The following is a 144,179-nucleotide window of genomic DNA, read 5'->3' on the forward strand; positions in this document are numbered from 1 at the left end:
CTTGAGTGTTGTTAAAGCATAAGGCACTATTCAGAATTTTGCTCAGGATGCAATGCCTCTGATTATATATATATATATATATATATATATATAAACCCTACAACTCATTTCGATCCCAGCGCTGACTCTCTCTCTCTCTCTCTCTCTCTCTCTCTCTCTCTCTTTGTTGATGTTGGCCCTTACTATATCTTTCAAGTTCTTTATATTGCTTGAATGGCAAACTAAGTGAGTATTTTGAGATAAATATGAGATTTTCACTACCTATTCTAATAAGAAATGAAAATTGGAATTCATGTTTAAATAATTCAGTGATACAAGGCTTACCAATCCATGGATGTGGAGATAAGGCAGTCAAGCTCTTCCAAGGGATGCTAGGGGAAGGACTGATACTCGACAAGGTGGCCTTCACAGTCATCTTGGCATGAATGTTGGAACTGTGAAGAGGAACAATGAGTGTTGTAACTTATGCGGGGGACCTCCTGTGAAGTCTTACTATTATGTTAACTAAATGATGTCATATGGAGTTTATTATTTTTAAAACCCTCACACTTTCTTATATTGATGCTACACACCAGGAATGTAAGAAGTCTTGCTATTAAGCTCTATAAACATAAACTTTGGTAAGTCTAGCATGTTAAAAAGACTACAAAAAACAACTTGTTTTATGAAATTGAATAGTAAAGCTGGTCAAAGGGTTCAAGTAAAAACCATAAGAAATTTTTTGTGACTATATAATTAGCAAAACTACTGGAGTATGTTTCGAAACTATATAATTAGTTTACCACCAAAGGACAAGAAATTAAGATATGTTAAGATTTTCTTGCTAATAGTTGTGCTGACTTGTGAACTTTCCTTGTCTTTTGAAGATTTGTAATCTTGCAATTCTCTTGTTTCTTTTTGAAATCTGTTGGGAGGTGACTTAAAATGCCAGCCCATTACTTTCTTTTTTACCTGTAACAAACAATATAAAACAGGACATTCTACACCCCATCGTTTAGTTCTGTTGTTCACATTTTACAAATGAATGATGAGCTCATTGAGTGGACTGCTACTAAATTAGTTTAGTGGGTGTTTACACAAAATTATGCTGATTAATGAAGAAATTTCATGATGCAACCAAATGCACCATTACCTAAAAACAAACACCAATTGGATTATCTTAAATATCCATATTATGGGTTGAAAATGGATATTTAAAAACAAAAATCACCAACACATATATAACAAATAAGAAGGAAATCAACTCTGATATGGTCAGGATTGTTTGATTAGGGTAGCTTCTGTAGCTATTTCACAATGAGACCCACCAAAATAAATGGCTGGAATTACAGGGGAAAATCATTTCCCATACACAATATAAGGATGAAAGAAAACATGAACTCTATTATAAGTCACTAACTAGTGCATATACCAAGTCATACTCATCCAAGTGACTAACTATTGCATTTCTGATCACCCTTTGTGAAAAACTACCATCATGCGGATTTTCTGTACTCTGAAAAACTACAATCATGTGGATTTTCTATATTTGTTAAGAGGAGTTTCTTCAAGGCATATACCAAGTACTCAAGGCATCGGTCGGCCTAGTTTCTCATATCTGTTATGCTCTCTCTGTGAGGTTTTCTTACATTATTTTCAACTGATCCGAGCCCGTGCCAACCAAATCATAATGTTAAACAGACCCAGCCCTAGTGTGGGGCCCACCTTGAAGATGTGTTATATATCTACATCGTCCATTCATTTTACCAGTCCATTCTAGGACGTGGTTCCAAAAATTGAATAAATCCAAATATCAGGTGGACCAAATCTAGGGGAAAATTGTGGTGTTACCACTCCATTCTGGTTCCAAAAATTGAACAAATTCAAATATCAGGTAGACCACATAAAGAGAGAAATTGTGGTATTACCAGTCCATTCTAGGACGTGGTTCCACATCTAGGGGAAATTGTGGTGATCGAATGCTCACCAGCCAAGAACTTCCTAGGGTTTACAGACCGTAATAAGGTCAACCAGACTTATATGAAGGGAAAATACAAAGAGTCCCTGTCACAAAAATTAGGTCGCTCGCCTCATGATCACTGAACAAATGTATGGTTGTGAAAGAATGAGCCATAGGCTTATTATAATATTTCTTTTTTAGTCGAATTTATTTTAAGCCGATTTTGTAGTGATCTATCTCACTTTACGAGTCATATCTAAAGGTGGGCGGTCCCATAAGGGGCTCTATGGGCCCAACATAATGTATATGTTTTATCTAAGCCGTCCATTCATCTTAACAGCTCATTTTAGGACATGAGCCTAAAAAAGGAGGCAGATCAAGGCTCAAGTGGACCACACTATAGGAAATGGTGGATATTAAGCACCTACCATTAAAAATTTATTAGTAATGGTGTGGTCCATTTAGGTTGTAGATATGACTCATTTTTGGGATCATGTCCTAAAATTACTTGTCAAAACTAATGTACGACATGGATACACCACATACATCACTATGGGACCAACAGAGCTCTTGGTAGGAACGCTCGTCTCTAGCTCCGTGCAGTGGGTGTAATACCCCGTTTGTGCCTAGAAACTCTCCTTTTCATTTTCATTCTCGCAGGCTCTTCCCTTTCTCTAGCCCTCTCTCTTTCTCTCTCTCTCATGCTACAGAAATCTGAGAAGGAGATGGAGAGCTCTCTCTCTCTCTCTCTCCATCTCATGCTACAGCAAGCTGAAAAGGAGATGGTCTATCCATACAGTGAAGAAAGAGTATCATGCTAACAGAATCTTTCGAAGCTCGACCAACAACTCATCCACTCTCCTTCTTACTTTGGTACTCTCTCTCTCTCTCTCTCTCTCTCTCTCTCTCTCTCTCTCTCTCTCTCTCTCTCTCTGTTTATTAATTTTTGCTTGACCAACAACTCACCTACTTTCTTCTTTCCATATTCCCCACATACAAGCTAAAGGGAGCAACCTCCATACAACTCACCGACTCAATTGGAAGGACCCTACAATCCACCATTTAAAAGATCCACAATCTACTTTGTAATGACCATGAATGTTGAGTAACTTAAAGAAGAAACCCCCAGACTTTCCTCACCATTTATAAGTCAAAGGCTTAAGAGAGGTCTGCTTTCTATAGTCAGAAGAAAGGTCTACTTACTTTTCTATAACCAGAAAAAAAAAAGGTCAGGTTATAGAAAAGTAAAAAAATCAATGCAAGAAGTGCCCCTTAGGGCCCGTTTGGTTGCCAGGGAATTCATTCCCTGGTTTTTATGTTCCCTGGGAATGGTAGAATTGGCATTTCTCTCCACAAATACCTTTACACACAGAGAAATTTATTTGCCTGAACAGCTGTTGGTAGGCTAAAATTTTCACTGTCATATGTCATTTTAATTTCATAGTTGTGGAGAACCTCTTTCTCATAGTTCCAGACCTGGAAATGTATGCCAAACGATTCAAATAAAACAAACACATATCAAATCTTAGAGAATATGCACTCTAGAGGGTAAGCATACATATCAAATGCCCAAGGATTCAAATTCCATGATATGCTTAAATTATCGAGGCTGATACATGTACAATAAAATCACGTACATGCTACATTTTGACTAACAACATGCTGAATTTTTATGAGTACTAGGTAGCCTATTGATGAAAACAATGTCTCCATCCATAATACGTCTGTTTATGATTTGACCAACTTTCAAATATGTATGTCCTTTTGAACCTTCCCTAATTGCACAAGTGGCTGAACCATCTCTGTATGTAACACATAATTTGTCATCCACTAGTTTCTGTAAATGAAAATAAGAGGATTGATCTTAATAGTATGGTCATCATGCACATAGACAGAAAATGCTTGCAATGAATGTTTATGAGTACTTGGTAATTTTAGAGTCCATGGTTAGGGTTTGGGCTGAAAGTACGAGTGTCGAAGCCAACGCTTTCGAAGTTCAAACTCATTCTTTTGAAAAATAGAAAAATAGAAATCTTAGTAAATATGGATTTTCTTGTTAAGAAGAAAATGGAAGGTAAAGAAGAGACATAACTAAAACTTTGCATTGTGAAAAGTAATATTAACCATCTTACTTTCCCCGTTGAATTTGACGTCCAGGAAATGGACCTTTTCTAGAAAATCATGGATTTAAAACCATTAAATCCTTCTTAGAAATCTGAGTTTATTGAACTAAATTGAATTATTACAATTCAATTTTTGTTGAATATCCAAACGCAAGGTTTTCATGAATTAAGCAAATGAATTCATTTTAACCCATTTTGTTGAATATCCAAACGAAAGGATTTTTTATTTTTTATTTATTATTATTTTATTTTTTTGTAATATGCAATAACTTTTCAGAATTCATATGTAGGTGCATACTTGTGCTCATTCACATGGACTTTGATTATCTTTCTTAAATTTCTTTGGATTTTCTTATTTTTGTATCTAATTTTGAATTTCTAGACCCTAAAATAAGATTCGAGGTGCCGTCAACAATGCTAACAGAATCCTCCAGGTTAGATTTTTGATTGGTCCTGATTTTATTTAAATGATCTTGATAATCCATTTTATTTAAATGAGCAGACCCGGATGTGCGTCAGAGCTATCCGGATGTTGAGTGGGGGTCCTTGGAATGTGGGAACCACTGTTATGACCATGATGAAGCTATCCATTTCCTATGGACAATATTGGAGTGGCCTGGCCATTTGGACAGGCCGTGTTTATATCTGTATTTGCTCGAAATTGATGGAGCAGATACGGATGTCGGAGCTATCCGGATGTTGAGCGGGGGTCCGTGGAAGGTGGGAACCGCTGTTCTGACCATGATGAAGCTGTCCATTTCCTATGTGTAACATTGGAGTAGCCTGGCCATTTGGACAGGTCGTGTTTATATCTGTATTTGCTCGAAATTGATGGAGTAGACCCGGATGTGCGTCGGAGCTATCCGGATGAGCGGGGGTCCCTAGAAGGTGGGAACCGCTGTTATGACCATGATGAAGCTGTCAATTTCCTATGGACAGCATTGGAGGGGTCTGGCCATTTGGACAGGCCGTGTTTATGTATTTGCTTGAAATTAATGGAGCAAACTCGGATGTGCGTCCGAGCTATCCGGATAAGAGGGGGTCCCTGGAAGGTGGGAATCGCTGTTATGACCATGATGAAGTTGTCCATTTCCTATGGACAGCATTGGAGGGGCCTGGCCATTTGGACAGGCCGTGTTTATGTATTTGCTTGAAATTAATGGAGCAGACCCGAATGTGCATCGGAACTATCCGGATGAGCGGGGGTCCCTAGAAGGTGAGAACCGCTATTATGACCATGATAAAGCTATCCATTTCCTATGGACAACATTGGATAGGCCTGGCCATTTAGATAAGCCGTGTTTATGTATTTACTTGAAATTAATGGAGTAGACCCGGATGTGAGTCGGAGCTATCCGTATGTTGAGCAAGGGTCCCTAGAAGGTGGGAACCACTGTTATGACCATGATAAAGCTGTCCATTTCATATGGACAGCATTGGAGGGGCCTGGCCAATTGGAGCAGGCAGTGTTTATATCTGTATTTGCTCGAAATTAATGGAGTAGACCCGAATGTGCGTCGGAGCTATCCGGATGTTGAGCGGGGGTCTCTGGAAGATGGGAACTGCTGTTATGACCATGATGAAGCTATCCATTTCCTATGGATAGCATTGGAGGGGCCTGGCCAATTGGAGCAGGCCGTGTTTATATCTGTATTTGCAGGGACCACACCCTTAACCTAAACCACACCCTAAACCTATAACCTATAACCTATTCTCAATTTCCAAAACCTATAACCTATAACCTATAAACTAAACTTAACCCTAAACCAAAACCTATAACCTAAACCTTAACCTATAACCTATAACCTAAACTTATAACCTATAACCTAACCTAAAATCTAAACCTAAACCTATAAACTAAAACCCTTAACCTAAAACCTAAATGTATTCTCAAATCCCTAAACCTAAACCTACACCTAATCCTAATCTCAACTCCTTAGCATAAACCTAAACTTGAAAACCCAAACCTAAACCCGATCCCTAACCCGATTTCCTAAACCTAAACCTTAACCTATTCTCAATTCCCTAAACCTTAACCTGTAACCTAACTTAAAACTAAAGCTATAACCTACACTTATAACGTAAACCTAAAACCTAAACTTAAATCTAAAACCTAAATGTCTTCTCAAATCCCTAAACCTAAACCTACACCTAGTCCTAATCTCAACTCCGTAACCTAAACCTACACTTAATCTTAATCTTAACTCTGTAACCTAAACCTAAACCTACACTTGAAAACCCAAACCTAAACCCGATCCCGAACCCCAACCCGATGTCCTAAACCTAAACCTTAACATATTCTCAATTCCCTAAAGCTATAACCTATAAGCTATAACTTATAACCTATAACATAAACCTAAACCTAACCTAAACCTATAACTTAAACCTATAACCTTAACATAAACCTAAAACCTAAACCTAAACCTAAACCAAAACCTATAACCTTAACCTAAACCAATACCTGCAACCTAAACCTTAACTTATAACATATAACCTATAACCTAAACTTATAACCTATAACCTATAACCTATAACCTAAACTTATAACCTATAACCTAACCTTAACCTAAACCTAAACCTATAACCTAAATGTATTCTCAAATCTCTAAACCTATAACCTATAACCTATAACCTAAACCTATTCTCAATTCCCTACCTATAACCTATAACCTATAACCTAAACCTAAACCTAACCTAAACCTATAACTTAAACCTATATCCTTAACCTAAACCTAAAACTTATAACCTAAACCTAAACCAAAACCTATAACCTTAACCTAAACCAAAACCTATAACCTAAACATAAAACCTAAACCTATAACCTATAACCTATAACCTAAACCTAAAACCCAAACCTATAACCTATAACTTATAACCTATAACCTATAACCTAAACCTAAACCTAAACCTAAACCTATAACGTAAACCTATAAACTAAAACCCTAACCCTAAACCTAAACCTAAAACCTAAATGTATTCTCAAATCCCTAAACCTAAACCTACACCTAATCATAATCTCAAATCCTTAGCATAAACCTAAACTTGAAAAGCCAAACCTAAACCCGATCCCGAACCCGAACCCGATTTCCTAAACCTAAACCTTAACCTATTGTCAATTCCCTAAACCTTAACCTATAACCTAACTTAAAACTAAACCTATAACCTACACTTATAACCTAAACTTAAAACCTAAACTTAAACCTAAAACCTAAATGTATTCTCAAATCCATAAACTTAAACCTAAACCTAAAACCTAAATGTATTCTCAAATCCCTAAACCGAAACCTACACCTAATCCTAATCTCAACTCCCTAACCTAAACCTAAACCTAAACTTGAAAACCCAAACCTAAACCCGATCCCGAACCCCAACCCGATGTCCTAAACCTAAACCTTAACCTATTCTCAATTCCCTAAAGCTATAACCTATAACCTATAACCTATAACCTAAACCTAAACCTAACCTAAACCTATAACTTAAACCTATAACCTTAACATAAACCTAAAACCTAAACCTAAACCTAAACCAAAACCTATAACCTTAACCTAAACCAAAACCTACAACCTAAACCTTAACCTATAACCTATAACCTAAACTTATAACCTATAACCTATAACCTATAACCTAAACTTATAACCTATAACCTAACCTTAACCTAAACCTATAACCTAAACCTAAACCTATAACCTAAATGTATTCTCAAATCCCTAAACCTATAACCTATAACCTATAACCTAAACCTAAACCTTAACCTATTCTCAATTCCCTAAACCTATAACCTAAACCTAAACCTAACCTAAACCTATAACTTAAACCTATATCCTTAACCTAAACCTAAAACTTATAACCTAAACCTAAACCAAAACCTATAACCTTAACCTAAACCAAAACCTATAACCTAAACCTAAAACCTAAACCTATAACCTATAACCTATAACCTAAACCTAAAACCCAAACCTATAACCTATAACTTATAACCTATAACCTATAACCTAAACCTAAACCTAACCTAAACCTAAACCTAAACCTATAACGTAAACCTATAAACTAAAACCCTGACCCTAAACCTAAACCTAAAAACCTAAATGTATTCTCAAATCCCTAAACCTAAACCTACACCTAATCATAATCTCAAATCCTTAGCATAAACCTAAACTTGAAAACCCAAACCTAAACCCGATCCCGAACCCGAACCCGATTTCCTAAACCTAAACCTTAACCTATTCTCAATTCCCTAAACCTTAACCTATAACCTAACTTAAAACTAAACCTATAACCTACACTTATAACCTAAACTTAAAACCTAAACTTAAACCTAAAACCTAAATGTATTCTCAAATCCATAAACTTAAACCTACACCTAGTCCTAATCTCAACTCCATAACCTAAACCTACACCTTATCCTAATCTCAACTCCCTAACCTAAACATAAACCTAAACTTGAAAACCCAAACCTAAACCCAATCCTGAACCGTAACCCGATGTCCTAAACCTAAACCTTAACCTATTCTCAATTCCCTAAAGCTATAACCTATAAGCTATAACCTATAACCTATAACCTAAACCTAAACCTAACGTAAACCTATAACTTAAACCTATAACCTTAACATAAACCTAAAACCTAAACCTAAACCTAAACCAAAACCAAAACCTATAACCTTAACATAAACCAAAACCTACAACCTAAACCTTAACCTATAACCTATAACTTATAACCTAAACATATAACCTATAACCTATAACCTATAACCTAAACTTATAACCTATAACCTAACCTTAACCTAAACCTATAACCTAAACCTAAACCTATAACCTAAATGTATTCTCAAATACCTAAACCTATAACCTATAACCTATAACCTAAACCTAAACCTTAACCTATTCTCAATTCCCTAAACCTATAACCTAAACCTAAACCGAACCTAAACCTATAACTTAAACCTATATCCTTAACCTAAGCCTAAAACTTATAACCTAAACCTAAACCAAAACCTATAACCTTAACCTAAACCTAAACCTAAAACCTAAACCTGTAACCTATAACTTATAACCTATAACCTATAACCTAAACCTAAAACCTAAACCTATAACCTATAACTTATAAACTATAGCCTATAACCTAAACCTAAACCTAACCTAAACCTAAACCTATAACCTAAACCTAAACCAAAACCTAAACCTATAACCTAAACCTATAAACTAAAACCTAAACCTAAACCTAAACCTAAAACCTAACTGTATTCTCAAATCCCTAAACCTAAACCTACACCTAATCCCAATCTCAACTCCCTAACCTAAACCTAAACCTAAACTTGAAAACCCAAACCTAAACCCGATCCCGAACCTGAACCCGATTTCCTAAACCTAAACCTTAACCTATTCTCAATTCCCTAAAGCTATAACCTATAACATATAACCTATTACCTAAACTTAAACCTAAACCTAAACCAAAACCTATAACCTAAACCTTAACTTATAACTTATAACCTATAACTGAAACTTATAACCTATAACCTAACCTTAACCTAAACCTAAAACCTAAACCTAAACCTATAACCTAAACCTATAACCTATAACCTAAACCTAAACCTAAAACCTAAATGTATTCTCAAATCCCTAAACTTAAACCTACACCTAATCCTAATCTCAACTCCCTAACCTAAACCTAAACCTAAACTTGAAAACCCAAACCTAAACCCAATCCCAAACCCGAACCCGATTTCCTAAACCTAAACCTTGACCTATTCTCAATTCCCTAAAGCTATGACCTATAACCTAAACCAAACATAAACCTATAACCTAAACCAATAACCTAAACCTTAACCTATAACCTATAACCTAAACTTATAACCTATGACCTAACCTTAACCTAAACCTATAACCTAACCCTAAATCTATAACCTAAATGTATTCTCAAATCCCTAAACCTATAACCTATAACCTATAACCTAAACCTAAACCTTAACTTATTCTCAATTCCCTAAACCTATAATGTAAGCCCCGTATCCTATACCGTACCGTTCTGTAGACTTCCGCGGTCTTCCCGGTTGAATTCTGGCAACCTTCGACCCTTAACCGGTATTTGCCCGCGACCCTAATTTTCATGTCGTCAACCTGAGTCGACTCAACCCAAGACCTTTACCTTAGCGACCGCGCCGTCGCCGCGGTTCCAATGTCCGGACTCGCAAGCCAAGGCGATACCGTGGTTAGGAGATGTGGGCCAGTGTTCGGTGCGAGGAAAATGCCACGCGTACGAATTTTGAGAGAATCTCAACGAGATGTCACATCAATCAATCAACCCATCAATCCCATCATGTCAAGTACACATCACCTTTCACCCATTTCCAAGCAACCACAAAAGTCAAAAAGTTCTTACAAAGCCCATACTTTTCTTACAACATTTGCCACAAAAGTCAAAAAAAGGCTCTTACACCCATCACTCACCACATCAACACATCCATCACCCATCCCTCTCTCTCCCTTTACAAGTCTCTCTCTCATTTTCAAACTCATTCCCAAGCAAGAGAGAATCCACACGTCCAAGCCTCTCCCCATATCTCCCAAGCTTCAAGTGTGGCCCACTTTCCTACCCCTTCATCTCCCATCTCAACCATCCAAACCTCATCTCCTCTGTTGGAATCAAAGCTAAGAAGCTAAGGAAGCCTATGGTGCAAGAAGAAACCAGTGGGCGATCTTGGTATTTGTATTTTGTCTTCTTTTTTTTTATTTAATGGTCCACATATGTGTGACCCACCTTGATGTATATTTTGTATCAAAGAGGGGCCTATAATGGTGGGGTCCCTCCATCCCTGCCGATGTTTCTCTCTCTCTCTCTCTCTCTCTCTCTCTCTCTCTCTCTCTCTCTCTCTCTCCCTTGTATTGTGGACCCCACTATGATGTACGATCTACGCCGTCTCATCCATAGGGCCCACCTTGTTGATCATCTTTGGGTGGGCCTAGATGTACAAATAACAGTTTGATCCAAAAGTTAGGTGGGCCACGTCCCTGTGGGACCCACCATAAGGCTTGTGTTATATCCACACTGTCCAACGTCCCTGGGACGCTGGACGTGCTAGCAATGAAGTGTGAACTACTGTGGGTGTACTGTCAGGGTGTGCTGACGGTGGGGTACATGGGACCCACTCCCATCCTCCACCCTTTGGATGGGCTACACCATGATGTAAGTGCTTCATCCAAGCCGTCCATTGCACTTGGATGATGGGACCACCATGTGGGGCCCGTTCTCTCCACCCAGATCCATAGCTCAACTGGTAGACTGAGTGAAGATACCTCATTTCAAACACCGAGGTCATGGTATCGATCCCTTGTGGCGGTGGCTAACATGGAGTGTGTGCTGACATGTGTGTACTGACAAGGGTGTGGGGTCCATGGGACCCACCCACACCGTCCATCTACTCTGTTGGGCCACACCATGTTGCATGTGTTTAATTTGGACCGTCCACCGTCCCTGGGCCCTCCTTGACGTACGTGGCTGTCCAGGCAGCTGTCCAGAGGCCTGGACGTCACTTGTTATGCAATATACATACATATATATATATATATATATATATATATATATATATATATATATTATACATATATATTTCATATGAAATGGAAGGCCCTACATGGGACCCACCTCACCCTTTAAGTGCTTAAAAAGTTGCTCAGCAGTAGCTATATATATATATATATATATATATATATATATATATATATATATATATATATATATATATATATATATATATAAATGATTTTAATGTATAAAGCTGCTCTTGCAGCTATAATTTATATATTATTATATATATTATATATGTGGCCCCACCACTAAGTGCTGTACACAACAGCAAGCTCCATGGGTCTCCCCTTATTTTATCCACGCCATTTACTTGTGGGACCCACCCTTGATGCATGTGTTGCCTCCTAACCATCCAACCATTTTGAAAGCCCATTTTAGGGCTTAAGGCTAAGAAAGAGTCAAATCTAAGGTTCAAGTGGACCCCACCACAAAAAAAAATAGTGGAGAGATGAATGCCCACCATTGAAGTCTTTTTTGGGACCATAGTAGTATTGGATTAAGGTAATATTTATTTTTCCTCCCAATCAACCTATGTGACTTTACTAACAAACTAAATGGGAAATAAACTTGATGGTGGGCCTTGGGATTGTAAACGGTGAAAATCATTATCTCCACTACTATTTGTGAAATGGTCCAGATCCTTCAATATGATTCTTTTTTTTGGAATGTATGAGGCCCACCTTGTTATTGTAAGACCCAAGGGGTTATGGCCCATTGCAATGTACAAAGGGCCCATCGATGTGGCCCACTTAATGAATATAAGGCCCATATGATATGGCCCATTTGATGTATTTAAGGCCCAATGGGATGTACCTAAGGTCCATTACAATGTGTGATCCCAACATGATTTATGTAATGATGTTTATGACAGTCGTGCCTTGGGAGCAATGTTGGTTTGATGTCCACATTGCAAGTATAGTGTTGGTTAAATATCTGCATTATGACTTTCCCTAGGGCCCATTGTTAGGCTCGTACGTGTAATGTGTAGGCCGTCTAGGCTTATCTTTGTTATGAATCTCATCCATCCCATATAACATGTTTAGTTCCATGATTCATGATCATATGCATCATACGCATGCTTGATATGAGAAATGACTGATCATAGCATATGCCTTCGAGCAGATTGTTTAGGGGCTCCTGGATAAGGGGTGTTACCCTACATGAGCTCACGATACGTGCAGGATTTTTGTATGACTGGATAGTGTGATTCATGCATTCGCATTATGTGATATGGTTACTGTACGCTGTAGCGACATCAGGGTCGTAGCCTCCACAGGCTTATCGTGGTTGGCAGGATTGGATACCAAAAATCTTGTTCTTCATGGGGTGTTATAGATATCCCTGGGTGAAAGTCTCTAAACCCTTATGGTACCAAGAGGTTGCTCCAACATCTAGACTGAGTGGGTGCATGAGCGCAGAGTACCGATTACCAAACGGTTGCGCTTTCCACTGTGTCGTGGTCGGTTGGAAGGGGGTGCGGCCTTACCCGCCTGAGAGGAGGGGACAAAGCTAGGCTGAGTCTGACCAGCTCGAGGAATGGGTCCGCTATTGACGAGCCGAGCCCGATATTGGTAAGCGGATAGTGAGGTCTTTTCTACTCACCTTATTGCGCGCGATGGGGAGGCAATCTGACTTGGAGTGTACTAGACCCTGGTGATATTCTAGATTTGAGCTGTATTGATATGTGGACTTAGATGAGGATTTGTATGATTGAATTGCATTGCACATTACATGATCTTGGTATGGCCGACATCATTCATGCTTTGCACCACATAGCCTTGGTAAGGCTAATGGCATTCTTGGCTTTCATCAGCATGTTCCGCATTACTCTGATACTGCATAACTGCATTAACACCTTAAGCACATACTTTCACCACCCTCTAAGCTTTCTATAAGCTTATGCACGACCATTGCATGCAGGTGACGTCAGATCGCAGCAGCGCTGAGGCTTGAGCACGTGGCAAATTATTTTGGAGTTTTGTTCATCATCATTGTATTTCCCTTTATGCTCATTGTACTTGTAAAGTTTTTTATCATAGTGAAAATGTGATGGAGTTTTTGGTTGTTGTTTGTGGGTTATGCCTTTGGTTATGCTTATTATGAATCAAACTGATGTTAAAAATCCTCCTCGTAGCATCCCAGGATCGGAACCTGGTGAATGGGCACTGGGAGCCGAGAATGGGGTTCTACGGAGGCTGTCGACGCCAGATTCGGCGATCGAAAATTTTGTGAGCCCGGTTTCCGAGTTTGGGGCGTGACATATAACCTATAACCTAAACCTAAACCTAACCTAAACCTATAACTTAAACCTATATCCTTAACCTAAACCTAAAACTTATAACCTAAATCTAAATCAAAACCTATAACCTTAACCTAAACCTAAGCCTAAAACCTAAACCTATAACCTATAACTTATAACCTATAACCTCTAACCTAAACCTATAACCTATAACTTATAACCTATAACCTATAACCTAAACCTAAACTTATAACCTAAACCTAAACCTATAACCTAAACCTATAAACTAAAACCTAAACCTAAAACCTAACTGTATTCTCAAATCCCTAAACCTAAACCTACACCTAATCCCAATCTCAACTCCCTAACCTATACCTAAACCTAAACTTGAAAACCCAAACCTAAACCCGATCCCGAACCTGAACCCGATTTCCTAAACCTAAACCTTAACCTATTCTCAATTCCCTAAAGCTATAACCTATAACATATAACCTATTACCTAAACTTAAACTTAAACCTAAACTAAAACCTATAACCTAAACCATAACCTATAACTTATAACCTATAACTGAAACTTATAACCTATAACCTAACCTTAACCTAACCCTAAAACCTAAACCTAAACCTATAACCTAAAACCTAAACCTACACCTAAAACCTAAATGTATTCTCAAATCCCTAAACTTAAACCTACACCTAATCCTCGTCTCAACACCCTAACCTAAACCTAAACCTAAACTTGAAAACCCAAACCTAAACCCGATCCCGAACCCGAACCCGATTTCCTAAACCTAAACCTTGACCTATTCTTAATTCCCTAAAGCTATGACCTATAACCTAAACCTAACCTGAACCTATAATCTAAACCAATAATCTAAACCTTAACCTATAACCTATAACCTAAACTTATAACCTATAACCTAACCTTAACCTAAACCTAAACCTATAAACTAAACCTGTAAACTAAAACCTAAACCTAAACCTAAAACCTAAATGTATTCTCAAATTCCTAAACCTAAACATACACCTAATCCTAATCTCAACTCCTTAGCCTAAACATCAACTTGAAAACCCAAACCTAAACCCGAACCCGAACCCGATTTCCTAAACCTAAACCTTAACCTATTCTCAATTCCATAAACCTTAACCTATAACCTAACTTAAACCTAAACCTATAACCTACACTTATAACCTAAAACCTAAATGTATTCTCAAATCCCTAAACCTAAACGTACACCTAATCCTAATCTCAACTACTTAACCTACACTTAAACTTGAAAACCCAATCCCGAACCCGAACCCGATTTCCTAAACCTAAACCTTAACCTATTCTCAATTCCTTAAAGTTATAGCCTATAACCATAACCTATAACCTAAACCTAAACCTAACGAAAACCTATAACCTAAATCTATAACCTTAACCTAAACCTAAAACCTAAACCCAAACCTAAAACCAAAACCTAAACCTATATATTAAAACTTAAACCTAAACCTAAACATAAAACCTAAATGTATTCTCAAATCCCTAAACTTAAACCTACACGTAATCCTAATCTCAATTCCCTAACCTAAACCTAAACCTAAACTTGAAAACCCAAACCTAAACCCAATCCTGAACCCGAACCCAATTTCCTAAACCTAAACCTTAACCTATTCTCAATTTCCCTAAAGCTATAACCTATAACCTATAACCTAAACCTAAACATAAACCTTAACCAAAACCTATAACCTAAACATTAACCTATAACCTAAACCTTAACCTATAACCTAAACCTTAACCTATAACCTATAACCTAAACCTATAACCTAAAACCTAAACCTAAACCTAAACCTAAACCTATAACCTAAACCTAAACCTAAACCTAAATCTAAAACCTAAACCCTAACCTAAACCTAAAACCTAAAACCTAAACCTAAACCTAAGCCTATAACCTAAACCTATAAACTAAAACCTAAAACCTGAATGTATTCTCAAATCCCTAAACTTAAACCTACACCTAATCCTAATCTCAACTCCTTAACCTAAACCTAAACTTTAAAACCCAAACCTAAACCCGATCCCGAACCCGAACCCAATTTCTTATACCTAAACCTTGACCTATTCTCAATTCCCTAAAGCTATAACCTATAACCTAAACCTAAACCTAAACCTATAACCTTAACCTAAACCTAAAACCTAAACTTAAACCTAAAGCAAAACCTATAACCTTAACCTAAACCAAAACCTATAACCTAAACCTTAACCTATAACCTATAACCTGTAACCTAAACTTATAACCTATAACCTAACCTTAACCTAAACCTAAAACCTATAACCTAAACCTTTAAAATAAAACTTAAAACCTAAATGTATTCTCAAATCCCTAAACGTAAACCTACACCTGATCCTAATCTCAACTCCCTAACCTAAACCTAAACCTAAACTTGAAAACCTAAACCCGATCCTGAACCCTAACCCGATGTCCTAAACCTAAACCTTAACCTATTCTCAATTCCCTAAAGCTACAACCTATAGCTTATAACCTATAATGTATAACCTAAACCTAAACCTAACCTAAACCTATAACTTAAACCTATAACCTAAACCTTAACCTAAACCTAAACCTAAACCAAAACCTATAACCTTAACCTAAACCAAAACCTATAACCTAAACCTAAACCAAAACTTATAACTTAAACCTATAACCTTAACCTAAACCTAAAACCTAGACCTAAACCTAAACCAAAACCTATAACCTTAACCTAAACCAAAACTAATAACCTATAACCTAAACTTAAACCTAAACCAAAACCTATAACCTTAACCTAAACCTAAACCTTAACTTATTCTCAATTCCCTAAAGCTATAACCTATAACCTATAACCTATAACCTAAACCTAAACCTAAGCCTAAAACCTAAACCTAAACCTAAAACCTAAATGTATTCTCAAATCCCTAAACCTAAACCTTAACCTATTCTCAATTCCCTAAACCTTAACCTATAACCTAACTTAAACCTAAACCTATAACCTACACTTACAACCTAAAACCTAAATGTATTCTCAAATCCTTAAACCTGAACCTTAACCTATTCTCAATTCTTTAAACCTTAACCTATAACCTAACTTAAACCTAAACCTATAACCTACACTTATAACCTAAAACCTAAATGTATTCTCAGATCCCTAAACCTAAACCCACACCTAATCCTAATCTCAACTCCTTAACCTAAACCTAAACTTGAAAACCCAAACCTAAACCCGATCCCGAACCCAAACCCGAATTCCTAAACCTAGATCTTAACCTATTCTCAATTCCCTAAAGCTATAACCTATAACCTAACTTAAACCTAAACCTATAACTGACACTTATAACCTAAACCTAAACCTATAACCTAAATGTATCATCAAATCCCTAAACCTACACCTACACCTAATCCTAATCTCAACTCCTTAACCTAAACCTAAACTTGAAACCCCAAACCTAAACCCGAACCCGAACCCGATTTCCTAAACATAAACCTTAACCTATTCTCAATTCCCTAAACCTTAACCTATAACCTAACTTAAACCTAAACCTATAACCTGCACTTATAACCTAAACCTAAACTTATAACCTAAACCTAAAACCTAAATGTAATCTCAAATCCCTAAACCTAAACCTAAAACCTAAATGTAATCTCAAATCCCTAAACCTAAACCTACACCTAATCCTAATCTCAACTCCCTAACCTAAACCTAAACCTAAACTTGAAAACCGAAACCTAAACCCGATACCGAACCCGAACCAGAACCTGATTTCTTAAACCTAAACCATAACCTATTCTCAATTCCCTAAAGCTATAACCTAAACATAAACCTAAATCTAAACCTAAACCTATAACCTAAACCTAAACCTAAACCTAAACCTATAACCTTAACTTAAACCAAAACTTATAACCTAAACCTTAACCTATAACCAATAACCCATAACCTATAACCTAAACTTATAACCTATAACCTAACCTTAATCTAAACCTAAAACCTAGACCTAAACCTATAAGTGTAGGTTATAGGTTTAGTTTTAGGTTAAGGTTGCTTTTCTTTTCATTTGTCTAGATCACCTCTTATATGTTCTCTCTCTTTTCATTTGTTTTTTTCCATAAGATTGTTTGTGTTTGGATGAATGCAGATTATGTTTGGATGAATGTAGTTTATGTCTGGATGAATTTACGTAGTTTGGGTTTAGATGGATGTGAATGTGAATATGATGAAATATATTATATAACAGGTGTATATCAGGAAGAATATGATGAATTATATTCTAACAGGTGTTTATCAGGAAATTTGAGATGGAATATTTAAAAAAAAAAAAAAAAAGAGACTTTTACCTACGAAATATTTCGTAGGTAAAAGTCTCCTAGCGACAATGAAAGTACTATACAGGTTTTTAGCTACGAAAATTTTGGTAGCTAAAAGTAATCCATTCGAGATTTCCAAAGCCTTTAGTGACGAAACTATTCGTCGCTAAAAGTTTCATTCAGGATTTTTAGCTACGAAAATTTTCATATCTAAAAGTAATCCATTCCAATTTGTTGAAGCCTTTGGCGACGAAAATATTCGTCGCTAAAAGCCTTATCCGGGATTTTTAGCTGCGAAAATTTTCATAGCTAAAAGTAAACCATGAAAATTTGTTTGTAGCCTTTAACGACGAAAATATTCATCGCTAAAAGTCTCATCCAGGATTTTTAGCTACAAAAATTTTCATAGCTAAAAGTAATCCATTCCAAATATTTGAAAATTTGTTTGCAGCCTTTAGCGACGACAATATTTGTCACTAAAAGTCTCATCCAGGATATTTAAATACGAAAATTTTCATAGCTAAAAGTAATCCATTCCAATTTTTTGAAAATTTGTTTGCTGCCTTTGATGATGAAAATATTCGTCGCTAAAAGTCTCATCACTGATTTTTAGCTACGAAAATTTTTGTAGCTAAAAGTAATCCATTCGAATTTTTTGAAAAATTGTTTATAGCCTTTAGGGACGAAAATTTTCGTCACTAAAAGTCTTATCCATGATTTTTGGCTGCGAAAATATTCGTCGCTAAAAGTTTCATCGCTAAAAGTAAACTTTTAGCGACGAAAAGTTATTTTGTCGCTAAAAACCCTCTTTCTTGTAGTGCGCCTACCTTGAGGATGCTGCTCCTCCACCAGAGACTGGTGCGGATCCAACCGTATCTGTGAGTGCCTCCCAGTTACAGCAGATGTTGCAGGCTATGACGGCCGCCCTTCAGGGGCAGGGTAGGCACCCCGTTGTTTTGCCAGCCCAGGCCGAGTAGGAGCGTGCGAGTGCCCTCCTTCGAGAGTTCCGACGGCTCGATCTTCCGTGTTTCCAGGGCGAGCCAGACCCGACAGCAGCTAAGAGATGGCGCTCCGATGTGGAGAAGATATTTAATACGATAAGATGTATGACCGAGCAGCAAGTTCGATTAGCAGTATTTCTTCTCCATGGTGAGGCTGAGCATTGGTGGACATTAGTCTCCTGAGCAGTAGGCACCGATTTCGTGTGGACCTCGGAGGACTTTGTTGATCAGTTTGACCGACAGTACTTTCCTGATCACATCCGACGACAGTGAGCATTAGAGTTCAAGGCCCTGGTGCAGGGTGATATGACGGTGGCTCAGTATGCCGCTCATTTTGTAGCGCTATCTAGATTTGCGCCGTACTTGGTAGATGATGAGGAGCGGAGAGCCCGCCGCTTTGAGGACGGCTTGCATTATGGTCTTCAAGGCCGTGTTATTGGGCATGAACTCCTAACTTTTGAGGGGGTGGTACGAAAGGCCCAAATTTATGAAGCTAAGTGGGCCAGTTCTCAGTCTAATCATGGTCAGAGGAGAGACCGGAAGAGGCAGGCTCCTTCCGTTGACTCCCAACAGCGTTGACCACAGCAACAGTAGAGACCCCCACAACAGCAGCCGAGAGGTCCACAGCAGCCTCCACCATAGCAGCAGAAGAGGCAGTAGTTTCGACCGCCTCAGTGACAGCAGCAGTAGCAGCATGCTTAGAGGGGACAGGCACCTCCCCAGCTGGCTCAAGCTAGGTTTTATGCAGCTCAGCAGGACCCGCAATCATCCGGAGGAGTCGTTGAGGGATACTTCCAGTCTCTGCATGTATCGCTCGAGTTTTATTTGATTCCGGTGCTTCGCACTCGTTTATGTCCGAGGCATTCTGTCGTTTGACTGGATTACCGACAGAGTCTGCTCAAGAGGGGTTGACCATAACGATGCTCTTGGGAAAGACTACAGTATTAGGCCACTTCTGTTTGTCTTACCCCGTGTTAGTGGGAGAGATTTTCTTACCCGCCAACTTGTACAAACTGCCGATGTCAGACTTCGACATTATCTTGGGCATGGATTGGCTTGCTGAGTACCACGCCATCTTGGACTATTCCGCAAGGACAGTCACGTTCTGTATACCAGGCTTGCCGCAGTTTCAGTTCGTTGCAGAGCCCCGGGAAGAGCCATTATCTTGCTTGATGTCCTGCACCGTTGAGGAGTCTGTTGCCTCTTGTATTGATCAGTTGCCTGTGGTTTGTGATTTTCCCGATGTGTTCCAAGAGATTCCGAGATTACCGCCTCGCCGACTCACCGAGTTTCAGATTGATCTTGTGCCTGGTACCATGCCTATTTCGAAGGCCCCGTATCGTATGGAGAAGTAGTTGGACGAGTTGCTCGAGTTAGGCTTTATCCGTCCAAGTAGTTCGCCGTGGAGAGCACCGGTACTCTTCATGAAGAAGAAGGATGGCTCGTTGAGGCTCTACGTAGACTACCGCGAACTCAACAAAGTCACGATCAAGAACAAGTATCCACTCCCGAGGATTGATGATTTGTTTGATTAGCTGCAGGGTGCACAGTTCTTTTCAAAGATTGACATGCGTTCCAGTTATCATCAGATTCAAGTCTGAGAGGAGGACATTCCGAAGACAGCTTTCAGGATGCGCTGTGGTCATTTTAAGTTCCAGGTCATGTCCTTCGGATTGACCAATGCACCAACGGTCTTCATGCAGTTGATGAACGAAGTCTTCCACCCTTATCTCGATCAATTTGTTGTAGTCTTCATCAATGACATTCTGATCTATTCGAGGACCCGTGAGGAGCATTAGCAGCATTTAGAAGTTACGTTGCTGACCCTCCACGCACACCAGCTGTATGCAAAGCTGGAGAAGTGCGAGTTCTGACAGGAGGAGGTGAAGTTCCTTCATCATGTGGTGACGAGAGAGGGCGTCGCAGTGGACCCCTCAAAGGTTGAGGTGTGCGTCAGTGGGGCCAGCCCACAAATGCGTCCGAGATCTGCAGTTTTCTTGGTTTGACGGGCTACTACCGGCGTTTCATTGAGGGCTTCTCTCGTATTACAACCCCGCTGACTAGGTTGACTCGGAAGGGCGCAGAGTTTATTTGGAACGATGCCTATGAGCTAGCATTTATGAAGTTAAAGGACCGCCTCACATCCGATCTTGTCCTCACTCTTCCCTCTAGGAGTGATGGATTTATTGTATTTACTGATGCCTCACATATTGGTTTGGGTGTTGTCCTGATGCAGCACGGGAGACCAGTGGCCTTCGCATCTCGTCAGCTTAAGGTCCATGAGCTGAACTACCCCACGCATGATTTAGAGCTAGCTGCAGTTGTCTTCGTACTGAAGGTGTGGAGACACTATCTCTATGGGGTCAGTTCGAGCTCTTTTCTGACCACAAGAGCTTGAAGTACCTCTTCTCGCAGTCTGAGTTGAACATAAGGCAGAGGCGCTGGATGGAACTCCTAAAGGACTATGATTTCAATCTTCAGTACCACCCTGGCAAGGTGAACGTGGTGGCAGATGCCCTCAGCCATCAGCCACGAGGCCTGGTGGCACATATGATGATTCAGGAGTGGAGGATGCTCGAGGATATAAAAGAGTACGACTTTGAGTTTGGCTTGCAGTCTTCTATTGTGCAGTTATTGAGCCTGTTGATTCAACCCTCTCTTGTCACAAGGGTGATCGAGGCTAAGCAAGTCGACGAGTCGTTACAGGATTACCGAGCAGAGGCAGCATCTGAGAGTCAGACAAATTGGTAGATTGGTTCTGATGGTAGACTTCGCTTCAGAGGTCGATTATGTGTCCCCGATATCCCTAAGTTACGCAGATATCTTATGACCAAGGTACATCGATCGCGATTTTCTATCCACCCTGGCTCGATGAAGATGTACCGTGATATGAGGCGATAGTATTTTTAGGTGAAGATGAAGCACCAGATCGCTCGTTTTGTGGCTGAGTGTGACACGTGCTAAAGTTTCAAGGCCGATCATCAGAGACCCCCTGGTTTATTGCAGCCATTGAGTGTCCCGATGTGGAAGTGGGAGCATGTGTCGACAGATTTTATTATAGGTTTGTCGAGGACTTAGCGCAGTCATGACACCATCTGAGTTGTTGTGGATCGTCTGACAAAGTCGGTACATTTTTTTTCGATTCGTGTGACTTGGCCTTTAGACCGGCTTGCGAGGTTATTCGTCGAGGAGATTATGAGACTGCATGGCGTTCCAGTCTCAATCGTTTCTAACCGAGACCCGATGTTCACGTCTTAATTTTGGGGGAGCTTCTAGAGAGCAATGGGGATTGATTTGCAGCTCAACACCGTGTAACATCCGTAGACCGATGGCCAAACCGACAGGGTCAACCAGATCCTTAAAGATATGCTTCGGGCCTGTACAATTGATTTCGGGGGTAGCTGAGATGAGCATCTGCGATTGGCTGAATTTTCGTACAACAACAACTATCAGGCGACCATCGGTATGGCTCCTTTTGAGGCACTATATGGCAGACCATGCAGATCACCGAGTTGTTAGACCGAAGTTGGAGAGCGTCATCTCTTAGGGATCGAGCTTGTACAGGAGACATCAGAGGTATCGATATCATCAGGCAAAGGATGCACATAGCTCAGAGCTAGCAGAAGAGTTTTGCTGACCGTCGGCGTTGTCCCTTGGAGTTTAATGTAGGGGACCATGTGTATCTCAAGGTCTCGCCCATGAAGGGCGTAGTTTGATTTGGAGCGAAGGGCAAGCTTGCCCCGAGATTCATAGGACCTTTTAAGATCACTGGATGCGTTGGTGTCGTGGCCTATCGGCTTATCTTGCCATCTCAGTTGTCTGGCGTCCACAACGTTTTCCATGTCTCTACGTTAAGGAAGTGTGGGTCAGACATCGTTCCTGTTATTGATTGGCAGCCGTTAGAGGTTCGTGAGGACGCTTCCTATATTAAGCAGCCGGTTCGCATCCTTGATCGGAAGGAGCAGGTCCTCCGGACCAAGGTCATTCCGTTGGTGAAGGTTCAGTGGGGTCACCATTCTGTTGAGGAGGCTTCTTGGGAGCGCAAGGCCAAGATTCAAGAGCGTTATCCCCATCTCTTTGATAATTGATTATATGTTGTATTTTGTATGTTATCTCTGATTTTATATAGTGATGTTATATTTATCCTCCCTCATGAGTTACGACTAGTTGTGATGATTATGTAAATTTCAAGGATGAAATTTTTATTAGGAGGGGAGAGTTGTAAGACCCGTATCCTAGACCGTACTATTCCGTAGGCTTCCGCGATCTTCCCAGTCAAATTTCAGCAATCTTCGACCTTTATCCAACGTTTGTGCGCGACCCTAAGACACATGCCGTCAACCTGAGTCGGCTCGACCCAAGACCTGTACCCTAGCGACCGCGCCATCGCCGCAGTTCCGATGCTGCGACTCGCGTGCCAAGGCGATACTCAGGCCAAGAGATGTAGGCCTGCGTTCAGTTCGAGGAAAAGGTCACACGTTGTAAAACCCAAGAGATCTCTACAACATGTCACCTCAATCCATCAATCAATCTCATCAAGGGTCAAGTACACCATCACCTCACACCCTTCCCCAAGCAACCCCATAAGTCAAAAAGTTCTTACACACCCCATACCTTTGTTACACCAAAAACCACAAAAGTTAAAAAGTTCTTACACCCATCACTCACCACATCCATCACTCCATCACCCATCTCTCTTTACAACCCTCTCTCTCATTTCTTAAACTCATTCCAAGCAACCAAAGAGATCCCACGTCCAAGCTCTTCACCCTCTAAGAGAACTTTGTATGTGGCACACTTCCTACCCCCCTCATCTCCCATCTCAATCATCCAAACTCCATCTCCTCTGTTAGGATCAAAGCCAAGGAGCGAAGGAAGCCAAGGGAGCAAGAAGGAGACGGTGGGTGATCTTGAATTTTTGTCTTCGTTCATTTCTTTTGATTTAAGGGTCCATATATGTGGGACCCACTTTAATGTATGCTTGTATCCAAGAGGGTCCCATAGTGGCGGGAGCCCTCTATTATCTCCAATCTCTCTTTCTCTCTTTCTCTCTCTTTCCATGATCATGGCCCATTTTATGATGTGTGTATTTTACCCAAGCCATCCAAATAGGGGGCCACCTTGATCCTTTTTTTGGGGCCTGCATGACCGGGTGGTCACACAGGCCCGGATGAAAGGGAAATACAAATATTATCCTGATCCAAAACAGGTGGTCCATGTAGGACCCACCTTGATGGGGTGCATACCCACACCGTCTGTCACTAGTAGAGGGTGCACTGACGTTGGGTGTGTGCTGACAGTGGCTGTACACTAACAGTGGAGTGTGGACTGACAGTGGGTGTACACTAACAGTGAAGTGTGGGCTGACAGGGGGGGTCCATGGGACCCATCCACGCCATCCATCCCTTTTTATGGGCCACACAACGGAGTATGGGTTTTATCCAAACCGTACACCACCCCTAGGCGGTGGGACCCACGTCTGTGTGAGGCCCTCCTTGGTAGGTTATCCATGGCTCCAGTGGTAGGCTGAGTGAAAGATACCTCCTTTCAACGCTGAGGTCTTGGCATTGATGCCTTGTACGGTGGCTAACAGTGTAGTATGGACTGACGGTGGGGTCCATGGGACCCACCCACGTCATCCATCCATTTTAGCAGGCCATACCTCAATGTATGTGTTCCATCCAAACCGTCCATCGTCCCTAGATGGTGGGACCCACCCCACGTGTGGGCTACCATGATGTATGTGTATGTCCAGGCCGTCCAGGGCTGGACGTTGGTTCTCTATTAAATATAATATTAATATATTATATTATATTAATATATATAATATAATATATTATATATTATATTATAATATATATGTATATTATATATATAATACATGATGGTGGGCCCTACGTGGGACCCACCTCTGGCCCCTTTTAATACATAAAGTTGCACAGCAACAGCTATATTATATATATATATATATATAATACTTGAGGGTGGGCCCTACGTGGGACCCACCTCTTCTTTTAAAAAACGGACGTGGAGTAGCTACTGGGCTACTCTCTTAACGCCGGCAAGTTGCAGGTCCCACATGCTGTATGTGTTTTACACAAGCCGTCCATCCATTCTGACGATGGGCCCATGCTTGATGTATGTGTAACATCCAAACCGTGCATCCAAAGGTCGAGTCAGTTTAAGGCTTGAGACCAAAATGAAATAGATCTAATATTAAGTGGACCACACTGCAGGAAACAGTGTTGAGTGAACGTCCACCATTGAAACCCTTCTTGGGGTCACAGTAGTTGTGGATCAATTTGAAATTTGTTTTTTTTCATCTTAATTCAAGTCTGTGTGACCTCATGAACAGATTGGATGGAAAATAAATGTTATGGTGGGCCTTGAGAATTCTAATGGTGGGAATCATTATCACCACTGTTAATTGGAGTGCAGTCCATGTGATTTAAATATTTTTTTAGAAAATACTCTAAAATGATACCTAAGAATAGATGAATGGTGTAGATGGTGCGACCCACTTGATGAAGATTAGGCCCATGCCATGCGACCCTTGTGACGTGTATTGGGCCCATTAGTGCGGCCTATGTAATGCGGCCCACTTGATATATGAGGCCCATGGGCGAGGCTCGTGGAAATGTATTCAAGGCCCATGGGCGAGGCCCATTGCGATGTATTCAAGGCCCGTGGGCGTGGCCCATTGTGGTATAGTCGAGGCCATTGTAGGAAGCCCGATGCGATGTATGTGAGGCCCATAAGTGAGGTTCAATGTAATGTATATGTGTGGCCGTTACATTGGTTATATGTAGGCCACTCCTTGGAGAGCAATGTTGGTTAGATGTCCACATTGAGGGGCAATGATTGTTAGATGTCCTCATTGTGACCTTCCCTTAGGCCTTGTTAGGCCCATTCTCTTCGTAGGTTAACCCAAATAAGTGGGCCCCATTCACCGTAGACGGATGACTCCATGTTATTGGATTTGATATAATCACGGCCGAGTGCCAATCTTTATACTATGGTTAATTGGTTGATTATTTATGGGCCCCGCCTTGCTTATGTATGCTGATTGTCGGTGCCAATTATTGATGCCGATTATCGGTGCTGAGTATCGGTGTCGACGCCAATTATCAACCCTGATTATCGATGCCGATTATCAATGCTGATTATCGGTGCCGATTATCGAGGCCGATGCCAGTTATCGATACCGATTATGAGTATGTGACCACATAACATCATGATACATGCCCATGCGCATCATCTGCATGCTTGTGATGAGATGAGTGACTGATCATAGCACATGCCATTTGTAAGACCCGCGTCCTAGTCCGTACCGTTCCGTTGGCTTCCGCAGTCCTTCCGGTCAAATTTCGGCAACCTTCGCACCGTATCCGATGATTGCGCACGATCCTAAGCCAGGTCCCGCACACCGACATTGGCTCAACCCCAAACTTGTATCATAGCGACCGCGTCGTCGCCGCTCTTCCAACGCCGTGACTTGCGCACCGAACCGATACCCTGGCTAGAAGATGTCGATCTGCGTTTATTCTGAAGAAACGCCTCGCGTTGCGAATATCGAGGGAATCTCTACGATATGTCCAATCAATCAATGTCAAGTACAAGTCAAGTCTCACCTTACCCAAGTACAACAACCCATCCCTCTTTCTCCACAAAGTCAACTCTCTCTCTCTCTTCACCCATCCCTCTTTTACCCATTTTTCAAACCAACCCATGCTTCATTAATTACATCCATCACTCCGTCACCTCATATCACTCCCATCCTCACATTTTCTCTCTCATTTCTCAAAATCTCCCAAGCAACTCAAGCATCCCACGTCCAAGCTTTCCTCTCCCTCCCAAGTGTGGTCCACCTTCTCATCTTCCATCTCAACCATCAAAAGTCCATCAACCTCCATCAAAAGGCAAGCTAAGGAGCATTGGAGTCTAAGGGACTAAGAAGAAGGGAGATAAGGTGGGTGATTTACCATTAATTTAAATTTTAGGGCCCACTTGTTGGTGGGACCCATTTGGATGTATGTGATTTAATCAAGAGGGCCCATAGTGGCGGGGTTCCTCCTCTCCATCACCGTCTCTCTAATTTCTCTCTCTCTCTCTCTCCCTCTCTCTCTCCCTTTTCATTGTGATGGTGAAGATCCAACCATCCACTGTTAAAATGGGCCCAATGCCCTTCTTATTATATGATATATTTTATATAATATATATATGATTTATAATATAATATATTATATATATATATAATATAGGATATTTATATATATATATATATATATTATGTGTATGCAGGTGTTGGTGGGCCACATCCACGTGGGACCCACCACAATAAAGTGTCTTCTTATGCCGTCCAGCGTCCCTGGACGCTGGACGTGCTATTGGTGGCCGAACAGTGGAGTGTATACTGACATGGGAGGTACTACCGAGCTAGCCAAAAATGGTGGGCCACTCATGCAGGCCCCACCTTGATGTATGCATATAATCTAAGCCGTCTATCTCGTTGCCCAGATCATTTTACCCGTTGAGCCAAAATTTGGGACCAATCTGAAAATCAAGCAGGCCATACCATAGGAAACAGCGATCCTACCTTCGATTTACTCCCTGATGCTCCCGTATATCAAAAACAGCCCAACATTGGACTCTATGGGTTTGTATCGAGCCACATGGACCCATGGCTGGAGTGGATCTTGCGGATGTGGGTCTCATCTACTAAAATCCATAGAAAAACGTAAAAATAAAAAAAAATTTAAAAAAAACGAGCAATAGTTTTCTCCTTCTAATCTTCCCAAAATGGTTCATTCCACTTTGATTCACACTGCCCCAGCTGTGGGCCCCACTTTGATGCGTTTCGACCATCAGAATCGTGCATTTGATGGGTCCCCACGGACCAACCGTCCATCCCAAAAATCAGCCTTATACGGAACTCATGTGAGCCATACCATTTAAAATCATGTGAAGACATGCCAAAACATATAAAATCACTTGGTGGGGCCTACCTGAGTTTTGGATGTTACTGAAATTTGGTCTGGACCGTTAGTCCAGTGGGACACACAAAATGGGTGGGCTGGATCGTGGACCACATCACGGTGGGCCCTAGATTTGGGGGCTCCTCAACGGTTGAATGGCAAATAAACATTACTGTGGGCGTGGGCCTGGTCCACGTGACTCCCACGCCACCATATCAACGAGTTGGATGGAAAATAAATAGTGTGGTGGGCCCCCTGGTCCACGTGGCCCTATCATCAGGTTGGGTGAAAAAAATAAACATTACAGTGGGACCCCCTCCCACCGTGTGACCCTGTTAATGGGTTGCATGGCAAATAAACGTTAAGGTGGGCCCCAGTTTCTCAAGGTCCACGTGACCTTATGAATAGATTGGATTGCAAATGAATATTACAATGGGCCCTACCTTGGTCCACGTGGCTTTATGAACAGTTGGGTGGAAAATAAGCATTATGGTGGGCCCCACTTATGTATGTATTGTAAACCACACTCTCCATTAGTGTGGGTTCCATCATGATGCATGTGTTTCATCCAACTGTCCAACCGTTTTGGAGATAAATTAAGGCCCATTGTGGAGGCCCATCTTCATGTATTGGTGGTCCTTGTTGAGGCCCACCTTGATTTGTATAGGGCCCATATTATGAGGCCCATTGTGAAGCATGTAAGAATCGTGTGTTTAGGCCCAGCTTGATGTATTTGTGGCCTGCCCACTAAGGCCCACTTGAGATATATGAGCCCATGGTTTGAGGCCCATTTGGTATATTTGGGCCCTTGGGTCGAGGCCCAACAAGATTTATATAAAGTCCATTACAACGTGATTCCACCATGGTTCATGCCTTGGGAACAATGTTGGTTTGTCCACATTGCAAGTACAATGTTGGTTAAATGTCCGCATTGTCACTCTCCCTAAGGCCCATTAATAGGTCCATACTTGTAGTATATAGGCCGTCTAGGCCCATCTTCATTTTGATCAGAGCCCATCACCACATAATATGCAGATCCATGATTCATGATCATACGCATTATATGTATGCCTGATGTGAGGAGTGACCGATCATAGCATATGCCTTCGGGCGGACTGTTTATGGGCTCCCTGATAGGCGGAGTTGCCCCATATAAGTGCATGGTACACGCAGGACTGTTGCATGACTGATAGTGTAATTCATGCACTTGCATTTGTGTGATTGTAGTTACTGTATGCCCTAGCGACATCAGGGCCATAGCCTCCACAGACACATCGTGGATGGCAGGATTGGATACCGAAAATATTTGGTTCTAGCATACGGGTGCCATAAATGTCCCTGGGTGAAAATCCCTAAACCCGATGGTACCAGAGGATGATTCCAATGTCGAGACCGAGTGGATATATGAGCGCACGAGGGCTGAATACCAGGAGGTCGCGTCTCCCACTGTATCGTGGTCGGTTAGAAAGGAGTGTGGCCTTACTTGCCCGAGGGTAGAGGGCAATACTAGGCTGAGTTTGACCAGCTCGTGAATGGGTCCGCTATCGACATGCCGGATAGGTATTGGCAGACTATTGGCCAAGCGGATAGTGAGGTTTCTTACGCTCACTTGGACTGTGCGGCTAGGAGAGCGATAGTGCCATTTGGAGTGTATTGAACCCCGGTGATTATCCAGAATGAGAACTGTACTGATATATGATGAGGATTGGCATGCTTGAGTTGCATCTCACATCGCATGGCCGTGTTATGGCCGATGACATTCATATCTTGCACCGCATAGCCTTGGTATGGCTGATTGCATTCATGTACTCATCACCATGATTCCGCATTACTCTGACCTTGCGTTCTGAGCACGCTTATATTGTGCACACACTTACACCACCCTCTAAGCTTCTTATAAGCTTATGTACGATTGATGCGTGCAGGTGATGCCAAGATGCAGCTGTAGCCTTGTCAGAGTTGGAGCGTGCAGTCGAGCTTTGGAGTTTCTATCTTTTGCATTATCATATATTTTCCCCTTTCAGACGCATTGTACTCAAAAGTTTTTTATCATAGTGGATTTTGTGGTGGTGTTCTTGTGTTTATTATTCGTGGGTTATGCTTTTGTTATGCTCATTATGAATCAGAATGATGATTATAAATCCTCCTTGTAGTATCCCATGATCGGAACCTGGTGAATGGGTGCCGAGAGCCGAGAATGGGGTTCTACGAAGGCTGTCGGCGCCGGATTCGGCGATCGAAAATTTTGTGAGCCCGGTTTCTGAGTTCGGGGCGTGACACCATTGGGCAGATTGTTATAGGACTCCCTGGTGAAGGGAGATGCCCACATGAGCGCGCGGTATGCGCATGATTGCTGTATGACTGGATTGAGTGATACATGCATCTCGCATTGTGTGACATGTATACTTAAAGCCCTAGCGACATCAGAGCCATAGCCTCCACAGGCATATCGTGGTTGGCAGGGTTGGATACCGAAAATCTTGTTCTACATAGGGTGCTATAGATATCCCTGGGTGAAAATCTCTAAACCCTTATGGTACCAGGAGGTTGCTCCAACGTCTAGACCGAGTGGGTGCATGAGCGCCGAGTGCCGATTACCAGAAGGCAATGCTTTCCACTGTGTCATGGTCTGTTGGAATGGGGTGCGGCCTTACCCGCTCGAGAGGAGGGGGCGCGGCCTTACCCGCCCGAGAGGAGGGGGCAAAGCTAGGCTGAGTTTGACCAGCTCGAGGAATGGGTTCGCTATCGACGAGTCGAGCCCGATATTGGCAGGCAGATAGTGAAATCTTTTCCACTCACCTTATTGCGAACGATGGGGCGGCAATCTAGTTTGGAGTGTACTAGACCCCGGTGATATTTCAGAGTTGAGCTGTATTGGTATGTGAACTTAGATGAGGATTCGTATGCTTGAGTTGCAACTCGCATCACATAGCCTTGGTACGACCGACATCATTCATGTCTCGCATCGTATGGCCTTGGTACGGCTGACATCATTCATGCCTTGCATCGCATGACCTTGGTATGACTAATGGTATCCATGGATTCATCAGCATATTTCGTATTACTCTGATACTGCATAACTGTATTACTACCTTGCACACACACTCTCACTACCCTCTAAGCTTTCTATAAGCTTATGCATGACCGTTGCGTGCAGGTTACGTTGGACCGCAACAGCACTGAGGCAGGAGCACATAGCAGATCATCTTGGAGCTTTTGTCCAGTATCATTGTATTTCCCTTTATGCTCATTGTACTTGTAAAAGTTTTTGATCATAGTGGAAATGTGATGGAGTTTTTTTATTTTTGTTTGTGGGTTATGCCTTTGGTTATGCTTATTATAAATCAAACTGACGTTGAAAATCCTCCTCGTCGCATCCCAGGATCAGAACCTGGCGAATGGGCGCTGGGAACCGAGAATGGGGTACTACGGAGGCTGTCGGAGCCGGATTCAGCGATCAAGAATTTTGTGAGCCCGGTTTTGGAGTTTGGAGCGTGACACATTGTATTTACTAAAATCAACACTTGCCCTTATATTTTCTATTTAAACATTTATTTTCTCAATGACCAAGCTATCACGATTGTAATAAAAGTCTCTCTTCAAGGTAAAAAGAACTCATGCAAAGGATTAACTCTCCCCTTAAAAAATCGTTCGATTCCTTATTAATTGGTGGCTTAGTAGTCAGGCCAATCTTCTTAGATCTTGTTCTAATATGATTATTTTGAGGCATGAGGTCACAAGGTGTAGGTATTTGGTTTGACTCGAGTCAAATTAGAGTCTGGCACACCCACCATATGCATACCCACACACTCATAATTAAAATCGAATCATTCACTACATGTATGGCTATGTGTCCTAATTGCAGCCCAACAATTTGTAGGCCGCATGTTGTGTTGTATATGTAAAATCCACTATATATGTTAATTAGTTTTTATCCTTGATTCTAGGACTTGAGGCCAAAAAAAAAAAAAAAAACTGGAATCCCCAGATCAAGTGCGACACACCACAAGAATAATGGTGATGCCAACCATAGCCATAGGTTTGCATGTGGGCCACCATTGTTTTAAACTTTCGTCAAACCCATTTATCAGATATAACTAGTCATAACAAATTTAAAATACAAATATCAACCTGATCCAAGTATCAGATGAACTAAATTGTGTGGATTTAGAGGCTTTATGACTTGTTTTACATTGATTCCATTGGTGTGTTGCGCAGCACGCCAATAACGCTAGCGAACCGAGATCCAATCTCCGGTCTCACCCACAAACGATAAACAAGAAGAAATATAATCTAGAAGTAGAATCAAAGCATACCAACAAATCACAAGACAGAATATACGTGGAAAAACCCCAACAAGGGTAAAAAAAACTACAGGTGCAAACTTCCACTATGAAGAAAAACGATATTACAAGCAATATACTAACCTCTTCCCCTTGGATGTATAGAAAAAATCATTTGCATACACCTTAGAATAACTCACATAACCCTAGAAAAGCCCTAGGGACCCCTATTTATAGTTTAGGCAACTTCGGTTTTGTACCCTTATGAAACCGCCTCAAAAATCCGCAGTCCGTATCAAATCCGCAAAACGAATCTACGTAACCTCGACTGGTCGAGTAGGCTGCTCGACTAGTCAAGCGGACCCTCAACTGGTCGAGCATGGGCCTCGATCGGTCGAGCACCTCAGATCGAAAAAAATTGCTGCTCGCTGGACTCTGAGTCGAGTCAGCCCTCGACTGGTCGAGTGGGCCACTCGACTGGTCGAGCGACCCTGTCCAGATGTAGCTCCACATCTCAACATGGTGTGATCCATTAGAGCTTTTATCATGAAACCGTTTATCAAGAATTCTGGCCCAAATCGGATCAGCAACTGCCTGACCAGATGTTCTAACCCAACCCACTTAAATTTCATGAAGCCCAAATCCAACCGGGCCCATTTAACTATCAGCGCGCCCCGACCCAACTAGTGAGTACGTACGTACATACATAATTATATGGACCTGTAACTACGTTGACGATTGCTCAAATAAATCCTGATGTAGGTAAATACAACGTGCGTATCAGGACTCTGGCCTTTGAATGGGGGTTATCTTTCATTGATCTAAGATCGTTGATAAGACAGAGTCACACTTTGTAAGGTGGAAAGGAAACAAATAAAAACTCCCAATTGGTTTACTTCAACCCTTTGATAATTCAGCTCTTTTGCTTTGATTACGACCCCTTACCATAACCTTTCGTATAATTAATGCCTTAAACTATTCAAATCTTAGATTATTATTATTATTATTATTATTATTATTATTATTATTATTATTATTTGGTGGCATCCCCCATACAAATGGGTGCCCTTACAGATAAACGGTTTGTGTCATTGGAAAGGGGGCCAAATCCAATGGCTAGCGTAAGATGGGATGTTTTCAAGATCTCCACTTTGTTTTTGGTTACGGGTCAGGTCATCTAGCCCAGCCCATTAACAACCTATAAGGGTGGGTTGAGTTAGGTTAGGTTGGGCTGGGTTTAATCTAAACCAACCAATTTGCCATAGCAAGCCACATTTATAGCCCAAGCCCAACATACCCAGTTAGGTGGTCCAAACGTGCTTCAAAAGTGTGTTGGACCACTTGACCATGGCCCAACCTGACCAATTGTCATACCTAGGGCTGTTAATATTCCAAACCATATAGGAACTAGGCCTTTTCAACCCATTAGCCTGATTAGGGCCATAGGTGTTGGGCTAGGTGTGGGAACACATGGCCATCAATGGCCTCTTCCCGTAACGCATTAAACGGCTCTTTGACGCAGGGAAGGATGTGAGGTCGAGCACCATCTTCCTCAAGAGGATAATTATTCCAAATCCATGAAACTTCTCTGCACTCCTCATAGAAACTTCTTGAATCCACGAGGAAAGAAAACAAGAAAATAGAAATAAATTCTAATAAATTCGAAATTGATTAATGAATGAAATAAAAATGAGTTCACAACCCTTTAAATAGGGATACCAAGCTATTCTCTTAATTATTCTTAGCACTTTTTATGTTGGACACAACTCTTAAACCCCAACGGATGAAGAGTTATAATCAAACTAAAACTTATCATTCATAGTAAAAACGGAACTAAACATGGAATTTGACCGTCGATAGGATGGAATCTCACAAATTTGACATGGGCAACCTGGTTGGTTGGCTAAAGTAGCTTGTCCTTCCCCCAAAATCATACATGGTACCTCGAGTAACTCATTCCGGTTTGCAAGATATGTTTGTCTTATGGTTTTGATAGTTTCAATGATTTCTGTCTCTGACCGTGCATTTTTTGATCCACCTTGGACATGAAAGTGCCTGCGGCTAGCTCTACATTATATACTCTCTCTCTCTCTTCTCTCTCTCTCTCTGCTTTGAAAATCGGGTATGTCTCTCCTACAATAGCTTCTCCATTAGTAATGAATATAGAAACCAAATCGGATAGATAAGATGGCCATTGATGGCCATACATTCCAACAGTGGGGTTAAACCCCTCAATGCTACCGTAACTAATGGTACTTTCCAACATGCGGCTCACCTTTCATCGATCGAGAATGCTCCTCCAGTGGGCCACAACGTGGATAAGAAGTAGAACAGAAGTCTCTTCGTGAATAAGCCCACTCATCGGAAATGCAGACTTGTCTCGGTTTACAAATGGACCGTTGTTCGTGTCTATTGAATGGCTGGGGTTCTCAACGAAAGAGACAGATGGTTCATCGCACCAAAATGTACAGTCTCTCTCACTGGAAGGTGTGTCCAACCTGTAATTTTCATTCCCAATTCCTCCCACGCGGTTTTGCAGGTTCCCCTTCCACGCCAAGTTGCTGTGGTCGGAAGCTGTGTGGGACCCAAAGAGATCCCCATGATAAATCCACTCCGTCCATCAGTTTCTCAAGATCAAAATAGTACAGAAGTCGAAAAATGAAGCAGATCCAAAACTAAAGTGGACCACAACCCACGAACCAGCGAGGATTGAACACTCACTGTTGGAAACTCTGTGGGGCCTACATAAGTGTTCTATCAGTACGGTATTTCTTTTTACAGTTTATCTGAGTAGTAATAACCCTCTGAGCGGTCTGAATGACATATAAACACCATAGTTGGCTCCGGGAAGTTTTCAACGGTGGACATTTCTGTTCTCACTGTTTCATGAGGTGTGGCCCACCTGAGTTTTGGATCTGCCTGAGTTTTAAATTCCTGTCCTACTTTTATCTTTAGAAACCGATGGACAGGAGTGGATATGCCACGGGCATCTCTGTGGGGCCCACATAGCTTCCGCCTACGGTAACTTCCTTTGGCCAGGCAAGGCAATTGAGAGCGGATTAGGTGAGACCCCGGCCTCACGCAAGAAAGCGCGGCCCCCTTAACGTGGGGTTACCGTGGGTCCCACCTTGATCCCTTTAGGGCATTATCTCAAAAATAAAACAGATCCAATTATCATGTGGACGGCACCATAAGAAACAGTGATGATTGACCACCCTACCATTAAAAGCTTCTTAGGGCGCACCTTAATATTTCCCTAGTGTTTATTTACCATCCAATCTGTTGATAAGGTCACATAATCCTGGATGAAGGGGAAAAAAATTATAAGCTTGATCCAAAACTCTGGTGTCCCATTAATAGTTAATCAGTACTTTTTTCTATGGTATGGTCCACCTGATAATTGGATCCGTTTCATTTTTAGGATAATGTTATAAAATGATCTGGAAAAACGGATGGACGGAGTGGATGCATAACAAATACGTGAAGGTGCGGCCCAAGGTGGGCCCCACGGTAAGGGCCGCACCTTCTTGCGTGAGGCGGGGGGTCTCACTTGGTCCGCTTTCCGGGCACCGTACCATTTCCTCCGCGGAGATGTGGACAGGTGAGATGGTCCGATGGAGATGGAAGAACCGGAAAATGGCAGAGACATCTCCTACAATATACGTGGCAGGGTGGCGTGCAAATGGGGTCCGCCCATTTGCTTGTCTATATCATGGTTGATGTATATATAAAAAATAATACCTATTGAACAATCCTAACCACCTGATCGATGAGTATTAAAGTGACGGTGGAAAACAAAGGGTCAAACATGTGTCGGGATAAACGGTAGAAAAAGTGATGGATAGATTATCTGGTGCCAGTATATGGTGGACCCCATTGATACATATCTTTGCCACGTAGGTTATTCTTGCTCCACCGTTTGATCTCCCATGAAAACAGTTGGTGGTGTGTACCTCCACTTTAGTTTGGAAACGGATTGGCTACTCCCCTTGTCACTAGCCCGGTGGTTGACGGTCGGTGCTCAGTGGCCCCCACCATGATGTATGTGGTTCATCCATTCCATTCATTAATTTTTACAGATCATTTTAGGGCTTGATGTAAAAAAATGAGAGGGATATAAGTCTCAGGTGGACCACACCACAAGAAAACAATAGTGGTTGGATATCCACCATTAAAATCCTCCTAAGGCCCACTGTACTGTTTATTTGACATCCAATCTGTTGATTAGGTTATACAGTCCCAGATTAAGGGAAAAAACAAAGACCACTTGATCCAAAACTTTTATGGCCCCCAAAAAGATTTTAATGGTCGATGCTCATTCAACACTGTATATACCTTATTTTTTGTCCCATACCGTAAAATGATCTGAAAAAATAGATGGACGGAATGGATGAAACACATAAATCATGGTGGGGCCCACAGAGAACTGACCACCAGCCATTGGCTGGTGGCAGGGGGGTAGCCAATCCGTTTCCCTTTAGTTTATCCTCACTCCATTCCCTATAACTGATTGGGATCCACGTGTTAAATGACTGGACCTGGCTGCAAATTGATGGCAGATCCACAATGATTTATGTTTTATATCCACACTGTTCATCCGTTTCACTGGCTCATTTTAGGGTGTGACTTCAAAAATGAAGTAGATTCCAAGTTCGAGTAGACCACACTACAGGAAAACAATAGGGACAGTGATACTGTTGAAACCTTCAAGGCCCACGGTGATGTTTATTTGCCACTCAACCCTGTAGGTAGAGGAAAATACTAATTATCACCTTGATCCAAAACTTCCGTAAGGCCTAAGAAGTTTTTAACGGTAGGTGTTCAATCACCACTGTTTCTTGTGTTGAGGTTCACTTGAGTTTTAGATCTGCTTTTTTCTCTGGATCATGCCTTAAATAAGCTGGCAAAGAAGATGGATGGTGTGGATAGAACACATACATCATAGTCGTCCCACAGGACTGCCATTAGGGATATCCAATGTCGCTGGCTGGGTCAACAGGGAATCCGGGCGCGGTTTGGATCTAAGCGTGGGGCCCACTGTAATGTATGTGCCTTACATCTATACAGTCCATTCATTTGATAGCTCATTTTAATGCATGATCCCAATAAATAAAGCAGATCCAAATCTGGGGTGGACCATACCATAAGAAACAGTTGTGATTGAATCCCTGGCATTAAAAACTTCGTGGGCCACCGGAATGTTTATTTTCCCTCCAATCCATAGATAAGGTCACAAAGATCTAGGTGAATATATTATATAAATATCAGCTTGATCCATAACTTTTTGTTGACGCAGAAATCTGAGCAGCCTTTTTTAGACATCCGCTTACCTAGGCAAGAGACGGATAAAAGACACGCCAGCTAGTGCAATGCCTAAGTCAGGTAGAAATTCTGGGTCTGATCATAAAATGGAGTTTTAGGCTAGATATTGTGCATACCTTATACCATTAGAGGTCCTCCTATTTATAGTGGAGGAGCGGTGGCGTAGAAGAGATCTCCCTACTTAGCAGGGACGTGTTGTAGTACGATTCGTGTTCTGAATGCTTGGGGGAATCTCCCAAGATCCTTGGCGAAGATCCTATGATTCCGATCGTGTTGCCGATGTCCTCTGAAATCTTTGAAAAAGATCTCAGGAGGATCTCCCTTAAATAAGATCTGATTATTCGAAGTTAGCAAGATCGTGCAGTGGAAGTCAGAGGTGAGGTTATATCGACCTGACCTGGAGATAATATGCCGACCTGGAGTTATGTCAACCTGACTTGGAGATAACATGCCGACCTGACTCCTTCTGTGAGTAGTCGAGCTTCTTTTGGCATTGGGCAGATCAGCAAGTCTTCTAACCTAATGTCGAGGGATCGGGCTCAACCTCTTTTTCCACTCGATCTAGGGTCAAGGGACGGATTTTAGGCTCATGCCCATCGTCATCCGATCTGGTGGAGTGCACATAGTTCCGACCTGACCTCTTATTATTGGTCGGTCCATTTTTCCCATAACAATAAGCCCCCTTTACTTTCGAGTTTGTGTAGGGGGTCGGGATGTAGATTGGCCTTTATCAGGTCGAACTGTCTTATACTTTAGTGTGAGATCTATTTGTCATTTATGTTAGATAAGACGGCCCACACGTGGATCGGGCATATCTGCAATCATGGTATAGTGCACTAGAGGTGTTACACACTGCTCGAGGCTACGTGCACTGGCGGTACACTTGCTCGACTTTTGGCTTAAGGGGCGTCGCCGCTTGGTACCTTCTAGAGAGATGGGACGATTGGTGAGTGGGGGTGCTCCACGTGTCCGAGCCCAGGCGTCGAGGAGCCGCTTATGTTGCTGCATTAAATGTGGGCATTCAATGCCATGTGGTCACACCGTCTATAAAAGGGGGAAAACCCTAATCGTGGAAGGGTTATTTCGACTGCCACTTTGCCCGTCTTCCCACTCGCTTGTACTTAGGCGATTCTGGTGCATTTTTCAATGACTTCACAAGCTCCGGTCTTCTTCCTTCTTTCCGGTGAGGCTTCATTCCGGCCCTCCTTCTCTTCTTCCCTCTTTCGATTTTCTTTTCTCGTCAAATTTCGACCTCTAGTCGTTGTCCGAAACAAAAAGGGGGGGGGGATGTCAAAACCAACGGCACGACTAGAGGAGTCGCCTCAGCGTGATGGTGGGCTAGATGTACTTCACCCCATGCCTCAGCATGATGGTGGGCCAGCTGTACCCATTAATGATGATGAGTGACAGGGACTTCTGGATGTCCCATGAGTCGAGGATGGCCAAACGGTCCTCAGCCTGGCGGCTAGAGGATACGGAAGTGCTGCCCTGGCGACGGATGGAAGAGAAAGGTCCAGTGGGGTCTATGCTGACGAAGACCGACCTGGTGCAGATCAGGTCAGGGTATCATATTCCCGAGTCCATGGTACTCCGAGCTCCCACACCGGGCAATTTCCCAACTGAACCCCGGGACGAAGAGGTGGCCATTTTCCAGGTCACCCTCCAATGTGGGTTAAGGCTTCCTCTGCAGAGCATCGTGAGGAATGTCCTCGCGTATTTGGGGTTATGTAAGACCCGTATCCTAGACCGTACCATTCTGTAGGCTTCCACGGTACTCCCAGTCGAATTTCGAAAACTCTTGACCTGTTACCGGTATTTACACGCGGTCCTAAGTCATGTCCCGTATATCTGAGTCGACTCGACCCGAGACTTATATCCTTACGACTGCGCCTTCACTGCGGTTTCGATGTCGCGTCTCACGCGTCGAGGCGATACCCTGGCCAGGAGATGTGGGCCCGCGTTCAGTTCGAGGAAAATGCCGCACATTACAAACACCGATGGAATCTCTACGACACATCATATCACTCCATCAATCAATGTTAAGTACAACCACCCCTCTCTTAAAGTCAACTCTCTCTTACAACTAAGTACATTCACCCATCACTCACCATCTCCTTCCCCATCACTCCATCACTCACATCACCTCCCTCTTTCTCTCTTACACTTCTCCCTCATCTCTATCATTCTCCAAAAACAAGCAACCCACGTCTCAACCCCCCCATGAGAGCTTGGTGTGGCCCACCTTCCTACCACCCAATCCAACCCTTGGATCATCATCTCAACCGTCAAAATTGTCCCCTTGGAGCTCTAGATTGCATGGGCGGAAGAACGAGTTGATCTAGAGGTGGGTCTCTCTCTCTCTCTCTCTCTCTCTCTCTCTCTCTCTCTCCTTCCTTTATTTTGTGGCCCACTTAATGAGTGTACGTGATGTCCAAACTGTCCATCAAATGGACCCCATGGCCGTCAAAGCCATGTGAGCTCTAGCCTCTGGATTATGGGAAAACATAAATATCATATTAATACAAATCAAGTGGGCCACGTTCACGTGGGACCCACCAGCTGTGGGACCCACCTTATAAATATGTACACGTCCAGCGTCTCTGGACGTTGGACTTTGTGAAGAGTGATCAGACAGTGAGGTGTACTCATCGCCAAAAAGGTAGTTTGATTTTAAACTTTTTGGGTGGGCCACTCATACAGGCCCCACCTTCATGTATGTATCTAATCCACACCGCCCATCTTATTTCCTAGATCATTTTAGGCGTTGAGCCGGAAAAAGAAGTCAATCCGAATCCCTGGCGGGCCATATTGTAGAAAATAATAATTTTGGGTGATTTCAATTGTTAGGGCCTGCTGTGGTATTCTGTGCATCAAAACACACCCAATATTGGGCTTGTTAGACTTGTCACAAGCCTAGGGACCCAACCAGTGGAGTAGATCCTCCTGATGTGGACCCCACCTATGAAATTCTTTAAAAAAATCATATTAATAAAAAAATAAGTCGACACTGCTGCTGCTGCGGACGCTAGCACCGAGCAGCGTCCTGGCATTGGCAAAACGGGCAGGGAGAGTGGACCCCACCTCAGGCCCCACCGTGATGCATTTGGGGCATCCACACCATGCAATTGATGGGTCCCCTTTAGGCATGGGGATGTCCTAAAAATCAGCCGTTCACGGCACTCAGGTGGTCCACAACATCAACAACAGTGGGATTGAAAGTTTGCCATTGAAACCCTTTTAGTGTCACAGAAGTTTTGGATCATTATGAAATTTATTTTTCCTCTTCATCAGGGTCTATGTGACCTTATCAACAGCTTGGATGAAAGATAAACGTTATGGTGGGCCCCACGTGGGAGCCGCCTGCATGAGGATTGGATGGCGTACAGATACACCAGCTATACAACTGCTATGTAAGATGTCAGCGAGTTCTGTGGGTCTAGCCGTGAGGCTGTGCCACATCCAGACCATTCATTCATGTGGGGCCCGCTATGATGCTGGTGTGGCACTTACCTGCCACGTGTGTGTGGAGCCCGCCTTGAACTTACGTGTTTTATCCCAGCCGTCCTTCATCTGGACGGTGGGTGGCCACCTGATGTATGTGAAATACGCTTACACGGTGAAAACATTAAGATATGCTTTCTTTTTATTATTATTATTATTATTTTTCTCTCTCATGGTATTATAGGAGGTTGGGATATAGATATATTTTATAATATATATATATATATATACTTATATATAATATTATATTATGGTGGTCCCACGCGGGACCCACCTTGATTTATTTATTATAATCCACACCGTCCAGATTATGTTGGACGGTGTTAGACAATAGTTGGACAGTGCCAATTTACATGGATAATGTTTGGATGGTGCTAATTTGTGCTGATCATCAATAGTGAGCCATGTGCTCCATAGACTGATAGTGTACAGTGATATACATGATGCACCTGCCACTATTGAAATGATTTGAGATGTAATCCAAGTTCTCACCCACATCATAGTGGGACCCACCATGATATATATGTTGTATATTCACACCATCCATTCATGTGGCCCCCACATAATGAACGTGTTGTATCTACTTCGTCCATCCATTTTGATGTGGGCTACACCTTGATTTATTTATTGTATCCACATCGTCCATCCCTAGATGTGGGGCCCACCTTGGCGATGTATCTGCCACACCATCCAGCATGGGACAGTGGGCCTACCATGATGTACGTGTTTTATTGATGCGGCCCACTTGTTGTGTTTATAGCCCATGTGTCGAGGCCCATTGAGGCCCATTGGTGCAGCCTGTGGATGCGACCCACTTGATGTAATACGTCTTATTGTGATAAACACCAGCCTATGTGATAAGGCCCAACGTGATGTATTCAAGGCCCATGGGTGAGGCCCAATGTGATGTATTCAAGGCTCATGGGCGAAACCCATTGTGATGTATTTGAGGCCCATGGGCGTGGCCCATTGTGATTCGTTTGAGGCCCTTGTATGAAGCCCAACGTGATAAATGAGAGGCCTATAATGGGGCCCATCATGATATATGTGTGGCTAATATGTTGTGTATGAATTCCTTATGTGGGTCACTCCTTGGGAGCCTTGGGAATAATGTTGGTTAGATGTCCACATTGATGGGCAATGATGGTTGGAAGTCCACATTGAGACCTTCCCTTAGGCATTGTTAGGCTCATTCTCATAATCCTCTTGTGGGTTAACCCAGACAAGTGGGGCCCATCCACCCTAAACGGATGGTTTCGCGCTATCAGATTTGATATAACCACGGCTGAGGACCGATCTTTATATTATGGTTGATCGGTTGTTTATCTATAGATCCTACCTTGCATAGAGGCCAATTCTGATTATCGATCGAGGCTGATTATCGTGGCTGATTACCGATTATGATTGTCGTGGCCGATTGACCGATTATCAATCGAGGCAGATCATCGTGGCTAATTACCGATTTTGATTGTTGTAGCCGATTGACCGATTATCATGGCCGATTGACCGATTATCGTGGTCGATTGGCCGATTATCGATCGAGGCCGATTATCGTGGCCGATTGTGGATTCCAACTGTAGATTCTGATTGTGATGTATATTCTGCCCGTGTTTGAGGCCCAATGTGATGTATATGCGGCTAGTATTTGAGGCCCGTTATGGTGTGTATTCTGCCCGTGTTTAAGGCCCAATGTGATGTATATGAGGCCTATGTGATGAGGCCCATTGTGATGCATTTGAGGGCCAAGCGATGGAGCCCATGTGATGTATGTTGGGCCCATGTGAGAGGCCCATTGTGACGTATATTAAACTCTTGAGTAAGGCCCATGGTGTTGTATATTTGGCCCTTGTGTGAGGTCATGGGTCCACTATATGTTAGGATTCATGAGGGTCATTCCTTGGGGGCAATGTTGGTTAAATGTCCACATTGTCGAGGTCGATTGTCGATGCCAGTTGTTGATACTAATTATGAGTATGTGACAGCATAACATCATGATACATGCTCATACGCATTATCTGCATGTTTATTATGAGATGTGGTTGATCACTGTATATGTCATTGAGCATGTTGTTATGAGACTCCCTAATAGGCGAATGTTATCTCACATGAGCGCACGGTATGCGCAGGATTAATGGATGACTGGATTGTATGACTCATACATCTCGTATTATGATTACTGTACGCTCTAGCGACATCAGGGCCATAGCCTCCACAGGCATATCGTGGATGGCCAGATGGGACACTGAAAATTTATTCTAGCATCGAGCTGTCATAGATGGCCCTGGGTGAAAATTCTTAAACCTTCTTAGAACCAGAGGACGCCCCAACGTCGGGACCGAGTGGATACATGAGCGTCCGAGTGTCAAATACTAGGAGGCTACGTCTCCCACTGTGTCATGGTCGGTTGGGAGGGGGTGTGGCCTTACTTACCCCAGCGTAGGGGGTAATACTAAGCTGAGTTTGACCAGCTCGTGAATGGGTCCGCTATCGACGTGCCAGATAGGTATTGGCAGACTATTGGTCAGGCGGATAGTGAGGTTTCTTACGCTCACTTCGACTGTGTGGCTGGGAGAGCGGCAATGCCATTTGGAGTGTACTAAATCCCGGTGATGATCCCAGAGAAGAACCGTACTGATATGTGGACTTATTGAGCAGGAGTTACATACTCATTCATTCATTCACTATCTACTCAGGTTGGTGGTGCGCACTATTTGTTACGTGTACCTTCGCATGGCCAGGATTTCGGTTGGGGCACGCGACTAACCTGAGATCAGGAGTTTACCACATCGAGTCTGACTATCCAAATTTAGGTATGGGACTGGTTTGGATAGAAGTCCCTTATGATGGACCCCATAACTGCGATACCACATACTATCATCCCGACTTCACACTCCAGCGTGGTCATTCCATTCGCACTGCATATTGCATTACATCCGCGGCATATGGTGTTTTGGGTTACTGTGTTTCTGCATTTATATGGTCTAAATATGGCTAACGTATTTGCAAACACATAAGGAATTGTACATTACATTGCATTCTCGATATTTGATATTTGCCTCTTTATGACTTCTCAGTTGCATAACTGATCTATATTGCATACTCTGATATTGTATGACTCATGATCTTATCAGTATTTTCGCTTACTCTGTTAACGTATGATTTATGATCTTGTTAGTATTTCTACTTATTCCAATATTGTACAATTTATGGATTTTCAGTATTTCTGGTATTGTATGATTATGGCTTGTATTGAATACTTGGCACTTACCTTGTGCACACACTTACACCACCCTCTAAGCTTTCTATAAGCTTATGCACGATAGATGCATGCAGGTGATGTTAGGTTGCAGCAATGCTGAGCTTGGAGCGTGCAGCGGTCTTTTGGAGCTTGATTTTCGATTTTTGTATTTTCCTTTCAGCATTGTACTTAAATGATAATATTAGTGGATATGTGATGATGATGTTGACTGTGTGAATTGGTTAATCTTGTGGTTATGCTTATTACAAGTTAAATGTACAAAAAACAAATCCTCTTTATAAGATCCCAGGATCGGGATCTGGCGTATGGACGCTAGGAGCCAAGAATGGGGTACTATGGAGGCTGTCACGCCAGATTCGACGATCGGAATTCCTGTGAGTCTGATTTTCGGGTTTGGGGTGTGACAGGTTAGCTCCTGAATAGCTAATCCCCAATGCCTGAAAGGCATTAGTGGGGTCATTCATTCTTTGGTTTGAGCTCGACTAGCCCGAGCTGACCATGAATGAGTTTCTCCACCTATGCCAGGTGAAATCCAACCCCTTCCATGAGGGTTGGCACTATTTTGCTGCTTAGCCAAGGACTAGCAAGGCCTTAATCACAGATGTCCCGACCTTAAACAAGAACTAGAAGAGTAAGTGGTTTTGGGCATTGGGAGGCTCCAAGAACTTCCGGGATGCGCTTATGGGTTCCGACATCCTTTTCCAAACCAGGTCGATATGTCCGAACTTTTCTCCCTTATTTCTTTTGTTTTCCTTGTTTCTGACAGTGGTCGTTCTTTTGCAGTTCTGCTTAAGTATCCTGCCGGGGAGATTGGGGATGCTTGTGCTCAAATCGCGGAAGCGATATTGGTTGACACCGAGCTAAAGTCTTGGAGGAATCTGATAACACACAAGCTGCTTCTTAAGTCAGGTCTCGTTCTGTCCATAACAGGTATAATGCTGAAGAGTAGTCGAAGGGGTATTCCACTCTTACACACTGGTTAATAACTTCTTTTCGTTGTGTAGGGATGCCCGAGTAAAGGAGTCATAAACGCAAGGCTCCCACCCTAGCTGTGGTCGCTCAGAAGAGGCAGAGGCCGGCTCTGAAGAAGAAGGGAGCGATTGGTTCGTCGTCTTGCACAGGTCGAGAAGGCGCAGATGATGCTCCAACCACGGTTCCTACTTCCACTGCCTCCGAGACGGTAGGGGTTGTGGTAGGGGCGACTCCTGTATCTGAGATTTGGCCTTCTGAGGCACGAGGTTCTACGGAGATCGTGGCTTCGCCTCGAGTTGAAGGCCGAGCTTATGGAGGTTGGCACGATTCTAGATCGACTCATGCCACAATAGAGGGCCTCTTGCCCTGGATAGAACAGCACATTCCAGATGCCAAGTTCCCCAAGATAATGGACATGCCCCCAGACGACGTCGTGGGGCAGTTGGCGATACTTCTCCTCAGGGTAAGTTTTCTTCCGCAGCTATCATCTTTCATTACTTAGTCATTTTTGTGTTTTCTGACGTTAATTTATTTTCAGTTCGCCCCTTCTCTCCTTAACGTTCGTCGTGAGATATTGTGTGACAAGGCGGAGTGTAAAGAGGCCGATGCAGCATTGTTGCAGAAGGGTGTTGAGGCCAAGCAGCTTCACTCTGAGAACGTCGCTCTGAGGACCCAAGCGAAGGGGGCGAATGCCGCTCTGAGAGCTCAGATGGAGGGGGCAAAGACCGAGCTGGAGGCATCCAAGAAGCTCCTTGCCGATGCTCTGGAGAGGGGTGGCTAGTGGAAGTCCGATCTGGGCAAGTTGAGGCGTGAGTACAGCGCGAAGATGAGGGTGGCTCAGGCCGCTATTCAAGTGGCCCAAGCAGCTATCGTGGAGGAGTTCAAGGCCTCCAAGGAGCTTGAGGAGGACAGGGATGCTCTTTATGGTCTTGGGTATGAGAAGTGCTTAAAAGACATTAAAAAGGCACATCTCGAGCTCGACCTCTCTGCCTTTGAGGTCGACCGTTCTAAAGACTCCTCTCCGCCAGCTAAGGACTTGCCTTCCGAGCAGACCCCTCTCGCGGAGCCCTGAACTTCCTTTCTTTTATGTATTTGTGCTTTCGTTGTGTACTCTTCTTATCATATTAATGAAAGAAACTTTTTATTGCATTGATTGTTTGTGTGAATCTTCTAAGAGGGCTGGTAGGATCAGTTAATTGTCGATGGGCGGGTCAACCTTTTTAAGCCGTACTGGGGCCCTTACCCGGGCCTTTTGCTTTTATAAAGTAGATTGGACGAACTGTGTTAGCTCCTTGTTTAAACAATTTACTTTTAGAGGCATTGTTCCCCCTTATTGTAGGTTATGCCATTTTAGTAGTAGTGTTACTTAATGGCTCGACTTCTTCTCTAAGAGCTGAACAACTGGTCGGGGACCATTCCTCCCTTGCACTAAGGGAAGTCCCCTGTAGGCTATGCAAGAACTTCAACCATGGATCCGACCTCTTTTCTAAGGGTCGGACCATTAGTGAGGGTTGTTCTTCCCTCGTTCTAGGGGAAGCACTTATTAGACTTACGTTGGTCAAATGTTTGTAAATAGAAAAGTAAAGAGTAAAATTTCCCAACCTCGGGATTCTTATTGTAGATCTTGGAGAAAACATGTAGCTCCCGACATGTTCAATAAACAACTGTAGTTTCTAAATAGCAAGAAAGTATATTATGCCCCTAATCTTGGTCGGCTTCTATGCGTAGTAGGTCTTCAGGTGCTCGACGTTCCATGGATGTGGCAAGGGCCGTCCCTCCATGTCCTCCAGTCGATATGTTCTTGGTCGGCTCGTACTCGTCACCTTATAGGGCCCTTCCCGGTTCAGCCACAAGGTCCTTGAGCCGGGTTCTTTGATGTTTTGGAAGGTTCTGCAGAGGACCAGATCTCCGGTTCGGAATCTCCTCATCTTCTCCCTAGAATTATAGAACCAGGTGACCTGCTGTTGCCAAGCTGCAACTTTGAGTTGTGCTTGCTCCCTTCTTTCCTTAATCAGGTCAAGGTCCAGCGTCATCTGCTGTGTTTTGACATTTGTTGTAGGAGTGGATCCAAGCAGTTGGGAGTCCAATCTCAACTGGGACTACGACCTTAGTGCCGAAGGCCAGGGAAAAAAGAGTTTCTCCCGTGGTTGTTCGGGCAGTGGTTCAATATGCCCAGAGGACATGGGGAAGCTCTTCTGCCTAGGCTCCTTTAGCTTTCTCAAGCTTGGTTTGGAGGTGGTTCTTGATGATTTTGTTAACCGCCTCGACTTGTCCATTAACCTGAGGGTGCCAAGGTGATGAGTAGACGTTCTGAATTTTGAGGTTCTCACACATTTCTCGGAATCAGTCGTTGTCGAACTGCTTCCCATTGTCTGAGATGATTATGTGGGGGATCCCGTACCGACATATGATATTCTTCCAAATGAAGTCGGTAATTTTTTGTTTGGTGATCTTGGCCAGGGGTTCGGCCTCAGCTCACTTGGTGAAGTAGTCGACTGCAATGATCACAAACTTGGTCTGTCCCTTGCCAGTTGGTAGAGAATTAATGATGCCAATCCCCCATTAGGCAAAGGGCCACGGGCCAGTCACGGGGTCAGCTGCTCAACCGGTTGATGGGGTATTGTCGTGAATCGCTACCACTTATTGCATTTTCGAGTGTACTACCTCGCATCTATCTGGATGGTTGGCCAAAAATATCCTTGCCGAATAACCTTGTGGGTGAGAGCGCGACTGCCAAAGTGATTATCGTAAATACCTTCGTGAATCTCTCAGAGGACATACTCGGCTTCGTCAAGTTGGAGGCATTTAAGGTAGGGGAGAGAATCCCTTTTTATATAAAATATCCCCGACCATGGTGTATTGAGCTGCTTGGATCGGAGTCTGCGTGCCTCTAATCGATTCTCAGGTAGTTTATCTTTCTTGAGGTAGTCAACTATTGGGTCGATCCAGGTTGGTTCTAAATCTATTAGGAGGACCATACCTGGATCGGATCCGCTGATGCTCGGCTCGGTCAAGAACTCGATTGGGATCGGTTTCGGGATATCGTCTTCGATTGTTGTGGCTAGCTTTGCCAACATGTCTGCTTTGTAGTTCTCTGATCTTGGGATCAGGCTGATATTACACCTCAAGAATTTGTTGATTAACTCTCAGGCCTTTTGCAAGTATGCCATCTTCTCTCTTCTTTGGCCTGGTATTCGCTGGCTATTTGGTTGACAATAAGCTATGAGTCGCTGTGAACTTCCAAGTGTTGGGCTCCCATGGCCGCTGCCAGTTTGAGCCCAGCCAATAGCGCTTCGTATTCTACTGCGTTGTTTGATATTTGGAATCCAAATCTTAAGGCATATTATGTACATGTCTGATCAGGAGCCTCAAGGACTATCTCAGCCCCGCCACCTTTAGAATTAGATAAATCATCGACATGCAGTGTCCACATCAGTAGATCTGGATTGCCCATTTAATTTTCAGGCTACTCGGTCTTGATGTCAAGGCTAGTATCCAAATCATTCTTGGATACGAGTTTGACAATGAAGTCGGCCACTGCTTGGCCTTTGATAGCGGTTCAGGGCTGATATCTGATGTCAAACTCGCTGATATTGATTGCCCACTTCGTAAGTCTTCCTAATACCTCAGGTTTCTGAGGTACCTGACGGAGGGGTTGGTTGGTTAAGACGATGATGACATGAGATTAGAAACAGGGCAGCAGTCGACGGGATGAGATGACAAGGGCCAGGGCCAATTTTTCAATGTCTAGATACCTGGTCTCGGCAGGGACCAGGGCTTTGCTGACGTAGTACATTGGCAGTTGTTTTCCTTCTTATTCTCAGATGAGAGTCAAGCTAATAGTTGTTATTGAAACTGCCAAGTATAGTAGCAATGGCTCCCCTTACTCGGGCTTCGAGAGCAATGACGGTGATCCCAAGTACCATTTGAGCTGTTGGAAGGCGAGTTCGCACTCCTCCGTCCACTATCATTTGCTTCCCTTTTAATTGTTTGAAAAATGGGAGACATTTGCCGATGGCTCTGGAGACGAAATGGTTGAGTGCGGCTATTCTCCCTATGAGGCATTGGATTTCTTTTGTTGTCCTGGGTGAGCTCATGTTGAGCAGAGCTTGAATTTTATCAGGGTTCACCTCTATCCATCTCTGGCTGACCAGGAATCCAAGGAATTTTTTCAAACTAATGTTGAAGGCGCACTTTCTTGGATTCAACTTAATCTGGTATTTTCGTAGGATCATGAACATTTCTTCGAGGTTGGAGATGTGGTCTGTAGTCCCGATGCTCTTGACGAGCATGTCATCGACATATAGTTCTATGGAACATCTGATATGATAGACAAACATCCGTTGATGAGTCACTAGTATGTGGCCTCAGCGTTCTTCAGCCCGAAGGGCATGACCTTGTAGCAATAGAGACCTTTGTCGGTGACGAAGGTCATCTTCTGCTTGTTGTAAGGGTCCATAGCAATTCGGTTGTAGCCCGAGTAGGTGTTCATGAAGCTCAAGAGCTCGTGTCCATCTGTGCTATTGACAAGCTGGTTGATCCTGGGGAGAGGGAAACTATATTTGGGGCAGGCTTTGTTTAGGTCAGTGTAATCAACACAGACCCACCACTTCCCATTAGACTTTTTCACCAAAACGATGTTGGCTATCTAGTCTGGATAGTAGATTTCTTTGATGAAACCCGCCTCGAGGAGTTTTTTGACATCTTCCCCAATAATGGCATATCGTTCAGCCTCGAATGCCCTATGCTTCTGTCTGACTGGTCAATAGTTGGGGTCGACGTTCAACTTGTGAACCATTACCTTTGGGCTGATGCCGGGCATGTCCTAATGAGACCATGCAAATACGTCGGCATGTCGTCGGAGGAGATTCATCATTTCATCTCGCAATGCTGGAGTCAGTGATGAGCTGACCTGTACTGTATAGGTCGGGTCAGATTCGTCGAGTGGGAAGGTCACAAGCTCTTCCATCGGGCATCCTCTTTCGACCGAATCCTCCCAGGGATTGAGGGAGGTGATGGCCATTGCTTGATGTTGTGTCCTTAATGCCGTGGAATAGCACTACCAAGCCTCTTGTTGATCTCCTTTGACTAGCCCAGTGTCATGCTCAGTTAGAAATTTCATCGCGAGATGGTATGTCGACACTACTGCTCAAAGAGTATTGAGAGATGGCCGTCCAAGGATGACGTTATAAACGGAGGGGTAGTTGACCACTAGGAAGTCGATCATAATCGTAATTTGGTTCTGTCCTTCTTCTGCCATAACTGGGAGCTGAATAGATCCTTCAAAGATGACTTTATCTCCCGCAAATCAAAGCAGGGGAGGTTTGACAGGTCGAAATCGAGACCTTCTGACCCCCATTTTGTTGAAGGCTTTGATGAAAAGGATGTTAGCTGAGTTGCCGGTGTATTCCAATATCCGAAATGCCTTACAATTAACTATGTCATAGTCACCACTAATGCATTATCATGGGGATGATGGATGCCTCGGGCATCCTCTTCAGTGAAGGTTAAATCACAGGGTGACACTTCTTGTTCCTTCGGAGGTCTACTAGTGACGTGGATTTAATGCTCCAAGCTGCAATGATTGATACTTCGGGCGTGAGCTCTCCGAGCTTGATTCGAGTCTCCTCCTCTGGCCGGCCCCCCAAAGATAGTGCAGATTTCCCCGGTAGGTTCATTGTTGATGGGCCTCTCGTTCTTCGGATATGCTTGCTCTTCCCTCCTATTGACATATTCCTGCAAATTCCCATTGCGGATGAGGGCCTTGATCTTATCTTTTAGATTGAATCAGTTGCCGGTTGAATGGTCGTGGTCGTGATCGCGGTGGAAGTGGAAGTACTTCTGCTTGTCCTGCTTGTTGGCATTGGATTTCATCTTGTTTGGCCATTTGAGAATTCGCTTGTCTCGAACTTTCATGAGGACATGTTCAGGCGTCGCATTAAGGGGGGTGTACGAGTTGAAGCTGCTCTTAGGTCGCCTATTCGGGTGCTAGCATCTAGTCGTCTCGTCGTCTTTCCTTCTTTTATTATTGTTGGTTGAGATCAGTTCTTCATTAGGTCGCTTTTCTCTAGTCGAGCTTCCCTTGTTCCGAGCAGCCTTTCACGAGTTGAAAAGCTCTTCAGTGTTGGAGTACTTCTGGGCTCGATTCAAGAGGTCAGCCAATGTTGTTGGAGGGTTTTTACCAAGGGAAAAGAGGAACCTCCCCGCCTAAAGGCCCCCCATCATGACAGCTAGGGCGATCTCTTCCGAGTGCCCTTCCACTTGCATTACTTACAGGTTAAAGCGCTTGATATAGTCTTTAAGTAGCTCATCTTCTTTCTGGATAATAGTGAGTAGGTGAGTAGTCGGCTTAAGCCTCTCCTTTCATCCTATGAAGTTGGTGATGAATGCTTTTGCTGAGTTGTGTGAACGAGTTGATAGACTGCGACTTCAGTTGTCGAAACCATTTTCTAACCGCTCCTGTTAGGGTTAAGGAGAACGCTCGACACATAACCGCGGTCAAAGCACCCTGAAGTTCCATCCAAGCCTTGAAAGATTCCAGGTGCTCGGTCGGATCGGTGATTCCAGAATAAGAGGCGATCTACGACATTCGAAATCGAAGTGGGAGTTGAGCGTGCATAATGTTGGTGGTGAATGGCAACTCAGTTTCTTCCAGTATTGCTTCTACCGAAGTCAGAGCATGTGTGGGGTAAGCTTGCCGGATATCGCTGATCTGGACCCGCATTTCATTAAGCTCGGCTTCGCACGGGTCTTCGCTTTTGACCATTGCCTCAACCATAGTTTCAGGAGCTTTGTTGCGCCTCTTCTTCTCCAACTCATGGTGTAGGCGGGAGGCACCATAGTATGGCAATGCCCGAGACATGGGAGGGCGACGACCTCAATACTTCGATCTGCCTGCTCCTTCGGGAGCTGGTGAGCACTTCAGGTGAAGTGATAACTATTGTAATTGCTCGAGTCGTTGCTTCCCCATCCCCCTAGACAGGGGGAGGGTTTTGTTGTTCTAAAAGTTGTTTTATTGAGTTGATGTTGTTAGTCAGTGCTTCAACTTGTTGTTAGAGAGAGGTACATCGTCCTCCTTGATTTCGGGATCATTGTGTCAGTCTTGCGGGCATAGAGTCAGCCTGTAGTTAGGAAGATGAATCTCATTGATAAGTAGACTATTCTAACGGCATAAGATCGGGTGCGGCGATGAAGGTTTGAACTTTCTTTCTTCCTTTAACCATTGTAGAAACTTGGTGGATTATGAGAACGACTTTCGCATCAAACTGTTGATGCAGAAATTTGGTTAGCTTTTCTTGGACATTCGTGTACTCGCACAAGGAACGAATAAAGGGCACCCTGGCTAGTGCCAGGGACCCTTCGATGCCTAAGTCAGGTAGGGAATCTAGGCTTGGTCATAAAATGGAGTTTTAGGCTAGAGATTGTGCGTACCTTATACAATTGGAGATCCTCCTATGTATAGTTGAGGAGGGGCGATGGCGTAGAGGAGATCTCCTTATTCAGCAGGGACGTGTCGTAGTAGGATTTGTGTTCTGAACGCGTAAGGGAATCTCCCGAGATCCTTGGTGAAGATCTCGTGATTCCGATCATGTTGCAGATGTCCTTCGAGATTTTTAGAGAAGATCTCAGGAGGATCTCCCTTAGATACGATCTAATTATTCGGAGTCAGCAAGGTCGTGCAGCGGAAGTTAGAGGTGAGGTTATATCGACCTGACCCACAGATAACATGCCAACCCAGACTTATGCGGACCTGACCTAGAGATAACATGCCGACATGACTCCTTCTACGAGTAGTCAAGCTTCTTTTGGCGTTGGGCTGATGGTTGAATCTTCTGACCTAATGTCGAGGGATCGGGCTTGACTTCGTTTTCTGCTCTGTCTAGAGTCAAGGGATGGATTTTAAGCTCATGTCCATCGTCATCCTCCGATCTGGCCGAGTGTACTTCTTACCTGACCTCTTATTGTTGATCGGTCTATTTTTCCCAAGACACTTTTTGTATCCCACCAGTTTTAACGGTCGATTGCCATTATTTTCTGTATCATAGTCCACCTAAGATTTGAATCTGATTCATTTTTTTTTATCATGATGAGTTTTCAAAACCGATGGACGGTACGTATATAAGTCACATAGATCACGGTGGGCCCCACGGTCGGGAATCCCACCCACCTTGGTGGATCCCCGGATTCATCGAAGCCGCGCCCGGGCAATCCGCTTTCATGCTGGTGAGGACCACCTAAAGTTGGTGGTCCCACCACTTACCTTAGGTAATCTGCCCAGTACCAAACCGTAGTTCTTTCGAAATTTTTAGTCGCGGTGTCTCATCCATTCTACATGCTCTGCAATCCCAACCGTTTAAATCGTTGGTCCGACTGTAGTCTGTGGATATATCATGAACGGAAATTTACACTGACGTAACGATCTTAACCATCATAAAGTTTGGATGTTTGGCCTTTTTCTACCTGTAACCATCCATTTGATAATCATCACTTGACGGTTAGGATCATCCAATCAACGTGGTTTTTGGAATATGCTCCATACAGAGTGGGGCGAATTGGATGGTCGGGATTGATCTTCTATGTATGCCAAGTGGACGGTAGGTGAGACATCACTACTTACAAAGCTGAGGTGAACTATCACCCTAAGCCACCCATCTTTTGCTGACGTAAATGAAACGCTTGCGTTCTTGCTTAGGCTGACGGGGGACCTGACTTTCTCTGACGTGGATGAAACGACTACTTTAGATGAGATCCAGACCGTTCAGCAGGTGTGCAGCCATGAATATGGATCACGGACTCAGGACCCACAGTCAAGTCAATTAATTTCTCAGGTGGGCCACAGCACGCGTAACCGTTGAGATGGGAAGTCCCACCCTTAAAATCATCCAAACCGTTTGTGGGACCACCTTGATGTATATATGCCATCGAATTCATTGATATGACGAGCGACATGAGGACGGAGAGACCTCGAAAATAAGAAACTTCAAGTTACGTTGGTCACACCACGTGAATTTATGCATGATTTTACACGGTTGCCTATGATGTGACCTACCCATATCTTATATCCGACAGATTTTTAGAATTTTTAGAATCCATGGTGAAAATTTGTCACCGCAACAGATGGACGGGGTGGATTCGATGCACGTTCCTCTCAACCATCGCTCAGCTACCGCAAGTCATGCCAGCCGTATGCCGAGACGAGCCAAGCTAATTAGGTGTTACCCTAGTAACACCGTAGTGGGTGTTTCCCTGACCATGGGGTCCACCTTGATATAATTGATCAATATCCACGCCGTCCATCAATTTCCAGTTCATTTTAGGGAATATTCCTAAAAATGAGGCAGATAGAAATCTCAAATGGACCACACCACTGGAACCAGTGGTCACTGAACGGCTATCCTTAAGAAATCTGGCACCTAACTTAGTTTTTTATTTTCCATCCCCCCTGTTGATAATATCAAAAGTACCTAGATGAAGAATAAACACAAATACCAGCTTCATCTAAATCTTTTTGTGGCTCTCAGAAAGTTTTTAATGGTCAATGGTCACTATTTCCTTTGGTGTGGTCCAGTTGAGATCTAAATCTTCTTCAAATTTTGGAACATGCATGAAATGATCTGATAAAACTGATGGACGGCATGGATATAGGATAAATATATCAAGGTAGGCCCCACGTTCAGGAAAACACTCACTACGGTGTTACCCGAGTAACACCTGATCCGCTCCCGTTCTTTTAACAGTCGTCGCTTATCTTAACGGTCAATTTCGTCTCCAACGTCTGTATTTTTATTTTAAAGAGGGGAGCTACACGACACTCCGATGGAGTAGGAGGCATATACACACTAACCACATAAGCATACACGTGGCATTTATGTGAGCAATTCCAAACGTTTGAACTATGGCCCCACGTATATGGACCAAAAATAAATAGTATTCACATTACAATCTCTTCACTTGATGGTGATCTTCAAGTTAAAAAGAAAAACAAGTTTAATTGTTCAGATGCAGTAAAGAAGTCCATAGATAAATTTGATTTTTTATGTATTTAAATAATTTTTCATAGTAAAAAAAGTAATCGTACATTGGATCCATGATTTGGACGATTTCGATTGAGATTGACATATACCACATTACATAAAGTAGTGCATGTGCATGATCTTCCTTATACTCCCAAAGCATCATATCAAATCCGCTTTTAAAAGTAAGAGGAAAACCTGCTGACTGAGACGGCAGCGGACATCAGCTCACCTTCTTTGATGTTTCCTTGCCAAAACCGGCCAACCGATTTCATCGCACTGACGAGGGATCGTAACGTACGCTGCCTGACGTCATAAAATCGTAGACATTCACGCATCATTGTTAGCATTCTCGTTAATCCGAACCATTGAAATCGTAGGACCCACTCTAGATGTATCATAACAAAAAAGAACTCACTTCCATCAATCTAAACTAGTAGAAAACTGATAAATGGACCGATGCCGCTATCAAAGAGTCCACTAATCAAACGGTCAGGAAAACCAAATGAAGCTAAATGTAGTTTGATGCATCCTCTCTGAGACTCATAATTCGGACGGTTTAGATTGAAGTAGATGGTTACACTTCCATTGGAGGTCAGTGCGCCGGCAGAGTAGAGAAATAACTCCTCCACTGTGTATGAATGCCGACCCCTTTGTCCGTACCGGTCAGCCGACTTTAATCCGGTCACCCTTCCTCCTCCCTTCAATCAATCCATCATCCTCTCTTCAAATCGAAAATCACCCATTTGAATTTCTTTTTCCCTATTTTGCCCTTCTCAGCTCTGAAAGAATCGAATTCTCTATCTGGGCTCTTCCTATTCATCGATTTCATTTATTGGGCGCCGACGATTTCGATCGGATTTTTATATTCCAGCCCGTTTCATGTATTGGGTGCCGATGATTTCGATCGGATTTTGATACTTTCGTCCGTTTCTGGATCTGCGTTCTCTTCTTTATCGATTTCGGCTATCGGGGTACCCAAGTTTTCGGTCGAATTTCAAGAAATCAGTCGCCCATCGATGCGTTCTTCTTTGTGTTCGCCTCTCAGTATGGTCAGTGGCGATTCCCGTAAATTGGAAGATGTATAGCAGCAATTCGTCCTCGGTCTAGACACTACGGACGTTTTAATCCACTGGCGATGGCGGCTTTCCAATTGGGTCTTTTAATGATATTGCAATTGGGTACTATTTCTACCGGTGGGTCGGTATTTCAGTCCAAGGATTGTGGGCCCGAGCAGTTATCTTATCTGAGGCCTTCCTCAGATTTAGAATTATTGTACATAAATGGAAAGGCCGTAGATGCTGTTTTGTTCTGTGAGAGACTGGAATTCCATTACGCGGGTGGTTGTTTTTGTGGTTCTGAGGTGGTTGAATGGGGCGGAGTTGGTAAGAAGTATTGCGGTTTGGAGCTTTCAGTCTTTAATAGTTTGGAATGCATCCATCCTGCAGGTAAGAGGTCGCGGTTATTGAATCTAGTAGGACTCGTTGGCAAATAGAAATGCTAATTTGGGGAGTGTTTGGATGTTCAATTGAACTGAATTGTAGTTCATTTAGTTCATTATAAGGAAATAACCAAAGTGGGGATGACGCCATTTTAATTGATATGACAGCCGAACCCCTTGTTGCAATTTTATCTATTTCCAATTTGACTTGAAATGATACTAGTTACAATCTTGGGGCAATAGTTCCTCGGGAACTCAAGTGGCATAGCCCCACTTTGGTCATTTTGCGATTCGATTCAATCCAATCGAGCAGCCAAACGCAGCCTTAGTGTTTATATATGGATTCTTGTATGTTTCTAATTGTAAATATGACAGGAAGGGAAGTTTGTTTGAAGCTAAATTAGAATTACAAGTCCAGAAGGTTTCAAATACCTTGGCAACAAATGAGCACTAATCATCATAAATGTACTTCCCATATTCTGTCTGAATTTGCTGAATTCTATCAGTTTCACTGCGAAATGGTTTGACACCAAATTCACGGATTCGCTACATTTTGATTTAGAAAACTTCCCTTGATGGTTTGAAGCTCACAATCCATAAGTTCTCCCAACTTAGCTAGTTAATTCGGAGCTTGCATGAATTGAATTCATGATATTAGTTGAAATTTTAGGCTAAAAAAAGACTCGAATGCAGGACATCCACTGAGATTTTAAAGTTGCTGGAAGAGGCATTGTTTTGGACCTCACAAAATTTTGAAATGCCATAGCTCGCAGATTCCCAATTTGCAAATGAGATGAGAATGGTTCAGGTTCAAAATCATCTCGCCACAATATTGGGGCGGAAATCAAAGAAATTGACCATTTAACTGTTTTTCGTGATCAGCTGAATACATGCCAGCCTCTTCGAAAGTGGGTTGATAGAAGAATCATCCTGTTCACAAATTTCCATGCGTGGGGCCCTTAACAAATTGAATGAATTGAGTTTGCAAATTTAGGCAATCAATGGCAGAAATAATGGAACTATATTGTGAGCCAGTCATATGTAACTGAATTTACTTGGTACTCCATAAAGTTCAAACTTTCAATAGAACTGTAGCCATACCGAGGTGGGAAACTGAGGTTAATGACATGTTACCATGTCAGGATCGACAATTCTTTGGTAATGCATTTCAATGCTATAAATTTCCAAGTGCTAGAATAAGCGCACATTTTTTACTTTCCAAGTACTGATTTGGTTGCTTTTTGTGATACAATCTGGTGGCAAATCCTTTTGATTGGATATGACTAGCCCTTTTATGTTATCATTTGTAGTGGATGTACCTCAAAGAGCAGGAAGAAAGCTTCTACCAGAGTTGAAAACAAATGATTCCCTAGTTCAATCAACAGAGGAAAAGCACAGTAACTCTGTGTCTTTGAACCCGAAGAACATAGCCATGGCAGCATCGGGAATGTTCCTTCTCTGTTGTGCATTAGTATGCCCCTGCTTTCGTGCAAGAAGGAAAGAGACGGCGCATACTGCTCTTACCAAGGAGCCAAATTCAAGTAAGTTTAACTGATATTCATGTTTGGTGTTTTTTCATCCATGGAACTTTGAAATATAGTTCTCATTTATTAACTTTAAAAAAACCTATTACTAGCTCTCTATGGTTTTGTTTATGGAATCTTCATACATCCATATCACCAATTAAACTACAATCACAAGGAGTGGCTTTGAATATCTCATGACTTCTCAGTGCCCTTCTGTCTGTTTTACTCAATGTTGGCTTAAAAGTCCATTAAATGCAGCCGAATAAAGGGAATGACTGTCCATGCAATTTGGTGTTTCAGGAAACACCAAAGTCAACTTTAAAATCTTGTATCTTTGGAGTAATTTAGCAGTTGTGTTAGATGTTTGATGATTATGAGAGATTCAGCAAAGTAGAAAAAAAAAACCCCACGTTTAACTACCATTTTGATGCCATAGAACCTCTTTTTAACACTTTCAGATTTGTTATGTGGAAAATTTTTGTGGTTATGCAAGTTTGCTACTTTCTGTAGTAGGAAGGATGCACGAATAATGAAAATAAACAAGTTTTCCAAGACCACACACATGTGGAGCCCTGCCCATCCAAACACAAGCACACATGTGAGATCCAAGCTTTCCGTCAGATTTTCCGTTCCATTTAGATCTTCTTGCCAAAAAAAAAGTCCGTATCACACAGCCTCACGCGATCAACAGTATAATAAAACAAATGGATGGCTGCATGTGAACAACTCATTAGTAGTTTTCCAATCATTGTGAAAAGGATTGCTAATGCTAAGCTTGAAGAGGACCTCACTAACGTATTCAGCTTTCCCAATTATCACCCAAAATTATATAAAGGGTCTTGGCCATGAGATAGATCTTCGTATTCAACATTCAATCCACAATCTGGATTCACATATTCTCATTTGGAATAGCAAATGATGAAAATAAGTTTCCAATAGATTGGTTCTGATTTTTTAGCCGAAACATGGTCTTGTTTCCGTTACATAATGTTGTATATAATGGGCAGTTTGTATTCATATGTATACCTTGTTGCTTCCTTCAATGAGACCAGAGAAGATTTTATTCTCTTAACCCATCTTTGAATATTTCATTGTAGCAAAGCCTCTTTCAGATTTTAGCATCTTCTAATACCTTTTGACATGAAGTCTTGTTAGTTCTTCCTCCTCCATTTGTGTGGGTCTCTATTGCAAGTCGGTCTTCATTTCCATCTTTTGAACATGCTTGTGCACATGAGGTATCAGGTCACCACCTTGGATTTGGTTGAAAGTGGTCCCTCTTGATAGATATTGATTTTTAGAGAAGTTTTTGTGATTTTTTTTCTTCAAAAATTTTTGAGTTCTTTTTTAGCGTGTTTCAAAGCGTTTAAGCTCAAGAGCGAAAATCTTGCTTTCACATTTGAAGATATATTTGAATTTGTAGTTGAGATTTTTTTTAATTGGAGATTAGTGTTGGGGATTTGTACTGCAGAATCACACAGATCTAGATCTAGGATAGCAATTCAATAGTAACAAGCAATCACAGAAGAAGACAAAGTTTTAACGTGGAAAACCCTCCTGGGAAAAAACCACAGCACAAAGCGACAGAAATCCACTATGAAAAGAAATTACAAGAGAGAGGACTTACCCGATTCGAACAATCTCAAATCTCACCCTTGCTACACACTTTGATAACCCTAGAACCCTTTAAGAACCCTTGAAAAACTTTTAGAAAGCTTTAGAATACCCTAGAATAGCCCTAGGGACCCCTATTTATAGTTTAGGAAACTTCCCTTTCGCACCCTTGCGAAACCGCCTCAGATTTCCGTAGTCCGCTCAAGATCCGGACTCGAATCTACGTAACCTCGACTGGTCGAAGGGGGGCCACGACTGGTCGAGCACCCCCACAACCGATCGAGCCATCCCCTCGACTGGTCGTGCAGCCCGGACACCAAAAAACCCAAGTCGCTGGACTTTGAGTCGAGCGGGCCACGACCGGTCGTGCAACTCCCTCGACTGGTCGAGCCATGCTCACGACTGGTCGAGCAAACCCAAATTCAAATCTGACTGACAACAATCTCCACCATGCCTTCAATCTTCAACCGTGTAGCTTCTTGACCTCTTTTCTTATTTCTGTATTACATCATAGCTTCAATCAATGCTTCTTGTGCACACTCCGTCCTTCTTTTATGCCATTGCCAAGCCCAGAGAAGTTGCACAGAACTTGAACTTCTCTGTAGGAATGACCTTGGTGAGCATGTCTGCTGGATTCAAACTGGTGTGAATCTTTTCCAATGTGACGCCTCCTTCCTTAAGCACCTGTCGGATAAAGTGGTGACGAGCATCAATGTGTTTAGTACGTGAGTGATAAACAGAATTTTTAGCCAAATTGATAGTGCTCTAGCTATCACAGTTAACCGGCAAGGCCTCCTGCTGAAGTCCCAACTGATTTATCATGCCTCTGAGCCAAACACCTTCTTGAAACGCTTCCGTCACTGCCATATATTCTGCTTCAGTCGTGAAAAGAGCCACCACGGACTGAAGCTTCGACATTTAACTGATTATTCCACCCGCTAGTACAAACGAGTATCCTGAAGTAGACTTCCTGGAATCTATACTGCCTGCGTAGTCGGAATCCACATACCCTACTAACTTTGTCCCTGTTTTCTCAAAAGTTAAGATGTAGCCTTTCATACTTCGAATGTATCGAAGTAGCCATTTCACCACTTCCCAATGTTGCTTACCGGGGTTTAACATGTATCTGCTCACAACACCGACTGCCTGTGAAGTATCCGGTCTCGTACAGACAATGACATATATTAAACTGCCAACCGCATTCGAATAAGGCACATGAGACATAACTTGTTTTTCCTCATTTGATTTAGGACATTGTTCTGAGGAAAGCTTGAAGTGAGCCGCGTGGGAAACGTTCACCAGCTTTGCCTGATCTATCCCATACTTGATCAATACCTTTTCAAGGTATTCTGCCTGTGATAACCAAAGCCTTCTCCTCTTTCTGTCTCTATGAATATTTATGCTGAGAACCCTCTTTGTAGCCCTCAGATCTTTCATCTTGAATGTCCCTGATAACCGAGTCTTCAGTATGTTGATTTCAGACATATCATGACAGGCAATTAACATATCATCAACATACAGTACTAGGATGATGAATTTTCCATCACTCAGTGTCTTGTAATAGACACAGTAATCGTATTCACTCCGAGTACATTTCTGACTTACGATGAAAGAATCAAATTTTTTATACCACTGCCTAGGCGACTGTTTTAGGCCGTACAACGACCTCATTAACTTGCAAATCTTTTTCTCTGCCCCTTCAACTTCGTAGCCCTCTAGTTGCTTCATGTAGATCTGCTCTTCCCATTCCCCATGCAGGAAGGCAGTCTTCACATCCATCTGTTCCAACTCGAGATCGTATTGGGCAACCAACGCCAATACGAATCTGATAGATACCTGCTTAACTACCGGCGTGAATATCTCTGTGAAGTCGATTCCTTCTCTCTGAGCATAACCCTTCGCTACCAACATTGCTTTGTATCTATCCTGTTTCTTTTTTAATAACCACTTACATCCGCTCACTTTTCAGTCCACAGGAAGCTCCAACAGCTCCCATGTGTGATTTTTGTGCAACGAGTCCATCTCATCGTCCATAGTCGTCTTCCACTTTTCTGCATCAGGCTCATCAAGAGCCTCCTGAATAGTAGACGGGTCCCCCTCATCTGTAATGAGGGCATATGCAATATTAAAGTCGTCCCTGTATCTTGCCGGTAACCTGCGATCACACGGTAGATTACTTCTCACAGGTGGCTGCTCCACCTGATCCTGTACCTCTGTCTTCGCATCTGTCTCTGCCTGAGTATTATCTGTGTTAATTTGGACGTCTACGATCACCCTTTCTGGTTCTTGTTGCTCCTTTTAATCATTATTGCGAAATAGGGGGCTTTTATCGAATCTGACGTCACGGCTAGTGATGACCTTACGTGTGACCTTGTCGAATAACCTGTAACCTTTCATACCAATGCCATATCCAACAAAGATATACTTTTTGGCCCTATGGTATAGCTTATCTCTCTTAACTGACGGTACATGAGAGTAAGCCTCACAACCAAATATGCGTAAATCTGAGTAGTCAATTTTCTGACTACTCCATACTTCCTCTGGGATTTTACATTCAATTGTCGTTGAAGGAGACCGGTTCACCAAATAACAGGACGTGTTAACGGCCTCAGTCCATAGGTCCTTGCCCAACGCAGCATTACTTAACATGCATCTGACCCTCTCCAGGAGAGTCCGATTCATTCGCTCAGCCACACCGTTTTGCTCGGGCTTGTGGCGCACTGTGTTGTGCCTGATGATCCCTTCATCCTTGCAATAATCATTAAATTAGTGGAAGTAAATTCTCCACCATTGTCAGTCCTTAAAACCTTTATTTTCCACCCTGACTGTTTTTCTACCATTGCCTTCCATTGCTTGAATATGGTGAAAACTTCGGATTTACATTTCATGAAGTAAACCAAACTTTCCTGGAGTAGTCGTCAATGAATGAAACAAACCATGACGACCCCTCAATGGAAACTTCCGGCGATGGCCCCCATACGTCAGAGTGCACATAATCAAGCACTCCCTTACAAATATGTTTTCCAGTTTTAAAAGACAGTCTAGATTATTTACCATATATCAATGCTCGCATATATCTAAATCAGAAATTTTAAAAGCTGTAATTAAACATCGATCAGAAAGTACCTTCATGCCTCGCTCGCTCATATGGCCCAGACGAGCATGTCACATACGTAGAGACGTAGAGTCTGCAATAGCTACTGCCGCTCCACTTGCCGAAGTGCTCCCAATCAACCTATAAAGGTTTCCGTGCCTCTCCGCTCTCATAACCACGAGTGCCCCTTTTGAAACTTTAAGGACACCATCAATACCAGTGAACTTGCACCCTATAGCCTCGAGTGCACCAAGAAAAATCAGACTTTTCTTCATGTCAGGAACGTGCCTGACGTCAGTCAAGGAACGCTCCATCCCATCAAACATGTTGATGCTCACCGTGCCAATAGCCACAACATTATAGGCATTGCCATTGCCCATAAAAACCTGTCCATCATCGCAGTCCTTATAACTGGCAAACCAACTCCGATGAGGAGTCATGCGATATGACACTCCTGTGTCTAGGATCCACTCATCTGCATGATTGTCGTGAACATGTCCGATCATGGATACAGACAGAACTTCACTACCACTTGTCTCTTTATCAGATGTGACAACATTGGCCTCTTTGGAAGAATCTGCTAAATTTTCTTTCTTTGCTTTAGGATTTCTACAATCCTTCTTCATATGTCCAGACAACCCACAATTCCAACACTTTATTTTCCTTTGCCCTTGCCTTTGGATTTGGATGTATGCCTTGAGGATCTTGTACCTCGCTCAGAATCTCTTCCCCTCGTAATCAGTGCATCGGAAGATGCCCCCATGTCGCTGTTTAACTTTCTCATAGCCTTCCCTTGAAGCGCTGAGATAACGGTGGGTTTTATTTGCGGTGCACATCGTGTCCCTGAAAGACTCGTATGATGCAGGAAGAGAATTCAACAATATACATGTCTGTTCCTCATCTTTGACCACTTCCTCCATATCCAGCAATTTGCACATCAATTTATTAAAGTTGCTGATATGGGCTTCTAGATTTCCACCCTCTGCCATCTTGAAGGTATAACACTGTAGCTTCAAGTGTAGGCAATTTTCAGAGGACTTCTTTGCATAGATGTTCTCTAACTTCGCCCACAAACTAGCCACAATTTTCTTCCTCAAAACATTATAGAGAACCTCATCCGTGAGACATAAACGGATAGAGGCTAAAGCATTACTATCAAGGTTTTCCCATTCATCATCTTTCATGGTAGATTTTCGCTCCTCAAGAGCCTTAATCTTGCCTTGCTTGGTTAACAGGCTAATCATCTTAACCTTCCATAACTTAAAATTATTTTTGCTCGAGTACTTCTCAATATCAAACTTGCCGTTTCCCATTATTACTAATCCTGCAGATTCAGATCTGTGCCCCAACGATTTCTCTGATACCACTTGTTGGGGATTTGTACTGCGGAATCACACAGATCTAGATCTAGGATAGCAATTCAATAGTAACAAGTAATCACAGAAGAACACAAGTTTTAATGTGGAAAACCCTTCCGGGAAAAAACCATGGCACAAAGCGACAGAAATCTACTATGAAAAGAAATTACAAGAGAGAGGACTTACCCGAATTGAACAATCTCGAATCTCACCCTTGCTACACCCTTTGATAACCCTAGAACCCTTGGAAAACTTTTAGAAAGCTTTAGAATACCCTATAATAGCCCTAGGGACCCCTATTTATAGTTTAGGAAACTTCCCTTTCGCACCCTTGCGAAACCGCCTTAGATTTCCGCAGTCCGCAAAAGATTCGGACTCGAATCTGCGTAACCTCGACTGGTCAAAGGGGGGCTACGACTGGTCGAGCACCCCCTCGACTGGTCGTGTAGCCCGGACACCAAAAAACCCAAGTCGCTGGACTTTGAGTCGAGCGGGCCAAGGCCGGTCGTGCAGCTCCCTCGACCAGTCGAGCCATGCTCACGACTGGTTGAGCAAACCAAATTCAGATTTAAGGCATCTGACTGACAACAATTAGAAGTGGTGGAAAGAGGAGTATTCCAGTAACAATTTAAGCCCAATGTCATTATTTCTAGTGTTGGTTTTGAGTTCGTAGCATTGAAACCATTCTTTAAAGTAGCCTCTTTTGCGCATGAAGCTATCTGGTCACCACCTTTGATTTGGTTGAAAGTGGTCCTTCTTGATAGATATTGATTTCTAGAGAACTTTTTTGCAATTTTTTTTTTTGTTTGAAAATTTTTCGAGCTCTTTTTTAGGGTGTTTCAAAGGGTTTAAGCTCAAAAGTGAAAATCTTGCTTTCATGTTTGAAGCTCCATTTGAATTTGTAGTTGAGGTCTTTTGTGGGAGATCACAAGAGGTTGAAAGAGGAGTATTCCAGCAACAATTTAAGCCCAAATTTGTTATTTCTAGTGTTGGCTTTTAGTTTGTAGCATCGAAACCATTCTTTGAAGTAGCCTCTTTTGCACATGAGGCTATTAGGTCACCACGTTGGAATATGTTTAAAGTGGTCCCTCTTGATAGATATTGATTTTTAGAGAATTCGTTGTGTGGTGTGTGTTTTTTTTTTTTCTTTTTCTTTTTTGAAAATTTTTTGAGCTCTTTTTTAGGGTGTTCCAAAGGGTTTAAGCTCAAAAGCGAAAATCTTGCTTTCACATTTGAAGCTCTATTTGAATTTGTAGTTGAGGTTTTTTGTTGGAGTTCACAAGTGGTTGAAAGAGGAGTATTCCAGTAACAATTTAAGCCCAAGATCGTTATTTCTAATGTTGGTTTTGAGTTCGTAGCATTGAAACCATTCTTTGAAGTGGCCTCTTTCTTCTTGCGATTCCTTTTTGGATATTTCGATGGATCCTTTGCTTGTGTTGGGGTTGTTTGTTGGTAGATTCCTTCAATTGAACATCCATAGAAGTAATTTTCTGTACAGGTGACCATTGTGTACCATTTGACAAAATCGAGATGGCATTTGATCCTATTCAACCCATAAATGTGAAGTTGGACTGTAAAAATTTACACATTTTGATCATTTGTAATGCATACTTCTTTGTTAGAAAGCAATCTACGAGGTATATTGATGGTCCTATTAAGAGCCAACTAATAATGGAAATCAGTGGAAGGTCATCATGCAGATACCCTAACATGGATAGAAATTTCAACTCATCCATTGTTGTGCATCGCACCAAGTTTAAAGATGCCAAAGAGACTAGGGAATACTTGCAATGGTCTGTATATGTGATGCAGGATGGATGGTCTAACCTAAGATGAAGCAATAAAATCAAATAACGTATTAATTAGAGAAATCAAAGCACAGAATAAAACTAATATATCACAACTTTAAAGAATTCAAGTATTAAATATGCTCGAGTTCGAATCAAACAACAATCCCGTAATGAGATCTTAGAAGATATGAATCAATTAGGACCTACGGAAGGTAGAACTTCCATCTAGCATAGGGATTAATCTTAATTCAAAGGGAATCACTTGACTTTGTTAGGGTTTTGGTAGGTTAGGATTAATTTGGGGACTAGGAATTAGGGAGTTGAATGAAGGTATTAGGATGAGAGAATTAGGGTTTTAGGATTAAGGAAGCTAGGATTTGGAGAATTGGGTTTTCAAATTTGGAAGATTTCGGGTTAGGGTTTTAGGTTTTGGAAATTAGGGATTTAGGATTAAGGATTGGGGATTTAGGGTTTAGGGATTTAGGATTTAGGGTTTTGGGGTCGAAGGATCAAGGACCAAGAGAGGGAAGTAAGGGGGAACGGGTTTGGCGTACGGCCGGGTGTACGAATGTGGGTTTTGGTCTGTACAGTTTTACGGTTTGGGTATAGTCTAAGTTTAGATGGTTTTGAGATTATGGGAATGAGATTTGGGTAGAAACAAAAGGAAAAGAAAGAAATAGAGAGAAATAAAGAGTGTGATAGAGAAGAAGAAGAAGAAGAGAAAAGTGAAGAGAATACCTCAAAAGAAGAGAATAAGAGAGAGATAAGTTGGAATCACTCCATGGCTTCACGCTAACTCCAATCACAAGAAGTTTTCTTTGCTCAAAGAAAAAAAAAAGAATTTTATTTCAATGCATCATAATCCCTAGACTTCACACGCCCAAGTCTTTTAGGGTGTTTTTTACAAAAATATCCTTATTGCTAAAAAAATGTCCAAAATAGCCCTTATTTCAATTAAAACATAAAATAAACCAAAATTCCTAAAATAGATAAACTAAATAAGTAAACTAAGCCATCCCAATGGCTCCATTGTATCCAATCGGTCCACGATCAAAATGGTTCATGGTCTTGATCCAATGGTCCACGTGCGAGATCCAACGGTCCGATAAGTGTATCTAGTGAATCCAACGGTCTAGATGTGTCCAATAAGCTCCTATATGCATCCCACATGCATCTTCCCAGTGTGGGGCCTTCAAAGATGCATAAACATGCATGTGGGTTCTTCCAACACGGCTATGTAGTCGATTCGGGCCCCATAAAATGATTATCCAACCATAAAGATGTTGGAACTAGGGCCAAAGATCTCCTCCTCCTCCGGTACACTCTGAATGGTGCTTGGATGTCCTCATCAATATGCCATTAGTTGGAGATTGATGTTTGGACTACTCAAAATGATTGTTTCTTTTAAGAGCTCTACTCACTTATGACTGGTTTTTAGGACAATTGCCTAATGGCCGCAATTTGGTGCTAAGAATGTTGTCACCTTCTGATGTTACAAAAAGCAATAAAACTTCAATTTATGGCACTTCAGCTTGAGTTTGAGCACACACATCGATCTATCCTTCACCAATTACCCTTTCGACAGTTGTTAGAGCTTTAATTGAGTTTGTTGGTTAGGAGAGTCGACTTCGTTCCGTGGCCAACTTTCACTCTCTACTTCAGATTCAATGATCAACATGATTCTTCACTCCTAATTCCTTTGGGCCCTATAGTAGGCTCACTTTTATCTTCGCCGGGACATGTCTTTAATACAGTGCAATAGTTGCTATCAGAGAGAGAGAGAGAGAGAGAGCACATAGGATTAGGACGCCTAGCCCAATCTTAATTATAATAGGAGGAGAAAAGGTACAATGACATATATGCACTTAACATGAAGGAAAAACTAAAGAAAGACTAAGGGGCAAATGAAGATAACATAAAATAAAAAGTCTAAGGCCCATACCAAATAAGGTCCACACATTGGACCTGGGGCCCAGTCATAAGCCCAAACGCATAAACACCAGCCTCTCCATCAAGCTGAAGCATAGATATCAATCATGCCCAGCTTGCTAAGAATATGTTGTCCAATTTCCACTGTAAGAGCCTTTGTGAAGACATCCGCTAACTACTCGGAAGACGGAACAACAGATTGGAAACAACACCTGTAACAACCTTGTCACGAATAAAGTGACAATCAACTTCAATATGTTAGGTGCACTTATGAAAAACTGGATACACGTTATTTGAATAACAGCTTGATTGTCATAATACATCAGCACGAGAGTCTTCAAGGAAATCCCAATTTAGAAACAAAGCTTTTCAACCACATAATTTCACATATTATATTCGCCATAACACAATACTCTGCCTCAGCACCAGATCGTGCTATAGCTATCTACTTCTTAGTCTTCCAAGTGACTAAATCGTTGTTGAAAATAATACAATGGCCTAACGTAGAGCAACGATCATCCAGGGAACATGCCCAATCTGCATAAGAATACCCCTCAATATCAATATTACGATGACGATCCAAGAGGATACCACGCCCTGAGGACTATTTGATGTAGCGTAAGATTGAACAGACAACTTCAAGATGACTAGAATGAAGAGCATGCATGAACTAACTAATCAAACTCACTACATCTGCATGAGATAAGCCTGGTTGAGTAATCATTAAATATATCAATATTCCAACCAAGCGTTGATACGTGTGAGGATTATTAAGAAGTTCTTCATCATTTGCCTTGAGCTTCTTATTAACTTTCAATGGAGATTCAACAGGTTTGACACTAAGGGTGTGTTTGGGCACTGGGATTAGAAGGGATTAGGTGGGACGGAATTGCATCTGGTCCCGTGCCAATTCCACTCCATGTTTGGGGAGGATGGAAAAGCTGTCGACGGAATTGCATTGGGTCCGATGCCAATTTCACCCAATGTTAGCAAGTTGTGTAGGTCCCACTATGATGTTTAGGTTAGATCCACACCGTCCACCCATTTTTTGAGATTATTTTAGAGCATGGGCCAAAAAATCAGGTCAATCTAAAGCTCAGGTGGACCCCACCATAGAAAGCAACGGGGATTGAATACTTACCGTTGAAAACTTCAATGGGTCAATATAAGTTTTGGATCTACCTCATTTTTAGGCCCATGCCATAAAATGAGGTTACAAAACAAATGAACGGTCTAGATATAACACATGTGTGTTATTCTTAATAACTTCGAATGATGGTTAGTATATCCATTCAATGTACCACCGGATTACCAACAAAGCATGGAATTATTCTTATCCCGTGGCAACAGGGTAATTATGTTTTTTGAATCCCATCCCACCGAATCCCTTCCAATCCCAACGCCCAAACACGCCCTAAGATTCCCAGTTGAAGTCAACAAATCAAAGCATATTTCCGTTGAGATAGAAATATGCCCTTCTTGGACCAAGAGACTTCAATTCCATGAAAGTTCTTTAATGGTCCCCAATTTTTAATATCAAGTACCTTGCTCGAATATAATTTCAGCTTTGATATGCCATTAACATCATCGCTTGTAACAAGAATATCATCCGTATATGCCCTCACAATAGTAGTCCCCTTCGCATGCTGCTTAACAAACACAAAATTACGAGAATTGATACAAGTGAAACCAATACTAATCGAGGCCTCACTAAACTTTTCGAACTAGATGCGATGAGCTTGCTTCAACCCATATACCGCCATCTTTAGAAGACATATCTTTCTCTCCTCCCCCTTTCGAGCAAATCTAAGAAGAGGAAGTACATATATCTGCTCAGTCAGATCACCATTCTTAACATCAAACTAATGCAAGGGCCAATTCAAATTGGCAGCAAGAGAAATAATAACCATACAAAGTTTATCTTAGTGACAAGAGCGAAGGTCTTAAAATAATCCTTACCAAAGGTTTGTGTAAAACCTTTAACTACAATGAGGGCTTTATGGTGAGCTATACTTCCATCGAGATTGTACTTGAGGACATATAACCAACGACAACCTATAGGATTCTTCCCAACTGGTAACCAAGTCTTCTCCTATATATGGTTCTTTTTAAGAGCTACAATATCCTCTTTCATAACTCAGTGCCATGGAGGAAAAATAGGAGCCTCCTTAAGATTTTAAGAATTGTGGAGGAAGAACACTCAATGGCTGAAATAAATGACTGATGTTAAGGGGGCAATGAATGATAGGAAACAAACCTCTGAATAGGATAAGAGGTATACTATCTTTTTATTTTTCTGACAGCAAGAGGTAAATATAAGGTGGGTTCTAAATAATGATCATTGTAAATAGGCAATCAAGTAGGAACACTATCATACCTGTAGCCAAAGGAGTATGCTTCATGGTGTCCTAAGAAATAATGGGTTTGCGAACAGTCCTTCATCTAAATAGCTTTAAGTTTTACTTAGTGGAATCAGTAGAAACCTTATTTATAGCATTGTCAGGCTGAGAAGACACAAACACTATCTAATCAGACTAAAGAACAAGAACAGGAAGAACCATAAAATGTGTCTCCCCCTTTATATCAAAAAAAGTATGGAGCATCTTCCACAAATTTAACATCTATAGAAACATAACATTTTTTTAGTAAGAGGATCAGGACATTTATACCCCTTTTGTATAGACGAATATTCCAAGAAAATGTATCTAACAACTCTATTTGACAAATTTTTTTATGAGAGGATTAGTTTTATAAACATAACTTACAGATGCAAAGCAAGAGAATGTCAGAGATAGGATAAAAGTCCAAAAAATACCAAATGAGAGACTTTCCAACAAGAATTTTAGTGAGAAGATGATTGATCTGATAATAGGCTATAATAAACAACATTTTCCTAAAAAGATTTAGGAACGAGCATTCCAACAAGAAGAGCCTAAGTGACTTCTAAAAGATGTATATTCTTCCTTTCAGTCACACCATTTTGTTGTGGGGTATATGCCCATGTGCTCTGAGAGTTAATACCATGCTCCTGTAAATAAGATATCATAGTATGAGAAATTAATTCTTTTGCATTATCTGTACAAAGAGTACTAATACTCACATTAAATTGATTTTTACCCCAACTATTAAACACTTTGAAAATAGAACTAACCTCATCTCTAAATTTCATTAAATAAATCCATGTCATATGATATGCATTATCAATAAATGAGACAAAATATTTAAATCCATTAGAAACAATGATCATTGGACTTCAAACAACCCAATGAACCAAACAAAAAATTCTACTGGAATAGCTTGCTGCAAGCGGATAGACAAACTTATGGTGTTTGGCTAAAACACAAGCCTCACCCTTTAAATTTTTAACATCACTAGACTCGACTGACGTTGGTAATCAAGACCACAATACTAGACTCAAAAGATGACCAAACCTACAATACTAGAGATAGAGGCCTTCCTTCTAGGCATTGAGACACTCACTTGAAGTATTCAAACGAAAAGGTATATACCATCCTTCTCATGTCCACCAAGCAGCTTCTTTGTCTTCAAATCTTGGAAAACATAATGATTAGGATAAAAGGTCACACTACAATTCAAGACCTTGGTTACCTTAATAACTGATATCAAATTAGAAATAATGCTAGGCACCAATAAGATAAATGACAAGGTAAAAGGCAGGGAAACTGATATAGTACCCTTACCCCAATAGGAGTTAAAGTACCATATGCCAATTTCACAAGTCCTAAACTGGAATTGGGAGTAAATGAAGAAAAAGATCTAGATGTACCTGTTATATGATTAGTAACCCTTGCATCAATAAGTCAATGGCTTAAAGCGGAGGTAGTATGAAGAGCACTGGATGTATTACTTATCCGAGTCAAGGAAGTGGATGAGGAGGCCTTATTCTTAGTGGTATCTCTTAACAAGGCATCATACTTAGAATTTCAATGATAAACAACATCACCAACCGATGGAACTGCAGGTGAAGCTGACTAACGAACTGTGTTCCCAACAATAGTATGAGAATCTTTGCCATCTGATGTTGCAGAGTTAGCAACTTGGCCCGGAGGTCTACCATGAGAACCCAACAATAATCCACAGTATATCTTTGTCTACCACAGTGAGTACACAATCAATCAATGCCACGACCACGACTACAACAACAACCATGGTCACCATCACATCTTCCTCTTCCTAACCTTCTACCATGACCAACATTAGTATTATCAAAGTTTAAAAAAAACCTGTCACTATAGCAAAATTTTCAACCAAAATCAATCACATAGTGGTGCGACGCTTTTCATCACTTAATAATAGTGCATAAATGCTATTAAGTGATGGTAAAGAGGGGGTGCACCAAGAATCTGAGTGCGAACTGGTTCAAACTCTGTATTAAGGCCTCCAATAACTAAAAAGTCTTTTCTTCTCAATGGTCCTTTTATATGCCTCTGCATCTGTGAAACACACAAAATGAAAATCATCTAGAAAGGATAATTCCTGCTACAAACTATGCATTTTGGCACTATAGTCAGACATTAATCGCTCTCCTGCTCAAATTTCTAATCTCCTGATAAATATTATAAATCTGAGCCATATTATTGTAATTTGTATACAGTTCATGGGCATCTGCCAAATATCATGAGCAGTGGATTAAAAAACAGGCTATCCTAACTTCTGGTTCCATCGAATTCAAAAGCCGAGACATGACAAGTTAATGGATTTCCAGTCTCCATATGAAGGATCAGACAGTTGAGGTTCTGTGATACCACCAGCTATATAACCCGAATTTTGTTTTCCTCCAATAAACATCTGAATGGCTTTCGACCATTGAATGTAATTGTTAGACTTAAGTTTATATGTGTGGTAATTTGTAAGCAAATATTTTCATAATGAACAATCAATTGCCTCAAAAGTCGACAAAGAGACCATATATAATCCTCAAAAGATAGTGAGAGAACCAAGGTGGAGAGGAATGGCCTTACAACTGGACAAATAGATCATAAAAGAAGCCCAAAAAATTTCCCAAATGACAATAACCAACAAACTCTTACTTTTGTAAACTGGATGCTGAAAATTTAGAGAAAAAATCACTTAAAAATCCATCCAACAATACCTCCAACCATTCAGCAAAAAATAGCAAATCCTTCAGAAAAATGAATAAGAATTTCCAGCAATGTCTTCAACTAGACAGCAAAATGATCAACAAGGGCTTCAACTGCATATCAGAGATGCTTCAAATCCAGCAACACATCAATCAAATCTCCAAAAACTTTGGTTGATCATCAAAGGGGCTTCAAATCTAGTAAAACATAATTCAAAACTCTAAATAATAATAATAATAATAATTGAGCCACAAGCCACCCCCCTCTCACAAATCACGACAAGTCAACGAGGAAAAGGCTTAAAGACTCTTTAAATAGAAAGAAAAAAAAAAACAATGAAGAAGAAGAAAAAAGGGTGAAGGGAAAAGAAGATTACGAAGGGAAGGAAGGGAAACCCCAAGGGTGAAGGGAAAGGAAGAAAAGAGGAAATAGAAGAAAAGTAGATTACAAAGGGAAGAAAGGAAAACACCAATTGTTTAGAAAAATTAGAAGAATAGAACGCATAGGGTTAAGGAGGAGGGTGTGGTGGAGGAGGAGGAGGAAGGAAAGAGCCTTAAGAGCACTTGGGCTCTAATACCATGTCAGAGAAGGATGAGACAATTTGAGAGAGAGAGAGAGAGAGAGAGAGAGAGAGCGCAGAGGGTTGGGATGCCTAGCATTGTCTAATTTATAATAAGAGGAGAAAAGGTACAGTGGCATGTATGCCCTTAACATGAAGGAAAAACTAAAGAAAGACTAAGGAGCAAATAACAAAAACAAAATGTAAAGAGACTAAGACCCATAACACATAATGCCCACACATTGGACCTAGAGCCCAGTCATAGACTCATAGGCCCAGACGCACATGCAGCTATAGTCGCAATCGATTAGGCCCTTTAATGTATCATAATCTCAACCAATACAAGAATCATAACCACTAGAAAAAAAGTGCCCCTGGTATACTACTGTGCACAACCAAATTGGTTGCTTATGTTGCTCATGCCTCTGAGGAACCTACCGATGCCTTGCTCCCTCATGTAGAGCTAATAGGATCTGAGTATGTTACCTATGATAACTTGCAGATGGTGACAGATGAAGAGAGAGTGATTCGAATGGCTAGAAACAAAGGCAAAGTCTAACAATGGGAGGTTAAACTTGTGAAACTAGGCCCGGAGTGATTGCTTAAAACCATAGATAGCCTTCTTGCGACGACTAACCTGATGCAAGCCACTGGTTAGGAAATATCCTGGTGGCTAATCCATATATACTTCCTTAGTAAGGTTACCATAAAGAAATGCATTCTTCTCATCCAGCTAGAATAATGGCCAAAACAGATTCGCAGCTAACAAGATGACCACACGAACGGAATTAAGCTTGGTCATAGGGGAGTATGTCTTGAAGTAGTCCACACCAGTGTTTGAAATATCGATTCACGTTACGTATTGCACCCTTGAGATATGGATATGTATCTGTTATTGCATGGGATATATCGGTTGTACCGTGTAATGTATCATTGTTGTTGGAAACATTGGGAAATTGGTCAAATTTTTCAATGAAACTTCAGTGATTGTTAAAAAAGACATCAATACACACTTATAAATCAAAACATTACAAATAAACAATTGCACATAATAGGTTTTCTTTGTATGGGGTCCTAATCTATGCGTTGTCTAATTGAATTGATGCAAGTATATTCAAAGTCTATTCATATAATTTATAAATGTAAGAAGACGTGTGAAAACACAAGCAATACATTCAAAAGCAAAAGAAGAATCACTAGATCAGGTTACATACATGTTTGATTTTATGTTTAGACACAAAGATTGCAACTAATTTGCGAGAAATTGAAAATTTTTTAATTCTTTTTTCAATTTTCCGCAACTTGGCCCATCTCCTCCAAATCTCAAAATCAAAGCTCCCAATCCATGATTTTTCATGCAAAATATGAAAAATCATAGATTTGTAATAATTTGACACTGATTTAACATGATTTACAGAAAAAAAAAAGGATTGAAAATCGAAAATGCTCACCGAATTGAACATGTGGGATATATCTCACTACTTGTGTGTTTTGTATCGCACAGGTAGGATACAAGATATATCGTGGGATATATCGGTTGTTATAATCGATACTTAAAACATTGGTCCACACCATAAGTTTGAGTGTAGCCCTTGGGACTAATCGAGCCTTATATTGATCAATTAATCCATCCGTAAGGTACTTAATAGTATAAACCCAACGACACCCAACTGTTTGCTCATCCTTATGTAAAGGAACTAGCTTCCATGTATCATTCTGTTCGAGAGCCTACATTTCTTCCAAAATAGCTTGCTTCCCATTAGAACTATTGTGGGCCTCCTTAAGAGTGCGAGGAATAGATGAAGAGGAGACCGAAGTAGCAAAGGACTTGAAAGTAGGAGATAAGCACTGAAAGGAAACGTTATGATGGATAGGATGGCAAGTACATGATAGGCCAGGTTTGCTTACAGTGATTAGGAGATCATAAAAAAATGAAAGGATAGTACTTGGATCTCCATCAGAAGTGGATTGAATGATGAAAGGCTGATTGGTGGGGGATTTCTTCCGTCGTTGGTACACACATAATGGCTTGAGAGGTTCAAAAGGATGTGAGTCTTCATCAAGAGAGGGAACTGGAAGAGGTATACATGGATATAACAAAATCTCCCCCTGATTGGTAAGACGATTGTGTAGTGAACACCCTTCAGGTGAGAGAAGTAGGGAACATCCTCAAAGATGGTGACATCCATTGACACATACTTCTTGCGAATCAAGGAGTTATAACATTTATACCCCTTTTGGGATCGTGAATATCCCAGAAAAACTAGTTTTCTAGACCAATGACTTAACTTGTCATTATTGTCATCAAGTTTATGAATAAAACAAGTACAACCAAAAACTCTAGGAGGCAAGGGAAAGGCTTTATCATGAGGATGTAAAAGTTCTAAGGAAAACTTATTGTGTAAAACCCTAGATGGAATGCGATTAATAAGAAAGACAACTGTAAGTAAAGCATCATCCAAAAAAAATTTGGAACATTCATACTAAAGAGAAGTGCACATGTAACTTCGAGAAGATGATTCTTCCTTTCGACAACACCATTTTGTTGAGGGGTCCTTGGGCAAGAAGTCTAAGATAAAATACCATGATCCTGTAAAAAAGTCAAGAAAACTTTCAGCATATATTCACCCCCATTGTCAAAATGAAGAACTATAATGAGGCATTGAAATTGACTAGCAACTTCATTGTAAAAGCCCTAGAACATCTCAAAAACTTCATGTTTGAATTTCATAAGGTAAATCCATGTCATGCGATAATGATAATCAAAGACACAAAGTGTTTGGAATGGTTGTGTTGTCTCTACACACAACCCTCATATTATTCATATATATGTACATAAGGTGCTCTAGTAGAGCATACAAAAGACATACATATGCACTCAAATAAAGATAAAGTTACATATATATCTCAACAAAGGGAGTGGTGTTTTGTATAGCCATGTGGGCATTAGGGTACTAGCAAATGATGTGTATCATGTTTCATGAGAGGCATCGGCTTCAAATGGCCATGTACCCTTGACGCATACACAAGCATGATCATTCCAACTTCTCCAGAGGTCACATATACCAGAGATAAGGAAAGAATGCATCAAATTGTATGTTAGCATCTGCCATCTAGTGACAGGGTTGTTAGAGTCTGGCCCTTAAAGGGATGACCTGGTGTAGGGAGTCAAATTGAGGGAGACTAATCTCATGTCATAATGCTTGTAGTTCTTGAACAATGGCTGAGGGAGTGGTGTTTAGCGCCTGAACACAGATCCTGTCCCTAGGAAATCTAGAGCCTAATGCTTGGGCTTTCAATGGGAGGTCTATGCCTGGTGTAGAGCCTTTCTAGTAGGAGTGGAATCACTGAAACTAGCAAGGCTCACCACAACTGGGAGATGAACATTGGTGTCGAAAGTCCCAAGAGGCAAAGGAAGTTGAAAAGTCAAAGAGTCCTTGCAAATGATGCACTAAGAGGAATTTATAGTCCCTAGAGATCTTGGATCTAATCCCTTAGGAAGTCTAGAGCCTAGCGCTTAAGCTTTCAATGGGAGGTATGCGCCTGGTGCAGAGCCTTCCCAATGGGAGTGGAAGTGTTGAAACTAGCGAGGCTCACCACAACTGGGAAATGAATATTGGTGTCTAAAGTCCCAAGAGGCAGAAGAAGTTGAAAAGTTGAAGAATCCTTGCAAATGATGCACTAAGAGGAATTTATAGTCCCTAGAGATCTTGATTTCCCTCCAAAAGTTTGTTACATGGCTATGGACACGTGTTAGCCTCCCATTGGATGAGAGGAGCTCAATTCCATGGAATCTTGGAAAACATGCAAACTAACGCTTGTTATAAAAGAGGCTAAGAGCCCAACACTTGGGCAATAGCTGAAGGGGGTAGATGCAAAACTGGTGTAGATGGCCACTTTAGACACAGAGCATCCGGAGTTATCCTTGATAGGCACTAAGGCTCCACTTAATGTGTATGAGCTCATTTCACTCATTTGCAAAATTGCACGTGAACAATAATGAATGTTCTTAACCAGTTTATAAATTAGCATGTTGTAAGAACAAACTCAGCTAGAAGGATTTAGGAATTTGCATTTTGGCCAGGAGAGCTTGGGTGACTTCAAGAAGATACTGATTGTTTCTTTTCTGCTGCCCCATTTTATTGTGATGAGTACGAAAATGATGTTTAATGCAAGGTATTAAAAAAAAAAAAACAGTTATGTAATGGAAACAGCATACACTCTTACATGTTTCAGGGTCGTAATGGCCCATGCTAGAAAATTTGGACCATAATAGTCCTGTAACAGCAGTTATAATGTCACATAACTGCCTACGGCCTTTACATGTATATAAGTCTCCTTTTGGGGGTTGTGTCCTCTGCCTTTCACATTTTTGCTGATTGGGACTATTTTTAACCCATTTTCGAATAGATTTGTGCAATCTTTGAAGATTAAAACACAAGATTTTAGCCATTTTCGAAGAATAAAAATTCCAAGGCTGAATTTGGAGGGAAAAAAAAGGGTTTTTTTTTTTTTTTTTTTTTTGTTGTTGTTGTTGTTGCAAATATATTGATTCAACATTTTATTACCAAATGGACCAAATCTTGCTAGATTTGTGTTTGATTTGGACATGTTTGTATATTTTTCGATTTTTTATTATTTTTGTTGGTTTTATATAGTTTCTAGCAATTAAAAAAAAATGTAAAATATTTTGAGTGTAGATTATTCAAATACATGTATGGACTTTATATCTACACATGCATGCACTAAATCAATGTTTCTCATCTCTTTTCTACTTTCGGGGTAATTTTTGTCTATTTGGGTCATTTTAGGGTTGAATCATTTTTTTCCTTAAATTTCTTGAGGGAATGATGTCAAATGCTTAAGGGATATGCATTAGTGAGATAAATCTCACGGATTTCATGAATTTTAGCCCATTTCGGGGGCGTTTGAGTGGTCCAAAATTGGCAAGACTATTCATCCAAATTTAATTTTAATTTTTTCTCAAATTTCTTAAGGGAAATGGTGTCAAATGGTTGAGGATATGCATTAGTGGGATGAGTTCCATAGATTGCATAAAGTTTGGGCCATTTTTGGGGGTATTCCAATGGTCACAATTTGGCTCTACATTATTCATCCAAATTTAATTTTTTATTTTTTCCTCAAATTTCTTGAGGGAAAGGGTGTTAATTGGTTTGGGATATATGCATTAGTGGGATGAGTTTCACAGATTGCATGAATTTTAGGCTGTTTTGGGGGCATTCGTGTGGATCCTAAATCAGAGTTTATATTGAATCATTCATATTAGATATTTAGAAGATTAAATATTGGAGTTTTGAAGTCAATCTAACCCTCTTATGTGAATAAAATCACTAGGCAACTCGAGACAAGTTCCATACCAAACTGTGGCCCGTTACACCGTCATAAACATGTTCAAAACCAGAAAAAGAATGCATATTTGGAATCCTCTTTTTTATTTTTTGAAAAAAAAAAAATCATATTTTTTCTATTTAAAAAAAATCAATCGATGCAAGGCTGTAACGTAACGGTTCAACGGCCAACCCCTTACATCGGCCGTTTGGTGCTCAATCCCATTTTCTTACAAATAAGATTGGAGTTCAACCAATTACTCTCCCTCGTTGTTATCAAAACTAATTCAAAACATTTGTGAAAAATTTTGAAATGGTGAAAGACCTCATTTGTGTGCTTCATCAAGTATATCTTAGTCATGCGAGATGAGTCATTTATAAATGAGATAGAATGAACCAAGGAAAACACGACATCGTCTATTAGTACTTTTATTATTGGAAGAAGGAGCATTGCAATGACGTTTAAACAATTCACAAGTTTCATACTTAAATAAATCAAGAGAAATAGGATTGATAAAAATAGGAAGTGGTTATTTTAAAAATCTACTAGAAGGGTGGCCAAAACAACAATTTCACATATGAATATGTTCCTTGTTCACACTTAAACAGAAAGCATGGTGGCTACTGAAATTCTTATTGCAAAGGTACATCCCACACTCCTCACGTACCTCCACCAATCACCTTCTTCATCTTCAAGTTTTGAAAGACACAATGATCATGAAAGAACATTATGGAATAATGAAATGTTTTTTGTGAGACTATTAATAGACAGTAAATTAATTGATAACATAGGTACAAGTAGGACAGAGGAAAAAAAAAAAAAGGTTTGAAGAAATAGGGCCAACCTCTTTTCCAGTGACAATGTAGAATGTTCCATCATGTACTTTTACGATGCCAAGAGATGTGTTGGTAAGAAAAAAAAAAAAAGATCTCAACATACTAGTCATATCATCAGCACCTCCTATGTTAATTACCCAATGAATAACATGAAAGGAGGCATGAAGAGTAGAGGTACCTGTATGTGTATCGGAATAGTACTGGAAGAATCGTCAGAACCATTATTAACCTGAAGAGTGGCCATGTTTTAAGCCAGAGATTCATGCTCACTTCAAGAGAGTTGAACAAAATCACCAAAGGAATTGCCTTCAATCGAGGTAGGATTAGTCAAGAATTCAGCATTGTCGGCAGTATGTTTTTGGAGAGGTCGGCCATGTAGTTTCCAACATGTGTTATTATAGTGGTTTCTTTGCTTGCAAATGGGTCCAGAACCCTTCTCCTAACATTTTGCCGTGACCTTGGCCACCTTGTCCTTAGTAGCAAGCAAACACTCCCTTAGAAATTCTATCTCATTAGTAACGAGAGTTATCGTTTTATGATTAGAGGAGTGCGTTTTCACTATGCTTTCAGGTTCTTTTGTTTAGGCCTGACTTGACACTTGCATTGGAGGATTATATCGTCTCTAATCCAGGAGGCCCATCATGTCCGAATCAGATCGACTTGATTATGTACTAGCTTTGACTAATCCTAGACCTATGGACGTATGGGGATTTAAAGGTCCTAGTGTTGTGCGCTTTGACTCACCTTGCGAGGTTACAAATGTAATTAACACATAGGTTTGGTTGGGCATATCCATTAAGTATGTGGTTGAGGTCCATATGTTCCAACTTGAGATCACTAGTTCACCCAAGAGCACTTTGGTGGCTTAGATCTTAGTTATCAGACCATTCATCAAGATGTGTTTTTAGTTGGGCCCTACTCTTAAAAAGTTTTAGATGTTTTATTGAAGGTTTTTAACCGTTGATTTTTTGTTTTCACCATTAAAAATGGTTTTATTGGACGATGTGTATCGGGTTGCATGAGATTTATGGCCAAGGATAAATGCCAATGGTAATGTAGGATTTTGATAAATGTGGGAATTTGGGTATATGGATAGGCAACATTACAGACTTTTGATTATATAAGGGTGAGAAGCACCATAACTAGTGCATCCCTCTGAAACCCTACCTCTTTATCAATAGATCCTACCCCAACCGGGGGTAGGAAGTAAGAGAGTGAGATCTTGGAGAATTTGATTGCATTGACATGGAGATCCTTAGTGGAATTAAAATTTGAGTTGTTCAAAACCATTACGCTTCCATGTCTTTCAAAATTCGCTAGCATGAGGAATATCTGACCCCATGATGAAGAAGAGAATGGGGCATATAGGTAAGGAAAGTAAGTTAGGAAGAGAAGAAAGGAAGATTTGAGTAAAATGGCTTCATAGATTTGCGAAAGGGGTGTTCCTTCTTATAACCTGTGTGCACGCGCCTGCGTGCGTGTGTGATATTCGTAATTGTACACTAATTTGAATAGTTTACAAGATATGTATAGTGCATTGCAGGAGATGGTTCTGCGCTACTACTTTTTCACTAATACTGAAAACTATACTTTTTAATGCTTATTTCATCCTCTTCTAAGTGCAAGTTCTTGACATGCTGAAAGGAATTGTTATTCATTCAACAATCGTCACAAGTAGGATCTTATTCATCTTCTTTGATGAGGAATTACAGTGTCTGGAGCCTCAACATATTGACATTTCTGATGCTCCCGGTTCTGTACATGAGATGCCCAGGGTTCAGTAATCACATTGTTGATTCTGCAGGCTCTACCATAGACTGGATGGCCCAAAATTTATATGATTGAAAGATCTTATTCCTTCAGAAGGTTGCCTGTAAATAGAATACAGGGAAAAGAAAATACAGCAATGGTCCACTTTCAACTGGAAGGGCCAAAGATCAAAGGGTCAGTATCTTTCACTGGGGCACCCCTATCTATGGTCAGGTACAATATAAATGGTATGGATCACCAGACCATGGACCCCGAGTATAACCAATTGCATCAGCTCACAACCTTGTACTTCTTTTTTAAACTATTAATAGAGTTATGAAAGAACCCACAAAGTACGCACCAAATGGTAACCAACAGGCTACTCGACATGAGTCACAACAGTACTTAAAATGATATGAAAATAGGGGGTCTGTGTAGATTATCTCGAGAAGCATGATTTAATGAACATTATCAATCTTTTCTGTTTTCAAGTGCCTTATCGATTCTATTCATGCATCATGATGTAAATGATAAACTGCCATCCAGATCTAGAGCTGGAGTGTTTCTAACTGAAGAAGTTTGTTGAAGCAGTGGATTCAGTTTCCTCTGTGGAAGTAAGTTCTGTTTCTGAAAGAGTTCCGCCAAGTCCACTTCGAGTACCTCCTAGTCCATCTCGGTTTTCATCATCTCCACAGTTGAATAGAGTTGGATCGATACATCTCAATATGAGTCAGATTAACAAAGCTACCCGCAACTTCTCCCCAGCACTAAAGATAGGTGAAGGAGGTTTCGGGACTGTCTACAGGGCTCAGTTGCAAGACGGTCAGGTCGTTGCAATTAAAAGAGCCAAGAAGGTAATTTTCAGTTTCCCTGCATGGTTCTTAAGTACTTGAAATTCTCAAAAATAAACCATGTGAAACTGCTACAGTAATATTAGTACTGATAAAATACCATCATCATCTAAGCATTATCCCAACTAATTGGGGCTCGCAAAGTAATTTTAAAGCATGATGAGTTTGTATTTTCTTTAGAAAGCTATCATACACTGCTATACTATGAGTAGGTTCTTCAGGAAGAGCTCTTTTCTTTTGTTTCTTTTCTACATGTATCCATGAGCACAGTTAGTGAAGTGCAATTTATGAGGAAAAAAATGTACTTTAGAGAGTAGAAGCTGTAATTTAGCTTGCAACCAACAATAAAACATGAGATGTTATGCAAACAGATAGCTATTAGGAAAATGTATGATATTATCCAATATTTGGAAGTGAATGCTTCGTATCCTTAGGTTGGTATTAAACTATTCGGTACTAATATAGTGGCCACGTCTAGGTATGTCTTGTCATCATAATTATATGGGTTGAGCTTGTTCTTTTTTCTTGTTTTGTACGTTTTTCCATAAAAAGCAAACAGTTAGGCTTATTCATTGAATTCCATTCACCTCATGTTTTCCCATATAATGAACTATGTTAGACAGGCTCTTTGAAATGGGTTTCCAACATGCAAACCCTAGCTCTCGGTCTGTGTGTGGAGGAGACTATAAGAAGGGATGAGATTGGCCTCGTTGTGACCATGCATGGCATGGGCCCCACTTAACTCAAGCACTTGAGTGGGCCATGGGCCCGACTAATTGGCCGAGCAGATTATGAGGAAATCCAAAACGATAATTGTGTGGATGGGTGGACTGTGTCCGCAACCATGCTACTATGATTGTGGACTGGTCCGTGGTCCACTGATGTGTTTCTGGATGAAATCGCATGTGGGTTGTCACCTTTGACCCTGGAAGACTGGTCATGATTGTCTAAAGGCCAGTGGCCACCTGATCGGTCCTACCATTGTGGGACCCACACTGCACTTAACTGCAAGTTCTCACTCTTTCCTTGGGTAGCAAGTTCTAGGAGTTTGTTATTTGTTTAGTTTCTTAATTAGTTTCCTTGTTTTCACTGATTATTGGATTCAAAACCTGGATTCCAAGTTGTGTAGAGAAAGTGTTAGACTCCTAGTGGATTAAGAGGCCTCTCTCTTCCAAAATCTATAACTATGTAGAGGATCTGGATTTTTACAAAATATTGTAATTTGTGTTGCTTTTTTAAAGCCTTGAGGTGTTCCTGCTATTGTTTTTCAGCAAAGGTTCATTCCATGTGCTGAAGGAGTAAAATAAATTCCTACTGAATCACTCAAGGTTTCTAATCTTCATGAGGTGTATGTTGTTTATGGATGATGTGGTGGCGCTCCTCAAGACTAGAGAGTGGGTGAATGCTAAATTGGAGGTTTAGAGGAAGGATCTAGAATTTAGAGATTTAACAATTAGTAGAACCAAGATAGAGTATTTGGTATGCAATTTAAGTATCAATGTTCTTCTTTGAGAAAATAAGATAAGATGAGAGGAGAGAGAGAGAGAGAGAGAGAGAGAGAGAGAGAGAGAGAGCTCAAAGAGGTCACATGCCCCCTCCTCCCACTTTAATATATTAGGCACTAAGGCGCATAGCACTAATCTAAACAATAACTCACAAAGACTAAAATCTTTGACCGAAAGACACGTTTGGACAACTTATAAACTTCCTACCGTCATCTACATACGAAGTGGGCCACATACAATCATTACCATCCATCACAATCCAACACTCCCCCTCAAGCTGGAGTATTGATATCATTTTTACCTAGCTTGTTGAAGATACGATATAAATGAGCTCTTCTAAGAGCTTCAGTGAATATATCTGCTGACTGATCCTGAGACTTCACAAATGGAATACAATTCTCTTTGCTAGCAACTTTTTCTCTAACAAAGTGACACTCGACGTCTATGTGCTTTGTTCTCTCACGATAAACAGATTGCTAGCACTGTGAGAAGCAGCTTGATTGTTGCAATGAAGCTTGATTAGACCCTCAACTTTAAATCCCAACTCATTCATCAATGACTTTAACCACACAAGTTCAAAAGTGGTATGTGTCATTGCCTTGTACTCTACTTTGGCACTCAAAAGTGCTACCACACTGCTTCTTAGTACACCAAATAAATAAGTAACCTCCAACGAAGGTACACCAAACCGTATTAGGACCGCTTGTTGGAAGGAGAACTAGCCCAATCTGCACCAGAATATCCCTCAATTATGAGATGGTCAGTGTTGTTGTAAAGAATCCCATGACTAGGAGCACTTGTAAGATATCTAAGAATATGCAGCACACCTTCCATATGAGGAACACGAGGAGCCTACATAAACTAACTAGCTACACTCACAGGAAAGGTGATATTTGGTTGAGTGATTGTTAAACAAATTTCATTTTGCCGACAAGATGATGGTATCTTCCAAGATCATCAATCAAGTCTCTTAATCCCCATTCAGCTTTAAATTGAGATCCATAAGTGTTTCAACCATCTTGACACCCAAAAGACCAGTCTCAACTAGTAAGTCCATCACACTTTATTGCTACAAATTAAATTCCACCTTGGATCTAGCCACTTCAATACCTAAGAAAACCAAATTCGACCCAAGTCTATCGTATAGAAATGCTTATAAAGAAATGCCTTTAACTTTTTAATGCCTACACCATCACTAATTGTGACAATGATATTATCCAAATACACTACTAGTACAACAATGCCTTCTTGATTGTGCTCCATGAAAGCAAAGGGATCAACTTGACTCTGCGTCATGCTATATTCACACACCACTTTACTGAACTAGTCAAAACAAGCTCTTAGAGATTGTTTTAAACCACAAATTAACTTCTTGAGATGACGTACCTTATTTGACTCCCCATGAGCAACAAAGCCTGGTGGCTGCTCCATATACATTTCCTCGACAAGGTCTTCATGAAGAAAGGCATTCTTCACATCAAGTTGGCACAAATGCCTGTCCATATTCGCAACAATTGAAATAATTACACATAAAAAATTGTGCTTCGTTGTAAGAGAGAATGTCTCAGACTAGTCAATTGCAAGGATTAGTGAATTACCCTTTAGCAACCAACCAAACCTTTAACCACTCCATTGAGCCATTAGGGTTGTGTTCGCCCCTATAAACCTATCTATATCTAACTGCACATTTTCCAACAAGTAACACAGTTAACATTCAAGTTCAATTGGGATGAAGGGTTGCCATCTCTTCTTCCATAGCATTCCTTCATCCATCGTGACTAAGCGCCTCTTAAAAAGAACGAGGAACAAACACCGACTTACAAAGACAAAGCAGAGGTTAAGGTGTTCCATAACAGTAACGATGGTTGTAACCAATATTTTAAATATCATTATCGCGTAACATGTCGCATCGCACCCTTGGGATATGAATACATATCAGTTATTGTTCGCACCCCAAGTATAGGGTTGTGATGTAGTAATAATCTTGGTAAGACCGAGGTCGAATCCACAGGGACTGAACCTTGTACGCAATCTGAAAGTAACTAGAACTAGACCTAGAAGAAGATGTAATCTAAATCAGGAAAATTTGATAGAATAATGGTGAATTACTGAACTAAAAACTAATAAAAATAAAGGTGGGAACTAGGGTGCCAAGGATCCACTTATAGCAATTGGGAAGCTACCTTGCATGATTCAAGGACACAACTGGAATCAGAGTCCTATCCTATCCAATTGGTAAGAAGAGGTTTGTCAGATCTCTGAACTTCTCACGGATCTAATCATCGATAGATGAGAGTGGTAAAGATTTGGAAGTGATTCCATCACCAAACCATGCCCAGGATACAAGGCAAACAATGGCAATTTACCAAACTCATAACCAATCATAAGAGAATTGAGAAGATTAGGAGGATTCCATCACCCAACCATGCCCATGAGACGATGGTGAACAATGGGATTGCCTAATTTCATAATCTCAATACAGGAAAAGAAGATATCTCAAGCTATCGCAGATCTATTGTAATTTGAGTCACAACAAACCATTAAAAAGTAAAAATATTCCTTCATAATCAAACTAGAATCCAAGAGAGTTCAATAAAATATGAATCAAAACAAAGAAAGCATCCTAATTATGCTACAAGCTTCACCTCTTAGCCCTAGCTAAGAGATTTAGCCTATCATAATCATGATTAACTAAAGTCTCTTAAGAACATTGAAGGAAAGAAAAACCAAAGGAGGAAAAAGAACTTGATGCCGGCCACACTCTGATGCTCTCCACGTCTGCCTGGATCCGTTCTCGTCTAGAAGAATGAATGGTCGGCCCTCTCTCTCTCTCTCTCTCTCTCTCTCTCTCTCTCTCTCTCTCTCTCTCCCTTTATAGACGTGCGGCAGCAGGTCGATTTGCGTTTACGTAGCTGACTCTGTTTCGCAATAAGAGAGATGGAAGTACCCCCTTATGCAGGTCCTTGTTTCCTTGCGCAGCAGCATTCAGAATCGTGTGGTGACCCACTATGACAGCTATGAGAAGATATGAACCATCTATCCATTTTTCTAGGTTATGTTGGGCCACGACCCCAAATTAGAAACAGATTTGAGCCTTTATTGGGCCACACGCTGCAAAAACGTGTGAGTGAAACTCATCGCTAAAACATCCGTGAAACACTCTCCGTGCATGTGAATTTTGGTTTTTATAAATAGTTGGAGCAATAGGTGGGGTCCAACTTGATGTTTGGTGGGAAATCCGCTCCGTTCATTGGCTCTGTAGGGTAATGTTAGGCCATGGACCGAAAGATGAGAAAACTCCAAGTCTTTGGTGGGCCACACATGGCGTAGGGAGATGGGGCGAAACCCCTTGCTGAACTTGTTACGTCACCTGTTGTGTTGCTACACGCGGCTTCCGCTTGTTGTTTGACATAGGTGGGCCCCACTTGTGGTGATCTTCTGGGGGATCCACTTCCTTCACCGCCTTTAGCACGCTGTGCTAACCCATAGTCCCAAATCTGAAGTAGATCCGATCTTTAGGTGGGCCGCACACGGTCCACCAATGCATGAAATGTATTCACCATTAAAACAACTTTCACCCTTACGTATTCACTTGACATCCTTTAATTACAAATTTGCCATTCATTTTCCAATCATCTTCCGACATTTGTTATATTAGAGTGCACTGTCCAAATTCCCTGAAATTTGGCGGGTATCCCCCGTTTTTCATGCTCTTTCCATCGGTCTAGTTTGGGTCCCGATCTCCCAAGGATGTCCAAGATGTTCTTTTAAATGGCTAACAAACTTCGTGCTTCAGGACTGAGGTTACACATGTTTGGTTGAAACATTACCCGGTGGTTTGGACATATAACCTAAGATCTTCAAGATGACTGGATTATCATAATATTCTGATGTCCCGTTTGGGAGATCCAAATGCAACGAAGGGTCAAATGACATGCTAAAAATAGGAAGACTTGATGGTTGGTATTCTAGTCATGTATCTGGGTGATAGTACTATCAGTTTTGTAAATGGATGAATACAAGGTAGTTTTCTGGAGTGATTAGGGGTAGGACATGTATATTATAGTGTCCATGGTAGTGTTCTGAAGACATCCACACCGTCCAATCATTTTCTCATCTAATTTAAGGGGTTGAGACCAAAATTGAAGCATATCCAAAGATCAGGTGGGCCCCAAATCAATGATTTAGTGGCTGATCTGTCCATTGGGCCACTTCCACAAAGATCCAATGGCTTAAATTTTATATGTAGGGTTACTTTATGGTCCTCAGGCTAGATATAAAGTTTCAAGCCAAACGGATGGTGGGAACCCTGTGATCTTGAATTCAGGATGAATTTCAGGCCTCTTTAACTTCAATCACTGAGTTTTCTCGGATCTTTGGCATGTGAATTCTTCGATCTCGGTCCTCTAAGATCCATCCCTTACCTTGGTGATTCTTGAGCATCAAATCTAGGCTTTTAGCACTCTTTTCAGTCCAAGCTCCTAAATTCACCTTGCAACAAAAACATGATTAAAATAAAACGTTAAACATTATCATGTTCGTAAAACCATGTGATAACTGGGGTCTAATATGCAATATTTGACCCTCAACAGTTATCGCATGGGATATATCAGTTGTATTGCGTAATAAATCGTTGTTGTTGGGAAACATGGGAACATTGGGAAATTGGTTGATTTTTTCAATGAAACTCCAGGGATTGTTGAAAAAGATTTCAATATACACTTAGAAATCAATACATTACAAAAAAAAGTGCACATAATAGGGGTTTCCTTTGTATGGGGTCCTAATATATTCGCTTTCCTATTGAACTGATGCAAGTATATTCAAAGTATATTCATATAATTTATAAACATAAGAAGACATGTATGAAAACACAAGCAATACATTTAAAAGCAAAAGAAGAATCACTAGATCCAAGGTGTTCCGTATCCATTACGATATGCCCGTAAAGGTGATGGGGACATCTCACGCGCCCACCCCTCCCTACGCTGTACACACGGAAGAGGACCCCCACCATCGATCTGGATCAATGACGACGTCCAGGGAGGACCTTCTAGTTAGAAGACGGAGTTTTGGTTCAAGAGAGTGAGCCCGATAATCAAGTAAAGCCCATCATGGGATCTCATGATTGGGGCCCACTAGTCGGATTGATTTCATATTTTAGGCTTTGATTATTTATGTTATTTAGAATATCATGAATGCTTTAGATTTCTTTGATTAATTTTTATTTTGGTTTACTTCATCGCTAAGTAATAGGTTGCGCACATGACGCGAGTTTTGAGGTATAGGTTTTTCTTATAAATAGGCACCCCTTGTAGTTCTTTTGATTCATTGAAGTTTAATAAAAATTCCTACAAGTTTTTCTACTCTGAGTTTCTGAGTTGTGAAAAAATTCAAGTGGGTGCGAAGCCCTCCCTTTTTGAAGGGCTAACTACCGTGGTGCGAAGCCACATCTATCCTCATCCATCCTTACCCTCCTCCATCTATATATCTTACCTTCTACAACCGTCCTCACCTCGAATCTATCATTTTTGTAGCGGATCCTCTCCCTACAACTAGTTTCCAGAATCTGGCCCTGCAGGAGGGTTGAAACTTCTGCGGAGCACTGCGCACAGCCCGTAGCTCGGATCGTCCTGAAACTTTGGGGGTTTGGAGCCCACCCCTAGCCAACCAAGGCCAAGGAATCGATTTTCGGGTGTGGGACCTGCTCGCACGTGCAGCCAGGCTAGTGCGCACGTGCGCCAGACCCTGGCCCGCTGTCCGCCCGCGGGAATTGTCTCCCGATTCAGGTTTTCTCTTATTTTTCCCTTTTTATACCTATTTTCATAAACCCTAATCCTAGATTGCATTACCCTTAATTAATTTGCCCCTTTCTTCACCGTAAGGTTCCTTGAGTTGAAATTAATGAATCCCTTGGATTAGGGACTGATTACTGTGCATGTATGGATGATTATTTCTTATCTTTGAGTATCGTTTGGTTCATAATTTTTATTGATCCAACCCTAACATGTGTAGGCATGGACCCGCATAGATTCCCCTTAATTGAATGTTTGGACTTTCATGTGGGATATGGAATTTGTGTAATTGTTTTTGAACTAACGTGATCTTAAGCCTGAAATCTCGCACATCATATTTGAATTTCATGTCTTGCATCAAATTTGGTATTAGAGCTTAGGGTTCTTGTACGGGAATGCATTACATGTTTAGGGTTGGTTTGTGTAAGTCCGTCATACATCCAGTTTCATCACATATAGCTATTTAGAAGACTGTAGTCCCTGATATTAGTTGCTGAAATTTCTATTAGCAGGGAGTTAGCAATTCACATTGCTGTAACTTTCTGTTAGTCCTTTTTTTCGACAACTATATTACTGGATTGTAGTAACATTGCGTAGTTTCCCTCATATAGAGTCTCATAGGATCATTTAGTCTCATTTAGTTGCATATAGTCATCATAGAAAGTCCTTAGGTGGAGTTAGCAGTTGTATGCCCCCACATACGGGTCGTGGTTGGTTTGCACCTTACACTAAACATGGAACGATTGCAAGAGTCACTAAATAAACTGTCCCAGTAGATTGAGTCTTTGGGTAAGCGCTTGGATATGGACTAATGCTTTGAACAACTTGATGTGCGCATTACCTAATTAAAGGCATCCGCCAGGACAAACCTCACCATTAGAGTAGATGTTCAATCTCAAGCAGGTGGCCAGGAGGATAGACCAATGAATGGAGTTGGCTAAGGAATCAGTCATGGGCATGCACCCGTGCACCCACCCCATGAGGGACATCAAGACTACTATTTTGAGTGGTACAACATGCATGGCCTTATGGCTAGAGAGGGTGCATCAGAGGCTAGTGTAGAGTTACCCATTGAGGCCATTTCGGTAGTGGATGAGTTCCACGATGTCTTTCGTAACGATCTACCGAATGAGTCTCCCCCTAGGAGGGATATAGAGCACACCAGAACATGGGACACCGTACTACCTATAGCTGAGTCTGCGTTTAATAGTCTTTCGATAGGTCCACGGGTCAAAGTCCTTGTGAAGTTGTTACTGGTTATAAACCTAGGAAACCTATTGATCTTGTCCCTATGTCACTGTCCCATATGCCGTCAGAGTCGGCAGAGTCTTTTGCACATCACATTCATTCATGGCATCAAGAAATCAGGCAGAAGATCATGACTAGTAATGAACATTACACACTTTCTGCAAATCAACATAAATGATTCAAGAAATTCAATTTAAGGGACTGTGATGGTCCACATCAGGCCAGAGCGGTACCCTCAGGGAGCCGTTCGTAAGTTACACGCGCGTAGCGCTGGTCCATCCAAAATTATAAAACGAAACGGTCTCAACGCGTATGAGGTGGATTTTTCACCTTCCATGGGAATTAGTCTCACATTCAATGTGGAGGATCTAGTTGCATTTCAGGGGACCACTGATACATTGTCCAGCCTATCACCTAACGATCCTGATTCCCTAAACCTTTCCCTTAATTCATGGTCCCCTCCCGACCCATCTTCCCAGCCTCTACATCCCATACTTACCCTTCCCGACCCATTTTTCCAATTTCTACCTCCCATACCTACTCGTCCAAACCCATCTTCCTAGCCTCTACCTCTCATACCTACCCTTCTCACACCAAAAGAGGAAATAGAGGATATTTTGGACCATCAGATAATATCCACGTCGGACGGCAGGTTTCAGAAGTTCTTGGTTAAGTGGAAGTCACGCCCAGCTTCAGACAGTACGTGACTCACTGAGGAAGAGCTTCAGAGACTTGATACTTATATCTCGGAGCGGTTCAGGAGTTTTGTTTCGCCAGTGGCACGCACATCCCCCCCCCCCGTATGCACGAAGGAGAACCCCCACCATCGATCTGGATCGATGACGACGTCCAGGGAGGACCTTCTAGTTAGAAGACGGAGTTTTGGTTCAAGATAGTGGGCCCGATAATCAAGTAAAGCCCATCATAGGATCTCGTGATCGGCGCCCACTAGTCGGATTGATTTCATGTTTTAGGTTTTGATTATTTATGTTATTTAGAATATCATGAACGCTTTAGATTTCTTTGATTAATTTTTATTTTAGTTGACTTTATCGCCGAGTAATAGGTTGCGCACATGGCGCGAGTTTTGGGGTATAGGTTTTTCTTATAAATAGGCACCCCTTGTAGTTCTTTTGATTCATTGAAGTTTAATAAAAATTCCTGCAAGTTTTTTCTACTCTCTGAGTTTCTGAGTTGTGGAAAAATTCAAGTGGGTGCGAAGCCCTCCCTTTTAGAAGGACTAATTACCGTGGTGCGAAGCCAAATCTATCCTTATCCGTCCTTACCCTCTTCCATCCATATATCTCACCTTCTACAGCCGTCCTCACCTCGAATCCATCAGTTTCTGCAACGAATTTTCTCCTTATAGCCAGTTTCCAAAATCTGGCCCTACAGGAGGGCTGAAACTTCGGCGGAGCACCACGCACAGCCCGTAGCTCGGATCGCCCTCAAACTTTGGGAGTTTGGAGCCCACCCCTGGCCGACCAGGGCCAAGGAATCAGTTTCCAGGTGTGGGACCCGCTCACACGTGCGGCCAGGCTAGGGAGCACGTGCGCCAGGCCCCGGCCCGCTGTCTGCTTGCGGGAATTGTCTCCCAGTTCAGGTTTTCTCTTATTTTCTCCTTTTTATACCTATTTTCATAAACCCTAACCCTAGATTGCATTACCCTTAATTTATTTGCCCCTTTTTTCACCCTAGGGTTCCTTGAGTTGAAATTTGTGAATCCCTTAGATTAGGGACTGATTACTGTGCATGTGTGGATGATTATTTCTTATCTTTGAGTATCGTTTGGTTCATAATTTTTATTGATCCAACCCTAACATGTGTAGGCCTAGACCCGCATAGATTCCCCTTAATTGAATGTTTGGACTTTCATGTGGGATATGGAATTTGTGTAATTGTTTCTGTACTAACGTGATCTTAAGCCTGAAATCTCGCACATCATATTTGAATTTTATGTCCTGCATCAAAAGGCCGATACGTATAGGTAACGGTCATGACCATTCGCGATACGAGGGTGAAACGGGGTAGTTGATTTTTTGGGACCGTAATGGCCATTACGGTAACCGTAAAGACCGTAACGGGGCATAACGATCGTTACCCCTGTAACGGGTCAAAAAAACGGCCACTTTTTTTTTCTATTTAAATCCATTTTCTCCTTCTTATTTTTTACTTTTCTCATTCCAAAAACTCTCCTAGATCATATTAGAAAAGATTTCAACCACTCTTGCTATAGTTTTTAATATTAAAATCGTAGATTGAAGTAATTTGAGCGGATAGAAGCTCCGATGGCCTTTTTTTTTTCAAAAAATTGAAAAAGTCGTATCTATGCAATTTTTCTTATTTCTAGTTTTAATGCTTGATTGTGATGTATAAACATTAGATACATATAATCATGTTCACAAATTCACTAGACAACTCAATAATACACTCTCATCAAAGAGTGGACCATTACTCTACCATAAACATGTTCAAAACAAAAAATGAATACATATTTGGAATATTTACATTATTCTTGACTTTCTAAATATTTTTTCACAATTTTTCGGGCAAAAGAAAATTTTCAACCATTACGGTGGTCGTAACAGTCGTTACACCCCCGTATCAGCTGTTACAGTCGATACCCGTATCGGTAATGGTGGTGACCGTTATAGCCACCGTTACCGATACGGAATACCTTGACTAGATCAGGTTACACACATGTTTAATTTTGTGTTTGGATACAAAGATTATAATTGATTTGCGAGAAATTGAGAAATTTTGATTTTTCTCAATTTTTCTGCAACTTAACCCATCTGTCCCAAATCTCGAAATTAAAGTTCCAAATCCATGATTTTTCATGGAAAACATGAAGAATCATAGTTTTGTAACCATTTGACACTGGTTGAATGTGTTTTACAACAAAAACATGGGTCAAAAATTGAAAATGCTCACTTGATTGAATATGTGGGATATATCTACACTACCTATGCGTTTCGTATCGCACAGGTGGGATACAAGATATATCGTGGGATATATCGGCTAATATCGTCGATATTTAAAACACTAGTTGTAATAGCTGTTACAGCCCCCACAATGGCTGTTACAACTCCTTTTTGTTTTTGGACCATTACAGGTCTGTTACTGTCCATTACAAGCTGTTACAGGGCCGTTATGGCCCCTTGTTTTTGTAACGACCGTTACAACCATTTCAGCTCTGTAATGTGTATCGGTTATGACCGTTACCATAACGGCCGTTACATAACAGATTTTGAATTCCTTGGCAGAGGTACGAAAAGAAGACAATAAACTAGTAGGACAAACAAACTAAGATATGGAATATTGAGTACAAGAACATTTACTCTTACGAAGAGCAATTGGTAAGTCAGCTTCTCTAGTGTCTAAAGGAGTTGGTAGAATATTTATCTTCAGATGGGCAAGGATGATTGGTGATGGTCATAGCTGAAGACATATCATTACCACGGTTGGTTCATCTAGTATACACCTTTAATGGTGGAGTTGAACTCTGTATAGTTGCCTCCCCCAATGTGGGTGGGATGTCAAGCATTGTTTCAAGGGTAGTAAGCGTCTCACCAAACTGTAGTATCTTACCACCTTACTTTTACCATCTTTAGAAAAGTAAGGTGCACCCACAAAGAAAGTAACATCATCCGAAATATAACGTTTTTGCAGGGATGAGTTGTAGCACATGTAACCTTGTTGGGTACGGGAGTACCCAAGAAAGATTCATTTAATGGCTTTTAAGTACAAAATTTTCAATAGAGTGGTCCATTTGATGTACAAAACACATAATTGAACACCGTATGAAGGACAGAGAAAATAAAAATATTAGGACACAAGATGGAAAAAGGTTTCAACCACTCGGAACAAATGAAGGCATACGATTGATTAAATGACATGTTGTGAGGACAACATGATTTCAGAACATTTTGGAACTTTCAAATTGAACAATAGTGCTCGTGCTACCTCAATAAGATGCAGTGTGTGAGCATAAGAAATCTGATGAATAATACCATTAAAAGACATATAAATTAAATTTATTAGGCAACTCTATAGCGTTATCTGAATGTAGAATACATGCATTAAATTAAGTTTACACTTCCATATGAAATTCCTTAGAACAAGAGAAAGCTTCAAAACAATCTTTCATTAACCATAACCAAGTCATATGAGAATGCTCGTCTGCAAAAATAATATTATTTAAAATCAAATAACTAGGAATGCATGCCATATCCCACACATCAGAATGTACTTAAAAAAGACTAATGTTATGTTTTTCTACATGAGGTGGGAATATGGCGTTATGATGCTTTCCAAACTTGGAGGCTTCACATTCTAGTTTGGACACAGAAGAAAATGACAGAACTAGACTCTTTGAACTACTCGAGGAGGATGACCAAGCTTGCAACGCCACTGAAATGGAGAAACATATGTCCGTAATAGCTCCAACCCATTGCAAATAATTTGCACCATTAACCTTAGTCAATGTGAAGATTCATAGATCCATTTCGAATCAAAAGGCTATTCTCGGTGTCGCTTTCAGAACTGCCTTGTACAAAAAAAGAAAAAGAAAAAGAAAAAAAAAAGATACAGAAAGGATTAAATACCAAGGGAAGAATTTAAACTTGAATTCACCTAACAATGGCTTCAAATGACCATAGATTGATGATCTACACCACACCCATACAAAATCATCCACCAATTTGGGTTGGATACAATGAATTCCACCCACATCTCTACACTTCTCACACACATATTCTTCAAATCTGGCTGCAGATATACAAAAACCCACTTTAAACCATCAACTTGTTTTAGGAAGAAGTGGGCCTCGTTCACATTCACACTGAACAGCAGTGCCCACCATATGGTGGTAGAACAATGAACAGAAGTGAAAAGAGAAAAATCAACCCAAAAGTATAGGGTTTCACTTTGTAAAGAAAAGAAATCAAACAAAAGGAGAAGTGTGAAGATGTAGAGAAGAATGGCGGCATGAAGATCAAACCCACTCTGATACCATATTCTTTGAGAATAGAAGAGAAGATGAGAGGAGAAAGAGGAGAACATTGAAAGAGAGTGCTCAAAGTGATCAGTCTTCCTCCTCACACTATAATATATTAGGGCTTTCATAATTAGATGTACAATTACAACAATACCCTCTTGACTTCGGTGAAAACATAAACTCAGGGCATAGCACTAGTCTAAACCATAACTTGAAGACTAAAAGCTTTGAGTGAAAGATACACGTGGACCACTTACAAGCTTCTTGCCATCATCTAGATACAAGGTGCGCCACATACAACCATTACCATCCATCATTGTCCACCAACAAATGCTTATAGATGTGTGATTTTAGTTAACAGTGCAAGCCATTTACCTCGGCTCCATGATAAATGTACAGATAGCTGAGGATGTTTCCAATAATATTAGAGTTGGTTGGATCAAGTGGAGTGCACCTTTGGAGTGTTGTGTGATCACTGCATGCCAAAGAAACTTAAGGCAGACTGTAAGATCAATATTGAGCAGACATGCTATACAGAGCAGCAGGAGAAAACATTAGCTGAGGATGATCATTGCTGAGATATGGTGTTGAGACTGATGTATGATGAACGTCCCCTATAGTTTTTTTCCTAACCCCTATGGTTTGTTTCACTTCTGATCAAGAGAATGGGAACTGAAACCAGCTTAAGCAAGTCCACTGGAGAGGCCCAACTACATTCCAAAGTGAAAGAAGTGTTCACTCAGCCAAATTTGGAGGTTTTGCTGTTTTGCTTTGTCATTATGTGAGATTAGTTTGTATTCTTTTTTTGTGTTATGTTCTAATCTCAATTTAGCTTTTGTCAGATGACTTTTTCTTCTTCTTTTTTTAAAGTTTATGTACTAAAGGTAACTAAAGCAACCAATCAAATCTTCTCCAATTTTAAGGAGCTTGAAATCCAATCCACAGAATAATTTGATCTATAGAAAGCATCGTTCTAGTAAATTTCGTAATGCCAGAGGAATCATTACCGCAGGTCATTGGGGGAGATCATAAGCAGCTATACCTTAAAATAAATTTTTGACAGAATGAAAAAGACACATCTAATAGAATCATAACCATAGAATACAACCCTAATTGAAATGCATACATTTGTCCAATGCACTATGGGGATGGTGAGAAGAGAGATATTTTACGCCCCAAAGGAGCTATAATTGGAGATACCATTGAAAATATTTAACATTTTCACCATGTTCTGTTTTCTCCTACAGAAAATTGCTTGCTTATAGGTTGTATTCTATAACATCAAAGTGCTTTTAGGTTTTTGGAATTTTTCAGTATATGTCACTTTGTAATTAATGTGACGTTTTTTGTATATGTTGAGTTGTGTCTCTTTGTTGGTGTTCTTTCATTATGAATATAATATGGTGTAACAATGTTAACTTTAAGATTTTGAACAGGAACATTTTGACTCTCTCCGAACTGAATTCAGCAGTGAAATTGAACTATTGGCCAAAATTGAACATCGAAATTTAGTGAAGCTACTTGGGTATGTTGATAAAGGAACTGAGCGCGTTATCATTACCGAATACATTCCAAATGGTACTCTTAGGGAACATCTTGATGGTAAGATTCATCTATAATTAAGCTTTAACTGATACATTGTAGTATCTTACTGTTCTAAAACTTGATTATTATGTTTGTCAGGTCAGCATGGAAGAATTTTAGATTTTAATCAGCGTTTAGAGATAGCCATTGATGTCACGCACGCCCTAACTTATCTCCATTTATACGCGGGTAAAAAAATCTTTGCATTTGTCACATATTCCTTTGTGAGATCATTGCAATGTATCTCTATTAATGTAACAGCAGTTACTTTAATTTCATAGATATGAAAGATGAAATTGTAAAGTCTAACAACTGTCTATCATTTTTTGTGCAAACTTCAGATCTGGGATGTAGAATACAATTTGTGTTTTTCTTTCCCTTACAATCCCATTCCCATGTTTCTTTCAGAAGAGTCATCATCACATTGTAATCGCCATGACCTTGTCCCAGCTATTCGGCATCAGCTTTACTAATCCTGTTTCCAGTTCTCTTGATTTATTTTAGAAGAGTCTTGATGGAACAATCTCGAGATCGTAGGTTGCTGCATGCCTTAGAAGGTCCGAAGTGTTTAATTGCTTGTCATGACTTACATCAAGAATCCAATTCCAAGTTCAGATAGTTCAGCAACAAGGCTATGATGATCATTGGACATTCAATTGAGAAAAAAAAAAAGCTACGACGATGATAATGATAAACTCTTTCTTCTATAGGCCACTGCCGCATGAGAAACTTAAATTTTGATATATAGCATTTTAACATTAATCTATATACAATCACTGCTTGAGTTTTTCCACAAAAAAACTCATACGATAAAATAAACAATGGGTGCCCCCTACATTTGTAAACTAAGTATAAATATAGAGAAATACTATGTTCTCTCTAAAATACATTCTTTCTTCCATTTATCTCTTCATTATTTCCTCCAATTTCTAGTATCTTCTTCCCAGTTAGGTGACTGTTGCTTATTTTTCTTCATATCTTTTTTCTTTGCAATCGGTTACTGTGTCCTCTTATCCCTCTTTCTTAGGTATTCTCATTTACAATCTTTCAGCAATCAGCTATAGTGACTCACATGTGTATTGATTTCAGATAGTGACCTTCAGGGAGGCGTTTGAGAAAAAACACTGGAAAAAATGCGGCCTTAGGTTTGACGTTGATGATCTTCCACTCTGGATATTTTTGGGGCTTCGTGGAACCATCACAGTCTTGATCACCAATAGATGGGTCCACTGGACACAAAGGCCAAAAGATGCTATACATATCCTCATGTTGAGGATTGTATAATTCCTTTGACTACAAATCTTTGCTTGTTAATATGAGTGCCTGTCCATGTTTGTGTCTGTGCATGTGGTGAGAGAGGAGGATTTATCTCAATGCTATTTCTAATCTACATAACATGCCCATGGAAACATGCCATTGTTGATGTCAGACATGGAAATGGCTTCAGACAAGAGGACCGACCCAACATACTTCTCCCAACTGTTTATGGAAAAATAGGTTTCTATATATATTAGTAAATAAAATCATAATATATGGAATAGGATCATCGTCATCACCTTCATAGCATTGTCTCATCTATTTGAGGTCATCTAATATATATAAAAGGATATATAGATAAACCCCATAGACAGTATACAAGTGATAGCAAAAGCCAATAAAATGAAAATATATATTATATAGCGATTTCCCTAACAGCTGTCAGTGCCTCTCAGACACTTGTCTGACATAGCAATGTTTTAAAAGGTGGTGTCATTGTTTTTAAGGCTGTCAATGGGCCGCAAAACTGAAATTTCGAATAGGCCTGGCCAGTCAGCCCAGCCTGAACAGTTCAAAATCCGGGCCGAAGCTGCCTGCCCGTTGACAGCCCTACTTGTTTTAGAAGGTGGAATGATTTTCACTTGCATGAATCATTCCATCAAGTAAAACTGATTTAGTCTATTTGACTGTGTACAAGCATTTTATATCATTTGAATGTTGTCCCGAGTTTCTGATATTTGAACTAAACTGCTCCTACATTATTTTATTTCCAACAGAAAAGCCGATAATCCACCGAGATGTGAAATCGTCGAACATTCTGCTGACAGAAAGTTTCAGAGCTAAGGTGGCTGATTTTGGGTTTGCGAGACTGGGTCCAATGGAAGCGGATCAAACTCATATCTCCACCAAAGTTAAAGGAACTGCTGGGTACCTTGATCCTGAATACCTAAAGACCTACCAACTCACACCCAAAAGCGATGTATATTCCTTCGGCATTTTACTTGTAGAAATTCTCTCTGGACGCCGCCCCGTTGAGTTGAAAAGAAGTGCTGATGAGAGGGTAACAGTTAGATGGGTAAGCATTTGACATCTCTATTATCGGAAAGTCTTTATTGTTGTATGAGTTGCAGTTACAGGTAGTTCTTTAAACCAATCTTCCTCTTTGTTTGGTATAATGGGTCCTCATCACTTGTCTCAACAGACGCTTTGTTTTATTCTTTTTGTGTGTTTCCTCTAGTAAATTAGTTGCACAAACAAAGCGATCTTTTTTCTGTCCATCCCAACACTAGTACTAATGGGACCTACCCTGCAGTGACCCAAGCATTGATCTGCTGTGCCACATTACAAAACATAGTGCTAAAACTCAGTGACTCAAAACTCGGCCGATTCAACTCAACTCAGCAAGAAATCAAGCCGAGTCGCCATGACACTCGATGGCGAACCTGACTCAGTTCAGACTCGAGTTTACTGGCCGAGTTCAGTTGCATACTCAGTCAACTTGACATGACTCAAACCCAGTTGGTGCATTTTTATATTTTTAAAAATGTGCAGTTAGTGGGATTCAAACTACCAACGTCAAACTAGCAAAATCATGTTCCTACCAGCAAGCCTAGCCGAGTCCTTTTTTCTGCAATTATTATTTATCTTTTTACTGTTCTTATACTCTTGTTATTCTAAGTATCTATAGTAGTAATCAACTTCATATAAGCTTTATCCCAATTAATTGAGGTTGCTTACATGAATCCTATTCCACCTAGATTCATGATGAAAGTTATGGCATGAGTTTGACGCCAGCTACCAACCTGGCGCAACCCTCCTTTATTCCGGCTAGGGGCTCGCAACGGGAGCACAAAACTCCAACAAGGACAATATAATAGACTATAGCATAGATTTATTATAATCAAGCACTATCCATTAGCAAAAATTAATCCTAATCTAATATTCTAAACATTGAGTTGAATCGAGTCTTCGAGTAAACCCAACCTGGCTGGTTCTTGAGTCAAGTCGAGTATTCAAGTTTCTAAACTATGTTACAAGCAGGCCATGCCACAAAATTCACCTCATTAGGCAACCTTTTATGTCTGTTTGGGCTTTGCAAATAGACATTTTAACTAATATAGTCCACATTCAGCAGGACGCGCGCGCGCACACACACACACACATGCTCACCTGGGAGCCAATTCTCACAGGAATTTTGTGAGTACTTTTGACATGTGATGTGGGCCCAGAATCCAGATGGTCCACCTCATGAAATCTCCAAGGCTAACTTTTTGGCCTGATCCAAAAATCTGGTGAGTTACAGCAAAGGAGAAGCAAATCAAGGGCCTGGGGGTTTTCACTTTGCTATGACCCACCAGATTTTTGGATCAAGCCAAAAAGTTTCCCTTGGGGTTTCATGATGTGACTCATCTAGTGGACTGTCCAGATTTTGTGCCCACATCACATGTCAGAAGTTCTCAAGAAAGCCTTTTGTGTCTGTGTGTCTGTGTGTCTGTGTGTGTGACACATTCATCAGGGAGCCACCCGAGGAATGATCTTTATTAAATAAATGTGGGTCTTGAATGTTGTTTATTTCCTCATAGGAAATCAGTAAAGAAGAAAATTATCACTTAAAATTATGAGGAAATATATAATGCTCGGCTGAAACAAATGGTGCTTTTGGTTTGGCCAGCAACTGTACTGGCACATGCAGCTTTTTGTTATCCAGGCCATTCATCTGATGGGACCCACCATGACCAGATCATGGCCAAATAAGGCATCCATACTTGTGCACACCAGATAAACAACCTAGATCACTGAAGGGCTGTCCCCACCTGGACAGTTGATTGGCAGGACAAAAGGTGCTGTTTTGTTTGGTCAAAAGCATCATATGATACCTCTTTTTCTATGGGCGGTCCATAGCTGTTGTTCTTGTTGCTCATGCTACTCCATTGACACAGGCGTTCAAGAAGTACAATGAAGGCAATTTTGGGGATGTCATGGATCCTTCAATGCAGGAAGTGGTAGATGGGGAGATACTGTCCAAGATGTTCGGCCTGGCATTTCAATGTGCTGCTCCTACACGGTCCGACCGACCGACCATGAAAGAGGTAGGAGAGCAACTTTGGGGTATAAGGATTGACTATCTTAGAAGTGTCAGGAGAGGGTAGAGTGGCTTGAAACTACCCCATTTGTTCTTCTTGTGAGTTGTGAATGAGAGGTGGAAATGTAACAGCATTCCTGAGCTCATATGCTCAAGGCTATCTGTTTTCCTTTTACCTGTAAACAATTTCTGATAGCGATTTTAAACAAACTTTACTTTGTGGCCTTTGTTGTTCCTCTCCCAGTCTGATGCAAGTATGATGGTTTTGTACCATGGCATTTCCAACGACTGTGGAAGCAGTTTTTAGAATTATGTTCGTAGTGACTAGAAACCTGGCCGAGCAGACCTTACTCAGTGTAATTTAGTCAAGTCACCTATTTGCGTTGAGTCACTTTGCAACACTTTACCAATTTAATGGGGAAAGCAGTTTTATTTTAGACTTGTTCCTATTCATGGGTTTTTTTTTTTTTTTCCTTCGTCTTTTCTTTTTACGTAGTGTATTATTTAACTATGGAGTTCTGCATTCTTACATTGATTTGTGAAATGTGTGCGTATGGTCAAGAAATAGAGCTGGGTGGATGATTTGGAAATGTGGATTTGGAGTTTTATGTGTTCACTGCATGTGCCAATGAAGCTCGACAGAATCTCTTGTTAGACTTGTTTGCCCTACCATTCTATCTGGGCTAGATTGTTGCAAATTAGGAGGTAATGCGAGCAGAAATGTGCATTGCTTCGATAAGTATGTTGAGATGGATGCATGGGAAACTAGGAACAATAAAATCAAGAATGTGGCCATCCAAAGCGGCATATGAAAGTAATAGACCATTGGTCATATTACTTTCAAACCGTCCATTTTTCTTACACAAGGGTGGCCCAGTTGATAAGTGGCCTGGGCTGATATGTGTCCAATGGCAGTTTATGGCAGCACCGGCCTAATGAATGGCCTGGTGCACACGTCCCATGTTGGCAGATATCCTGCAAAGAATGTCTTCTCTCTCTCCTGTCATGAATTGCGCTAGTGCTCTAATTCATAAACTTTGTAATTCATGTAGAATTTCAGATATATATTAGTGGTCTACTGTCAAAATTTCAAAAAACCTGTACTTCGGTTTTTGTTAGCTTATTTGGTTTGTTATTGCTTAACCACTAAGAGAAGTATAAAGGCGATGAGCTACAAGGTACTTTGAAAATATTATGCTATTTTACTTTTTTAGATTATAGAGTTTATCTAAGGTATTTAGTAAGGTGTGTTTGGTTGCACCAAATATCATGATCTTTCATGCTTAATCAGTTTAATTTTATGCAAAATTTTATGATATTTCACGACATTAGGTGCAACCAAACGCACCCTAAATATTCATAACATTTTGTTATTCATGAGAAATTCTATTCTGGATGGCGCTTTAAGTCCTTTATACTTTAAACCAATATAATTGTAATTTTTAATCTTTAACATATATATCCTAGGAAGATTTTTCACTTTAGAGATTCTCAAAAATAGAGAACTAATCACCTACAAGCGGTCATATGGTACAACCCATTTATTTATGCCTTCTGAATTTTTGTCCTTGAGAATATTGGATGCTTTCAAGGGCCCAATGCTTAAAAAAATACAAACAAAAAAAAAAAAAAAAAGGGTTCCAACCGCCGCCTCAAACTGTCCATTGTGGCTTGACCTCATCTTCGAACCTATTCGAACTGTGGCATTAACCTGATTAATAGTAATGTTTTATTTATATTCCAGACTAATTGAGCCGTTGGTTCATTCTATTTTAATTGTTTGTTCATGGTTTGCACCAGTTTGGCACGGTTTAGGTGGGTCTCGCAATTTCCAGTTTTCTTAACAAACTAAATGGTGGGATTGCATAATCCAATCCAAACAGGTCAAACTGCAGTATGTATGAATCAAGATTATCCATCTAGTGGACCTTGCCCTGGATGGTCCATGTCTCATCAAGTTTGCAATACTATCGATACTATCCAAGAGAGTAAATGGGTGGGCTCAAATTGACAAAATAAGCATTTGAGCAGGCACCCATGACAACAACAACAACAAAAAAGAGAACATAAGATATAAAAACAAAACAAATTGGCCCCAGCCATTACACGCCTTAATCTTGTAAATGCCTTTCTGATTGATGGTAGAAAAAGAACTTCATTAGCCTTTTGGAATGTTGGGGCCCACTCGACTTCCCATAGCCTGTGTGTGACGGGGAGGGGCTTTTACATGTACTGATTTAACCCTCTCCATCATATTATTTCTTTAACTAACAATATGGCATTTGGTTAAGTCAATGTGTAGGATTGATGGGGCAGATCAAGGCCTGGCCCTCGGAAAAGGCGTTGATACTGATTGGGCCCAGCATTGGCTTGGGTGTGTATGAGGCAACTGGTTGTCTCCACTACTCATGGCTTGGGTATGTATCATCTACTTTTGGACATGGTAAGTTAGGGTCATCTGACATTGATAAGTTTATATGGGAGAGTCAGGTTGGGTAGGGTACAATCCAAGCCAAACCCATTTTTACCTAAAACAGGCCGCGTTTTCTAACCTAACCCCAACCCACTTGTAACTGCTAGGTGGGTTGTCCAAGTGGACCTCGCTCATTAGAAGATAGAGAAATAGGGTCTGGCAGTTTTAGAACTGTTCATCTTCCCAAGTAGCCTTTGATCTTCCCTTATAGTATTTAGTTAAGCAGTTTTGGAACTATTCATCTCCTACTATTGAAGACGTTTATGGCGGTATCTCTATATATGGGTAGGAACCCATAATCTCGAGCACGAATCTTTAAAGTGCAGAGAAGTATTGCGAGAAGAAAGTTAGGTTCCATCACAACCACACGATTTATAGTGTGGATATAGTTTGGAGAATAGTGTTCCCGTAGAGCTCTTCTTACACCGGTGAAAGCAGTGTAACTCATCTTCTAGCGACGTGAGATGCATTCAGTAATATCTAACAACCGAGCCTCCTTCTTCCGCTGTAGGAGAGGTTTTAGCGATGGTGAGCCCCAAACCGGGATGGAACCATAGAATGGAACTCATTTTCCCTCTGAGGGTTGGTTCAAGGGAATTGCTTCGAGAAGTATTTTCCTAGCATTGGTATCAGAGCCTTAGAGGTGCGCCTTCGTCTCATATTTTTCTTTTTTCTCTCTTTTTCTGCTTCAATCAGAATTCTAAAATAGGGGATTGAAATCCCTAATCGAATGCATAAATAACTTTTCAGAGTACCAGACTACATCCAGCGAGGCAATGGATGATTGCTGGTTACAAGCAGATTAGAGAGAGAGAGAGACTAGAAGATTGAACAACAGAGATAGTTTTGCCCTCTCATGATTAATGGTCTAGATTGATGACCTCGGTTTTTCATTATTATCACTAAATCAACAATCTTATCGGCCGAAGACATCCCATGATCGAATTATGTTTTCGACCAGAATGATCGAATTCGGCCAAGGGTTGTTTTACCGAGATGGTCAAATTTGGCCAAGGGGTTGTTTTATACACACACACACACACACACACACACACACACACACACACACACACACCAAATTAGTCGAATTAGGCCAAGGGACTGTTTTTTACAAGAATGATCAAATTCAATCGGTTTCTGTTTTCTACCAAAGTGGTTGATTTCAACCAAGGGACTGTTTTCGACCAATATGACCGATTTTCGACCAACATGGTCAATTCTGATGTTTTCGACCAATATGATCGATTCTCGACCAACATGGTCGATTCTGATATTTTTTTTACCAATATAGCCGATTTTCAGCCAACATGGTCGATTTTGATGTTTTCAACCAGATTAGCTATTATTTACCAAACTAATCTTCTCAACCATATAAATATAATGACCATATGTTGTTTTATCAACAGTACATATAGACCTAAAATGTGACTATTGAAAATCAGGGGGTAATAGGCAGGAATGCATTTTTTACACAGTGAATGGACCATAGTTCTATGCTTTAAGGCTCTGAATAATGGGGGAACCCCCCTCCTCGCACACACACATACACACCTTTCCTAGTCGTAAGGGTGTTTTAGTGGCCATCTTTATGAGACTAGTGGGAGATGAGTGGAAGCTTTAAGGCTCCTCACATAGGCGGGCAAAAAATGAGGATGGGAAACCTCAACCTTAAATGTGTCTGAGAAGATAATTGCAGGCTTTTATCTAATCTTTCAATCCAACGATACACAATAGATGTAAGTGACAATCATCTGGCGATACTGCGAGCCACGAATGTGTGGTGCTTAAATTTTTAATATAATTTCTAGCCCCTGAATGTGGTAATAATGGCATTCGAGAACATCGTAGTGGACCTGAACGAGGGTGAGAAACTAGATGGAAATAACTATGATATTTGGCACCATAAAATCCAGTATCTTTTGGATGAGCAATGGGTTTTGGAAACCCTAACTGCTAGCATGAACCTGCCCGAAGAGGGTAATACTGCTCATCACCAGTGCCATCAAGAACAATTCCAAAACTGGCTTAAATGGGATTAGTGCTTGCGCTTTACTATACTATGCTAAGCAGCATACATAATGACCTAATTGGCAATTTGAAGGATATTCCACTACCCTAGATATATGGAACACCTTGACTTTTGCATACGCTGGCACCACTATTACTAGATTAAGAGCCTTGACTATTAAGTTCGACATGTACAAGATGGCTTCTAATATCTCAATAGTTGAGCATATTAGAACAATGTCGGCAATGATATGTGACCTGAAAGCGGTGAAAAATGCGCTTACAGATGAGCAGTAGATCTTAGTAGTCTTACGCTCTCTTCCTGACTCCTGGAACAGATGAAGTTGACAATGACCAACGATGACGGCATAAAAACCTTCACCCAATTGCCGGAGGCTCCCACGGAAACTAACAAGTATGTACCCGTATCCGGTGGCCTACATAAGGACTTTATTTATACCCTACACAAGAGCCAAGGTCCTACACAAGAACTTAGATTTAGGCCCTATATAAGAGCCAATGTCCTACACAAGAACCTGGATTTAGGCCCTACACAAAAGCCAAAGTCCTACATAAGAACTTGGTCAAGTTTGGGTCACAAAATCTTACCGTCAATCCTACACAAGGAAAGAGATTATACAGACTCTTACAATTGACAACTTACTTGTCGGATTGAACCCCTTTTGTAGTGTCGTCTCAAATTGCTTGATAGTTGCTCTCCCATGTTTCAATCAACTCCACTTTGCTCCCCCGATCATAATGTCGATGCTTTGCGAGGCTTAAGCTCCAAGACCAAACACCTTGCATATAGTGCCCCTTTGACATGACCAAAGTGATGGGAGGTTAGTTGAATCTCCTACAACTAATATGAAGTTTTAATTCTTAGGGGATTCACCTAGATAGGTTTTTAGATGATTTAGATAATGACATGCATATAGAGGTTGGGTCTAATATCTAGAAAGTAGAGAAGTTTAAGAACATCTTTAAGGCGGAGATTAGAATCCTCATTAGAGTGTTAATCCCAAGGAAGGTGACTTAAAAATCTTTGGTTTAGAGGCTTGGGATGTGGGATATGATTATGGATTCACCTAAGCTTCTATTATACCAAAAAGCTTATACTGATGCCCAAGAACCAAATGCCCTTTATAAGAAGTTTAAGTTCCAACGGTAAAAAAACGGGCAGATAACGGCTCTATCAATGCCATCGACAGGTCTTAGATGTCATTGAGGTGACCTTCGATGCCATCGGAGGGTACCTTGATACCATCGAGAAAATCAGATAATATAATTTGTTCTTTTTGTAATATCTAAGTCACATGTTTGATGCCATCAAGTGCTCTTCGATGCTATCGAAGTGAACCTTCAATGTCTTTGAAGGAGACATCAATGCCATCAAAAAAATCATATAAAATGATCAATTCTTACTTGACATCTGACTTCCTGTTTGATGTCATCGAGAGGGTCTTTAATACCATCAAATACCCCTTAAGGTCTAGTCGATGGGATCGAGCACCACTTAAAATATATTATTTTGGGCGTATATTTTCATAGTAGCTTCGCACCTCTTCTAGCCTTACTTATCATGTTCCAATTAAGTTCATAAAGCTTAGGGATGATCAACAAGGTTTACCTATTAAGCCAAGATTATCTAGAGGTTCAAGGGTTGTTTTGGGTCAAGGGTTAAGGTCACCAAGGCACTTCATTTACATATTCTTTGCTCCTCAATACTCTTATACTCTTATGTCTTCGATCTTCAGCTTCCAAAGGCTCAACCAACTACATTACACAAAGACTCACATGATTGACAAACAAGATGCACAAATTAAAATTGTGGCTGAACCACCAATTGAAGTATGGAATTATGTCCGAGTGTCCTAGAGGGGGGTGAATAGGACTTTTTAAAAATTATATCTGTTAAAAATTTAAATTGCCTAACTTAAACTATTTTCAATCAAACTAATCAAGGCAATTTAACTCTTAAGGCTTCCAAGCCAATAGAGAGTCCAGTCACATAGGCTACACATGATTTGCAAGTTAAGCGACTAGCCTATAGAGATAGTGTATATGAGTGTGTGGGATATGGTTCCTATCAATCCTAAACATCCATCTAATCATGCATTATAATTAAGCATTTAATCTACATAGGCATAAATAAATAAATACGCAAAGACAATCCCAAACACAATCATATATAATGGTTTGGCTACGTGCCTATTCCACTCCCAACAGATGCACTCAACCCATGAGTATACCGGATTTCACTATCCAATGGTTTTAAATTAGGTTAACCATGAACCTTTACAACCTACACAAGGCAACCTTAGGTGCCTACATAAATCAACTCTATGCCTAGATAAGGCAACATATCCTACACAAGGACACTACACGTATTCTCTCGTCGGAAGCCTACAAAAGGTCTTATAGAGTTCGTTAACTCAAACTCTGAATCCTAATCCTACACAAGGAAAGGGCTTCAGACTCAATGGACTCAACATACTCACTTGTAAGTGAGTGAGGCCTGTTTCAGCACATTTTGTTGAATATCTTCCTAGTGGTGAAGAGTCTGTAGCTCCCTTAAACCGCAACCACTAAAGATGCTCCAATCAAAGGTGTGAGGTTTTTGGGTTTAGGGTTTGGTTTGATATACTCTAATTAATGATATACATTTAAGATCTAGAGAAGATTCCCATGAGCTTAACATTCAAGGATCTTAACACAATAATTTGCCAATAAAGAGTGCTGCTGAGAGATCAATGAATGCTAGAATTCATAGTTCAATCCAAGCTATTGAATATGCTAATAAATGCTTGAGCAATGGATTGAATGATGAACTCCTATGGGAAAGAGAGCTTGAGGATGAGGGTATTAACTATAACAATAACTTTGTCAGGGCTCTCTTTAATGCTCGCTCTAAAGTCCAAGAAGCAACACAAGTAATATATAAAGGCAAATCTCAATGGTAAAAAAATGGTAAAAATTTGTTCTTGTCAATGCCATCGTAGGGTATTCGAACCTTCTTTGATGCCATCGACCTCCTACACCAAGATATTCAAATAGGAGCTAGACGGATTCTACTCGATGTCATCGAGTATGAAAAATACACTTTGGTTGTTGGACTAAATGAGCTCAATTTCAATGTCATCGAACAGTATTTCAATGCCATTGAAGATATCATTGATTACAAATCGATGCCATCAAGAATAAAATGATTTTCCTATTAAAGCTCGCTGGACAGTTTGGTCCACATTTTGATGCAATCGATAAATTTGAATTTCAATGCCATTGATTGAGATTTGATGCAATTGGGATATAAGGTTTTCCTTGAAAGCTTGCTGGACAAACTGGTCCATATATCGATGTTATCGAACGGTCTTCGATGCCATCGATAACTTACTTTAATGTCATCGAAAGAGGTTCGATCGCATCGAAGAAGAGAATTTCAAGATTGGTGAAAGGAAGTAGCCAAAGGTCGATGCAATCGAAGTGGGTTCGATGCCATCCGTAGACACCCCACCCAGGCTAATATCTTGGAAAAGCTAAGACAGGCTAAGAACCATGATCACACCTTTAACCTAACCCTAATCCCAATCCTGGCCCAAACCCTAGCCGCAAGCCCTAGTCCAAAATCTCCAAAACTCCCCAGTCGCAACCCGAAACTGTGATTCAAGCCATTCAGTATACACACAGCCTCGCCAATACCCTATACCCTGGCCAGAACCCTCTATCCATACCCAAATCCACCACTTTGAGTCCCAGAAACCCAAAACAGAGACCACCGGACAAACCAGAGCGCCACACAAAACCCACACGTGCGAATCCGGCCCGAACCAGGCATGGGCGGTAGTCTGACAACCGCGGGCGGTAGTCACTCTGACTGCCGTCGCTCACGGCCCGCGTGTGGACAGCTGTCGCAGTGTCCAAAAGTCAACTTTCCTTTAAAATTACCCCCTCTACTTTCACTATTTACCAATTTACCAGCCCCACAAGCCAATGGGAGTGTGCCATGTGGCATCTCTCTCTCCTCCACCAACCACCACTTGCCACCTCACCTTTCAACCCTCTCAAACCCAATAATTACAGCAATGCCATTGGAGAAGGCTATAAATAGCCCTCTCCCCCTTCACATTTCACACAACCAACACCCAACAACCAAGAGAAAGAGAGTGAGAGAGGAGGAGAGTGGGAAAGGAAGAGAGTGAGGAAGAGAGTGAGGGAAAGGGAAGGAGCTCCCAAGCTTTCAAAATCCTGATTTTTTTCAGCCACCCCCTAACCTTCTTCTCAACCTTTCCAACCCATAAGCTCAGATTAGTCATGGTTCAGTCTATGTCTTAGCCTATTCAAAAATCAAGCCAAGGATCCATCATCCTACAAGCGTTTATCATGACATCTACTCCCTTCTCAACCCCCCTGCTTCTCTAGATCTCTAGTGAACGTATGCTCTGTAACTTGCCGCACATCGGATCCTGTCACATCAAAAATTTCTAGTGATCTAGTCCACTTCTTCTTTGCCTTTTTACATAAGTATCATCATACCCGCCTTTCAGACACATTGTCGGATGTATGCTCTGTGGCCTGCCGAAATCTCAGATCTTGCTACATCAGAAATCCACATGTGACTAGTCCTCATCATGACCACAGCATTATCATCATCCCTTGAGATTATTTTACCACACTAAGTAGAGACCGTACGTTCGTACAGGCAGAGAGGGTGCCTAACACTTTCCCTCTTTGTAACCGAGGTCCCTTACCCGGAACCCCGGATCGCAGACCAGGAGTCAATCTAAGGTAGGGGAGTCTTCAGATTTCTCCAACTTTACATGTTCCGCGGGTTCTAGCCGACTGCGGGATTTTGAGTTTTATTGGCTAGTGGCGACTCCAACATCCATATTTAGGCTAATCCCACCACCAAAACCATAACATTTATACCAGCGTAGGCGCCGATTTTTCAATGTCTACAGAATGGCGACTCCGCTGGGGATATGCTAGACCGCACTAGTTGAGACCTGACTTGAAAAAGTGTGGTACTTTAATCTCAAGGGATATCATAACTGCATTCATACAAAAATAAAAAAAAATCTTTAGCTTGCACTTTCTTAGACACGGATTCGAACCATGACCACTCGAGCTAGCGCAGCCATGGCCTCTCAAGCTACCCATGAAGAAGAGCTAGCGGCCCAGCCAGCTCCCAAAACATCGACACCCGCACTCGCACCAACACCCGCACCGCTACCAATTGCTCCAACAGATCATCAAGCCAACACAACCACGTAAGAGCTACTACTTCGAATAATGCAAGAGCTATTGCTTCGCCTAGTGCCAAGTGCCACACCGATTACACAGGCAACCCAGCCTAGTGTACAGAACAGTTCACTCCCTCAAACCCCTTTTGCCTTCTCTCTCATACCCCCAGCAAATCTCGTGCTCCCTCTCCCGGAAGAGTCAGCACAAGATCAACAACAACCAGCAATCGGGAGTAACCCTCCCATACATCTCTACTCAGCACAACACAACAATCAGGTTACAACACAAGTTCCCCTTCATGGGAACCACAGACAAGAACTGGCGGATGCCCATGAAGGGGGCCAGTTTCGAGTCCAACTCACTCCCCCTAACGGGAGTAACATTCCAGAATTGGCAGATACCCCAGGCGGGGAGCCATTTCTGAACATCACATCCTCCTCCAAAAGGGAGTAACGTTCAATTCCAGCTACCTCCCGCCACCGGGAGTTCACCATCTTTTCAGCAACCCCCCATTCTTGATCCATACAAAGAGGAAGCAGCACAAGCCCTACAGCAAGGGGCAAGATACCATCCGCAAGGCAAGTCTGAGATTGAAGAACTACGAGAGTAGCTACAAATGGGGTAAAATCAACTCCAAAAGCAGCAGGGAGTGGACCACCCGTCCACCAAATTCAGGGACCTTTGTCCCTTCCCAGACGCCCGGGTACCTCCAAACTTCGAGGTACCAAAATTCAAAAGGTACGATGGTAATGGGTGCCCCACAACACACCTGAAAGCATTTTATGGGGAACTCAATGCGATAGCAGGGAATGATGGAGCCCTGATACGTCTCTTCCAGAAATCCCTTAAGGGTGACGCTTTGGATTGGTACACCTCACTAGACAGCCATCAAATCAGAACTTAGGAAAAACTCTCACAAGCATTCATTGACAGGTTCTCATACAACCTGAATATGGTTCTAAGAAGATCTGCCCTGGCTGCCTTAAGACAAAAAAGCGATGAATCCTTATCAGCATACGTAGGGCGATGGCGAGCCATGGCGGCTCGAATGAGAAACCCCATATCCATGATCGTACATTCAGCAAATCTCAGCATTTCAGAATATCTAATCTCATATATGTTCGCAAATTTCTCCCAACTCATCTGAGCTGGAGAACAGGTGGAAGCCGGGATCAGGGTTGGGACCATTTCCCCGTGGCCACTCCCACGCAACACACTATGAAAGTTAATAACATCGCCACCAATACTCAAGGCAGCCAATATGCTCCACAACCGGAGCCACGACAAGACAGACAATACCAGCCACAATCAAACAGGCAGTACCAACCACAGCAAGCCCAACAGGGATATCAGGCACAGCCATATCAATAACAATCGCAATAGCCTAGGGGAAATGCTAAGGTCCACACAATCAGACAATGTTAGGAAGGAAGTTCACCCCTTTAGCACAAACATACAGTCAAGTTCTGACAATGCTAATGCAAAAGCAACTCTTGACACGACTCCAACCTTGACTTCCACCTAATCCCTTACCACCTGGTTACAATGAAAATCAGTACTATGCATATCACCAGGCTCTTGGCCACCTAACGGACCGCTGCTTCGCTTTGAAACATGCGGTCCAAGATTTAATTGAGAGCCAGAAGATTGCGATCACCCCACAGGCCAACAATACAACTCAGGCCAACATTCTCCAAAATCCCCTGCCATCGCATCAAGCAGGACCCAGCACATCCAGCACTTCTACCGTCAACCACATTGAGGGAGGGCAACCCACATACTCCTCTCCACATCATTCCATCCAAGCAATCATGCCCGATACATCAAATCAGACATGGGGGTATCGACAGGCGCCCTCGCCTGGGCCACAGATATTCCTTAAAGCAACACCTGCAATGCAACCTCTCGTATTCCTTGAAGTAGCACCAGCAACACAGCCTCTCGTATTCCTTGAAGCCGCACCTAACAGGTCACATCCTCAGCATCCTGCCCCCCAAGGGGCACACTCAACTCTGTCCTCATTACATCCAAAAAGGTCGAATTCTGAACCCGTTGTTCTCGCAATAGGTCTCCCTGATCTAACCCCGTTAACCTTGCAAGGGGCACCCCTGGTTCAAGCCCCAAATTTTCTGATGCCTCACCAACTGGCACATGCTCAGAGGACCTCTCCCACACAGTAAATGGAGGAAGAGAATCCTAATGACAAATCTCACCAAGACTTGGTAGCACCTCAAGAAAAATCATCAAGTCTCTCACAAATGATTCCAGCCACAACCCCTCGACCTCAAGGACCAATGATATACCTAGAAGGAAGAGCAGTTCCCTCCTACGACCCACAAGCAGTCCCATGGCATTACCCGGAATGCGATGAAGTGGGTAACAACGGGAGGTATTTTAAGAGAGATAACCAGAACCTAAGAGAAACTCGGGGAATTTTGTCAGGAACCACTTGCAAAACCAATGCTGCTTACGATATAACAGCCCAACTCAAAACCATTCCCGCACAAATATCTATTTGGGAACTTCTATGCACTTCAAAATCGCATAGAGAAATCTTTGTGGAAACATTAAATGACGCCCATATCTCTCCTGATGTACCTCCTGAAATGGTGGCAAGTATGATTGGACAACTCCTCGCACCACGGGTTATCACCTTCTCTGATGATGAATTACCGCCTGAGGGGCGCAAACATGGGCACTCACTAAACATAATTGCCCGCCACAAAAATTTCAAAGTCCCACTCGTGCTCATTAACAATGGATCCAGTCTTAATGTTTGCCCTTTAAGGACTACTGAATGGTTAGGGATAGAACCATCCTCCTTCAGACCTAGTACTATGAGCGTCAGAGCTTTCGATAACTCTCGAAGACAGGTCGAGGTAGAAATTGACCTTGAATTACAAATTGGACCAGACATGACCCTTGTCACATTTCAAGTCATTAACATTCCTGCCTCATTTAACCTTCTGTTGGGGCAGCCATGGCTCCATGCTATTGGGGCCATCCCATCTACCCTCCATCAAAGGATTAAATTCACTTTGGGAAATCGAATCATCTCAGTATTGGCCAAGGCAGAAACGATCTTACCGGTGACAATCAATATCCTAGAAACCGACATCCCAGTGATTGACATTCAACATACCGAGGGTGATAAATCATATCATAGCTTTGAATTCGAAAATGTAAATACAGTCGCCAATCCTCAACCTCTCGCTGCTGAACATGTCATCCCCCCTACTAAGCGATTAATCCTGAATTACCATACCGAATTCCATGAAAAAGGTATGATGATAAAACCAGCACCTGCCAACGTACAAAGACAGGGACTGGGATATCAACCTACACCAGAGGATCATGCTGAAAGGCCAAAAAGGGTCAACCGTTTAAGTATACATGTAATGTTTCAGAAAAATTCGTATAAGGACCCGAGTACCACCTCAGACAGAAATCACCCAGGACCGAGACCTTTAGAAATTAGGTTAATATTAGCAAGTGCTAAACTAGAGTACTTATGAAATTAGCACTAATCACTTTAAATGTGATCTACAAGACCCAAACCGTGCAAAATCATTGACGCTACATTACCCTAAAATCTAGAATCCATCCCTAAACTTGGTTGCTCTCGGGAGCACACCGAAACTCCATATCGGACCTGGACCGCACGTCGAAAGTCCGATAACCACAAAACTATACAGCTATGACCGCATTACTGGACTTGACAACCGTCTCAGAAATCAAGTCTTAATTACGTCTAGAAATGCACAACTTGAGCCCAGAGCAAAGTGTGTGAGAAACATGGATATCTTTAGAAATAAAATTCGAATTTAAGTAAACTGAGTCAGGTAGCTTGCGGGCCAAATATAAGGATTCAGACCGTCAGAATCTAACCCAAATACACCCTTAGATTAGGAGAAATTTTCCATACCTGACAATGTACTTGTGCCCCTGATCAAGTGCCGGTGACCGTTGAATTGAAACTGGTCCACCACGGTCGATCTGTAAATCCGATCGGACCGAAAACTTAGCTTGACCTAGATCCAATGTCAGGGAGCTTAATTCCGACCACATGTGGAAAAGGGGCCACCAGAAGTGCTCCGTTGGGCTGAAACAGACGCCTTTTGGATATAACCTAAGTATACATTGGCCTTGGGGCCATTTACATCAGACCTGGGCCTATATAAGGGCCTTAAACCCTCTCTCTTATATTCCATACGAATTCTTAAACCCTAAGAAAGAGAGGGGAGGAAAAGGAAAGGAAAGAGAGAGAAAGAGAGAGAGAGAGAGTTGGAGATTCATCTTGGGATTTGATCCCGTTGCTCCACGCACTTAGCCACCCTATCTGTAACGCCATACGGGGGATTTTGATTCTATACTTGGGTAAGGAATCCTAACCCTAACCTGTTTTAGGGTTTCCAACTATTGTAATAGATGAAGTAGCTAACATATTCCCTGATATAGGTTGTTGTGGTGCCGTAAACATAGACTCGGTATACAAACTGAGTTCGATACGCGTTTACCGGTGTAAGGTGCGGACTATAAATGTTTAGGTTATGGTTTTTAAGGCTTTCAATGTCAGTAACAATTTATGACTGACTTGATTGCTATCTCTATGCTTAGACACGATGTTTCCTGTATATTACACATAGATGTAAACTATGTTGTTTTTAATGCATTCTAAGTGTTTGTTGAAATGATTGAATGAATATGGATTCATGATTTGTGCTTGCCATGATTTATGTGGGAGGATATATGATGGTTGTACGTGTGGTAACTCCTATGTGGAAGGATTTGCTACGACGTGCATTTTAACTAATTTATTACATGTACGTAATATGTGTAGTCCAAGTGTTTGATAAAATGCCTGAGTGAGAAAATGCTTAATGTAATGTGCTTAATGAGGGTGTTAAGATAGGATTCTCAATCCCCTTATCTAGGGTTACAGTTTCCTTCATGTAGCCTATTTTACTACTATGTGATTTGTGAATTAAATGCTCATGTGTGTTAACATGTATTCTATGTGTTTGTTGAGATGCTGATATGGGATCTATATTTAATTGTGTTGTTACATGTTGTCTTGGCTATTACATTTGAATGTTATGATCTGGAGTGTGTTTGGGGCTACGTAGTAGTCTAGGTAATCGGTAATGATTTACGACCGGTGGCTGAACTGTTTTAGCCACGACGGATGCGTTTGACAAATCCGAGTCGTACGTCACTTGACGACAGTAGCTAGGCCACGCGGAATGCTCCATGTCGATTAAGTCTATGTGCGCTCGTACTAGTTGAGCTCGTTAAGTAACCTGATTGACCCGATGTATGTTCACCATGTATGGATGCTACTGCTTGAATCTAAGGTACCAAACTCACTAGTGAAAACCCCTTTAACCTTGGTACCTCGATCCGCTAAGACTCATGAGCCAGGCATGGTGGTATGGGACACCGTGGTTGAGCTGTCAGCCTATGCTGGGGTGAGGAGCCTCCCCGTAATGACCAGTGAGCAACCCAGACTCGTGAACCGAATACGGTGGTATAGGACACTGTATTCGAGCTGTTGGCCTACGTCTAGGTGACAAGCCATTCATAGTGACCTCGAGTATACTCTAAAACTGCGTAGAGGCGACGAGTCTTTCCGTAACAATTAGAGTATAAACTAGGCCTGCACTGATAAGATGACGAGCCCTTTGCAGTGACCTAGAACCTCAACATCATATGAGAATTGCTAGGACTGACGACCCTAGAATGGATCATTGTTTGAGAATTGATATAAGGGAGGTACCTTAGCTTCCCAATCCTGCTGTATGAAAAGGACTAATAAGAACTTAGTAATCACGCTCATGCACTGCATTACGTGTGCATTTGGCGTAGCAGGTCAAGCACTGAGGAAGTGTTTCATGTGCGATCGTGAGATGAAGTTGCTGAGGGAGCGCAGGTGAGGGCATGCATCATTATTTCATATCATTCTTGCATTAATCAGAGTATTTAGGGATGTCTGATTGTGCTGCTTTATCATTACTGCTTGAATGGTTTGATAACATGTTAACCTTTGCTTTATTGTTCCACTGAGTTGATCACTCACTCCCAAGTTACGGGACAGTGTTGTACATACCAACCAGACCCTGTTGTAGGTTCAGATGATAGCGTAGCCTGCGAGGCGGAGCCGGACTTTGAGGATGATGAGGAGGCATTCTCATATATGCAGTATTCAGGCAGGTTCTCGTAGACCGTTCTGAACCGATGGGGCTTCAGGGTTCATGCTTGTAGAGGACTACCACTCTTTTGACATTTTATATTTTGAATCAGTACTTGTAAATATTTAACTTGGTAATGTGTTCATACTTTGGGGACCTACAATGGTATATATATGATCTCCCCTTATCACAGTCTTCTACTTGCAAAAATTCAACTGTCCTTGGACTATGATTCGCTGATTTAACTTAATCTCATTCTTATTTTATGCACTAACATGGACAACATCAAATCATCATTATATTTGTTGCATAAGTGATGCGTTGGAACTCGGGAGTTGGGTACCTGCTCAACCCCCGATTTTCATGGCGTTACAAGTTAGTATCAGAGCATGATTTGGATTAAACCGGACCTGGATTATGGTCACACGATGTGTGCTCACACATTTAGACCTAGGTGGGTGCAAGAAAAATGTAGAGACAAACTTAGTTTTCCCAGTTTCGCCAATTGGCGAAAATTATCGAAAACGATCGCTGAGATCAGGTCTGTACACATCCGTGATCGCTTGAGACGACCCCAGATCACCCCTAAACTGTCAATCAATGGGTTTAGACCACGATTTACCCCATCCCAGCCTTCAACAATTGATAAATGCGAATGTACATCAGAAAGTACTCGAAATGACCTGAAACGACTCAAGAGGGAGTCGGGGGCCAAAGGGGACACTTTCAGGGGGACCCAGGATGGGACCCACACATTTTTAGGGTCCAGGGGGCAAGAGTAACTCGCCCCACCGGTGAGGCATTGCCGGTTTGTGCAGAGGTCGGCGAGGGCCTCACTGGTTCCACGAGGCCTCGTCGTCTGACGGGCCTGGCTGGGTGGGCCGGTTTGGGCCGACGCCTCTAGGGTGTTGTGTGGCCCACTGATGTATGTTGGGCTGATTTAAACCCCTCCCAATGCTTCCCCTCTTCATAACCTACCCCTCCAAGCTCTCCTTTTTCTTCAAAATTCTTGTTTCTCTCTCAAATCTCCCCTCCATCCGCGCATTTCCCCATTTTTCTTCAATACACACACCTCTCCATCATTTTCCATCAAAACCCTCTCCTATCTCTCTCTTTTCCTTCGATTTAAGTGCACAAATCTCTCATTTGTGTCTCAAATACCTCCAAGTTCAACAACTCATCCTATTCCCCACATATCATTCCACTCCAATGGCTCTATTCGAGCTTGTGATGGCCTTTTTCTCAATTTCCACCATTCTGTCTATCATGGAAAAGAAAAGGGCTCCTGTGGATGAAGCTGGGCCTAGTCGCCCTACTCGTTCAAGGAGGCCGAGAGGCGCCACTGTAAGTGCAAGCGTCGATCGAGAGATAAAGACCAAGCGGGAGCTTGATCCCAGGGCTCTCCTTGAAAGGGCCCTACTATCGAATCTATCTCATGAGAGATTTCATGGTTGCAGGGTCCTTTTTGAAGCTCATGTGGATGAGAGGCTCTTTAGGCAATATCTGGTGATGGACCGCCTGGTCGAGGCCGGGTGGGGTCCTGTATTAGGGTGAGTACCGTGTAAATGTGGGCATAGTCCAAGCCTTTTACACCCACATTTGAGAGCTTACACTGGAGCCCTTGCAGTTCAAGATCCCAGTGGGTAGAGATTGGGAGGCCATAATTGATGCTGGCTTGATAGCCCGACTCATGAGAATGTCGCTTGGCGAGACCCATGCAAGCGAGAAGAATTTGAGGAGTGCACGTGAAAGGGATCACCGCACGCGATTCCTTTGTGGACAACTAGCCCACTGGAATCCAAACAACAGCCTCCTAGTAACCAATATGACTGACGACTTCCGCCTGCTCCACCACATCTTCACATACAACGTGTACCCCAGGTGGAGCAACCGCAGCGAGTGCACCTGTCTGATGATAGATTTCCTGTACCAAGTGGGGCAGGGAGAGAAGTTGTGCGTGCCTACGCATATTCTGTGACATATAGTTCTTACCGCACGCTTCACTAGAGCGTCTGATTCACTCCCATTTTACAGACTCATATGCAAGATTGCACATGAGTTTGGCTATAGACTCGGGGAGGAAATGCCGGTGCCGACTCATTACATCAACGAAACTACTCTCAATCAGATGGAAATTGGGTCATGGCAGTGGTGAGCCCGACTCGATGAGAGTGAGGACGAGACGGCTAGTGAGGAGTATGGGAGCAAGGAAGAAAGCAGAGAAGAGATAGAGGGGGAACAGGAAGAAGAAGTGGAGGCTTAGGACACGGATGAGAGCTCCCCTCCTACGGTAACGCAGCATGACACTAATCGGGCTGCTAGGAAAACCCATTTAGTTTGACTTGAGGAGGGCCAAGCTGCCCTGGGACAGGAGATCATTGATACCCGGGCCCTTATGAAGCACAAGTTTAAGAAGGTGACTCGCACCTTGAAAGCTATCCTGTGCTCCTGCAAGATAAGGGTGCCCCTCCTCCATCGCTAGACTCAGATGTCTAGTCATCCATGCCGTTGCCCTGTAGCTTATTTTGTTGCTGTTTTTAGGATGTCGGTGTTTCAATGTTTATGAGCCTAGTAGTATTGTAGGTAGAGAGTGTGTTTGTGGTTGTTAGTTTGTTTTAATGTTTGCAGCTTTGCTTGTAATAGCTCATATGCATTTCCTGTCATGATTCATGTAATGTCGTATCTCATGTAATTGTGACAATTTTGGTACGTGAAATGCATGAAGTTTCTTTAAACTGTGTGTGAATGCTGTGGGGATTGAGTTAATGGGCATGCTAAATCTGACCTGGGTTGCACCCTATGTTGTATATAGGGAATGCCACCTAAGGCCGCACGGAGTACGGCACGTCTCACTATTAGTGAGTTGTTTGATGGGGCACCTCCCCCAAGCGATAGCCATACGGACCCCAGTTCGGGCCCATCTCCCTCTGACACCATGCCGGATTCTCAGCCGGCCACTGGCCCCACCAATGGGCCTACACCTGTTGTACCACCGATTCCAGAGCAGAACCGTGCGTCTTCTTCGACGCCATCTGGACCTCAGTCAGCTCCCCCTACTGATAGGTTGGAGTAGATAATGTTGTTGATACAGTAGCAGCAGGTACAATAGCAGCAGCAGCAGCAATTTTGACCACCATGGCAGGAATTTTTGTCTAGGGCATGGGCGTGGCTCCACCTACATCACCTGTGCCCCCTGCTGGGAATGTGGGTGCTAGCGGCCTTTTTGAGCGATTTCAGTGCTTGCGGCCCCCTACCTTTGCGGGTACTCACAGATCCGAGGAGGCCGAGTATTGGCTTGACCGCATCTCTAAGAAGCTAAAGCAACTGCACTGCATAGAGCCTGAGCAGGTGGAGTTGGTCACCTTCATGTTCGAGAAGGAGGCCAGCTTATGGTGGGATAATGTCCTCCGTACTGTTGCGGTCGGACACATATGGACGTAGGCAGCCTTTGAGACCCGCTTCCATGAGAAATATTATCCTATCACCTATCGCCACGAGAAGGAGAGTGAGTTCCTTCACCTCTGATAGGGAGGGATGTCAGTCGCGGCGTATGCGAACAGATGTACGGAGTTGGGCAGGTATGCCCCGTTGATTTTGGCGGATGAGCCGATGCGGATGCGACGATTTTCTGAGGGCCCACAACCCGAGATCCGCTCGAAGATGTGTTGTACTAGCGTACCCAGCTATCCTGAGCTAGTGAGCATGTCTATGCAAGCTGAGCAGGACAGGGACAGGCAGTCCCGTATGCAAGCACCTTTGGCTCCTAGGCCGCGACCAGATCTTCCAAGCAGATCATTCCTCGGTAAGAGGCCACACGCAGACTCACCGCCGAGGCTGATGGCTTCACTTGCCCTAGTGAGGCGACCTGATGTGTGGTGTGCCTACTGCAAGAGGCCTGGCCACACGGAGGTGAACTGCTTCACCAGGATGAGAGATAGCGGCTTCTCACCACCCCAGAGGATCAACCGCCAGCATCCCTAGGTTATATCAGCACCACCTCTACGGTCGGCACTAGTTCATCCATCATTTTGGCCACCAGTACCTCGATCTAGGCCACCTCAATGGCCTATGATACCTCAGCCCAACCATTTTCAGCAGGCTTGTGTGCACTCACTTATAGCTGAAGCATCAGAGGCAGCACCTACGCCACCTATGGCTTTTGATGTTATGGCACATATCCAAGGTACTCCAGTCTTTTTATTAGTGGACACCGGGTCCACTATCTCTATCATATCATGCATAACAGTCAAGTGGCTGGGGTTGGAAACTAGTCCTATGGTTGGGGTGAGAATCCTTACCACCACAGGGACTTTCTTGGACGCTACCAAGATCTGTAAGGGGTGTTCGATAGATGTAGGGAGCGGGACAGTGCTCCTCGACTTGATTGTCACCCCATTACATCATTATGATGTTATTCTCGGTATGGATTTGCTCACAGAGATGAAGGCAGAGATCGACTGCGATACTAGAGTGGTGACAGCCTATGGACCAGAGGGCACGACCTTTACATTCCCAGTGTAAGTCAGTTGACCCTATCGCATTGATTGTTATGCTTTCATGCTAGAGAATGCTCATGGTCTAGCACTTGAGGACACTCCTGTGGTCCAAGAGTTCTCAGACGTGTTCAGGAAGATATCTGGACTACCCCCTCAGTGCGAAATCAATTTTACGATCGATCTAGTGCCTGGTACGACACCTGTATCTCTTTCAACCTATCGCATGGCTTCGCGTGAGATGGAGGAGCTAAGGAAACAGATCGATGATCTGTTGGATGTAAGCTTTATACGACCCAGCGTGTCTCCATGGGGAGCACCCGTGTTGTTCGTAAAGAAGAAGGATGGCTCTCTGCGATTATGTATTGATTATCGCAGATTGAACCAAGTGACGGTAAAGAACAAGTATCCCTTGCCCTAGATAGATGACCTGTTTGATCAGTTGAAGGGGGCAAGGTATTTCTCAAAAATTGACTTGCACTCGGGGTATCACCAGTTGCGCATCAGGGATGAGGACGTGCAGAAGACGGCCTTCAGGACCAGTTTTGCACACTATGAGTTTCTCATAATGTCGTTCGGCCTTACGAACACACCAGCCATGTTCATGGACCTGATGAACAGGGTATTTCGGCCATTTCTATTCCGATTCGTCATCATGTTTATTGATGATATCCTGATATACTCTAAGTATCGGGAAGAGCACGAGGAACACTTGCGGGCAGTCTTGGATACTCTGAGGAAGAACTAGTTGTTCGCCTAGTACAAGAAGTGCGACTTCTGGAAATAGGAAGTCAAGTTCCTAGGACATGTGGTGTCCAAGGAAGGGATAGCCGTGGACCTTGCCAAGGTAGTTGTAGTTCAGGACTGGAAGCAGCCCGGTTCGGTTACTGAGGTGAGGATTTTTCTTAGACTGGCAGGTTATTATCGACGATTCATTCGGGACTTCTCCAAGATAGCCAGACCTTTGTCTCAGTTGACTCAGAAGGATCTTAAGTTCGCTTGGAATGAAAAGGCAGAGGCAGCTTTTCAGGAGTTGAAGGACAAGTTGACATCTGCCCTTGTGCTAGTATTGCCAGAGCAAGGGGTCAAGTATACGATATACACGGATGCGTCTCGCGTTAGTTTGGGTGGTATTTTGATGCAGAAGGACAGGGTTATTGCCTACCTATCATGACAATTGAGGAAACACGAGGAAAACTACCCTACGCATGACCTGGAGTTAGCTGTCGTCATCTTTGCTTTGAAGATTTGGAGACATTACCTCTATGGAGAAGAGTTTGAGCTCTTTTGCGACCACAAGAGCCTCAGATACATATTCACTCAGCGGGACCTGAATATGAGGCAGTGGCGATGGATGGAAACTTTGAGGGACTTCAAGTTCGAGGTTTCTTACCATCCTGGTACGACCAACCTTGTGGCTGACGCGTTGAGCCGTAAGAAGACCATAGCATTTACGGCTCCGCTAATGGTGGCAGAATGGGGTATGGTAGAGTTCATGCGAGACTTTGAGCAGAAGCTCATCGTGGACGAGCCGTTCGAGAGCGTCGCACACGTTCATGTGCGGCCGCTTATTGATGATAGGATCATCGAGGCCCAGAAGGGCGATGGACGATTGTCTGAGCTTCTAGAGTAGGCTAGCAGAAATGAGGACGCCGAGTGGAGAGTTGGTACAGATGGGGGCTTACGTTACCATGACCGCCTATGCATCCCAAATCTTCACGACCTGAGGAAGGAAGTTCTCGAGGCTACACATAATTCGAAGATGGCGATGCACCCTGGAAGTATGAAGATGTATCGTGATATGAAAAGAACGTACTGGTAGGACAATATGAAGGCCCACATAGCAGATTACGTATCCCGTTGTCTCACACGCCAACAGGTCAAGGCAGAGCATCCCGACCTCCTGGACTTCTTCAGCCCATGCCCATAGCTGAATGTAAGTGGGATATCATCTCTATGAAATTTATCTCGGGACTACCAAAGACGAGGAAGGGTTATGATTCCATATGGGTGATCGTAGACCGGTTGATGAAATCGGCTCATTTCTTCCCTATAAGAGTTTCCAACTCTGCAGACGAGTTGGCCAGGTTGTATATCAAGGAGATTGTGCGTCTGCATGGAGTTCCATTGGAGATCATGTCAAACCGAGACACGCGATTCACATCTATCTTCTGGACTCGTATACAGGAAGCAATGGGTGTAAAGTTGAAGTTCAATACCGTGTTCCACCCACACACTGATGGACAAACGGAATGGGTAAACCAGGTGTTGGAGGATATGCTGTGAGCCTGTGTGCTGGATTTTAAGGACAGTTGGGATGACTATCTTCCTTACGCAGAGTTCGCCTATAATAACAGCTTCCAGACGAGTATTAGCATGGCTCCTTACGAGGCACTATATGGGCGTCCGTGTAGGGCACTGTATTGCTGGGTAGAGGTTGGTGAGAAAAGCCTGATTGGCCCAGAGTTAGTTCAGGAGACTTCAGAGAAAGTCGACATTATCAGGCGTCGGCTTGTGGCAGCACAGAGCAGACAGAAGAGCTACGTCGATACGAGATGACGACTGTTAGAGTTCGAGGTTAGGGACCATGTATTTTTGAAGGTTTCTCCAATGAAGGGAGTCCTCCGGTTTGGGAAGAAGGGGAAGCTCATGCCTAGATTCATTAGCCCATTTCAGATACTTGATCAAGTGGGGGTGGTAGCGTACCGTCTTGCTTTGCCCACATCACTCGTAGGCGTGCACGACGTATTTCATGTATCCATGCTGAAGAAATAAGTTCCCGATCCTTCCCACATCATCAGATGGGAGCAGGTACAGTTGAGCGAGGACGCTACATATATATTGCGACCGACCCGTATTCTAGACAGGAAGGAATAGGTACTGCGTAGTAAGGTTATCTCACTTGTGAAAATGCTGTGGACGCACCACACCGAAGAAGAGGCTACTTGGGAAACAGAAGCCGAGGTCCGAAAGAACTACCCTCAGATTCTCGAAGAGTACGAAAAGGTACTAATTTTAAGGACGAAATTTTTCTTTAAAGGGGGTAAATTATAATATCTCGAAAAAATCCGTACAAGGACCCGAGTACCACCTCAGACAGAAATCACCCAGGACCGAGACCTTTAGAAATTAGGTTAATATTAGCAAGTGTTAAACTAGAGTACTTATGAAATTAACACTAATCACTTTAAATATGATCTGCAAGACCCAAACCGTGTAGAATCATTGACGCTACATTACCCTGAAATCTAGAATCTATCCCTAAACCCGGTTGCTCTCGAAAGCACACCGAAACTCCGTATCGGACTTGGACTGCACGTCGAAAGTCCGATAATCGCAAAACTATACAGCTATGACCGCATTACTGGACTTGACAACCCCCTCGGGAATCAAGTCTTAATTGCGACTAAAAATGCACAACTTGAGCCCGGAGCAAAGTGTGTGAGAAATGTGGATATCTTTAGAAAATAAAATTTGAATTTCAGTAAACTGAATCGTGTCACTTGCGGGCCAAATATAAGGATTCAGACCGTTAGAATCTGACCCAAATACACTCTCGGATCAGAAAAAATTTCCCATACCTGACAATGTACTTGTGCCCCTGATCGAGTGCCGGTGACCGTTGAACTGAAACCGGTCGACCACGGTTGATCTGTAAATCCGATCAGACCGAAAACTATGTTGACCTAGATACAATGTCAGGGAGCTTAAGTCTGACCGCACGTGGAAAATGGGCCACCAGAAGTGCTCCATTCGGCTGAAACAAACGCCTTTTGGATATAACCTAAGTATACCTTGGCCCTGGGGCCATTTCCATCAGACCTGGGCCTATATAAGGGCCTTAAACCCTCTCTTTTATATTCCATACGAATTCTTAAACCCAAAGAAAGAGAGGGGAGGAAAAGGAAAAGAAAGAGAGAGAAAGAGAGAGAGAGAGAGAGAGTTGGAGATTCATCCTGGGATTTGATCCCGTTGCTCCACGCACTTAACCACCCTATCTGTATCGCCATACGGGCGATTCTGATTCCGTACTTGGGTAAGGAATCCTAACCCTAACCTATTTTAGGGTTTCCAACTATTGTAATAGATGAAGCAACTAACCTATTGCCTGATATAGGTTGTTGTGGTGCCGCAGACACAGACTCGGTATACAAACTGAGTTCGATATGCATTTACCAGCGTAAGGTGCGGACTATAAATGTTTAGGTTATGGTTTTCAAGGCTTTCAATGTCAGTAACGATTTATGACTGACTTGATTGCTATCTCTATGCTTAGACACGATGTTTTCCGTATATTACACATAGATGTAAACTATGTTGTTTTTAATGCATTCTAAGTGTTTGTTGAAATGATTGAATGAATATGGATTCATGATTTGTGCTTGCCATGATTTATGTGGGAGGATATATGATGGTTGTACATGTGGTAACTCCTATGTGGAAGGATTTGATACGACGTGCGTTTTAACTAATTTATTACATGTACGTAATATTTGTAGTCTAAGTGTTTGATAAAATGCCTGAGTGAGAAAATGCTTAATGTAATGCGCTTAATGAGGGTGTTGAGATAGGATTCTCAATCCCCTTATCTAGGGTTACAGTTTCCTTCATGTAGTCTATTTTACTACTATGTGATTTGTGAATTAAATGCTCATGTGTGTTAACATGTATTCTATGTGTTTGTTGAGATGCTGATATGGGATCTATATTTAATTGTGTTGTTACATGCTGTCTTGGTTATTACATTTGAATGCTATGATCTGGAGTGTGTTTGGGGCTATGTAGTAGTCCAGGTAATCAGTAATGATTTATGACCGGTGGCTGAACTGTTTTAGCCACGACGGATGCGTTCGACGAATTCGAGTCGTATGTCACTTGACGAGAGTGGCTAAGCCAAGCAGAATGCTTATGCACTCCATGTCGATTAAGTGTACGTGTGCTCGTACTAGTCGAGCTCGTCATGTAACCTGATTGACCCGATGTATGGACGCTACTGCTTGAATCTAAGGTATCAAACTCACCAGTGAAAACCCCTTTAACCTTGGTACCTCGATCGGCTAAGACTCATGAGCTGGGCATGGTTGTATAGGACACCGTGGTCAAGCTGTCGGCCTACTCTGGGGTGACGAGCCTCCCTGTAGTAACTAGTGAGTAACCCAGACTCGTGAGCCGAATACGGTGGTATGGGACATTGTATTCGAGCTGTCAGCCTAAGTCTAGGTGACGAGCCATTCGTAGTGACCTCGAGTATACTCTATGACTGCGCAGAGGTGACAAGTCTTTCCGTAACAATTAGAGTATAAACTAGGCCTGCACTGATAAGGTGACGAGCCCTTTGCAGTGACCTAGAACCGCAACATCGTATGAGAATTGCTAGGACTGACGACCCTAGAATGGATCATTGTTTGAAAATTGATATAAGGGAGGTACCTTCCCAATCCTGCTGTATGAAAAGGACTAATAAGAACTTGGTAATCACACTCATGCACCGCATTACGTGTGCGTTTGGCATAGCAGGTCAAGCACTGAGGAAGTGTTTCATGCGCGATCGTGAGATGAAGTCACTGAGGGAGCGCAGGCGAAGGCGTGTATCATTATTTCATATCATTCTTGCATTAATCAGAGTATTTACGGATGTCTGATTGTGTTGTTTTATCATTACTGCTTGAATGGTTTGATAACATGTTAACCTTTGCTTTATTATTCCACTGAGTTGATCACTCACTCCCACGTTACAGGACGGTGTTGTACACACCAACCAGACCCTGTTGTAGGTTCAGATGATGGCGTAGCCTGCGAGGCGGAGTCGGACTTTGAGGATGATGAGGAGGCATTCTCATATATGCAGTATTCAGGCGGGTTCTTGTAGACCGTTCTGAATCGACGAGGTTCAGGGTTCATGCTTGTAAAGGACTACCACTCTTTTGACATTTTGTATTTTGAATCAGTACTTGTAACTATTTAACCTGGTAATGTGTTCATACTTTAGGGACCTACAATGATACATATATGATCTCCCCTTATCACAGTCTTCTGCTTGCGAAAATTCAACTGTCCCTGGAGTATGATTCGCTGATTTAGCTTAATCTCATTCATGTTTTATGCACTAACATGGACAACATCAAATCATTATTATATTTGTTGCATAAGTGATGCGTTGGAACTCGGGAGTTGGGTACCTGCTCGACCCCCGATTTTCAGGGCGTTACAATACACCCATTAAGTTCATAAAGGCTGGTATAGTTTGTGGAGACACGATGATTTCTCTTGAGGACCACCTCCAACAACTCATACTCTCAGAACATTCCAATCAAGAGACTATCTGGCCACCGATAAGATGGGACAGGATCCTCAGGGCATCAAAAACACATCTGACGCCAGAAGCAGAACCCCCAGACCCATCACATGAGGCTAGGGGCAGGGAAACAGGGTCATCCACAAAGAACCTAAAACCAGGAGTGCCTCTTGGAGGGGACATTGGCAAGAATGGGGAGACACCTATCCCCATCCGCAATCAAGGGGACACATCCTCGTCACCAGTTCAGCAGCACCAGGGGCAGAAACAGCCCATCCATTGGATTGATAAAGGGAAGTGGCCTTCCCTTGATTGGACAGACATTAGGATACCACCGCAAGGTGAATCTGAGGAGCCCGAAGAACTCCAGCTCCTGAGCGAAGAGATCAAATCAGACTGACTCTGAGCCCAGCCCAGCAGACATCATGGTCATCAGGATAGGTGGCCCTCAGGAACGAATAGAGCAAACCAACAGGATCGAAGGGGGGAAAGAACCAAACTGGACAGTCATCCCCCTAATGATCAAATCAGTCGGTGAACCATCCATGGATCTCGGCCTTAAAAAAATGCCAATGTAAATAGTAGTTGGTACCCCAAATTAGGACAAGACCAATCATGGTTTGCAATGCCGTCCTGTTCGAGATACCTTAGCGACACAAAAAAATTAAAAAAATTTCAAAACATAAAAACATTATATACTCCCAAAAATATAAAAAAAAATCAAATATTCCTCAAAACCACAAAACATCAGAAAATTCTCAAAAAACAAAAACAATAGAAAAATTTTCAAAAGTCACTATGCCAAACACCGCACACACATTGCAGGGGTTTGAGGTCGACTCATATGATTTCGATCTAGAGTTGGACTTCGAGCTCATGGGTTTGGATGAAGCCCCGAATGAGGGAAATGATGACACAGCTCTCGAATTCGAGGATTCTCTCGAAAAGTTCAAAACAAAGGCTAATGTTGTAGCAGACAATTTTGAAATTGTGAACTTAGGGTCAGCAGAACTCCCCAGAGAGGTACGCATCGAAAGATCGCTGTCCCCAGAATATAAGCAGAGGATGATAGAGTTTCTGAAACTGAGGTTGTCTAACTTTGCTTTCTCTTACAAGAACATGCTAGGGCTCGATGAAGACTTGGTGGTACACCGTCTGCCAACAAAGCCTGACATGAAGCCTATCAAGCAAAAGCTACGAAGAATGAAGCCAGAATGTGCTCTGAAGATCCATGATGAATTCATCAAACAATACAACGCGGGATTCCTGGTAGTCTCCAACTACCCAAAATGACTCACAAACATTGTACCAGTTTCAAAGAAGGATGGAAAAGTCAGGATATGCATCGACTTCAGAGATCTCAACAAAGTAAGCCCCAAAGATGACTTCCCTCTACCTCATATCGATACACTGGTAGATAATATTGCTGGACACAAGATCTTCTCCTTCATGGATGGTTTCTTCGGTTACAACCAGATCAAGATGGCCATCAAAGATCGTGAAAAGACTTCCTTCATCACACCATGGGGAACTTTCTGCTATCGGGCCATGCCCTTCGGACTGAAGAACGCAGGAGCTACATATCAGCGAGTCTGACTGCCTTATTCCACGATATGATAAATAAGGAAATGGAGGTCTATGTAGACGACATGATCGTCAAATCTCACACAATCGAAGGACATTTCGAAGACCTCAAGAAGCTCTTCGACAGGCTAGAAAAGTTCAAGCTCCGTCTCAATCCACAAAAATGTGTATTCGGGGCAATCGGAGGCAAGCTGTTAGGCTTCATTGTCAGTGAAGACGGTATCTGGGTGGACGAGGTCAAGACCAAGGTAATCATTGAAATGCCACTACCCAAGACTGAAAAAGAAATTCGGGGCTTCCTCGGGTGAATCCAGTATATCAGCCGATTCATCGCACAGCTCACTCCGGTCTGTGAGCCCATATTCAAGCTATTACGGAAGAACTCGCCAAAGGAATGGAATAGTGACTGTCAAGCGGCCTTCGACAGGATCAAGAAGTATCAGCTAAATCCCTCAGTGCTCATGCCACCTACTCCAGGTAGGCCACTACTACTGTATGTCTCCTTCGTAGCAAAAGCAATTGGATGCATTCTCGGCCAGCATGACGATATGGGAAGAAAGGAGCAAGCGATCTACTATCTAAGTCGACGATTCACAAGCTATGAAGCTAAATACGCCAACTTAGAGAAAACATGCCTTGCCCTAGTCTAGGTAACACAACGTCTACGACAGTACATGATCGCTCACCCAATCCTTTTGCTCGCTCTCATGGACTCATTAAAGTACTTGTTCGAGAAACCAGCGCTAACGGACAGAATCGCAAAATGGCAAATACTGCTCTCAGAGTTCGACATCACCTATGTCACTCAAAAGGCAATCAAGGGGCAGGCACTAGCCAATCATTTAGCAGCACACTCCCTGCCTGATTATCAACCGCTGAAGACCTTCTTTCCCGACGAAGACATCCTACTTATCGAGGAAGGAAAAGACAAGAAGGCAGAAGAGTGGACGCTCTTCTTCGACGGAGCTGTAAACTCGAAAGGGAGTGGGGTAGGTGCGATACTCTATTCTCCAGATGACATCCCAGTTCCCATATCTAGAAGGCTGGCATTCCAATGTACTAATAACATAGCAGAGTATGAGGCATGCATCACCGGTCTCAAGGAAGCCATCATCCTCAATGTAAGGAAGTTACGAGTCTTCGAAGACTCACAACTCATCATCAATTAGATAAATGGCAATTAGAGGACCAAGGATGAAAAGTTGATCCCTTATCACGTATATCTGGAGAATTTAGTTGAAGAATTCAATGAGATCACATTCTCTTACATGCCTCGGGTCAAGAACCAATTCGCTGATGCTCTGGCTACCCTCGCCTCAATGCTGGAAATTTCAAAAGGAGTTGCTGAATGGGAACTCACTGTCCAACTCCAGGAGGAACCCGCATTCTGCCTATAGATCGACGAAGCTGAACTATCCTCGAATGATCGGTTGTGGTACACAAGTATCAAGAAATACCTCGAACACCAGAAGTACCCAGAATGAGCCACTCTGACCGATCATTGCACCATACAACGGCTAGTGGCATAGTATGTGATTACCGGGGGCATCTTCTACAAGCGATCCTTTAATCAAGTCCTTCTCCGCTGTGTGGATGAAATGGAGCAACACAGATCATGTCAGAAATCCACAAAGGACTATGCAGCCCACACATGAATGGACACATGATGGCCAAGAAGATCTTGTGGCTTAGCTACTATTGGCTCATGATGGAGACAAATTGCTGCAAACACGTCAGAAAATGCTTCAAGTGTCAGGAGCACGCGAACCAGATCCATGCGCCGCCTTCCGAACTCTACAACCTGACAGCACCATGGCCCTTTTCCATAGGGGGATTGGATATCATTGGTAAAATCAATCCCAAAGCTTCAAACGGGCATGAGTATATCCTGGTGGCAGTAGATTATTTCACCAAGTGGATAGAAGAAGCATCATACACCACCATCGTAACATCTCATGTGGTCAAGTTTGTGAAGAACAACATCATTAGCCGTTATGGGGTCCCTCAGGCCATCATCACTGACAACGGAACTCCGTTCGTCAATAAAAGGATGGGCGATTTCTTTGACAAATTCAAGATTCAACGCCATCGATCAAGCCCCTACCGTCCTCAAATGAATGGTGGAGTCAAAGTCGCAAACAAAACTATCATTCGCATACTAGAGAAGATAGTGAAGACATATCGTGATTGGTCAGAAATGCTTCCCTACGCACTCTGGGCCTATCGGACGTCTGTACGGTCTGCTACAGGTGCAACTCCTTACGAACTCGTATACGGAATGGAAGCAGTCCTACCAGTTGAAATGGAAATTCCATCACTGTGGATACTACTGGAAAGCGAAGTCGAGGCAAGCGAATGGCAAGAAGCAAGGTATGATCAACTGCATCTAGCAGATGAAAAGCACATGCGAGCGCAAAGCCACTCCCAGTGTTATCAAAGAAGGATCGCTCGGGCCTACAACAAGAAGGTCCGGAAAAGAAGCTTCAAAGTCGGCGACATGGTCATGAAACGTATCTTGCCACCACACTTACCAAATCCCAGAGGAAAATTTAAACCCTCATGGGAAGGACCGCTGATCATCCGTGAAGTACTCCAACGAGGCGCTCTTCGACTCACCAACCTGAAAGGGGAAGATCTTCCCGAGCCCATCAACGCTGATAACATGAAAATCTATCACGGGTAACCATACCTGACTTTGTCAATGATTACAATCGCAAAGCTGCCCCTTCGTTCCCACCAAAAACAAAAAGTATATATATCCGCCACCTCTCCTATCAGAAACACCCGGCATCTCTCCCAAAAATCTCTCCCAAAAAAAGAAGAAAGAAAATCTCAAAAAGAAAAGAGAAAAAGAAGAAACACAAAAAAGAGGAAAATTAAAAAAAAAAAGAAAAAGAAAAGAAAAGAAGACCCAGAAAAAAGAAAAAAAAAAGTCCCTCCCAAATCTCCAAATAATCTAACCAAAAGCAGCTTACGATTGTGCTCAAAGACAAGGACAGGAAGGTAACTAGTCGGCCAGCTATGAAGGAAATCCATCTGTCGCTCCCAATACTCCAAAAGCCAAATCTCAAAAAAGAGAAAAAGAAAAAAAAAAGGCGAAGGCATGCCTAAGCAAAATGGACGAGTTGAAAACCCGAAAGGGCAGCTCAAGTAAAAACAGCAGGCATGTAGCGGACTTGGTGAAAACCTGAAAGGGCGCCAAGGGGCAGGCAAGATCAAAAACCCGGGACAGTGAAAATTTGAAAGGACGCTATGGGCAAAAATGACGGGAAGAGCCGGACGCAGTGAAAACTCGAAAGGGTGCTACGGGCAAAAATGACAAGAAAAAAAAATAAATAAAAGTACAGGTACAGAAGAAGCCGAGGCAACAAACATCGCAAAGAGATACAAAGAGATACAAAGAAAGATTAACCTCAGATCAGTACTCTATCAGACTTTGCTCAAATCTAGGGGATGCAATCCCGAACACTCTCAGGGAACCAAGACCTTAGGGACACGATCTAGAATACTGCGTGCAATGTGGGCTGAGCCCAAGATTCTGATCCCAATCATCCAAAGCACAAATCTAAACCCAGGCAAACATGGGCAAATTAGGCACAAACAAAATTTTCTTACTCTTCTTTAAAAACAATTTCTTACAAGCATATTGTTTTTCTTCACAAAAGCCAAAAAACACAAAAAAACAAGGATTTCATGCATACAAACAGTTAATCAACATCAAAGAGCCACAGGTAAAGCTCCTACCTCTTGTATAGCGATAATCTCTGCCTGAGCCTCTACCTCCATGTGTAGGTAGAAGACCTCATCCCTCTCCAGACAGTGAGCCGTGAACATGCTATCATCATACCGCTGTCCCACTGCTAGGCGATGAGCCATATCCTCACAAGTATGATGAAGGACAATGATCTCAGAGATCAGGTGACCATATGTGGCCAGCAAGAAGGATGGATCGATGAAAGGGCGCTCCTCAAAGGCCTCGAACGAATCATCAACGCACGAGGAGGAGGAAGCAGCATTACCCACCATGTCCTGATCAGCAATCTCATCCTCCAAATGCCAGCTTGGGACCTGACAATATAATGACTGCTCTGCCACCCATCGCTGGTACGGTACTGTCGCCATGGGAGGAGCCCAGGACTCAAGGTCCAATGTTACCGTATCCAAAGAACCCTGCCAAGATACTCAGACTCGCCTATACAGAGCAGTTAAATCAGACGAAAGAGCCCAAATCCAGAAAAGGCAAAGTCCGGGATATCCTGCCAAACTGTCAAAGAAAGCGCACAGGATCGTAAGAGCAGTACCCCCGAAGCCCCAGCAATAGTAAAGGAGTGCGAGCCGAGCTACAAATCAAGGGGGAGCGATGGAGCCAAGGAGCCTCCCAACTGATCTCCCACCCTTGCAACTGAGAAAGCATACTACGATACAATGGTTCTGTGGCCTCAGCACTAAGGGGAAGGCCATCAAGTAACAGAGACAGCACATCACTGCGACGAGATTTCGGCCATAAGAGCTGAGGAGTCATGAACAAGTGCTCCCACAACCAAACCTGCAAGGAGGTACAGGTCAAGCTCAGGTTGCAAGTAGAAAAACCACGCCAAACAGGGGAAAGGAGAAGAACAAGGAATACCTGAAGGAATGTGCAACAACCCCGAAGGATACGCGTCCGCCGCATTGAACACTCGGTCAACCCGAAGAAGAGATTTGCTAGCACCACGGAAATGATACTCCTACGATGCAGGATACGACGAAATACATCCAACAAGGCCGCCAATGATGATCGTCTCCATCCTGAGAAGAGTAGCTTGGCCAAAACGCAAAATATCAAGGCATTCAGGCACCGAAGCTGGCAATCTGACTCGAGGACACCTTGAGAAGTAGAGCAGCGATCGTACAAGACCTCAAGAGAAAGCTCGCCAGCCCTACCCTCTGCAGTAGGAAGAGCAGTAAGGAATCCAAACCAGGAAATCAGATCAGAAGAACGGACTGGCTCAGACGCAAGAATGTAAGGCTCTCGGGTGAGGGAAAGACCGGATAAACATGAGAACTCCTCCAGTGACGGGCCCAACTCCAGATCATTGAAAGAGAATAGATTCAAAGACGGAACCCAATCATATAGTGCCGCACTGAACAACTGCAAATCTAGACGGACTCGGTGAAAGTGGAGAACTTCCCGGAAGCCCAAGGAACTCAACTCGAAAATCTCAGACTCAATCAAGCTCTCAATCCAGATATGCAGTCGCTCGGAACAGGTGCCACGTAGCTGCAATCGACAAGTCCGGATGGGTACACCCTCCACAATCTGGATCCCCGGGTCAACGGGTGAATCGTCAAAATAGGCATCCCCTCGTCCAATAAGTCTATCTTGTGAAGACAAAAGAAGCCCGCCTCGCCCATCGCATTATGCAAGGTGTCCTGGAAAGCTGCAACAGATGGACCCGAGCCGCCAACAACTGCTATATCCGGAGCAGTTCGAAATAAACAAGCCCCATGAGCTGCGACGCCCAGAGTATCCCAATAGCTGACAGGACCCATACCCTGAATCCCAATAGAAGCTGCCTGTCCCATCACTGTCTCAAAATCTGCACCAAAGATCTGACTCAAGCCGTCCACAAGAAGTCCACCATCCATCAGATCCAAACCGCTCGAATCACCAAGATGGGGCCCACCACCCACATGGACCTGATCCATCTCATCCACATCATTCACTTCTATCAACATATCACCTCCAACACCTAGAAGTGGCCCACCGAAATCTGAACCACCCGCCATCCTTCCAACACCATCTCCATCTAATGATCCACCCATGTCAATCATATCCAATGGTCCACCAAGCATGGGACCACCAAACCCATCAAGCTTATCCATCCCATCCAACCCAACCTCATTGATGGTGGTAGGAACTATGTCATGAATAGCATTAACCTCTCCTAAATGACCCATTATTCCTTCACCAACCTCCATCAATCCATCCATAAATGGATTTTCTCCACCATTTAAGGGCCCACCTACCTCTCCACCATTAATAAATCCATCATCATGGTCACCCATAACAGCAATGAAAAGGAAAGAAAAAGACAAAAGAGAAGAAGACAAAATGGAGAAAAGAACAAAGGGACAAAGAGGAATGGACAAAAGAGATGATCGGACAGACAGGGACAAGGAGGAATGTCCGAAAAGGGGCAAAGAGAATGAACAGAGAAGAGGGGTACTCGCTGGAGGAAAAGATGAACGGAGGCGGAACCCCAACTACCGCCTGCGGTACTCTAACCACCGCTGTCAGATCTGACATTTTTGCATCGCTGCAGCACTGACAGAGCAGAACGGGAGGAAAAAAGTCACCGGACGGTAGTCCGATTGCCGCCCGGGCCCACTTTCAGGTAAATTTTGGGCGGCACCCAGATCAGACTATTGGGACCACAGAACGAACATCCAGATGCTCAAAGGGGATTACAAGGTGATCAAGATGCGATCCAAAAGGGCAATGTTGAACAACCGAAGTCTCATATAAAAAACAAGAGATTACAAATCCAAGGATACAAGACTACATGATACAACAGAACTAATCATCATCAGGAAGATAAGTGTCAGTGTCCTTGCAGCGAAAGTGGGGCCCCAAGATCCCTCCTCAGCAAAACATGCACCACCAACAGGAGCGTAGCCGGGCTGAAAGATCGGACTGATGCCATACTACTCGCACCAGGAACTGTACTCTCTGTCCGGATCAACGAAGGCACTGGCATCGTAACCCTCCAAGGCGGCTGCTAACTCTCTCTAAGGCACCGATCTCCAGTCAGAAGGCCCAGACGGTGGGCTAAGTGGCACTAAGGGACTGTCAGTCAACTGTTAAAAAAGTCTCTCCCCCAAGTACCACTTCATCACATGTGGGTCCTCCAAGATACGGTGTCGTCGTGAGGCTTGGAAAGCCTCCTGAGCTCCAGGGGTGAGCGCCGCGTTCGACCGGAGATACAGCCTAGTTTGAAACTACAAAAGAGGAGAAAACCAAGGGCTAAAGAAAACAAGCAGAAAGCAACACATGGGTAACACAAGATAAGGTGCATCGCTCACATCATCAGGAATAAGGGCATCGATATTCGACCTCCAAGCCAAGTCAGAGAACAAACGCGTACGGCTGCGGTTATCCTTATACCACAACATCACGTGAGGAAAAGGAGGTGAATGGTCGATTAAGGAAGGGGCTAAGTAGGGAAAATGGTCAGAAAAAGGCACACCAGGCAAGCAGGACAAAAGGATGACAAGAAGTATCTCGATGACTGGATATAAGTTAGTTAAAGATCGGCTGATACAACGGCTGACCTTGTCCAGCCCTTCATACAAATGGGCCAGAAGGGCCACGTTCCAGTTGTACGGTGTGGGGAAAGTGATGTCTGCCATGAGTGACAACAGACGGGAACTCACAAGTTCATTCCCGTGGCAGAAAATCATCGCACCCATAGTGTACAAGATCAAGGCCCAAGCCTTCACTAGAGCCACGGCTTCGGTCTCAGGGATCCGCTTGGCAAAGTTCGACAATAGCCAGAGAATTTGAATTGAGGACCAGTAAAATCTGAAGCATCTGGCATCATCCCCAATAGTCCCATCCAATCATCCTCAGTAAGCACTAGAAGGTCATCCTCGAAAGGGACGGATCCCCTATCGTACCGAAGGCCTGGCTGCATGTATATGTTGTATGGGGTAATGCCCCACTCTCCAAAAGGCAACTAGAAAGTATGAGTCTCAGGGTGCCACCCCTCGGTCAAAGCAGATAGGAGAGACATGTCCGTCTTGCTCAGACGAACTCGGAATAGGTGAGTGAATGGCGTCTGTTCCAAAACCTCAAAGAACAGCGGTTGGGGGTCATGGAACCAGTCAAGCCAATGAGTCTTGACCCCTAGCCCTCTCAGGACCACAGGAGCGCCACCCTCCCGGCTATGTCAGATAAATGCCGGCCCTCACGCGGCACGTAGCATGGATCGGTCGACTAACGGGAAGAACTAGCCTCGTTTCTACCACGGTGAGGCATGCTGCACAGGCAAAGTGTACAAGTAAGTATCCATTTTAAAGGGTCATTCCAAAAGCTCAAGGCCCATTTCAAAAAAGCCCATCTCAAGGCCCATTTTTCAAGGCCCATTTCCAAAAAGACCCATTCCAAAGCCCCAAGCCCATGTCAAGGCCCATTTCAAAAAAGCCCATCTCAAGGCCCATTTCCAAAAGCCTATCTCAAGGCCCATTTTCAAAAGGGGCCTACTTCCAAGCCCACTTCAAAAAGTCCATCTTTAAAAGGTCCATCTCCAAAATCCATGTCCAGAGACCCATCTCCAAAATCGCCATCTATGCACGTGGACATGTCAAGATCATGATGTGGGGTCCACTTGAAAAATCTCACCCGTCCATCATTCACCAAAATGGCCAACCATCAAGATTTACACCATCCATACACACAAGTAGGCCCCAAATCATCTATCCAACGACCCAGATCATCAAAAAAAAAAAGAAGAAGAAACAACAAAACACAAAAAAATCAAAATAAATAAGGTTCTAAGGGTGGGGCCCTTTTCTTATCACACCTCACTCCATCATTAAAAAAAAGAGAGAATCAACACAAAAAAATATATAAAAATCCAACCAACAACTTGGCCCAAAAACAAATAAGTCCAACAGGATCCAACGGATCAGATCCAACCAAGACGGTTCGACGATCCCGATCACGGCCCTCTCCAAACCCAAGAAAAAATCCAACCCATCAAAAGCTCCATAAATGCATGGCCCAACAAAGATCCAGCAAGAACTCAATGGCCAAGATTACCTGAAATTAAGGAAGGAAATGCAAAAAAAAATATAAATATAAGCTGAAAAATCAAGAAAACTCCACCAAGATAAACTCCAGGGACCACAATGGAGTCCCTGGACATCCCAAATGCTGGTTCAAATAAGAGAGGAGTTGCCATCGGACGGACTGGCACATGGCTCGGACCACCGGATCAAAGAGCGGACTGGCGGTAGCCAGACTGCAGCTCGACCAAAAACGCCCTAGGGCAGCGGGCTTGTCTCCTTAGGTGGGTTGGAGTGACCAGTTTTCCCTTCTGTCCACCGGATAATAATCTTATAAAAAGTAAAAAATATTATAATAAAAGATTCCTTTCAAAATCTCAGGGTAAGTTCAAATTCTCATGAGAAATTGAAAGCCTCAACCTTTTGCCCACCAGATAATAATCCCAAAAAATAAAAAAATAAAAAAAGAAAAGATTCCCCTCAAAATCTCATGACAAGTCCAAATTCTCACGAGAAATTGAACCTTGAAAATTGCTGGAAAAACCAAAACAAAAAAGAAGAAAAGAAAAAAATATAAATATATATATAATAAAATAAATAAATAAACAGCCCCATTAATTTATTAGTGGAGGCCATCTAACTTTGCTGCAAATAAAAGCCGGACGATCTCAGCCACTAGTAAGATCGGACAGATCTTTCCAAAATCCAAAAATATTCCAAAAAAACTTATTAGAGGAAGTCATCTGACCTTTTCCTGCAAATAAAAACCGGACGATAACGCCCACCCATGAAATCGAATGGATATTTTCCAAAAAATCCAAAAAAATACAAAAAATCTAAAAAAATATATTTTCAAATAAAATCTCCAAGGAGTCTAGTTCCACAAAGATTAGTTTTCAAAATCAAAAATTTTCAGAAAGACGCACGCGACGTGCAGTACACTGAGGAATCTTCCATATTCTCCAGTTGCAGTCAGTGCAAATAGCTAAATAAGATTCGATCTCTTTTGGTTTCCCCGAAGGATGATCGAATCTATACATGATACATGTACGATTGGTCCGATCTCTATTTAAACAGTCATACAAATGCTAGTAAAAATGATTGGATCCATCTCTGGAAAAGAATAATCAAACTTGAAGTGAAAACAATCCATTGTCACCAAAGTATCAAAATCAGTAGACTGCATGATAAAAGATTGCCTGCACATACCTAGTACAGATGTTCACAAAATTTGATCGAGTCCAAGTTGGCGTAGTGAGTTCCCCGTAAGGCCGCACCAACACGCAAGGTAGCTAACCACTTTGACGATCAAATAGAACGAACACTCCTAGGGTGATTACATAGTAAAGGAACGACAGACCTAACATACGGGAATCCTCGTAAAGCCGCGATAAATGTGCAGAGGCCTTTACTCTTCAGACTTACCCTCTAATGCTATAAACAATCCGATGTGAAAGGGTTGTGATTGGTGATCCGTAAAGCCGCGACGAATGCGCAGGAGACAATCACAACATTTTACTCAACCCTCGCGATATGTGCAAATCATCTTTTTCCAAACAATCAACTGACAATGATACAATGGCAGGCAATAGATTTAAATCACTATCATTTCTAACCAGAAGGGTGGGGTGTCCACTCGCTTTGGCCTTCTGTTGCTTGCAACCTCGGCCAAAGAGGGGCATCTGTAGACACCTCACCCAGGCTAACATCTTGGAAAAACTAAGACAGGCCAAGAACCATGATCACACCTTGAACCTAACCCTAATCCCAATCCTGGCCCAAACCCTAGCCGCAAACCCTAGTCCAGAATCTCATAAACTCCCCAGTCGCAACCCAAAACTGTGATCCAAGCCATTCAGTATACACACAGCCTCGCCTACACCCTATACCCTGGCAAAAACCCTCTATCCATACCTAAATCCACCACTTTGAGTCCCAGAAACCCAAAACAGAGACCATTGGACGAACCAGAGCACCACACAAAGCCCACACGTGCGAATTCGGCCCGAACCAGGCCCGGGCGGTAGTCTGACTACCTCATGCGACACTCCGACTGCTGTCGCTCGCGGTCTGCGTGTGGACAGTTATCCCAGTGTCCAAAAGTCAACTTTCCTTCAAAATAACCCCCCCTACCTTCACTATTTACCAACCCCACAAGCCAATGAGAGTGTGCCATGTGGCATCTCTCTCCCCTCCACCAACCACCACTTGCCACCTCACCTTTCAACCCTGTCAAACCCAATAATTACAGCAATGCCATTGGAGAAGACTATAAATAGCCCTCTGTAATAACCCAAATAAATCTTAACCGTCAAATTTTAACCATTGATCGACATACCCAATTAGTCCGATATGACCGACGATCTATAAGATCAACTGGTTCAATCTCAACCATTGATTTGGACATATCTAATCCAACTATTCATTAACTAATAAATTTAACCATATATGTAACCATCCACCCAACGATACAACCATCTAACCATCCATATGTTGAAAATCATTGGAACACTTGCCTTTGCATCTCAACTGACCACCCATAATATCGGTCATATGGCCACCCACAATCCTACCCGTCCATCCACAACTATACCTTGGAGTCTAGCCATCGATCGTACAATAACTCATTTGCATATATCTATCTGTCCATCTATGTATACATTAATCCGTCCATCTATCTACATCATACACTTATGCACCAATGAATACTTCACAAATACACCAAACACATCACATACATACCTCTCACGCACACACAAGTAGCCATGCATGCATCATAGCTTACACATACATGTGGCACATGCATGTGGTGCACTTAAGATGTATGGTGAATGTGTGCATTTAACCAGCCCACGTTGTAAAAAAAAAAAAGAAAGAAAGAAAGAAAAAAGAAACGTTATGAAAAGAATTGCAAAACGGAAGCATAAATGCATGTGAAGTATTTAGATTTGTGCACGTGGTGTAAACCAAAAGAAAGAAAGAAAGAAAGAAAGAAAAATGTGATGTACAAAGAATATAAAAAAAAACGAAAGAAAACTGAAATTTTAAAAGACATTAATAGCACACGTGAGATGCTATCCTTATAAATAAGGAGCAAAGGAAGAGAAGTGGGATGTGGTGTGACGTGAGAAGAGAGAGGAGAGAGAGAAAGAAAAAAAAAGTATTGCTGGACATTCACGTTGGAAAGAGAGGGAGAGAGAGAAGAGAGAGAAAAAGGAAGAAAGAAAAGAAGAGAGAGGAAGAAAAGAAAAGAAAAAGAAAAGAAAATACTTTTTAAGAAAAAGTGAGTTTCTCTCACTTGATATTTATGAAAACTCTATAATTTAATTTAATTCATTTTATTTGTTAATTCAATTGTACTTATAATACAAAATTGCCCTCTTGGATGTACTTTTTAAATTGACGTAATTACTTACCCTGCTTCTTAAAATGTTGTTTAAATTATTATTTTTGTTGTCATTGCTTTAATATGATTTCATTGAAGTTTTATAGTCTTATTGTTAATCCTATCTAAAAAAAAAAATTTATTTATTTGCATTTAGATTTTGTTTTGTTAAAAGTTATTGCAAAATCTTGAGTTTATATATATTTTTTATATAGATCTTAAATCGTATAAATCATGTTTCATGCTTATCTTTTTAATCAAGATTTAATAAATCACGTTGCATGTTTATTTTTTTACATTGTATTTTAACCATGATCTAATAGATTATGTTGAATGTTTAATTTATTTTTAATGTAAAATTTTAATTATCTACATACAATTTACATTGATTGAAAATTTTGTTTTTAGTTTATTAAATCATGTACATCAAGTATTATGGATTGACCGAAGAATAGTAGTCATTGAAGATATTTAGAAATATTTGATTTATGCAATATTAAAACCATGCATCATTAAAATAGTTATGAAACACTAGAAAATAGGTGAGGCGATTAAGTCCTCTGGGTTGAAAATCCCTAAAGCGTAAATAGGTGGGGCGATCAAGACCCTTGGGTTGAAAGTCCTAAAAACCCAATTGATACCTTTTGGAACATCTACCGTACCCTTTGAGTGGGTGAGCATGTTACGATTGCAAAAGGTTCCCACTCCAGATTCGGTAGGGTATTAGTTTGACCAGCTAACGTACAAATGGGTCCCTCACCAAGTGCCCTTTGGATGGGTGAGCATGTCATGCAAGAGGTTCCCATTGCCAGGCTAGGTATTGTATTAGCGCGGGTATTGGCCAACCGGTGTAAACTGGCCCTGGTGTTAAAAAGAATAAACCGCACATGTTATTATGGAGTATAACATGTATTGATTTCATTCATCCATTTTTCTTTGAATTTACATTAAAACATTTTATTTATTAAATTCCTCATTTGTTGTTTTGCCCAAATATGTATTGTATTTTTATACAATTTTATTCATATTACATGAGATTATTTTGAAACCTGTGTTGAGATTACTCACTAGGCTTCGCAGCTTACCCTGTTGGGATTTTAAAATTTCAGGATCGGGATCACATGGAGGAGCTTAAAGAGATTTTCTTTTATTTATTTTTGTTTCTTTACCATTTTCTAAATAAGTGTAATGAACATTTAGTATGACAACATTATGATGACATGTGTTTGATGGTAATCTTGAATAGTCAGAACATGGACATGTTATTCTTCTTTAAATAAATGTTCGATTATAAAATTTTTAGATTGTTAGATTTTATGAGTGAGATCATTTTGTCAATATACGTATGGATTATGAAGTGTAAACATACAAAACATAAGTCATGCCTGCGGGTACGAAATCGGGGTCGAATATACCCAGGTACCGGATTTCGGGGCATGACAAATTGGTATCAGAGCTCAAGTTTAGAATCATTGAGGACCTAGGGTTTTATTTGAAAACTTAGTCACTTTGAAAATTAGGATATATCCCCTGCGAGTGTTGTTGTGATCA

General features: G+C 42.0%; 1 protein-coding gene across 3 annotated transcripts; it reads left to right on the forward strand.

Moving 5' to 3' along the window:
- The first annotated feature begins 56,210 nt into the window (after positions 1-56,210).
- On the forward strand, positions 56,211-102,630 carry LOC131258375 (calmodulin-binding receptor-like cytoplasmic kinase 3). 3 transcript variants are annotated; one of them, XM_058259658.1, is made up of 7 exons: positions 56,213-56,976; positions 58,280-58,510; positions 82,464-82,726; positions 97,707-97,872; positions 97,954-98,043; positions 99,888-100,186; positions 102,051-102,630. In XM_058259658.1, the coding sequence occupies exons 1-7, from the start codon at positions 56,667-56,669 to the stop codon at positions 102,258-102,260; spliced, it is 1,569 nt and encodes a 522-aa protein (XP_058115641.1). In that variant the 5' UTR covers positions 56,213-56,666; the 3' UTR covers positions 102,261-102,630. The 3 variants fall into 3 exon arrangements, with proteins under 3 accessions (XP_058115642.1, XP_058115641.1, XP_058115643.1); XM_058259660.1 differs by having other exon boundaries at positions 56,813-56,976; positions 58,257-58,510; XM_058259659.1 differs by lacking the exon at positions 82,464-82,726 and having other exon boundaries at positions 56,211-56,976; positions 97,696-97,872.
- Positions 102,631-144,179: the final 41,549 nt, after the last annotated feature.

This window comes from Magnolia sinica, chromosome 10, assembly GCF_029962835.1.
Source record: "Magnolia sinica isolate HGM2019 chromosome 10, MsV1, whole genome shotgun sequence".
Classification (NCBI taxonomy): domain Eukaryota; kingdom Viridiplantae; phylum Streptophyta; class Magnoliopsida; order Magnoliales; family Magnoliaceae; genus Magnolia; species Magnolia sinica.

Excerpts from the sequence above, each read along its gene's own strand:
- LOC131258375 (XM_058259658.1), top strand. The coding sequence starts at position 56,667 with ATGGCGGCTTTCCAATTGGGTCTTTTAATGATATTGCAATTGGGTACT. Across the intron at positions 58,511-82,463 it reads TACCAAGGAGCCAAATTCAA|TGGATTCAGTTTCCTCTGTG; the intron begins GTAAGTTTAACT and ends TTGTTGAAGCAG. Across the intron at positions 97,873-97,953 it reads TCTTAGGGAACATCTTGATG|GTCAGCATGGAAGAATTTTA; the intron begins GTAAGATTCATC and ends TATGTTTGTCAG.